Here is a 123990-nt window from a genome sequence, read left to right as displayed (position 1 = left end):
CTGTCCAGGTAATGCCTGCCCTTCCAGTGGGGGAAGGGGGAAGGAGGGGCACTTTGTGGGCAGCGGGGAGCTCCATGGCTGGGCTGGAGGCTAAGGGACCAGTGCCCATGCTCCCGGAAGCAGTGTGGTCAGTAGAGGTGTGCAAAATGGGCCGTATTCAATTCAGATTTGGATTTGGCCCGAATTGGGGACAGTGATTTGATTTGTTGATTGGGATCACTGTCCCCAATTCTATTTGCCGAATCCAAATCTGAAGATTTGATTCTGATTCAGAGAATCAGCAATTTAGCCATAGACACAGCTTTAAATGTTTTTTCTATATACCTCGAGGTACCTTGCACGGCTCATGAGTACTGTGATGCGGGGGCAGATGGAGCATCCCACAGGAGTGCGGGGGGCCCCTGCATGCTTGGTGGCGAATGTGGAAGTGAACTGGAAGTACTTCCAGTCCACTTCTGGGTCGACCGGGGATCACATGGGGGGGTTCCCTATGCCCCTTCTGGCTCGGCAGTTGGCCACGGGGGGGCCCCAGGTGCCCCCCTAGACCCAGGAGGCACCAGTCGCTGAGCTGGGGGGGTCACGGGGCAGCCCCCCAGCATGTTCCCTGTCAGACCCAGAAGTGGACCAGAAGTGCTTCTGGTCCACTTCCGGGTCTGCTGCTGAGCATGCTGCCCCCCCTCTCCGCTCCTGTGGGACGCTCCATCTGTCCCACCATCTCGGCATTCATGAGCCGCCTGATACCTTGAGGTATGTAGAAAAAACATTTAAAGCTATGTCTATATCTGAATCTCCAAATCTTTCCGAATCTCTCCAAATCGATTCAGTGGGTTCTGATTCAATTCAGAGAGATTAAAGGTCTCCTGATTCAATTTGGATTCAGAGATTTGGCCACCGAATCGGGCCAAATCTCCACTGAATTGAATCAGGGATTGAAGCTTCGCACAGCCCTAGTGGCCAGGAGACACTGCCCGAGGGGGAGGGAGACCATGGCCAGGCTCCCTGGTGCAGCATGGGAGCCATAGGCAGCAGAAAGCTGGAGCTAATGGGGCTTACACCCCCCCCCCCCACTGGGCTGGTTACAGTGGCTCCAGTACTGCCACTGCCGCAGTGCCTGTGCCACACATTCCTCCACCACTGCACGAACAGTACCAGCACACACTGGCCCTGGAATGGCCCTGCAGGAGGGAGGGGCAGGTTCAAGTGGGTGCACTCTGCCTTGCTCAGTCCCCCCAAATAATATTTTCTAGTGCTGCTTATGGGGAGCTCCAGCCAGTTGCCAGCTGATGTTTTCCTTTTCCACACACTCTCACCCATACAGCATACAAAAAAGTAAAAGGTCAAGCACTTATGTCAAGCTACAGAGCAATACAAAATGAAGCTTCTTAAAGCAATGCAAAACTCAAAAAAATTCATAAGATTAAAAGCAATAGGCAAAAAGTCTATTTCTGTGTTATTTAACTAACATCAAGCTAGTATTTATGCTACTTGTATAACACAGGGGGCAGTGGGGTGGGAGTGAGAGGCACCAGCAGGGCTGTGGGAGACAGGGGACTATGGGTCAGGAGTGAGGGGCACCAGCAGAGCCAGGGGTCTGTGGGTCAGGAGTGAGGGTCAGCAGAAGGTGTGGCAGTGCACTGATTGTACCTGCCACTTTAAGAACATGAGGCAGGCTGTGGAGCAGTGGGCACATGGGTTCAGGCCCAATTAGGCAGTCACCTGACCATGGGAGGCCACCTGATTGGGGGAGGACTGGGCAGGGAGAGTATAAGCCCAGACCTTGGGGGCAGGGCTGGCAGTTATATCTGGGGAGCCAAAAGAGTAACATGGTACAGCCTGAAGACTGCAGCTCCTGGAGCACCTGGAGGTGAGGGTAGGAACTATGGGGATGGAGTGGGTTCCTTTTGACCCTGGGTAAGACCTGAAACTGCATCCTGCTGGGGTTGGATGTGTGGTGGGGTTGGATGTGTGGTGGGGCTGCCTGTGGTGGGGCAGCCCCCAGGAAATGCCACACCTGTGCCTCCCCAGTGAAAGGCAAGGGTGGGGCGCTGGAAAGCCTAAGCCTCCACTGCCTTGTGGGTCACCCCATGGAGAGGAAAGGCTTTGAGGCCAAGGTCCAGTGGGAGGAACTTGAGGCCTGAGGGGCCATGGTCCGCTGGGAGGGACCTGAGGCCTACAGAGCATGGAGTGTGGTCCAGTGAGGGGCCAAGGGATTGGTGGATTTGGATGTCCTCTGCAAGGCATGGGACACAGTGTTGGGATGGCTTGGAGCTGTATAATTGGCCCAGTTCACCAGGGCTGCAAATGAGGCAGCCTCCCGCATTACATCCATTCATTTTACATCAAAGGCATGGCAGACAAGAGCAGGGCAGACTGCCCTAAATGGGGGGGGGGGGGGGGGCATTGATCTCTTCAGGTGTCCAGGGACTCCCCGTGTTACAGCAGGGATGGGGGGTTGCGGGTTGGGACTGAGGGGCACCAGCATAGCTCGCAGGTGGGGGTGAGGGACTGTAGGTTGGGACCGAGGGGCACCAGTAGGGCCAGAAGGCTGCAGCTTGGGAGTGAGGGGTAGCAGCAAGGATGGGGGGGAGGGGGGCCCCCTGACAGGTGTCTTCTTTTTTGGAACTGGAAATATGGTAACCCTAATTTAGTTCTTATTTAGTCAAGTACTAAATGACTGTACAGTAACAACTGGGCAGTCCACCGCTTGTATAGACATGGCCAGAGTTGCAGAAATAGTTGCCATCACCTTATTTTTAGTGCCCTTCTTTTCCCACCCCCCTTGTGGCATCTCTAATGGCCATTTAAAGTCCCTCTTGGTTACCTCCAGATACCCTGAATTCAGAGTGGTGTCCACTGGATGCCTATTCCCCAAATACAAAAGTGTTGTCGCTGCATTCATCTTATGTATGAGGTGTTAGAAGGAGGATAAGAACGAGAAACGTATCCTTCTGAGCCAATGCCCCTCAAAGAAATAAGATCTCATGGGCGCCATGCCCTTGGGACTCTGCAGTCAAGTTTGTTTAATTGAAAAAAAAATCTTTGAGGGTCATCTTTATAGGTTATAGTTTAGGTGCACTCCTGAGCAGCAATCTTCTCTTACTCAAGTGTTGTATCCATATTCATTAAGGTAATGAATCTATTAATTGAATATGTAAGTTCAGGTAATTAGATATAAGACTTATTCCTTTAGTTTAAAGGGTAATAATAAAAAATTTAAGATTGCAAACCAGATCAAGCATTTGGAGATGATAAATGTGAACTGGAAAGTGCAATATTCCAATATGAATTAGTTAATTGCATCCTTTCATTAGGTGATATACATTAGCAGAAAGGTCAATCCATTTAGGACTTGATGTGTTTTTCAAATAGTAGATTCCAAAAAATAAATTGAAGAGAAATTCAGAGAGGAAAGATGTAATATATATGTATCTTAGGATAGCGTATATTTATTTCAGGGTATAGTAATGATGTATCTATGCATTTATTTATTTATCCAGTTTACATTCCATCCTTCCCAACAAAGACTCAGAGTGGCTTACAATATGAAAGTGGAAAAACTTAAAAACAGGAGAGGGACAAGAGGACCAAAAGCATGCTTGGCATGACTGCACTGTATATACTCTATAAAGCACTGTTCCAAAGTATTGTACTTTATCACCACACCTCTTAGTGCTGAAAGGATGGTGATCACATTGGGTTGGACTGTGCACGTGATTCCTTTTCTGTGCAGACTGGGGTCAAGGATGACTCGTGGATTTCTATGGTTTCAGGTGGGTCTCTGGAAATCTCTGGAAATAAGAGCTGCACTTCACGCTTAGCAGGAGGCAACAACATTAGCCTCTGACAAAATGGTAATGGTAAATTTATGAAGGGAGCATTACATTTAAATCATAGTCCTAAATAACAAGATCAACTTTAGGAAATGGTTCCTCTTTCTAAAGTGGGCCAAACAAGAAGTCCAGCCCCTCCAATCTCCTTTAGTGGCACCCATCTGTGTGTTTATATGAAACCAAATTATCTGCAGCTTGGCTAAAATCCTGACTGTGAGCTTAGGATCAGATTTACTGCATGTCATTGGGTGTGAAATGGATGCCATAACAGGTTTGACAGCTGGACCATGGGATTAATTTACAGTAAATATTCTGTTAAATCCAGTTCTTTTCATTGGCCATTTCTGGCATTTTACTTGCTGTTGGCATCACTGACCATTTTGGATTTTATGTTAAAAACATTAGTATTAGAGGAAAATAAGAAATTGTTTATCTCACATTTCCAGAAGTTATAATAAAGCCAAAGATCCTTTCTAAGCAACTATGAACAAAATGGTACAATAGTCAAACAGTAACTCCTTTTTTTTACTTACAGGTTTTTAAAATAATGAATTAATATTTTTCTTTAAAAAAAAAGAAGCTTGGGTGCTTTCTTACTGAAACTACTTCAAATAGTAGTCTTATGTGGGGGAACAATGAGAAACTTTTTTATCTATAAGTACAAAGATCATTCTGCATGCAACCCAAGGACTATAATTCATAAAAGATTTCAAACAGTGAACATTTCTCAAATCATCAGGCTCAGGGACTTTTAAAGAATTGCTTCAATTAACCCAGGGGGAAAGAAGTGCTATAATGTGTGATTTATATTTGCAGATAAATTAAAATACAAGTATCTGTTGAAAAGCATTTGCTGCAATCATGGTCAGTAATGAAAATACCAGGCAATTAAAATGGGACATACAAGGCTGAAGCATTTATTACATATCAGAATATAAGTTCAAGTTTTTAAGTGAAAATCTCATCAGAAGAGTAACTTATTGGAAGTTCTCTCTCAGTTCCTATTTATTCTCCTTCAACAGTTTCCAAAGCCCATTTGGAAGCTTAGTTTTCTAAATTCAGGGGTGGGGGAAAAACAAACCTGCTACAACTATCGGCTGAACCCAGTCAGCCTTTATTTTGGCACTACATGATCACCAGCATTACCTATAACCAGTATGCTGGGCAATTTGTTGATATTTTTTTATCATTGTGAAATTATTTCATATATGCAAGGCAGAACAGGGACAGTTATTTTGTCAAAGATACAATACAATGCTACACAAGGTTGCTCTTATGCAGCCTGCATCCTCCAAACATGTATGAAGTGCAACATTGCAATTACAGAGTTACCTAATTATTTGAGAACAGGAGAAAAAAATAACAGGGGAAAGGTTGTTTTCGGATAACAATTGTAATGAAGTGGTCATTCAGTGGAGAAGACTCTCAATTCAACGGTGAGATTGTATGGAGAATCCAAGATGCCAGTACTAGATGCATGGAGGGACGAGTGAGGAGACTAGAGACACAAAATCCTTGAGCCAGGCTTGAATCAATCCCTGGAGGAATTAGAAGAGCATCCTGAAAGCACTTGGGAAGTCATTAGAGTTGTTTGAAAACTAGAGTAATGTGGTAAAAATAGTTAAGGAATAGAGGAAGATCTAAGCAGTTATGGAGGTGATGGAGTGATAGTGAATTTCAGTCGTGAAACAGAATATACTCCCAGAATTATGTAGCTAGCATTTATCTATTTATCAAATTTATATTCCACTCTTCCAACAAAGGCTCAAGGCAACTTACAATAAGAAAGCAGAATAACATAAAAACAGGAAAACAACTAGATAACCAATATAATTTACAAGTTAACTGGAACATCAAGATAAAACAGAGACATCCTACCATGAACAATACCTTATCCTAATTTTGTCTGAGAAATGCCTGCTCAGATAAGAAGTTCTTACAAAACTTACAAAAGATGTCCAGGCTCTCCCTTCGGTGAATCTCAAGAGAGAAGTTGTTCTGGCACTGAGAAGCAACTGTGGAGAACAACTGCTGGTACTTGTATGAGGTTGGTCTTAGCTGACCATAGGGATCATGATGGGCATACAAGAGAAGGCAGTTCCTCAGGCGCATAGGGCTTAAACCATTTCAGGCCTTGGTCAAAATCAGCACCTTGACTAGCACCTGGAAAGCTATTGGGAGCCAGTGCAGTTTCAGGAGCGTAAGAGTTACATGCTCCCTGTGACCTACTCCTGTCAAGGTGGATTGTCATGTTCTGCACTATCTGCAGCTTCCAGATGGTTTTCAAGGGCAGCCCTATGTAGAGTATGTTGCAGTAGTCTAGCCTTGAAATTATGAAGTTCTGAAGGCATGGATAATGGTGGCCAGAATAAAGTCTGAAAGAAAGTAGCAGCCTTCTTATCAGATGGAGTTGTTGAAAGGCACTCCTAGTCATAGCCATCACCTGAAGACCTGGGTTGAACCCCATTATTGGGTCATCCCAATCCTGCCCAAAAAATGTGGTCTGTGTACCACCATCCCCTTCATCTTATCTGGGTTCAGTTTCAATTGGTTCAGCCACATGCAGCCCCCCACTGCAGCCAGGAATTGGGAAAGGACTGAGGCTGTGGGGGAAGGGTCAGAAGAGGAGAGGTATAGCTGGGTGTCATCAGCATACTGAAGGTACCTCACACTAAATCTCTGCACAATCTCACCCAGCCAGCCTCCTATACATATTGGGGAGACCTCATGGGAGAGGTCCTGAGGAGATGATAAGCATCCACTTACCACCACCCTCTGGGACCTCTCTGTTAGGAAAAAACAGAATTAATTCAAAGCTGTCCTGTAAATATCCACCAGGTCATATAAATGCTTTATCAGCATCTTGTGGGCAACTGTACCAAAGGCCACCAAAAGATCAAGTAAGATCAGTGGGGCACAATTTCCGTTGTTGATCTCCAGGTGAAGATCATCAGCGAAGGCCATGAGTGCAGTCTCTGGGCTATATCTAGGATGAAAGCCCTACTGACAAGGATCCAGGAAACCAATGGCATCCAGATGTGCTTGAAGCTGTTGGAATGTGATGACCCTCCCCAGAAAGGGGAGGTTGGAGACAGGGCAATAACTGGATGGAGAGTCAGCATCAAGCGATGGCTTCTTGAGCAGGGGCCAGACAATTGCAGACTTCAAATTTATATTTTGTTATTTTCTAAAGACACAAAATGCCGCTGCATATTTTTGTATGAAATACACATACTGTAGTAGAATATTGGCAAATAAAATAAAAAATGACTTAAGAGGACAAATTGACAACGATTTGATAGAGGCCCTGGCAGAATGATCCCACTGCAAATCCTCATCATATCCTCATATTTGATACAGATTTGAGCTGCTCTATATATTCAGATAGACTTTCAGGGCATATCAGTTTCTGATCAGCAGGAGCACATAGTGGGCTTTGTGCACCCTGATCCTGAAGCTATCCTAGGTTGGTTTGACCTTATGGAGGTCTGCTCTGCCACCCCAGGGGCTTTGGAGCAGAGATAGCTAGTTCAAGTTCTGTTTCTTCCATCCCTGTCACTTTCTTTCCTCACGGTAGGAAAGTGAGGGTAGGTGGTATAGAGCCACTATGCTAGCTTTATGTGACTAGCTCTGTTTAACTATTATAATCCCCAGCAGCCCTTTGAGGAAATTTTCCATCTGCTTTCAAGACCAATGATTCTTCCCCCCTGCCTTCGTTTCACTGGCACCACTTTTAAGTGCTAATTTACTTTCTAATGGCCCACAATTCTGGTACAGCACTGGTCTAAAACCTAATCCTTTTAGAGGTGACATGGTCAGGCTTCGAGGTGAAATCAATACACAACAAAGGCTAGATTCTGCAGGACACTGAGTGCTCTAGTTTCCAGAGTCAGGTTACAAATGGAGTGGCCATGTCTACATGAGATTAGTAGCCCATGCCTACTGCACAGTGTTGTGTGGCAGAAAGCATGATGCGACACTACTGCACAGTAGTCTCGGGATACTGCAGTCAGCGGCATGAAAAAGCCATTTGGCAATGCTACTGCACAGTTATTATGCAGTCATTTAATATTTGTTTATACAAGTAGTTGTTCATTTAGTACTTTTTATACAAGTACTAAATGACTTCTCAGTAATGACTGTGCAGTCTGCATCTCATGTAGATGCAGCTACTAAGGGCTATTGCTTCTTTACACATCTAAGTGGTACTTATATACCTGTGAAACAGCCATTTTTGGTACTTTTGCAAAGTTTGGATTTCATTTCCACTTGGATGTAGCTACTGCCGCCCTTTGCTTATCTCTTGAGTAAGCTAAGAAAACTGCACTATGGTTGTGTAGGCTCTGGGGTGGAAAAAAATCACCCAGGTATGCTCATGATCAGGGGCCAGAATCCAGGATCCCTCCTGGGTTTTCATTGGTTTAGGCTTCCTTTCCAGGACAGAATCCACCTCACAATTAGGTTTTTCTTAATTTTCCTGACAATTATTTCTCCGTAAAGTGTGGAAAGTCAGTTATCTTTGTCAGAATAACCTAAAATGGAATAAATATGTTTCCAGGTTAAGTGCTTTGAAGTTGCTGTCTACTAGGCCTCTATGAAGCAGCTAGTATTCGCTTTGGATTCGGATTTGGCTGATTCAGGGGACAGTGATTCGATTTGGTGATTTGAATCACTGTCCTGAATCAAATCATCCGAATCTGATTTGGAGATTAGACTGCAGCAGCCGGATCTCTGAATCAGCCAGGCCAGGCCCATCTCCCGCCTGCTCTCCCAGCCTGGCAATGGCTGCCCTGCCCACCCCAGCTCCTGGAACTTTGAGAAAACAAGACCCGCACTCATCAGGTGCTGCCGGGCAGGGGGCAATTCCCGCTGCCCCCTACTGCCTCATGCTGCATGGGGGGCTCTGCACAAGCCCCCCAACTCCCCTGTGCTATCCCAAGCGCCCCCCCCCATGGCTGCCCCGCCCACCCCAGCTCCAGCCTTTTAAGGAAAAAAAAATGAGAAAAACCCCCGCACTCACCAGTTCCTGTGGCGGGTGGCCATCCCTGATGCCCCCCACTGCCCCGCACTGCATGGGGACTCTTCCACGAGCTCCCCAAAGCCCTGAACCCATTGCAGGAGCCGGTGGGTCACAGGGTTTTTCTCGTTTTTTTTTCTTAAAGGGATGGAGCTGGGGCAGGCGGGGCAGCCATGGGGGAGGGCTGGGGGAGTAGAAAGCGGGGTCAGGGGGCTCATGGAAGAGTCTCCCATGCAGCGAGGGGTAGTGGAGATTGCCCCCCCCCCCCCACACTGGGCAGGAGCCAGTGAGTTGGGGTTTTTTTTAAAGCACCGGGAGCTGGGGCAGGCAGGGCAACCATAGTGGGGCTGGGGGAGCAGGCAGGGGATGGGGCCTGGTGGGGGTCCACCCATGGTCCCTCTCCCCTCCTCCAGCCCCCCCTCCTCTGCCCTCTACTTACCAGCTCCAAGTCCTGCTGCAGCTCCCTGATGTAGCAGGCAGGGACTGTCCGAATCATCAAAGCTTTCTGAATCTTTTCCAAGGATTCAGAGTGCTTCAAATTGATTTTTTTTTTATTGGTCCCCTGATTCAATTTGGATTTGGAGATTCAGACACTGAATCAGGCCGAATCTCCTCGGAATCGAATCAGCACCCGAAGCTTTGCACAGCCTTACTGTCTGCATAATTGAAAACCATTCATGGGAAAGCAGATAAGACAGACTGATTTGATTACCAGTCGATGTGTCTACACAAGACACTTTACTATGCAGGAGACTAATCTACTACAAAGTAAAGTGTCACCATCTACATGTACGCAGCATTTACTGCACAGTAGATTAGTCTACTGTGCAGTTGCCTACTTCCTGTAAATACAGGTAATAGATTAACCATGTGGTAACTACTGTGCAGTAGCGCACATGTAGACTGCTGACCAGAAGCAAATTACTCCCAGTCAGCCCAAACAGCAGGGGACAGGAAAACTGTCCCTTTCCCCAGGCATCTCCTTCCCAATCCCACGCCCTGATTGGCAGATCAGAGCATGGGGCTGGGAAAATGTCCCCTTCCCCAGCCTGGAGGTCCCCCTGGCTAGGGGGAGCACGGCAGGGCTGGAGTAGCCCTGCACTGAACTGCTCTCCTCAGGAGCAAAGTTGCTCCTATCTGGGACAAATTTGTTCCCAATGGGCTCATGTGTAGATGCCCTGCCACGGAAAGCTTACTTTGCAGTATTTTATTGCTCAGTAAGCTTACAGCACATTAATGGGATGTGTAGACATGCCCAATGCTTAATAATCCCATTCACAAAAAGAATAGAAATGTCAAGATTCTGGTAAGAAGGCTGTCTTCTCCAGCCATAGCTAGAGGTTTGGGGATTGCAGAACTTAAATTTAAACATGATGATGCTCTCTTTCTTTTCCATGCAACATAATTGTTGTTAGAATTACTACATTCTCCCATGACAAAGTGAAAGCTGTTCTATATTAATTGATATTATTGAATTATGGTAGTGCTCAGAATATGATGGGTGTCATGCAAAGTGATACATAACTATTCTCTGCAGCAGTGAAATTGCCTTACATTCTAAATGGCTTTTTTATCCTTGGGGGAAAAAAGCCATTGTCTTGGATATCCTAATTCATCCACCATAGTGTTGAGCCCTGATACTTTGACACTATATTCAATGTAATATTTTGCCTTATGGACCTTGTTCCTATTTCCATTTGGCACAGCTGCCATGATCCTCAGTGAAAGTATGATTGCACACTTGATGGTTTAGCCCAGGGTTGTGCTCAACCCATGTAATCCAGGCTCCCCAGAGGTCCAGAAATTCAGCAGTGGGGGAGCTGTGGTAGTGTTAATTGCTGCTGTCCTGCTGCCAAATTTACGGACCCATGGGGAGCCCCAAAAGCCAGATAAAGTGGCCCTCTGTGCTGGGTTGCACCAGCATGTGGGGGTCAGGTCAGGCAGGCATGCTGGATTGCACCCACAGACTCAACCCACACACCAGCCCCACATGGGATCTGGCCCACAGGCTGACCCTGTACCACTCACCGAACCCACAGGGTTCTTGCTTTTAGCAGCAAAGGGAATATAAAGAGCTGAACAGGGCTGAGGAAACCAAGGCAAAGCCTCTGTATTGACTGTTCCAGTTCATTGTAAAGAGCACTGGCATCCTCTGACTGCTCATTTCTCACTTGGGAAATGACATGCGCTTTAAACTGGAGCCTTCCCTGCATACATGGGTCCTTTCTGATTCCATCTGCTGCTGTCTGCTTTGATAAAATCTCTCCTCATCCATTTGATGGGTGGACTCCCCTTGGTTGGGTTGATTTAAATGGCACAACATCACTTTTATGATCAAGTGTTTTGAGTCTCTGTTTTCAACATGACACTAGAAATGCATTGCTTCCATTCTGAAGTAATCCACTTATTCATTTGTCAAAGTGTGACAGCCCTGCATATTACATCAAGGACATCCGGACATCTCTACTATGGGGGGGAAGTGTGGCAGGGCACTGTTGGTGCCTGCCACTTCAAGGGCTCAGCCAAGCAGCCAGCAGGTGCTTCATTGCAGTGGCCGTTTTAGATCTCTGGCCGCCTATATAAACAGCAGTTTGCTGCTGGTAGGTGAGGTAGTAACATTGTCTGGCTGTGTGCAACATCTTGGTGGTAAGGGTAGGAGCTGTAGGGGATGGTTTGGAGGCTCCTGGTCCTGGGCATGACCTAAAACTGCACCCTGCGGGGAGTGGGTGGCCTGGTGCGACTCCCAGTGGTGTGGGAGCCCCCTGGAAATACCAGGCCAGTTACCACTCTGGTGAAAGGTGGGTTGGGTTGCCCCCTAGTAGGGTCCAGAAGATGGACCCAGGAGAGAGAGTGGGGCTATAGACTCAGAAACCTGACTTGAAATCCCTTGACTGGTCAATGCTGGGGCCAGGACCGGAAGGGTCAACGGGCCAGGGGCCCACTGTGAGGGATGCCCAGAGCTGAGGGCCGGGGGTTCTGACGCCTGGAAGTGAGGCCAGGGCCTGTGTAGCCAGAGGTCCCAGGAGGACCACACCCATAAGGGGGAAGAGCTCAGGGAGCTAGGTAGCCTAGAATGAAGGTGGAGTAGGCTGCCTGAGTGGAGGGATCTTGTAGGGGTCTGGACTGGAGGATTCTGGGGCCCAATGTGGGGTTGGTGAGGTTAAGATCCATGGATGCCATCTGTGAGGCTTGGGCTGCAGTGTAGGGGAGGAATGGAGCCACAGATAGTGCCCCCTGGCATCAGGGCAAGAAAGGGGCAGCCTTCTGCCTAATTAATAACCTAATTAGATATCATCAAGGTGTGGCAGGAACAGGTAGAGGGGTGACCCAGAAACAGGTGGGTGGGCCGTTGGTAGACTGGCCCTTAGAAGGCCTCCTGTTACAGGAAGAAATAGAAAATATGAAGCAAAGATGTATCTTGACCCTCTTTTTCCTTACTGAGTTGGTAGAGCCCAGCAGAAGGTCCATGTACCACTTAAGTCCTGCTTTAAGTCTATCTTGCTTGAAATGGTGCATATATTTTGTGTTGCCCATCTGTGCAGGAGTGAACTTTGCCCTGTATTCTTGCACATATGTGTCTCACGTGCTATATTTGTATTTGCAAACTGTCCATGAACTTCGTAAAACAAAAAGCAGTGGAGATCTGTGGGTCTTTAAGTAGGTATCAGCCTATAATAAACCAAACCAGGGCCAGATTTTGTTGCTCAGGAAAAGGCATCACCTGCTATTTTTTCTTTGTAGCTTTGGTTTTGTCTGAACCTGGAAGTCCATAGGCCCCATCTAATATCAAATCTCATCTCAGTTTGTCTGTCTGTAACTTTTGAGTCCTATAACCCAGTGGTGCCCAAACTTTTTTGCCCTGCACATGGGGTGGGCATTGTCAGGTCTGGCTGTTGGCTGAATATGGCCAGGGGTCTGGATCTGGCTGCAGGGGAGGTGCATAGTCTGGCCCCAATCCGGATGAATGGGGGGAAGTGGGGAGTAGCCCCTATCGGACACATGGGAGACACAGGGAGCAGCCCCACCCAATCCTGATGTGGGGAGCAGGCCTGTCTTAATCCTGCTGTGCTACAATGGCCTGGAGAGGTATGGACCCTGCTGCATAGAGCTTCTCCTATTCCCCGCCTGCCAATTTTTCCAGCCTGTGGGGATTCATGCAGACCAGATGTCATGGCTCTGAAGCTGAAGTTGAACACCCCTGCTAGAACTGATTACTTCCAAATTTTTCAGGGAATGTTTCAGGCATCAAGGGGTGGAATCCTGTTGATTTTTGATTTTTAAAAAACAAACAAACTCGAAGAGTTGAAAAAGGGAGCCCCTTTCCTCTGATTAGCATTATCATGTTGGTGTTGTCCCTTCACAGAAAAACAATAGGCCCTCTGATCTCCACCCTTCATTTTTAATACTTGAACATGTTGACCTTTGATTTACTTCTTAGACCAGCAGTTCTCAACTTGAGGCCTCCCTTCCTAACTTCTGTGAATTGAGCAGCATCCCAGTTCAAAAACTAGTTTATTATAGTGCTTACCTCCTTGCAGAGGGGCTGGGCAATAAGGAGCAGCCCAGGCAGAGAGAGTCTGTGCCTGCCCTTATCTGTTTATCTTCTCACACTTCCTGCAGGACCCTTCAAAGGATCTTGAAGTACCCCAGGCCATGAACGCCACATGCCCCCGGAGGCTGGGGGGGCATGGTGAGCTCCCGCAGGCGGCGGTGGTGCTGTTGGCGGTGGGAGCATGGCGGTGGCAAGTGGGGAGCTCCGCAGGCAGCTGCAGTGCTGTTGGCAGTGCGGGTGGGGGGAGGTGGTGAGTATGAAGTGGCTAGTACTTGCTTTGGATTCAGATTTGGCTGATTCAGGGGACAGTGATTTTGATTTGGTGATTTAAATCACTGTCCTGAATTGATTTGGCTGAATCTCTGAATCATGCAGGTATCCCCTGCCTGCTCTCCCAGCCTGGCAAAGGCTGCCCTGCCTGCCCCAGCTCCCGGCATTTTGATGGGGGGGAAAAAAAAAGCCCTGACTCCCCAGATGCTGCCAGGCAGGGGGCCATCCCCGCTGCCCCCCCAACGTCCCACACTGTATGGTGGGCTCTGCACAAGTCCTCTGACCTGCCCCAGCCCCATGGCTGACCTGCCCGCCCCAGCTCCGGCCCTTTACGGAAAAAAAACCAAGAAAAACCCCCATGCTCATCAGTTCCTGCTGGTTGGGGCAATCCCTGCTGCCCCCCGTCACATGGCGGGGTTCTGCATGAGCCCCCTTGAAGCCCTGAGGCCACTGTAGGAGCAGTGAGTCAAGGGGTTTTTCTCCTTTTTTCCTTAAAGGGCTGGAGCTGGGCCAGGTAGGGCAGCCATGGTGGGGCTTGGGGAGTGAGGGGGGGTTTTGGGGGGCTTGTGGCAGAGGCCCCCATGCAGCATGGGCCAGCAGAGATTGCCCCCCCGCTGGGTAGCACCCAGTGAGTGGGGCTTTTTTTTAAAGTACCGGGAGGTGGGGCAGCCATGGGGGGCTGGGGGGAGCAGGCAGGGGGTGGGGCCTGGCAGGGGTACCCCCATGGTCCCCTCCCCCCTCCTCCAGGCTCCCCTCCCCTGCCCCCTACTTACCAGCTCCATGTCCAGCTGCAGCTCCCTGCTGCAGTGGGTGGAGACTGTCTGAATCATCAAAGCTGTCCTAATCTTTTCTGAAGATTCAGAGAGCTTCGAATCGATTCGGACCTCTTTATTGGTCCCCTGATTCGATTTGGATTCGGCAGTTTGGCCACCAAATTGGGCCGAATCTCCTCTGAATTGAATCACTACCCAAAGCTTTGCACAGCCACAGTCAGCAACCACCTGCAGTGCCGCCGGCAGTGTCAGCGGCTGAAGGGTTCCGGCAGTGTTGGCAGTGCCTTTTCTCAGGGGGTGCACCGCCACACTCGGGGAGTGTATGTGCACCCGCATGCACCACCTATGTGTTGCTAATGCCCCAGGCTGCCCTGGCACCCTGGTTGACAATCACTAGACAAATTTGTTTGAGAGGAGAGAATAGGGATATGCACACAGCCCCTACCATGGAGGGGAGGGCAGGGGAAAAGGTAAAATCCGGATCTTTTGGGTTGAGGAAAAATAGAGCAGGGCAGACAGACTCCCCCCCACCCCCATGGAAAATTAATGAACACTGGTAAGGTGAAAGGGGGCCCTCTTGTATAAGGAGAATGGAGGTGCATGGAGCCCCTGCCATGGTGTGCGAGAGAAACCATGAGATAGGCAAAGCTCGGGCCTGGAAGGAGAGGGTAAAGGGAAGGGAGAGCCACATAGACCTGCCCTATGGAGGAGAATGGGGTGCACTGATCTGAGAGAAGACAGAAAGCGGGGCTGATCCAGGGAGGTTGTTGTACTGGTGCACTTGTACCTGCTTTGATTCCCACTCCACTCAAAGTTTAAAACCAACTGCCTGGCAGTGGCAGCAGCATTTCTACTCAGGGAGTCAATTGACTTAATGGCTCATGACAATCTACCGCATCCCTTCTAAATCTTTTATTCCACAGGTGTTAACAACCCTCTCTTCTTTACACTGGTCTTGATGTTCCATCAATCCAGCCAGCCTTTGTTCTGCAATTCTGCGACTTGGTACCTGCTCCTGGTAATAAAGCTCCTATTTCACAGCCCTGCAGACTGCTTTGAGCTCATTCCAGTGAAGTTATATTTGTTTCTGCTTCAAACTTAAAGGGTATAATACAGCCTTAGGCCCCTACCCTATTAAATCTTCTAGCTAATGTTTTACTGGAGAAAAATGTGTGTTGTTTTCTATGTGATGATGCACCTCACCATCTGCACCCCCTTATCAAAATGCTACATCTACCTCTGGACAGAAATGTGGAGTCCTGGTGGGGAAACTGGGGGACCTGGGAGTGGGGAAGGGGCATGCACCCAAGCTTGGCATAGGGAAATAAGCAGCGTTTGAATCTTGGGGGGGGGGTCTGCAAAAAAATGTAAGCCAGTTCATTGATTAACAAGCCCACCTGTGTGAGAGCAATCCCATTACACGGACCCCCCCCCCCCCCATGATTTTCAGGGGGCTCTTGTCTCTTATGGGAGGGCTCAGCCCCCCTTTATTTGCACCCTGGAAAGAACTGATCGGGGGGGGGGGGGACAGCCCCCGCAGCGTGCAGAGGACAATGTGGGACCAGGAGGCAGAGCCGGGCGCGGGGCGGCGAGGCGGGCGCTGCGCCGTGGCCCGGCTCCGGGGAGCGCGGCGGCCACAGCCCAATGCGCGGCGCCCCCGCCTGGTGCCGGCGCTGCCCCGCGGCGAGAGAGCGCGGGCCGGGCCGAGCCCGGCGGCCGGCAGAGGGCAGCAGGCGGGCAGCGCACGGGCGGGGGCGCAGCCCGGTCCGGGCGCCGGCGCCGGGCGAGGACGGGGCTTGGGCGGCATCCGGCACCGGCGCTGCCCGGCCCGCGGCCGCGGTGATGGCGAGGCCCCGGGGCCACCCCGGGAGGGGGCAGGTCGGGCCCCGTCCCGCAGCTGCGGGCCAGCAGGACCCGCACGTCCGCGGGGCCCCCGGGCCCTCTGGCTGCGGGGCGGGAGGCGCCGGGGACCCCGTCGGGCCGGCGAGAAGCGGGAGCGGCGCCCCCTGCCCCGCCGCTGCGGGAAGGGCCCGGGCTCCGGCGCGCGGCCGAGCTGGCGGAGCGGCCGGAGGCGAGGGCGGCTCCCGCCCGGGGGCAGCTCCATCCCCGCCCGACGGGAGCGGGGCTGAGGCGGGTGCGGGCCGCCTCGGCCCCGCGGGACTTATGTAAATCGGGGTTTGCGTTCTCCCGTGCTAGGTAGGACGGACCTGCCCCCCTGCCTCTGCCCTCATGGCCAATAAGAAGAGCCCCGGCTTGACACCTGCCTATATACAGAGCGCGGCAGCACATCTTCCGCGCTGCTCCTTGGGGGGGAGGAAAAAAAAAAGAAAAGAAGAGAAAAGAAAGAGAAAGCCCAGGTCAGCCGCGGGGAGGGGGCGGGGGTGCTATAAACCCCCCCAAGACCATGACGTCCAGTAAGATCGAGATGCCAGGAGAGGTGAAGGCAGACCCCGCCGCTCTGATGGCATCTCTGCATCTGCTGCCGGCCCCCGCTCTCAACCTGGAGATCAAACACACCAAGGTAAGTGGCGTCCCTGGGGCCGGCGGGGACCGGCCGCTCCCGCGCGGGCGGGGTTTGCCGCGGCCAGGTCGGGCGTCGCCCGCGCCCCTCGAGCGCCACAAGAGCCGCCCTGCCGGCCCGGCGGAGGCAGCCGGGTGCGTCAGCCCTGGGGCCACGCGGAAACCCAGCGGATCGGAGCAAAGCGAGCGGGAGCGCCTCGACCTGCCTGTCCCGTTGCTGTCCTGCCTTCAACGTCTTCTTTCCAGCGGGGCTCCTTGTTCACGGGAGCAGCCCCGGCTTCCCCACTCCATTTCGGTGGCTCCTGATAGAAATCAGAGGAAGTTATTGTACACGCCTGCACTTCGCAATCGGAAAATAAAAATGTTTTCTTTCTTGAATTAGCCTCTGTACCCCTGGGACTTCTTTTACAATTCCTGGAGGACTCTTAATCCTACCAGGTTGTTACAGCCCTGGAACGGGTCTCTGTTAACTTCCTTAATATTCAAATATACCCTTGAACTGACATTGTTAAAGGGTATATTTCCCTAATGGCCTTTAAGAATGATAGTGCCATATTTTATTTTCATAAAGGCATTGCTAAGAATCACCCAGTTGGGTTTCTGTAAAACTGAACTCTTTCACAGGCTTTGGGCTTGGTCATTTTGCTTGCAAATACAAATTCAATTTTAACTTAATTTCTGTGTTTTGAATCTCTCCATCCTCAGTAGTGGGTTTTTTTCACTTTTGAAGCATGGTATGAACAGATTAGACATGTAAGGTGTTATGTCTAATTGCTGAGAAGCTTAATAAAACATATCGTAACTGGAAAAACAGATAACTTTTATCTATTGGAAATACAGCTTCAGGTGTTTTGGGGTTGATAGAAAACCGATTTTGACCACTCTGGTTTAAAGGGTTCTTCCAAATTATCATTTTCAAAATTTATTTCACACCACCCTGCTTTTTTGTTTACTGGTGCCAAAATTATTTTCTCCTCTATTTTGTTAGAATTATACCATGCCTTAGAAAAAGGGGAAATGCAACTGCTTTAAACTTCTTTACATTTTAACGATACATATAAAGTAAGATATGTGTATATTTGCTTGCACAACATTTTTCAGAAGGTAATTACATGAAAACAAAAGAAGTGTGTGGTGTTTGATATCATTTGGTATGACTTTGCAAGGGAAATGATATTTGGATGGATTTTGTTTATTAGTGCTTGTGTTATAAAATATATTTTATTAAGGTTATTCAGTGGGTGCTCTTTTTTAGTCAGGTTGTACAGTGAATGTGTGCAAGTATCTCAGTATTATATAACTGGCAAATTGGTTTCAAGTCCTTTTAAAGCATAATGCAACTTGTAAAGGGCTACTTGCCTTCTTTGTTTAGAACATGTTATTTATATTGAAAATAATTTTTAATAACTTAGAATGTAAAATTCCATAATCTGAGAAGTGGGTGAGATCCAACAGATTTTAGACTGCTGGCAGAAGTAAGAGTGTTCATTTTTCAATACTGAAGCAACAAAAACAAGTTTCTACATTCTTGGACTAGAATATCAGGTTGTCCTGTAAGACCAAAGTTGGGTATAGGACAGGTATCTCGTATGTTATTTGGCATGTCTTCAGTGTCTTTTTTTCTCTCCGTCTCTTTCTCCTCCCCCTTCTTTTTCTCTCTCTCTGCAGGAAAGACAAGTGATTTATAGATAATTGGAGCCTTCAGTTTGGAGTCCTGGCTTGGGCAGGACTTTTATCCAGGATCCACTTTCCCACCTTTTACAAAGAAAAACAATCAGAAATGAAATAATGGATTGAAACTTGATTCTTTCATTTGAGGGAGGAGTCACTTCATGTCTAAATGACAAACAACTTCCATAAACAATAAATAATGCTAGACAAAAGCCCTTTACAGAAAAAAACCCCCAAAAACCCTTGTAAAATCAGCATTCCTAGCAGCCTCTCTTTCCTGCTTGTTAGCTGATCCTTTTAAACACACACGCAATGTGCAGAAATCTTGAACTCTTTATTACAGCTGCCTCTGAAAGTAAAATCTTAACCATTTGGGAATTATTCTTTACAAAAAATAAAGATAAGTATGATAATGTAAAGAAATTAAAATAATTTGCAGTTTTTTCCAGAAAAAATGTATTTCCCCTGTATTTCATACTCTAATATTGAAAAACAGTTTTAAAACTAAGAGCTGTTAAATTTCCAGGGAGCACTAAACAAGAATCATTGCAGATTTTTAAAATGTGTATCAAAATAAAGGAAAATGTGGTACTTAGGAATATTTCAAAGTAAACAAATCTCTATATTATTGTATTTTTCCTTAGGAAAGTATCACACTGTTGAGGACCATTGAGTGGCATAGCTAAATAATAACACTGGCAGTGTGAGTCAAATTGTGCCGCCTTTCCACTACTTATCCATCACATATTGTTTCTTAAAATTATTAAATGCCCTTCTTCCTAGGCATATTGAAATGAATCACCAGAAATTCTGAGTTATATCACACAGACCTTTGCTGCATATTTTGGGACATGCACCCAATGCACTTTTCACTGGTTAGGAAAAAAATAGTGTTTGTGATAAATCTCCAGGTTCCATGAAGCAGACATGTAGTTTTTCATTTAATATGTACTATAGCTTACTCAGAATTGCATCCTTGGAAGGCAATATAACCTTCTTTTAAATAAAAAAATACAAAACAAATAATTAGAAATATGTCACATTTTTTTTTAATACTTAGATGTGGGCCCTGCAGAAAAAGACGAATTTTAGCTGTAAATATTAGAAGATGTGGTGAGGAAAGCTGAATGGCCCAATTCTGTTCAAGCTTGAACAGAGTTCCTGTACAAATTTAAACAGGCTTACAGGTTTAGGGTTAAATATCTCCTCTTTAGGTGACACCCACCGGAACTGCTACTGCAAGAGATTTTCTCAAGATTTCCATTGTAATGATCTTTTTAAAAAATATTAGTTTTTCTTGGACTTGCATAAAAGCTTCGTGAGGGATCTTTCCCCTAGGGAGGGATATCTTCCCCTTTTACATGGAAGCTTACTTATCCTACAGGTCTGCTTTCCTACTTTTTTTGGCCTCATTCTTATTCCCTTCCCTGAACTTCAGTCAATCCAGGGATTCATATCTAGGGAGGGTGCAGGTAGGAGGGGATATATACACTTTTCCTGGCAACAAGCAATAACTCTTGTAGTGCCATCACTGTGCCAGGAGCTCCCCCAAAATGGGATGTTCCAGAAACTTCAAATGTTGAGGTAAGCCACAGTGGTGAAATTCTACTGAGGACACATTGCAGTGTGCTAGACACAGAGCACTGGATCTGTGGCACTGATGGATCTTTTTAGATCTATTAAATCTTAGGGAATCTGTGTAGATCCCTGTGGAGTAACCTCCCCCAGAGTGTTCCATCTCTCTCTCTCTCTCTTTTAGGTCCTTGCATGTCACCCCTTTCCCTCCTGCCTACTAAGATGGGTTTAACAAATAGATCAAGGGTTTAAAACCCAAGGGTTTAAAATAGACCTGGAATAATGCCATTGGGCACATCCAGACAAGTGGGAATTTGCGTCCAGACAAGTGTGCTTTGCAAAGCCTCAAAGGCTTTTGAAGCTCCGCAAAATGCATGCAGTACACGTGAAAAGGTGCAGTGCAGGGCCAAAATTAGATACTAGGAAATCCCAGTATCTAAAAAAATGCTTTAAAAAAAAGCGGGGTGGCGTACATGGTTGCAGCATGTGCTGCCTGAAACTGGAAATTGGCTGGCCAGAGCCATGCTCTAGCTGCCTGCCAGGCTCTGTGCACCTGGATCACCGCTGCTTCAGCCCTCAGACCCCCTGGGATCCCAGGTAAAGCTGCTGGGGCCAGCCCAGGTGTTGGCCCCAGCCTTCTCTACCCCACCCAGGGCAATCTGCTGCATGCCAGAGTGTACATGCAGGGTTGTTCCCCGTGGGAGAAGTAGCAGTGGCACAACTATGTGTAATTGCTATTTGTCCCTGGGGAAACACACGAGTGCACTGCCGGGGACACACCCATTGGTATTATTCTCTTTGCAGAGCTCTTCTTCCTGAGGTCCCCACTCTGGGGGGAAGGGAGCCTCAGTAAGTGTTGGTCCTGCCCCTTACCACTGCACTGGGTAATCAAACTTGCTTTATAGAGTACTTTCATAGTGGTTGTAATACATCATAGTACTTCAAAGGAAACAGTGAAGTCTAGTGGCTGGGGCCACTAAAGCAAGACATGACTCCTGGCCGGTTCCCAGCTCAGCTGCTGTTTTGAGTAATTCTGAGGGAACAACCTTCTCCTTTTCTTCCTCAATTTCCCACTCTGCATTGAGGAGAGAAATCAAATTGGATTTTGTCCCTGAAGTTTAATTCCTATTTATACAACATATTTTTTGCTTAATTCTGAGCATGAGGCTGGATTACAGGGTCTTTGATATCATCTGATACAAGGCACTATAGAAGGAGGACGTTGCAATATTATAAAAAAGCGAGCATGCAGTTGATATAAATAGGTTTTGGTATGGAAAGAATTTTACAGTATGTGAATGGACTAATAACTGTATTAAACTAAAACCATGTAAAAGAAAGAATCTCTTTTCCTACCTAGAGAGGGAAGACAGACCAGTTCCATTTCAATTAAATTACCAAACTGTAATCTTAGTTCTCTAGTGAACAGTAACATTATGCACTTTGTAAAAGTGTTGGGCAAGCCATTTCTGGCAAAATAAAAAGTGAACAGAGGGCACATCTACACTTGCAAATTCTGCAGGATGGGTTTAGTCTACAGTAAATTACTCTTGAGTAAACCCACCCTGGCCAGGCATCCACACATCCGGGGATGCAGGAGCAGATTTGCTGCTCCTGGCAGCAGTCTGCTCCCGCCCCCTCTGGCCCTGCACCACCCTCTGCAGCAGCCAGAGGGAGCTCTAGGCTCCTCCTGAGTGCTAGCCCAGGGGCTGGCAGGGAGCATGGGGCCAGAAGACACCTGTCACCCAGCAGGGGCTGGGAGATAGCTCCCTGCCCCCAGGAACTGCCTACTGCTGGGGTGGGCTCTACCACCAGACCCTGGGTGAGGACAGCATCCTCCTGCCCTAGCAACAGGGAGCTCTCAGCCCCAGCTCCCAGATCTGGGACAGAGGACTTGGAAAGAACTGCAGGGGAAGAGCAGGTCCCAGCCCCCTGCCCCAGTCCACCCCCTGCCCCTCCCCTGTAGCTCTTTCCAAGCCCCATGCCACGATTGCCCGATTGGGGCATCGAAGCATGGGACGGGAACCTGTCCCTGACTGAAACAGTCCCCAGCCACCTCCAGGCTGCATGGGCAGACTTCCCTGTGCAGCCCAGGGCTGGTTAAGAACTGTCCAGGTAAGGGACAGGTCCCAGCCAGCTCCAGGCTGAGCAGAGAACTCTCCCTGTGCAGGGAGCTCTCAGTCCCCACTCTGAAATTGTGGAGAAGTGGCTGGGAACAGGCTGGGAGCTTGTTCCCAGAGCCAGCTGAATGATCCCAGAGCAAAGGCTAGGAGATTATTTTCCTGCCTGGGCCCTGGTGGCAGAACCTGCCCCGGCAGCAAGCAGCTCTCGGGGCAGGGAGCAATCTCCCACCTCCTGCTGCCTGGCTGACCAGGAGCATATTTGCTCCTAGTTGGCCATTTACACGTACCATACTGTGCAGTAATTACTCCCAAATAATTTTGCTCCGTGTATTTATTTACAGGTAGCAAATTAACTTGCGATTAGTGAGGTTTACTGTGTAGTAAGCATGTGCTCGTGTAGACACACATTCTTACTGTGCAGTAAACTACACTACTGCGCCGTTAAGCATCTTGTGTAGATATGCCCAGTAAGTGTCTGCATGTGTAAATGATGACACTTACTGTACAGTAATTTCATCTAAACCTGAGTAAAGCATCTTTTGTAGATGCACCCAGAATGATGTAGGTTCCCAGTACAGCAAGGGTTTGGGTTTGAAATATTTATTATTAATGCTTTTGTTAATTTTTCTTGCCTTCTGAACTTTCTGCTGTTGCCTAGAAGTGATGGTCTCAGATCACTATGAGAAATCTTTTTCCTCAGTTTTTTCTTCCCTGAAATTCCCAGAGCAAATTCTTGATCAAGGTTCAGGTTCAGGGCAGGGAAGCTGGTTTATTTAAAATAAATTACTTGAATCTTTTCTCAGTTTTTGAACTGAAGCAGAAGGTTTAAAAACATTCAGAAGAGTGAAATATAGATGTCATTCCTAGTTGCTTCACTCTATGCTCATGACCATTAATGGCTGGTAATTGACTGTAGGTGCGTTGGTTGAAGTTGATCTCAGTGAGGCATTTGAACAGGAAGAGGTTGGTGGGTTAAGTAGGTAAGAGCTGACCAGATGTAAAATTGGCATAGGAGGAAGGTCAAAAATGGTTCTGTGGGGAGTGGGCATTTGGAATGCCTGGAATTCGTCCCTCTGGGGAATACAGGCTATAAAGAAGCTGTGCTGATGTGCTCTGCGGTGCTTTCTGCACCATTACAGCTGGGATGTTAGAGCCTGTACTAGCAAAGTGACAGCTGGGTTCAATGCCCAGTGGATCCACTAGCCTGGTGGATGTCCTGACTAGTACTGCAGTCCATGTGGCAGTGGGGTGGCTAGTTTGCCACTTTTCAGTTAGTTTATTGGCATGAAGGATTCCTTCTCTCCGTCAACCTCTCTGGTTGCCTTATGTCTGAGGGATTGGGAGTTCTGATATTGAGATCCAGCCTTTAGCTTTCATCTATCCCAGTTACATTTGTATTAGTATAACTAGATTAACTTGGAAATTCTTAGGAGTATTAGAATTGCTATGTTGGAAATGCTCAGGCGAGTAACTGGTACAACCATAATCCCTCACTGGGCGCATCTACACATGCATTAATGCGCTTTTCCTAATGTACATTAAACTTAGTACCTTCAATATGAGGTACTAAATAAATGAGCATTAGGCTGCACTAATGTGCGGTAGCACAAGTGCATGCTTTTTAGGTGATGCTTAATGTGTAGTAGAATAGGCTACTATGCATTAAAGCACATGTGTAGATGCTCCTACTGGGACCAGGACTAGATGTTTCACAGAAAGTTGCAAAACCCTTAATACATCTAACTACACCATGTTATATTGTGGTCTATGGGGATAATTTGTTCCTGATCTCCATATGCTCTGAACTACAGAGTGACAATGTAAATGCAAATGTTATTCTTTTCATATGAACATTTTGGCTAATCTTAGCATCTTAGACTGAAAAAGCCTGTTAAGTTAGTTATCTATAGAACTGGCCAGGAAATGCAAAAACTTTCAAGATTTCAACATTTTTCTCATTTTTCCTCAGAAGAATTTTATTTATTTTATTTTGGAGGGAAGGGATGATAAAAGGAAAAAACTTCATCCCCACATAGTCAATGGCCCAGTGATAAGGGCAGTCACTTGAACACGTCTCTCTCACTTCCCACTTGAGTGTCCTATAAGAAATTTCAGTTTGGATGGAGCAACGTTTTCTGACAAAAGACCATTTAGTCAGAAAATTCTTGATCAGCTGTAGCCACTGAGCCCATTTCCCTGGCAGTGCAGTTGTTCTTTGTAGCCCTGTATTGGCTCTGATGGAAGTTACCGACTACAGTAAGCTGCAGTGTTTGTTCATGGTAAGTACATACAATAGAACTTTCATATTTTTCTCTGTTCATTTTTTTGTGCTGCTTGTTAACAGATATCTTTGGTGAGCTGTTTACGTAGGCTCCAGTTAATTCAGAGCCCATCAGTGTGTATAAGTAATCTGAATTCCTCTTTCCAATATACATTCCTTTGGACTTACCTATGATGGATTTCATCTGCTTTCATGTTCTCTAAATAACAAGTTAGCTTAGTTTCTGATGGAATTTTTCGCAATCTCTTTTAAGTCCATTGGCTACTTTGAATATTTTTATGCAAGCTCTGCACCTTGCTTTAAATGACCTGAAAGAGCAGGTGAACAAAGATATCGATTGCCACTAGTCACAGTAATGATCTGGGGAACTTTGCTATTAACCTCCAGGGAGAACTGTCCATTTATTCCCACTCTTTGGCTCTTATCTCTTAACCAGTTTTTAATCCATGACAGTACTTTATCTTTTACCACATGGTTACTAATTTTTCTTAATAGCCCCTTGTGAAAGACTTTATCATCAAAAGCTATTTTAAAGTCCAAATAAATTATGTCCACTGATTCCTATCTACCCATCATTTCATTAATTCTTCTTAAAGAACTCAAACAGATTACAGAGAAATAGTGGCAGAAACTGTATCCATTTGTCCATATCATAATTTTTTAGCTAAATTCTTAATGAAGTAGCACTAGTTCCATATAGTTTTTCTCAGCTATATTTTCTGGTACTGAAATGTGATGATTTGTAATATAATTTCTCAACTAGATTCATCAATTGTTTCGAAAGCACTGTTTTTTCATGTTTTTATTAGCTTTTCAGGAAGACTACTGCTCCCTCCCTGAAACAAACCAAAAATAAGAGCACAGATGCAAAGAGACAAAGATTCATAGCTTAGAAAAATAGGCCAATGTGACAAAGTCAGTATTAGAAATCAACATATACATATCAAAATTCAGCCTAGCTGAAAGAGGTTCATTGTGTGAGCCACATAATGTATTTATATAGAGCCAACACTATAATGGGGCTATGTAAACACCAGATGTTTTTCCTTATTATTATCATCAAAGAGCTTCAGTCTCTTTAGCAAGTCACAACTCCTGTGCACTTGAATGCCATTTACACGTAAACTCCCCTCCTCCAACTCCTTTAGAGAGGAATCCTCACTAAAGTGATGGGGTACCTAGGCACAAGCACAAACAAGCAGCTAGATGGATATTTATAGACCGTTAAACATGACTTGTTGATGATGCAATTTAAAAATAGTCGTTCACTTATTAAAGCTTGTGTTTTAATTGTGTATAGCAACTTGTGTTACTCAGACACAAGAAGTCCCCTGTTCTATAATCTGCCAAAAAGTGTAACACCACTGGCTAATATCTTCTGGTGAGTAATTTACAGTGGGGCCAAGCTTTTTGGCAGGCATGACACAAATTAGCCCACACCCTCCTCAAGTGCCACTCTCATCCCCAGTCCCGGCCCAACCGGCAACTCTGCTTTCTGTTCCGTGACCTGTGCTCCCTACCTGGTCTGCTGCCTTGCGTTCTACTTACTGCCCTGTGTTCCCTGTCCAATCTGTTGCTGTTTTCTGCTCCCTGCCCTATCTGCCACTGTCCTGCCTGTCCCCTCCCTAGTCTAGCACATGCCATGCACAAAAGCTGCCTATGCCACTCAGTGTCCTGTTACATTTAATAATGGCCTACACCTGTGGTGCTGCCCCTCTTTGTGTGATGGACCACCCCTGTGCACAGTGCCAGGGATGTGCACTGCCCACAGTGTTCACTGGGGCTGGGATGTGCTGCCTGCAGTGCTTGCTGGGGCCAGCATCCCAAGCAGAGCTATGTGTGTGCAGGGAGGGGAGGGGATGGGGGTCCATGGAAATGATCTGGTCCATGGACTGGCCTTGTGCCACTTAACCAACCCACAGAGCCAGATGAGTTTGACACCCCTGATCTGGACTATTATGTAAATTTAGGCCTGTACGAAGTGACTAGTATTTGCTTTGGATTCGGATTCGACCAATTCGTGGGACAGTTATTTGATCTGGTGATTCGAATCACTGTCCCAATTCGAATTGGCCAAATCTGATTCGGAGATTCAGCTAAATCTGATTTGGAGATTTGGCTATTGCCAAATATTGGAATCAGCCAGGCCAGGCCCATCCCCTGCCCACTCTCCCAGCCTGGCAATGGCTGCCCTGCCCACCCCAGCTCCCCCACTTCTTAAAATAAAGCCCCAACTCAGTGGGTGCTGCCAGGTGTGTGGGGGGGGGTGATCCTCGCTGCCCCATGCTGCATGGGGGGCTCTGCATGAGCCCCCCGACTCCCCCCCTTGCTCCCCCAGCCCCCCCACAGGTGCCCCACCCAGGCCAGCTCTGGCCATTTAAGAAAAAAAAAACAAACCCCGCCCCAGACTCACCACTCCTGCTGGCAGGGGGCGATCCCCACTGCCCCGCATTGCTCTGTGCCACGTGGGGGGCTCTGCATAAGCCCTTGAAGCTCCAAGGCTGTTGCAGGAGTGGTGTGTCTAGGGGCTTTTCTTGGGTTTTATTTTTTCTTAAAAAGCCAGAGCTGGCTCGGGCGGGGCACCTGTGGAGGGGCTGGGGAGCAAGTGGGGGTTGGGGGGCTCATGCAGCTGGGGCAGTGGGGGATAGTGGGGATTGCCCCCACCCTACCTGGCAGCACCTGTTGGGCACCGGGGCTTTTTTTTTTAAACTTCGGGAGCTGGCTCAGGTGGGGCACCCATGGGGGGGACCAGGGGAGCAGGAGGGGGGCTCATGGCAGAGCCCCCCATGCAGCTTGGGACAGTGGGGGGCAGTGGGGATTGCCCCCCGCCCAGCAGCACCTGGTGAGCACCGGGGCTTTTTTTTAAAGTACCGAGGGGGGGGGGGGGGGCGGACAGCTATGGGGGAGCGGGGGGGGTCGGGGGGACTGGCAGGAGTCCCTCCATGGTCCCTTCCACCCTCCCTCGCCCCTAGTACTTACCAGCTTGGAGTGGCTGCAGGTCCCTGCTGCAGCCACCGGGGACTGCCCGAATCATCAAAGCTCTCCGAATCTTTTCTGAAGATTCGGAGAGCTTTGAATCAATTCAGACCTTTAAATTGGTCCCCTGGTTCAATTCAGATTTGGAGATTCAGCCACCGAATTGGGCCAAATCTCCTCCAAATCAAATCAAATCAAATCAAATCAAATCAAATCAAATCAAATCAAATCACCACCTGAAGCTTTGCACAGCCCTAGCAAATACATCTATTTTAACATACATAACCTGCCCTACTAAGTGCATGAACAATTCATTACTTGAAAATATGGAATTCATTACTTAAAAGCATTACTTAAAAATTGGAATTTCCTCCCTTTTCAGTTGCACCCAGTCCCCTTTCCTGATAGAGCCAGTGAACAGGTCTTAGCAACATGAAGTATGAGTCAGTGGACATGTCTTCATGAGACGCTGACTATGCAGTAGCTGAAAAATATTGTATAGTAGTGCATCACAGCATGAACAGTGCTAATATGCTACTGTGCAGTATTAGGCTACTGTCCAGTAGCATCACTTAAATGACATTTGCCAGCATTACTGTGCAGTAACTCCAGTTACTGTGTATTTATCTAGTACTTGATTATATTGACCTGACCCCAAGTGAAAATATTTAAGGGTAGTCAACTTAAGCATCCCAGCCATTCCCATTTTCAGGTGAAACTAGAAGGATACATTTTGCAAACTTTTCAGGTGAGTGATCTAATTCACAGTTAAATAATTGAATTGCACTAATGCCTCCTAGAGGAGACAGAGGCCTGGAGAATTAAAAGTGAAGTGCATCTCTGAATGAAATAATTGTCTCCTCTTGGCCAAATTCAAATGAAAAGAGCAGTCTGGGCCTGGGTTACTGTTCTGCTGTTCTCACCCAGATCCTCATCTTAGCCACAGCCAGTGATTAAACAGCATCCCTAAGTTGTAAATTTGGGTTATGAAAACCTCCAAACTTACATGCATGTAAAAATAAACATACAGACTCATAAATGACTGAAATGAGTTCATTTTCTAAGTAAAACACATCAGTTATCTAACAGCATAATAATGTTGCAACAGAAACTAAAAAATTTAAGCTTTATTTGAATGTGGAGAGGATTTTAGGAAAGCAGAAGGTAATTGCTCAGAGGCTAACATTCTCTTCTGTGAAAAGCGTAGCAGAATCATAAATGACCACATCTGGATGTGATCTCAGGTCTACATTTCATCTGAAATATGGATCCTCCAGCAGCACTTTGCTCTAGCACCATGCTGTGCCATTGTGTCAGTACAGCATTGGTTCAGTGGAAAGTATGGCACTTACCAAATCACCAACACCAGTGCTAACAGTGTTCTAGGATTTCTTTGGAGGTTTAGATGCAGTTACTGTCCATGCCTCAGCCTGTTTAGTTTGTGTAATCTAATGAGAAGTGTGGTGTATTTGCATTTAGGTCTTCATCTAGGATCTCAGAATCTCTTTTGCAACATGCATGGAACTGAGGCACCCTTTTCTTTGATAGGGCTACTGGTCAAGTAGAATAGTGAAGATGAGTCCCTAGATGATGAGTATTTTCTCCATCTTCGCTGGGAGAAGCTGTTGACTTCGCTCTTCCTACATCACTCCCAACTCTTATCCTCAAATCTGGGTCAAAATTATCCGGTGGCTCCTTGTGTGCACATTCAGATTTAGGTGCCAGCTTATGACACACACAATTTGTTGCTACTTCTTTAAAAACACAGCCTTAGCTTGTCTGTAGTCTCCTCGGTGGCCCCCTGCACATCAAGAGAGCCAGGAGCTCACAGACTCTCCCAAAGTTTTTGTTTCAGCTCTTGCTCTGTCTTACTTGTTTTCCATCCTTTCTATTCTCTTTTCAAATACTTAATAGCAATCTTTGACATTTCAACTTTATACTTTGCTGACTTGTTTTATTTTCTCCATTAGCATCACTGGGGCTGGATTTCTTGTTTTATATAGGGTATTGTTTAGGCTGCATAAAGTCTTGTATCCTTTTGCTTAATTGTTCCATTTATTTTCTTGCCTCGTTGCTTCCGTTTTTGTCCATGGGAATGCAGATTTTCTGTGAATTTTACACATTCTTAAGCCTCCATGCTGATTCTATGGATTTTAATTTCCTAACTTCAAACAGGGAGTTTCTAACTTACTTCCTCTTTAAAAAAACTTCCCCTTCTTGAAGTTTAATATCCCAGAGAGTAGTGCTTCTTCATGTGTTCCTCTCCTGCAATGATGTTGAAATTATGGTAACTGGTACTCAGTGGTTCACAATTGCTTCTTGAATGAAATCCTTTTGGACCAGGACTAAGTCAAGCGTTGTGTAGAATATCAAGAATTTTATTTTCTGCAGACTCTGGCACAATGTAACATTCAATTAGGTAACGGACAGTTACTGTTCCACTAGTCTTTATCACCTCTCCATTCTTTTTTAATTTCAGCTTTACCTTCACCTTCATTGTTGTCATCAAAAAGCCAGCACAATATTGCAGCTGTTGTATTTGTATCCACTTCAAGAGTTTACAGAAAACTACTCTCTAACCAGTCATTTTTGTTCAATAGATACCCTGAAATCTTTTCTGTATAGTGCTGCTCTTGTCCTCCTTATGTAATTTATAGCTAGAAATTGTGGTATGCCTCTGAACATTCTCCTCCCCCTACCCCCAGTTTTAAAAAATGCCTACTTTTTCTCTCAGTGAGGCAGTCCAGATCACCCATTTCTGCTCTTACACGTCTTGCAAGCACCTGTTGTTTGTATTTATAGATGATTGGATGAAAGCTGCAACCTAACTGAAAAAACACATAAAGCCGCTTTAACTGTCTTGCTAAAGCACTTTCCATGATGCGACACCTAATTCTCATTTACCACCTTAAAATGTGAATTATACTTACAACCATTTTAATACCCCCCCCCCACACACACACACACTGCCCAAGTAATGTAAAGGAATATTAATATAATCAGGTACATAGACGTTAGAACATTCATTTTATTTTGAATTTGAAATCCAGAGTTTGTTCTGATAGTTCTTTATGCCCAGATTTAGAAGTACCATCCTGGATTTATAGAAACTCAACACTCAACAACAGTTCAGCCTAACATACAACATTTCTCTTTTCTCTTAGTATCCTTGAAAAGGTTTGATGTTAACATTGAAATAGGCCTCTTTCCATGTCAGTCCAAGTAAAAAGGCAAGGTTAGTCCAATTGTTGTCTGTCCTTCAGGCTGGAAAGCATAGTTCAGCGTTCCTGTAGTAGGACACTCCATTCCAGAATGTCTTGAAACCCCTGGGGAGCATTTATGAGTACTTAGTCCAGCCAAAGGCCTGATCCAAAGCTCAGTGAACCAAATGGGATCTTCCCATTGATTCAAGAGGGGTTTGGATCAGGCCTAAAAAGGCACTAAAGGAACTCCAGAGCAGCCTATCCACAGACAGGAGTCTTTTTGTGTGTACAACTGTTTGTTCTTTAATTACAACTTCTGTAAATTAAAAGTACCTGATACAGCTGTTTTTCTTTCTACATGCCTTGGTTGCTGAAGCTACATTACACACTGTCTTGGGCAGATCTTGGTAGGCTGTCATCCTTTTCCTCTTCCATGATGCTTTCTTGGTCCTTCCTTACCCTAATGCCTTATCTGTCAACTAAGTATTTGATTCAGAACCTACTGAAATCAGTGGGACTCTCTGTAGACTTCAGTGGCCTAGAGCAGGCCCTGACCCCCAATCTGAAGTTTGGGGCAAGCAGCCCAAATTGCTGTCCAAGGCTCCAGAAGTAACATGAATGCTGTGCTCACACTGACCCTGTTCTGTGGGTTTAAGACCTTTGATAGTAACTTCAAAACAACTATTTATGTTTTTAAAAAGGCATTTTTATCTACAGTCACAACTGTAATTAGTAATGTTCAGTTGGCATGTCTACATGTGCATTAAACCACTGTTGCTATGGTGCATTAAGTTTAGTACCTTTAATATGAGATACTACATAAATGCTCAGTAACTGCTGCTAATACACAGTAGCAGTGGTGCAGTTTTTTTGTGATGTTTAGTTTGCAGTAAATTCTATTGTGCATCAGTGCATGAGCATGGTTTTTGCTGTGACTTGCTAATACACAGTAGAATTAGTCTACTGCATCTTAAGTGTCTCATATAGACACACCCAGAATCTTCCACTGAAGGACTAAAGCTTTTAATAAATGCTAATCAAGTCAGTCTCTGTGTTAGGTGTGTTTCACAGATGGGGAAATTCAGATCTGAGAGTGGTCAACAGTAAGTAACCCAAGGATATACAAGAAGTCCATGTCAGGGTTAGAGTTTGAGCCCAAATCTCCTGACTCCTGCTCCTCTGTTGTAATAGCTATGTAACCAGCCTGTGCAAAGTGGCTAGTATTTGCTTTGGATTTGGGTTTGGCCAATTTGGGGGACAGTGATTTGATTGGTGATTCTAATCACTGTTCGGAATTGATTCAGCTGAATCTGATTTGGAGATTCGGCCGCTGCCAAATCAGCCAAATCGCCGAATCACACAGGCCCCATCCCCACCTGCGCCAGCTCCCAGCTCTTTGAAAAAAAAAAAACCCCACTCACAGGCTGCTGCCAGGTGGAGGGGGGTGGGCAATTCCCGCTGCCCCCACTGCCCTGCACCACACAGGGGGCTCTGTCATAAGCCCCCCAACCCCCACCTGCTCTCCCAGCCCCCACATGACTGCCCCAGCTCCCAGCCCTTTAAAAAAAAGAAGCTCCGACTTACTGGCTCCTGCCCAGTGGGGGGCAATCCCTGCTGCCCCCCACTACCCTGTGCTGCATGGGGGGGTTCCCCCATGAGCCCGCAGAAGCCCCAAAGCTGCTGCAGGAGCTGCTGAGTTCTGGGGGGAGGGAGGAGGTTGTTTTTAAAGGGCCGGGAGCTGGGGTGGGCGGGGCAGCCATGATGGGGGTTTGAAGAGTAGGCGAGGGTCAGGGGGCTTGTGGCAGAGCCCCCATGTGGTGTGGGGCTGTGGGGGGCAACGGGGATCACCATCCCGCCTGGCAGCACCCAGTGAGTAGGGACTTTTTTTTAAACAACCCAGACCTGGGGAAGGCAGGGTAGCCATGTGGGGGGTTGGGAGAGCAGGCAGGAGTCAGGGAGTGCTCAGGGGGGCTGTGGGAGCAGGCAGGGGATGGGACCTGGCAGGGGTCCCCCCCATGGTCTCCTCTCCCCTCCTCCAACACCCCCCCCCGTGCCCTAATTACCAGCATGGAGTCCAGGTCCAGCTCCCTGTGGCAGTCAGCAGGGACTTCCTGAATCGCCAAAGCTCTCCAAATCTTTTCCAAATCAAGTTGGAGAGCTTCAAATCAATTTGGACCTTTTAATTGGACTCCTGATTCAATTCGGATTCAGAGATTTGGCCACCGAATTGGGCCGAATCTCCTCTGAATTGAATCAGCACCCAAAGCTTTGCACAGCCCTACTATGTAATAGCATGTGCTTGCTATGTCTTTGTACAGAGAAAAGATATTATTTAAGAAGACAATCAGTAAGTTCCCTTCATTGCTGCAGAGTTACACAAGTATCAAAGGGGCCATGATAAGACAGGAGAACTGTTAAGAGTTGTACCTCATTTTTCAGGTTGAGAATAAGGGAACAATGCCCTTTTGGAATTGGGCTGTGCTCAAAAATGTTGGAGGAAAAGCAAGACATGGGTGACAAAGGCACTGCAAAAAAAAAATTAGGAAAAGTTAAAAAGGTGGAGTAGAGAAAGCTGTATTTCCCCTCTCCCCCCAAAACTAGAATGATTAAGTTCACTGCACACCATTCAGGGACAGGCACTACTGGTAGAGTGGCTTGACCATGTAAGGGAAAGGCAAATAATCAGTTAAAGCCAGTTTTAAGGGCTTTGAAACAGCCTGATTTACAGTAATTAAACATATTAATATAGACATGTGTCTTTAATCTTAGAGCTTTGGTTAACCATATAATCAAAACCATCACTAACTGTTTTAGAAGTACAATACCTAGTGTTTTCTGGTTTGTAATTTTAAAGCTGATACATTCTGATAAAACCCCACTGAGGTGTAAAGGTTTAAAGCTGCCCTCACTGGCTTGACTGCCTGCCCTTTCCTGGAGTGAATCTTCTCCCCATGGGGGCAAAGGTTGTTTAGTTTGCAGTGCTCTTATACCAGGGAGGCTGAACTCAGACATAAGGATCTAGTGGTAGTATACATCAATGCTCTAAATATTATAAAATGCCAAGAGTTATTTTTGGTAACAACATACTAAAAATAAAGTAGTTCTGCTGAACATAATAGTTCTTTAACAACTACAATTAACATGTCATCTCTGCACAACATTGGGCAAACATAACAAACAGGTAGAATTTTGCAGAATAAGGTTCTTTGACATCAGTGGCTGCATCCAGACAAGCATGGATGTGCAGTACATGGTGCCACAGACCCATCTGCAGCACCACACACCACATGACGGTATGCTGTTACCTTGCAGCATGGGTGGGGGTTGACCCCAGAAAATCCCAGGGTCAAGAAAACCTATGCCAAAAAAAAGTGGTACAGTGCATGTGGTGGCAGCACATGCCACCCAAGACCAGAGCCCGGTTGGCTGGAGCTACACTCCGGCTGTCAGCCCCACTTCCCGCCACGGCCGCAGTTCTGGAACGACCCCAGGGAAGGCTGCTGGGGCCTGCACAGTTGCTGGCCCCAACCTCCCCTACCCCACCTGGGGTAACCTGCCGCATGCCAAAGCATGCATAGGTGTTCCCCAAGGACAAGTAGCAGCAGTACAAGGTGTGCTGCTGCTACTTGTCTCCAGGGAAACAAATATCCTCACTCATATGAAAGTGCCCAGTGAGTGCAGAGTTAGCCCCAAACATTTTCTGATAGCAGTGACTGTGTATGCTATAGTAAGGGCACAATTTAGTCAGTAGTTTTATAGCAGCCATAAAGGCTAGGGACAGAAATTACACACAAATCCGGTATAAGTGATCAGAAACCAGTTCAAATCTGTAACATAATAGAAGTTCAGTGCATGTAAACCACTTTCAAAATGGTGAAACTAGTTTAAGATAAACCTGAATGAATGTAGTATCAGACTCAACTGATTTAGGTTAAATCTGTTTATTGAATTTCTGTCCCAGATCCCCTCCAGATTCAAGCTGTCTGCTCCAGCCAAGCAGGGAGGCAGGCTGTAATGCTCACCCCCCCCCCCCCCCCCCAGCTTCTGCCTTGGGCCACTGCAGGCATTTCTGGAATCAAAAGTGAATGTTTGTTCACTTGCTAATAGGTTCGATCTATACAGCTTAGACTAACCTGCAAAGATTGAATAGATTCAGCCTTGGGATTTTTGACTGTCTATATTTAGCCAAAGAGAAGAAATTGCAGCAACAGCCCAAAGCATCATTAAAGCTACATTGAGATTTGATATAAACACCACATGAACAAATCTTAAAATAATTTTTAAAAGATGAAGTCTCTATATACACACCATTCCCATTACATGTATTGAGATGTGGGCATGTGGCAGAACTGCAAAGTCATTATGTGTATATATAGATATGTGTAAGCTAATTATATACATATGTATGTGTATGAATTATCCACACACACACACACATATACGCATATACAAAAAGGCTCACATCTGCTTTTTGCTCCTTACTACTTCTTTATGTTGCATACAATACTGAGTCCACCTTTGGGTTGCTGCTGTTGTCATTCATTGGTGATATCTGGCTCTGAAAACTCTTCCTTTGCTGGGGGATCTAAATAATGAGATTACATGAAGCCACACTCTGCAGTATTGCCCTCCTCATTGTTTTTCTGTTAGTGTCAGAGTTCTTTCTGTTGATAAGATGTGGAGAAGACAATCAGATTGTTGGTCCTTGATCACAGAAGCCTTCTGAAGACCTTGATCGAGACCTTCAACAGAGAAAGAGAGAAGGAAAATATTTCAGATTAAAAGAACCTCCAAGGCCACAGGTGGAAGGCATTCAGCAACTGGCGCAGCATAGTTCAGCATCTTCCCTCATCCTATTAGTTGGTTGAGGTAGTATGAAGGTATTGGTAGAACCTCAGCCATTTTAAATTAATAGAGCTCTATCTGGCCTTCAATATATTTTAGATAAAGCCATAATAGATTGTCTTGCTTCTTTTTTTACTCTACTCATTTTGAAACTACTCATGTAGTTACTTCCTCTCCCCATGTCTCCCTCCTCCCTTCACACACACATGTATGCACATTCTAGGACAAGTCCTTGATGACTTATTTCCTGGTCAGAAGCCTCTACCTGTTTTCACAAAGTGGTTCTCTGAGACTGAGAACCTTTGTAGTCAGCTCTTCCAGCTGTTTGCCTAAATGGTCTTTAGGGAGACTAAAAGCAGTGAACCTGGAATAACAACATTTGACTTCAGCTAGGTCCCTTGAGCATTTCATTATTACTTAATGGATTGAATTGGCGACATATCCTATACCAGATAACAGCCCAGGGTTGCATTAAATTAACCTTCACAAATGGGTATTTATTAGTATACTCTTTAAAGAAGGTTAGGTATTGGGCTACATGTGTTAGCTGTAATTAATATGGCTCTTCGTGCCTTTACATGCTGATAAGTATTTGCACTGTCTGGGTGAAACATTTCTCAGATTAAAGCCTTGATGGTGGTTCTAGCTATTTAGTGATCATGTGTCATTGTGTTCACTACATTGAGCATAAATCCTGTCTTGTAAACAGCAGGGAGACTAATGAGCTTTGCCCACATTCTGGTATCATTACAAGGGGTTCCAGCAGAGAAGAAGGGGAGTTGGTGAGAAAGAGGAAAAGAATCATGGATTTTAAAATCACGGGAGAAAATTCTCAGGATTAGATACTTGGACAGTTGTATGTAGGAAAAGCTTTTTATTGACAAGGCTTATAACCTACTTTGGTCACTTAGGAAAATCTGTAGTCTGTGGAGCTTTATTTTTGCCTAAGTATATGTTTTTAATACTGCATTTTGCAAAAGGCAAGGGTTATGTTTTTAATTTACACACTCAGAATTATTGGTCTGCTTTTATTTAGAGGTAAATAAAATATCTTATTTTTCATGTAGCAGTTCAATAAGGAATAGTGCACAATTATATAAAAGAAAAATACTAAATATTGGCATTATTTTATTATATGCAAAAGTGTTTTATTTGCTTAGCACTGTAACCAACTTTTGCAAGAACTCACATCCAATTTTAGTATTAGCAGTTCAGCATAGTTTGGGGTGTAAATTTGTCAGGTATCCAAACACAGCAGGATACCTTTGACAATTAAAACCCAGTCTTTCCCAATCAGTTTTTATGAATAATAGAAATTAAATAGAATAGACTGTTCTAGTTTTGTATTTGTAGTCAATAACTAATTAACAGAAACAAGTGGAGAAGACAAAATTGCACTCTGAGGCAAGATATGCTAGCAACATTTTTAATTGCTTCAAGAGAGAGGATATATGTAAAATAAACCAACATTCAAAAAGAGCCTGCATTAGAAAAAGAAGCCCCTATTCACTTATGTTTCTGGCCAGAGAGATTTCATGATAATTTTGAATAAGAGGAGATGATCTCTTCCTCAGTATCTTCCTGAAGAGAATTAATGAAAGTCTCTAAATTACACTTCTGAGGATTGTTATTTCACAAGAAGGAAACGAACAATTTGTTTTAAAGGCTTTTTACGGAGGATGTCATAAGTGGTAATCTCTATCGTGTAAGTTGTACTTAATGGACATGTCTACACATGCATTAATGTGCTTTTCCTAATGCACATTAAATTTAGTACCTCCAATATGAGGTGCTAAATAAATACCCCTTAGGCAGCCCTAACGCGCAGTAGCAAAAGCACATGCTTTTTAAGTGACAATGTGCAGTAACCTTTTTTTACTGTGTATTTGCATGGCTTTTTACACGATGTTTTAATGCATGGTAAAATAGGCTACTGCACATTGAAGCGCATGTATAGATGCATCCATTCTGATGTAACTTAAAGCTGATGATGCAAAGCTGTTCTTTTTCTTCGATCCATTATGAATATCCAGTTTTCAGACATGCTAATGTTTACTATCCTAGAAATAAGTGACCATTTAACCAATAATAAGGAGTAGCTCTGAACCAAAGCCCATGAACTGAGCATCTCTAGGTCTTTAGAAAAGTTCAGATGTAGATCTAAATTTGAGGGCTGCACCAGTCTTCACTTCTAAGCGATTTATCAGGTCTAATAATCACCCATACACCCTTAATAGATATATTAGTGAATACTATGATTGTTCAGTGTTGTGTTTTTGGATGAAAAAGGGCTAGTATGGGAACTAGATATAAACAAACTTTTAAAATTTGGTGTGTCCCACTAAAATTAGATTAAGTTCATTTTTTTTGGCTTGATTTTTATACAGCCCTGATGTGCTGACAATTAGAACAATTAATTTAAGGTAATATAACATAATGATTCTTGACTGTCTGGCTTTTTAGTTTATTGTAGATCCTGACAATAGAAAATTAAATGATAGAAGATGTCATTGGCGCCATTTACTTAAAAAAAAATATATTCTAACAAAAAAAATTGAAAACATTGAGCGTGTTAGTAGAATTCTAGTGGGGGTGAACTTTGCAGAAGCTTATGACTGCTCACTTGGGTCTAATATAGACTTAGCACTTTGCAGGTCAGTGGCTCTGCTATTTGTCTCTGACCTAACAGATCTGGAGTTCTTCACATCAAAACCAAGTCTTGCTGAGTTGAGATCAAACGTACTAAGGTAAGGATCCTGCCAGTGATTTATCGTGCCAGGGAGGGCGATCAGGCCATATGGGGCCACTGCAAATGAAGTTGACATTCCAGTGATTTCTCATATGTGATTATAAAGTGATTTTTTTCACGTGGGACTTTCAAGTCAAGTTGAACTCTTCCATGACATTTTCCTGTGTTGTCTGTGATGTTCAGCATCTTAGCAAGAGTGAATATTTGTGCAGAATAGCTAAAATGTGGCCCAGTATGCAAGTGAAAACTTGTTCTTTAGTAACAAACAAGATAGCGAATAGAGAATTACCTCAAAACAATTTTGAAGATTCATATTGCTATCTTCTTTTAAGTAGGAAATCTGTCTCCCATGTGGAAATAATGCAAAATGCTGTTTCATATTATTACAAAATAATTACCAAATGACAGCTGAGATGTATAATGATAGCACGTTACTAAGAACCCATGCAACATTCAGGAAAATACACTGTTTAATATTAGACTTGCTTGTTCAACCCCCTCACTCCCACAGTCTTACTTGGAAACACTTGTAAAAAAGTTTCCAGGATCAAATTCGTAGTTGCCACAGCTTCATTAAAGCCCAGTGACAGCTCAGTAACTGATTTTCTAAACAAATACTCCCCTTCTTCTTTATTCCAGATGTAATGGATTTCCAGAAATCTTTCATGATTTCACTTTATGTCATAGCAAATATGATCAACTTATCTGGGTTATGCTCTGTAAATATGATATTTTGCAATTCCTTGTTCAAGAGTGGAGGTTCTTTATTATCATTTATATTATGGCAAATCAGTACATAATAGATGCTTCAGGCATCCTGGTTTCCAGAAGAACATTTTTCTGATATAGAGCAGACTAAGGCAGTGAAGTTTTTTTAATCAGAAATTAAAAGTGAGCCCCACTATTGAAAGGATGACCAAAAGTTCCATTTGTTAGGATAACATGAAATATTACCTGGACTGGAGAGGGAAGTCTAATTATCCCTGTATAGTGCTGTCATCAGCAAAAAAAATCTTTGTTAAATGTAAAGGTGCAAATTACTTTGAGAAAAGCCAATTACTTTGTGCTGCGAGTAAAATGGTGTTTATAGGTTGTAATAACAGAGCCAAAATGAGTACAATGTTTTTTATCTGTTATAAGAACAGTAAGACAAACAATGCATTCTGAATTTTTCTCTCTCGGAGTAATTTTCTGGAAAAATCAAAACAAAATAATCCCTTTAATATGACTGAATTAAAATCACGGATGCTACATCAGCATGTGGCACAGTAAGAAACTAAAATAGAAAAGGGTATAATCACTTTTTGGCAGACTGGGTTTTCTGCAGGAAATACTTGTGAAGAAAACAAGCAAAGCAAGCAGGCAACTGCGTTGTTAGGACTGACTTAATCTCCTCAACTAATTACCCAAACCTCTTAATTCGAAATCATACAAACAAAAACACTTGGATAAGATGGGTGCTTTTTCAAATGGATGCCCCCCTGTGGCTTAGAAAATAAATGTGACAGGTCTCCCTCTGTCTGATGTGCTGCCATTTGCAAAAGAACAGAAAGACAAAAAACTAATTAAGACAGGAAGATAGGTAGATCAAACATTTGGTGTGAGGATTTTGTTCCACAGAGGAAAAAAAAATCATTTTACATTCCACTTGCACAGCAGATTGACAGGAGGTTGTCAAGCTCCCTCAGAATTTCCCCCCACTGCTCAAAGGAGTTGGATTTCCCACAGTGCTTCTTGTCAAGCCACAGACATTTCCTACGGTACCATTCATCAGGTCCATGTTAACTGTGTGTAGGCTCAGGGAGCAAAGCTGATCTCACTCACATCAGTCAAGTCTATTGACACTTTATGGAATGACTCCTGATTTGCTAGGATATAAAGGAGAACAGGATCTCTATACTCAAGACACTAATGTATTTTCTTATTCAAATACATGAGTGTTGACCCAAACTTCATGAAATCAATGGAAGATCTCCAGTGGGCTTGGGATCAGGCCCATGCTGCTTGAGGATTACATCCAGAAATGTTAGACTCTTACTCCCAAGGCACACAAGCTCAATAGCACAGTGAGCTCATTGAGCACCTAGGGTGGGGGGTAGGGGACAAAGGTATGCTGGCCACAGTAGACAAGGGGGGAAAAGGGGTGGGGGTTGTAGCAAGGATGAGAAAAAGGGAAGTCTTACCTGCCTGGGCTGCTGATGCTACTGCCGCTGCCACTGCCATTCCTCAGTGGCAGGAAGGCCAGGGCCAGGCTTCCTTGGAGCAGGTCCTGGTGCCCTGTTTCATAGATTCATAGATTCATAGATGTTAGGGTCGGAAGGGACCTCAATAGATCATCGAGTCCGACCCCCTGCATAGGCAGGAAAGAGTGCTGGGTTCAGACGACTCCAGCTAGATGCTTATCTAACCTCCTCTTGAAGACCCCCAGGGTAGGGGAGAGCACTACCTCCCTTGGGAGCCTGTTCCAGACCTTGGCCACTCGAACTGTGAAGAAGTTCTTCCTAATGTCCAGTCTAAATCTGCTCTCTGCTAGCATGTGGCCATTATTTCTCGTAACCCCTGGGGGCGCCTTGGTGAAAAAAACCTCACCAATTCCCTTCTGTGCCCCCGTGGTGAACTTATAGGCAGTGGTATGGTACCAAGTCAAATGTCCATCAGCTCCATCTGTGCAAAAATTAAGTTTATTTCCTACCTATGGGGACTATTTACCATCTTATACCATCTACACTTTTCCCAGAGCCTGACAAAGGGACTTTGATCCCGAAAGGTTGCAGAAAAGGACAATTTTCTTGCCATTTTCCAGTTGGTCTAATAAAAGGTATCATTTTGGAACCACAAGTTCTAGTTTTTTGTACATCAAAATAATGTGCATTTAAAAATATACTGTTACTTTCATAAGATCTATTTTCCATAAGCCCACATTGACTGGCATGAATTTTGTTACATTTTTTTAATTCCTTGATTGAATACTATGACAGCAATTCCATTGTTTTTCCCAGGATAAAAGCCTGGCTGACAGACCAATAATTACCTAGGTCACCCCACTTGCCCTTTTAAAAATATTTGCACATCATCAGCTTTCTTCAAGCCCTCTGGAAATTCCTAATGGTCCAAGACTTATTGAAAAATCATCTTTAGTGATCCACAAAGCTTCTTGGACTGCTCTTTTCAAAATGTGGCTATCAATTTACCCTCTCTCTTAGCTTTCTCTCTCAACTATGAAATAGTGAATTTTCACCTACAAGAAAATACACCTAAGGATTTCTGATTGTCCTTTTAATTATTCTGTTTAAACTCTTTTCTTATTTCCTAATAAGCTGACATTATACACTGAATTTAATTATGTCAAAAAAGCTTACCACCAAATTCAGACCAAACCATTTTTTAATTTTTTTTTTTCACTACCTGCCCCTGCCCCCAGGCTCCATATGCCAGAAGAAGCCCCTGTTGGTCACCCAGCTGAACTTAAAGGCTGTTTTTATCAACACTATGATACAAAGCACTTCCAAAAGATGAAGATACCACTTCAGATAGAACAACTGAAGACTTAAATTTATTAATCTCCAGAGCCTAGTGCTATTTTTATCTTGCCAGCCAGTGGATCCTCCCAGTTGATGCTTACCTTGGTTGCTTTATTGGGTGAGATCCTGACCTGAACAAAGTCCATGACAGTTTTGCCATTTTTGACTTCAGTGGTGGCAAGCTTTATGTGGGAGTTATTGGCTAAGTGAACACTGCAGAGCAAGACACCTGTCAATAGTTTGGGGCACTATAGAGAGGGAACCTGTCTGTCCCAATAGTTTAATATCATACTTTCTTTTAATTAAAGCAAACTCAGAGCCCTGAACCAGAGTAAAAGGGTTTAGGAAAAACAGTGTTTTTGGCAACAGGAAATTGGATTCTTCTTTTTTCTAAAATATAGTTATAGGGACATTGTTAAAACTAGTGAGCCAAATCCATTTCTGGTGTAACTCTAGTGACATGAATAGAGACCAGTAGGATAAACTTTTCCCAGTATATTTAATTAAGATATTATTCTATTATAAAAACACCTCTGGTTATTAAAATGAAAAGAATTTGACAAATCTATGTTACTTTTTATACAAAGTCTTTTTGTCTTTCATTCAGCACTAATAATAGGCTGCCCAGTTAACATGCACTGTAATACATTTCCCTTTCTAATTTTTATGCATTAATGTGTTTGTCAGTGTTTCATATTCCCTCTCAGTGCACTTTAGCATGTAATGATTTTTTTAATAAAACCTATAATTTGAGTTTATAAAATCTACCATTCTCTGGAGTGTCTGTTTAAAGACCATGATAACTTGTTCATGGATGTTTCTCTGAATTAGAGCTGGAAAAATTCCATCTGGGGAGAAAAGGCTCCTCTTCCTTTTAAAATCTCTTCTTATTTGGGAGGTCAGGAAGAGCTGAAATTAAGTCAACAGAGAAACAGCCAAAGAAGAAAAATAAAAATCAACATGTGCTGTTTCTGTGCAGGACTTTCAGCCTCTGTGGCTGGTTAAGGATTCCAATAAAACAACTCAGTCTCCCAATACAAACATCCCTCCATAGGCTCCTTGCATAGCTACCTTTTCATCATTTGAAGACTGATTCTGCTTCCTCTGAAGGCAATATTGTTTTCCTGTTGACTCCAATGAGAGGGAGATTGGTCTTCTAATAAATGAATAGCAGCTTCATTTGCAAGCCTTTTCTAGTAAGATTTTTCTTGCCAGAGACTGTCTGGTGCACAGTTCATTGTCACTAACTAAAAGCTTACAAATAGTCCTCACTTGAAAGACACATTATAAGAACAAAATCTGGACAGCTTCAGAAGAAGTGATATTGTTCCCTCTGTGTAGCTGTAGTAAAAAAAAATAGCTGTTTGCAGTTTGCAAAATTAATCTGCATATTCTGACTCCATCTGTGGTTCTTCCACCCATCTAACTATACAGGTTGAAAAGTGGGCTGGCCATTTATACAGCCTAAACCTTGGACCATGTCAGGACACAGGACATTGGCTTTATAACAGAACTCCACCATGTGAGACTTTGGGGAAATTTGCTTGAATAGGTATAACACATTGTAATAAATCATTTGTACATTATAATACACTCTAGACAGTGATTAATACAGAAACCTGCACTCTTGTCATTCATCTGTATAGTCCCTTACTTTTTGAAATGCCATTGCTGATGAATCGTCAAGTTACCTGCCAATAGTCTTAAACTTGTTTTGCCTCTATAATAACTGTGCATAAAAAGAAGTTGCTCCTATATTCTTCAGCTAACTTTTGATTCCCAATCCATCACAGAAATGCCTCATGACTGTCTAAAATGTGAGAGGTTTGTTGTATCAAGGCAGTCATAAAAGTGATGGAAAACAAAGCTTGAGAAAATAAACAAGCTGCACCTCTGCTTGGCAATCCCTTCCATTTCATTCCCTTACAATTGTACTAATCATTAGGACTCTTGAAATGTTTCCAAAGGAGAGGAAATGAAGTTGCTGAGATGGGAAAGGATATGAAATTTCCTGAACAGACTGAGGCACAGGTGCCCAGTATCTGTGATGTTATGAAATATTTACCCAGGGAAATGATGCTGCTGGATTTTTTGCATGCTTTTAAAATTGTCTTCCCCGCTCCTCCAAAAAAGTGCTGTTATGTATTTCTTAATTCCTCCATCTCTGAGAAGATGCTGGGGGCCAAACAGCTGTGACTTGTTCATAAAATACTTTGGCATCTGATGCCCCCTCCCCCATCTCGCAGGCTTGGTGTTGAAGGCTCTCTAAGGAGAACGCCACATATGAAAAAGGGATCACTTTGATGGAATGAAACTATAAGCGGCTACTAAATCAACTGAGTTAGAAAATTCCCATTCATTGCTTCATTCATCCAGAACCATTTCTCCTGTGGGAAGCCATTATTATTTGGATGCTAAAATCCTCTTCCTGTACCAAAAGCATTTATGGAGCTGCAAAAGTACAAAAACAATGTTTATTAAATCCATGGGAAAATAATTCCATCTCCAAGGAGCTGAACGCTAGGCCACTGTCTGTCCACTGGCCGAAGTTCTTACTTGTGCACCTGGGGAGCCTGCAGAAAATGTCTGATGACATAATCACTAAGCAATATTGAATAAGGAATGTAAATCACCAGTTCACTAGCACATCATTTGAAAACATTTTCAAGAAAGGAAATGAAAAGTTACATTGTTGCCACCTGTGTTGATTGCACTTCTGAATTAAAACAACTCAAATGATTTTCCCCCTGCATATTTATAAAGAATACAGTAAAAATGAGAGTCAATGAACATGCATGATTCCCTCATGATTTAAAAAATCAGTTCTGTTTTTCCAAATCCAGGGTTAGCCCCTGGGTAAACATCAGAAGAAATTTGTAATTCAACAAAAACAAATCTCTTTCCATTAAGAACAGCACAGAAATTATTGGGTTTGTGCTGCATTTAAGAAAATATATATTTACAATCACTTAATACTTTCTCAGTGGTAAACATTTATAAAAACAAGGAGTGTTTAGAAGATTTTCTGTCTGCTCTAGATTTTGTTAGTATTCCATTGTAGGGTAGAAAATCCACCCGTTGTTCAGCTCAGTTTTGTAAACATAGCTTTTCATCCAAATGCCACACTTAGCAATCATGTTTTAGACATGAATTACATATAAGATTTGAGGTGAACATTACATTGCTAATAATTAGCAAAACTCAAGTAGACAGAATGGTACTTAGCTGGGACACTGTCATTTATTTGTGAAACATAGATTGCTTTAGGCTAAAATATTTACTGGTACCCTAATTTTCAGTACTGATTTACATCCATGTATCCTATTGAATTTAGGGTTCAGTGTCTTTCCAAGTCAGGCTTCATATATTATGTAATGTAGCATTTCCCTCCAAAATAAAGTACTGGACTGAATCAGTAAGTCTTCAGCCACTCTGGGATATAAAAAGGGAACATGCTAAGTCTTTTGTTTATTTTATATTGTATTTACCATGGTATGACAACTTTCATTCTTTAGGTATCCCAAGGTGCTTTAAAGAGCCATATGCAATGAGTCAAATTCTTTCCTTGTTACACCTACACAGCTCCCAAAGAAGCCAATAGTAACTGTACATGAGTAGAGAGGTAGTTAGCCACCTTAGTCTGAAGCCAAGCAGAAGGCAGGATAGAGATGCACTTTAAAGACTCTAAATAAATGTATATAGAGTGCAAGCTTTCATGAATTCAGGTGCATCTGATGAAGTGAATTTGAGTTCATGAAGGCTTGTAATCTATGGGCGTGTCTACATGAGATGCGTTAATGTGCATTAGCCTAATTTAATGCACATTATGGGCACACATCTACACGTACACACCCTTAATACTCATTTAAAATGATGAAATTAGGCTAACCACGCCTAAATTTGATACCTTATTTAGTTCACCTATAAGACACATATCTATCCTGCCTTGTACATGATTAAATATTAATTAAATGATTCCCTAATCCCTAGACAAGAATTCTGTATTACAAAGTCTTTTAAAATTTGTATATGAAAGAGATCGCCAATGGCTGTCCCTGCTCTTTTAGAAAAGTGCCATGAACAGTAGCTTTCATCTGGTCAGACCCAAGAAACAAAAAGATCTTGTTGATATACTGAGTGAATGAAGGCCTTCTGAACAGCAAAGAACCCGTTACACGACAGGGTCAGCACTGGGCCTGGAACTAGTCTTTATAAGGAGTGAAACCCCCATGCCATGTTGATACTAGTGCCCTTTTCTTGCAAAGGTTGTATTTTATGTTGTTAGTGAGCTAGGCTTCCTCACGTATCTTTGTGCAACTTGATATCCAAATATATTTGATATCCAAATATAGCATCTGTCAGCTAATTGTACTGGGTACACTGGTGGTCTGTTTGACAGGGACCACAGTAAAAAGGAGAACTTGCATTTTCTCTTTCTGGTCTGATATTACTTGTGTTTTCCATTTATATGAGGGTAGGTGGCAAACTCCAACACGCACAGTGTTACTTCCAAAATTCTCAAGTATTCTTCCCCTAATTTGGCAGTTTCATTGACAGCACCCAATGGGCCAGATTACTTAACTGCTCACAATACCACATAGCAAATACATGACTGTATACTTTTTCTTTTCCCGGCTGCAAACCACAAAAGGTAACACTAGGGCTCAAAGAAAAACAAATTACCTCAGCAACTCCTAGAAAACTCAAGTGGTTAATCAGTTACCTTTTATTTAAATATATATGCTTAATGCTGAATTAAGTTGTAAAAACCAAAGGCTGATTTATGGCCTCAGTCAGCCTTAATTAACATTGATTCCAGGGGAATAGTAAATGTGAATAGCCTTCACAATTGAGGCTGAACAATGAACTCACTGGGTGTTGTCCAATTTGTAGCATGATTTACATGGAAGCAAGCCCTTTTTTTCCTAGGGTTATCCCTTTTTTCATCTGGTGTTTAGGATGGGTTATATATAATCCATAGATAGGAACCTTTGCTGTCAAATATTTTTCCTGATTTAGAGTGAGCCACTACAATGGTCACTATAAATAAGGAAGGAAAAAAACCCAATCTGAGGCTTTGCAGGGATTCCTTGTTCTTGCAATGTGTCATCGCTTGTCCATTCTATGGCATTTTTACGAAGTGGCCATAATGAAAGTCAGATTAAATGTACAGGATATATACATTTAATCAACAGCCATTGGAGTCAGTAGTGCTGGAAGAGTTATAAAAGCCCCAGTGAATGCAAATTTATTGCAAAAGAATCTGAGCCTTGGTGGTATGAATGTCTGCTGAATGGTACTACCTGACACAGAACACCTAAAACTTTCAAAAGTGAGTTATTTAAGTGTAAGGTTTTGCTTGTAAAGCCGCCAGCTGCTGGATTTCAAGACTTGAAACTGTTCCAAAACATTGGACGAGGTACTTTATATGTGCACTAGAGTAAATACTCTGATTTAACTGCCAATTTAAATGTGCTCAGTTTACAGTAATGAGCTTGTATAGGCATTACCATGTTTATAGAAAGTGGAACAGGAAGAAACTAACATTAACCATTAACAGTAGCAATTTCTTTTGCCTTCTACCTCCACATTGTGCCAAATAGATTTTTCCCAAGTTCTAGCTAAAATTTTTGCTTTTGCTGTTTTTTAAATATCATAGGCATAAATGGAGTGTTCCATAAAATATTACACCGTACATTAGCAGTGATCATGCACCAAATGCTCTCCTGTGATTTCCAGTTTGCTACCTCCAATCCCTAAGCTGTATGCACGTAGCTAACATGCTAACAATGTATACACATCCTATATACGGGCAGACTTGATGATAGCTCTTGGTCCCAGAAGTTGGCTGCATCTACACAAAATGCTAACTTCGCAGCAGCCTGAGACTACTGTACAGTAGCGTCACATGGCAGCACCTGCAACATGATGCTACTGCGCAGTAGTCTTGGGCTACTGCACAGTCAGTCACAAAAAAGCTGTTCTTTGATGCTACTGCGCAGTAATCCGAGTTTACATAAGTACTTATTTATACTTACGCTTGTTTATGCAAGTACTAAATGACTGCACAGTAAGTCATTTTTGGATCTCTTGATCCATTCTCTTCACAAAACCAAAACAGTTGCCTATGGGAATAGCAGATTACTGTTCACTCCCATCCTGTCCAGCCTCCTAGTTTGCTTGTTTCTTTTAATAATTCAAAATATTTTATTCTTTCAAGACTGAAAAAAAACACATGAATGCTCAAGTCTGTGGCCATCTCAAGTCTTTCCCTGGCCATCTGCTACAGAAGACCCCCCTCCATCTCAACACACATACACATACCCTCCCCATATATAAAGTCCACTGAAGTCAATGGAAAGGCTGCCAGTGAGTTCCTTGTTCTTTTTTCTTTCACCAGTATATTTTAAAATATACTTTAAGAAGTGACAATAATATGCTAGATGACTCTAGTTCATAGCATTACTTGCAATGGATGATAATGATAATAATAATAATAATGACTTTGGTCTGAAAAGCTCACAGTCCATATGGACAAGCAGACCCAGGGTGAATGTAGCACCCAAACCAAAGAATGGTTGGTAAATAGCATGTTAGGCCCAAGTGCAGGTGATGAGTTGAGTTAGTCAGGAGCACTGGAATGAGAAATGGGAGGAAGAGAGAAGGGATATTCAAGTGGACAAAGAGGAGCCTTATATAGAGATTCAGCCTGGAGGCAAGGGGAAGGTGAGGGAGAGCATTGGAGATGGTTGCCGTAAGCAGTCATTAGCAGGGAGGAAGGGATGTCCAGAAGCCAAGTTGGAGTATGTTGCTAGTGTTGACAAAAAAGTGAAAGTGTCTCACCCTTCTACTATGTTGCTGCATGGTCCTCAGAGCTGCCATTGGGAGTAGGGAAAGGAGCCCTTTATTCATATGGCTTGGTCTGCCCCGTGAGCCTACTTACCGGGGAAAAGGAGATAGCTTGGTTCTTGGTTTGAGGAAAGATACCCTGCTGGGTCAAAGGGCAGGTAGGTGAGGGCTTTAGTTGGGGCTCAGCCCATTCTCTGCCAAATGCTCCTGTGGATACAAAACATGTGGGTAAAGTCTCTGACATTTTCATAATAGGACTTTTCTAAAGCAGAACATTACCTCTCAGGGCCCAATCCAAGCAACCCAGAAGCCTGAGATCTAGTTATCTCCTCTGCACGCACAAATCCTCCTACTGCACTGGCCCTTTCTGTGCACAATTAATATTTACATGCTGAAAAGGGTATGCAGCCTCTGCTTTAAAAATTATCAGGCCCACAACACTGCCTTTGCATTCTCCTTTCCTTTCTTTTGCAGGGCCTTTATTTATTTCTGAGTTTCAGTGCCTCCTCTCTGTCTTCTGACTGAGTTTTCTATAAATTGTAATATATTTTCTAGTCTCCGTTTTCATTAAAACAACTCTTTCACCTTTCCTTTCTTCTTAAGACATTGTTTGCATACTTTTTTACCTTTTCTTCTATCTGCTTGTTTGCTGACTTCTGCAGTTCCATGCAGATGAAAAGCATAAATATGCTTGTGATTTTTATTTCTCACTGTTCAGTGATTCAGTGATAAGAGACAAAGCTGAGGCTTTTGCACAGAGTTACAAACATTATAAGTTTACTCCTTACTATCCTAGAGGCAGCTTAGTGTTGCTAGCCACACTTTGCAGATAGGGAAAAGGAGGCAAGAAGCAAAATGACTTGCCCAAGGCCAAAGAGACAGAGAGTGTAAGAGTCACTGTAAGAACTGAGGAGTTCCTGGCTCTGAATCATTTGATCATTAGACTTAGCCTTTTTCTAATAGAAGCTAATTCAGCAGCAGATCTGCAGTCGTATATTACTGTTCTTTGTACAGTAAAGTCTAGACTTACACATGAATACGTTACCATGTGAGTTTCACCAAAATTCAAAGCCCAAGGCATGCTGTGATAAGTACGACAATGGCGTTCTCACAGAAGGTTTTTCTGCAAAAATCTGTACAGCTCCATCATCTGGGCATGGCCTCTGTCAGGTAATTCACGTCAAGCCATCTTCCTTTACTTTTAATCTGTGGGTGAAATATCCACAGCAGAGTTACGATGGCCTGTCATTGTGACAGTGATCCTTTCCCTGTAGTCTGGGACCAAAGAATCCAGAGCACGGTCTCTTGTAGTGCAGTGGCCAGTAATTGAAGGCAATGACTTATCTCGTGGCATTTGCTTATACAAGTTCACAATGTTAATTTTGTTTAAAATAGAAGTACAAGTTATGTCCCAGAAAGCACAGCAGTTACTGATAACTGATCTGTAAGGAAAGTAGAAGGGCATGAAATATTTGTCCCGAATTCATGTTGTGTGTGTATGAACTAAAAAAAAAAAAAGCCAATTTTCACCAAATGCATGAATTTCTCCAGTGAGAACAGGGCAGTTCTCATAAAGAATATCAGGGGCTGTGGAGTTTGTGTGCAAAATTGACTGTTTTCAAGTGAAAACTTGTTGAAACTCATGGTTTCAACCTGACTTCAGTGCCAAAGTCACTTTACTATAATTTTGCATTTTAAGTGGTGGGACAGCAGTGGGGCAGCTCTAGGGAACTGGCCACATTCTAGCCAAGTGGGATGTCCCACATATTTTGAATCATGCAGTTTTCTAAATTAAATCAAATGTTTGGATATTCTCTAGAGTGACTCAAGGCCAAATTTTGAGTGCCCTATTCAGAGCCAGGTTGTACAGAGTGCCCTGCCTATGTGCAGTGTCACATCACACCCAAGGTGCTTAACTGGAAATCCTCTATCCTCACTAGAGTAGCAGGCTCTCCTCTGCATGTCTGTACTGCTCTGGGTTAGCTCAGGTGGGACAGCATGGCTCCACAACCTCTTTATCTGCTTTGCCATTGCATTGTGACCTTGGGAAGTGGGAGGGCCCTGGGTGGAATATCATACTACAATTATATTTGGCTCTTTATATGGAATGAGTAGTTCTGTGTGCTTCTCCATAACAGTGAGCCACTATCTGACTTCCCAACATCCCAATAGACCCCATCATTAAAAAATCTCAAGGTAAAGGGAACATGTGGCTATAATCACCCACTACAGCAGTGATGTCTACAACAGAAAATGCCTTAGCCTGTAAATTTGCAGCTGATCACACATGGTGTTAAAGGGCTTCTTATTCAGTAGATGGGGAACTGGCACTTCCCAGGCTTGATCCCTGTGTGTAGTGAAGTACTAATGTCATATTTAAATGTCATATTATGTGAAAGCTCCTCAGCTTCCTTTGACTCCTGTCACTTAGCGTCTTGCAAGACTAGAATCTCAGGGCTTGTAGGGGGCTTTTTTTGCTTTAGCTGGAGAGCAGTCCCCTATCCCTATAAACACAACTTAAACTGCATTGCAAGAAAAGGACTATGAACATTCCTTCTTTTGCTCCTGTCTAGGAGTGAACTCCTGGCCCCAGTGAAGTCAGTGATAAAGCTCCTCTTGACTACAGTGAGGCCAGGACTTCTCCCTAGGAGTTTAAGTTGTATTTCATGGAATACAATAAGAGAACATTGAGCTGTGGACTCCTAGGAACCGATGTGGTGCCTGGCTTTCTCTGAAAACTTCCACTCTTTGTCTCAAAAAGATTTTCAGGATGAGAAAGAGACTGAACACTGATGACACCATTCACCCTTTTCTTTTAGGGTGACATCAATTTACCCAATAAAAATGTGCATTTTGTTGTCCAGAGATATATAGAAGAAATTTGATTATTTAAGTGGCTACCAATATAAATGACAGGCAAGTAAACTTGATTTGCTGTGCACTTCCTTCTCCCAGCAGGCAAAAATAACATTACCTTTGCCAAAATAGCAGCTGATCAGGTGTACTGAAGTTAATTATAATTAAAATGTAATCATCACTGACAGGACATAACAATCATTTGCATTGTTCCATGCAGATAAATGATGCATTTCATTTTGTGCAGCAAGTTTTAGATATAATCACCTGACTTTGGATGGGGGTGGGGGGCTCCAATAGTTAAGACTGGATACAGACTGGGGAATTTCAGGGGCAAAATGTTCATTTACTACAAAGAATGTTTTGGTAATGAAGCCAAAGCCTTGCTGTCACCCTGGCAGTTTCACGGCTTTTCTCTGATTTGGTTATGTGTACATTTGAATCAAATTTCAGTTTCAGCTAAGTTTTTTAGGGCTTGATCCAGCTTCTTTAGCAAAACTACCACTAACTGGATCAGAACCTTAATTTTAACTCATGAATACACTGTAATGTTTTAGTCAAGTACAGTACTTCGAGACCAGGCTCTGCAAACCTTTGCCAGGACTTCAGTGAGAATCTCAGATGAATAAAGCCTCCACATATCACTAAAGCTTTTCAGAGGAAACCCTGAGTTCCTCATTCATACACAGTGATCCAGAGGTTTTAAGTGCCTTTTTTCCCTCTTTTTTTTTTTTTAGATTTTCATAAATAATGAGTGGCAAAATTCTGAAAGTGGGAGAATATTCCCTGTGTATAACCCAGCCACAGGAGAGCAGATCTGTGAGATCCAGGAAGCTGACAAGGTAAAATGTCCTAATAAGATGTTAAAAAAATGTACAACAGGCCAAAACCAACAGCTACTATGGCTCTGCTCCAGAATACCATTGCTAATCTTTCATTAACCCTACCCCACCATGGTGTGATTATGATATATTGTATGTTTGTTAGGAAATTTCAGATGCCAACTAATTCTTTCTTGGTGTTCATCTCAGTGCTCTGTTTTTCATTCCTCCTTGACAGGTTGATGCAGACAAAGCGGTGAGGGCAGCACGCCTTGCTTTCTCTCTAGGCTCAGTGTGGAGGAGAATGGATGCATCTGAAAGAGGCCATCTCTTGGATAAGCTGGCAGATTTGGTTGAAAGAGACAGGGCAATTCTTGCTGTAAGTGAAGCAAGGGAAAAATCAAGAGTTATCTGTTGAGAGCAGAGTTCTCAGATGTGGAAACTGAAATCAGATTGGCTAATATTTCCAAATATGCTAGACAGGGCCTGATCCAAAGCCCATCTGTGTCAATGTCAAGTCTTTGCATGAAGTCAGATGGGCTTCAGATTGAGTATGTGTATGTATACATATGTGCACTTATGTGTATTAATATTTTTGCTCCATATTCTAAAATAAAATGGAAAAGTGCCTAACACAAATTGTGCTGTAATTAATGAATTGGCAGAGGAAATGCTATGCAGTGCAGAACCAGTCATCTAAATTTTTAAAACTGTGCTTTTTTACCACATAAGTAAAGCATATACACTGCAGCATTGTTAATGATGTTTTCTGCATGTCAGCTGCTTTGAACTAAGTCGGTGAACATCTTAATTCCAGCTTTGTCAATACTTAAATCATCTAACCGCCAGTGAATGCTATAAAATCACCACAGGGAGAAGGAAGTGCACAGCAAATCAAGTTTACTCGCCTGTCATTTGATTTGTATTTCTAGAGGCAAATGCTTTGCTGAATTGCACTGCATGCAACGCCACTAACTTAATTTTGGATGTAAGTCAGTGTAGTATTAGGCCCTTATTGTTCTGTGAATTAAATATTGGTCTGTATATATTTATGTAGTACTCCTTCTATGTTGTATGCCATTTACCCATTTGTAACAATTTCTATTAGATAACCATTGAAAATTGGCTAAGCTACTCAATGTCTAACAAAATTTATTGGATTCTTTTCATTAAGCGATCTGAGACTCTTAAGAGGATATCTTATAAGATACTGTTATTAGTAGGAATATTGACTTGAAAATAAGGTCTTTAGCTTGTTAAATTATGAGCTTCCCTAGAGGAGAGTTTGTTTATTTGATGGTAATAAATAAACTGGCTGTACACTATAGATATCTCAGCCCTCAGCAGGGGTCTTGGCAACTATATAGAGAAAATTTTATATTCACATCAATTATATACAGAGGGATATGTCCATTCTTCTCTTTATGGATTCAGATTGTTAATATAGGGTTACAAGAAGTCCTTGCTCAGCTGTTATCATTAACATAACAGAACCTAGTTTGACAGGCAGTTTTATCTTGGCCTCTGATTAAAGCAATTTTGTATTTATATATCTGGACCAAACACAGTGACTACTACGTCCAAACACACACACACGCACGCACGCATGCACGCACTTCACTGTTGTAGCGATTTTAGGGACTTTTCAAGAAAAATTCTGCCTGTTTCAGATCAATAGAAATATCAACTTCTCCCCCCCCCCCGATAATGCTAAACATTTTTCCCCCTAAGTGTTACAACTCCCATACAAAGTAGTATCAAAAAGGAGGTTTTAATAGCTGAAGCTTCTGGTATGTGACTGTACCAGGGAAGACCATTAGTGTCAGTATTTGAGCACTTGAATAGTGAATACAAAAATGTATGTAAATTAAATGTGCTCCTTTGCTCATACGCTCTTCACTTTCTTGTCCTCCAGACCATGGAATCGCTGAACAGTGGCAAACCCTTTCTTCAGGCTTTCTATGTAGATCTTCAAGGAGTCATAAAAACCTTGCGGTATTATGCAGGTTGGGCAGACAAGATTCATGGAATGACCATTCCTGTAGGTAAGTGGAGTTCAAAGAGCCACAATCCTATTCTCCTTTTGTATTATATATATAATACACACCTACAAACACGTAGGGAGCCAAATGGAATACTACAGGACCTCTTACTTATAGAATCACCTCCCAGGGCAGGTAGAAGAAGCCATACTACTTGGACTACTTGGAAAAGTAATTCATAATATGTTGCTGGGTACTGGATTAACCTAGCAGAAAATTGTCTAGGTTATTTAATATTTTTCTTTAATGGAGCTAAGTAGAAAGCTCAAATGCATATCCATTTGACTGCTATGTATGTGCATACAGTACAGTAGAGATAGATACTGCAGTTTAAGGCTGATATTTTACATCCTTTATGAAGCGCTTTGGAACATTTTAAAATAAGAGTGCTGCCAAAAGGCAGGCACGATTTGGGCAAATTCTGTGCATGATCCTTTATACAGCTCTGCCACTAGAACTAATTTTGAGCTCTACCTCCCTGCTTTTTCCACCTTATAGTCTTAGTTGTGCTATATTACGCTACTACACAAGATGCTTTACTGTGCAGCAGATTAATTTGCTGCACAGTAAAACGTCTCTATCTGCACATGCGTGGCAATTAGAGTGCAGTGACTAATTTACTGCACTTCCAGGTAGTTCCGTCAGATACAAGTGGTATCTTGCAGATGTTTAGATTAGTTTACTCCAGCTCAAATTGAGCCAGAGTATATTCAGTCATATTAATTGCACACATAGGTACACCCTACATGGTTTAAAGTATGAACTGTTAATGGCCCACCTGGACTTGGATGGGACTATCAAATTAGTTGTGACTTAAGATCCACATGTGCTTTGAAAGCGTTTGTAATTTTGTTATAGAGACCCATAAATATAAAGTACTTTGTGTTTCAACACTTTCTTCCTTCTGGTGTGCAGTGGAATTAAAGTTTAGTTACATGTACAAGAAAAAAGACTGCTGGATATATTTTGGTAAAGATAAGAAAAAATAGCAGTGTTTTCTTAGCTTTTCTTTTTAGCTGTCAGCCCTGTCCTCCCTTTCCCTCCCCTTCCAGATCTTTCACCAACACTTATGGTCATTTTCCACTGAAAACACACTAATTTGCAATCTTGACTGAATGTACCAACTCTTGTAGTTATGCAAAATGGTGCGTGGTAGCAGAAAATTACTTTCTGCACCTGCAGTGGTTCAAATAATGGTACTTATCTTTTACCTACATAATCAAAAATCCTAATTCCTCTCATAAATTTCTGGGAAGGGTTGATCCTTTTCCAAAGCAACACTAACATGTTTATTTAAAAATGATGAAAGGCCCTGACATTTATGCTGTGGACTCTTCTCAGTTTGACACATGGAGTCTGTGTACAGTGAGCACTATATATTTCACATAATTGAGAGACCGGGGAACCATACAAAAAGAGAAAAATGCAGAGGGGGCAGGGGCAGTATTTAAAAATTTTTATTTTTAAGGAAAAATTTTTGTGTCCAAAGTCAAATCATCCAAATCAATTCCAAATCCATGAGTCATTCAAAAATGATATGCGGCCCTATTAAGCATCCTCCACCCCTGCCTAGGGCTTCAGATGTTTCCAAATCCCATGGCGGGCATCCTACATGCAGGCCCAACCCCAGAGGCTTGGGGTTCAAATGCCCCCAAGTTTCACTTGCCCTCAGCCGTATGACTGCAGGAGCAAGCTAAGGAGGAGTCCCCCATTTCCATAAAGTTGGCTTGTAGCCGAGATCCTCCCACTGGAAGCTGGCCAGCGGGAAGCTAACTATGAGGCTGTCATAAGGACTCCTGTCTGCAGGCAGACAAGGGTGCAACCCTCCACTACACAGTGCCATTTTAATTACATTACCTTGGTCAGGGTATTTCCCTTCTGCCATCATGGTCATAGTATTTCCTGTGTCAGGGTTGCCCAGCTTCTAAGCCTCCAGGGGAGGCCAAATGCCCTGGGGGCCACACCAGCAGGGGCCACACAACACGGGTCATGCCAGGCAAGCCACGGGACACTGGGCCTTGTGGACACTCCTCCCTTAGTGCTCTGTGTGCCCAGGTGAGCATCTTCCCCCCACACCACTGCACCAAAACCTCTCCCCTCACACTGCTGCACCACATGGGCAAGTGGGAGTGATTTTCACCTATACACCAGCCCACTTCTCCCCACACTGCACCAGCCATGCCCTGCATGCAGCTCTCATCTCCCCACCACATGTGTGGCTCAGCTGAAACTCATCCTGAGTTCCCTGCTAGGTGTCACACTGCCCCAGCCCTTGGCACGAGGGCAGGAAGCAGCAGCCAGGAGGGTGGGAGAACCCCGAGCCCCTGATGGCTGTTGCATAAGAGCTATTGTGAACTGAGCTCTTCTAAAAATTTGGCCACTACAATTTAGAAGGAAGAACAGATCATGTCATTCTAACTGAATTCTAGTTTATTCTTCAGACTGGTATTTAATTTAACGTAGTTAATGCTAGTAAATGAAACCATTAAACCAGATGTAAGGGAACTGGTACATTTTTATAAAAAAATTACACTGCAAATACCTCTGGTTTGTGCTTTGCTTTAAAGGCTGAAGATGATTTTCACTGCCAATTAGGCTGAGATTCATAAATCCTGTGTGTGCTGCTTGGACTTTAAATTTACACAAGCAAAAGCTCAGAAACTACCATAAATTCATATATTCAGCAAATTTTTTGTTCCATAATCCCTTCTGCCCTTGTCAGCAAATGCCTCTTTCTCACTTATGAGCCCAGCAGGACTACAGAAGACAAGTCAAGTCAGTAAGAGACATTGCCAGTTCAGGATTGCTTATTCCAGTACTTAGCATGCAAACAAGTAAAGCAGGACAGCAACTGAAAATTAGAATTTGGTAGGGAGGTGCTTTAAGTTGTTGGAGCCCAGTTTTCAGCAACCTTCCTAAGTACAAACCATGATTGTTGGCAAAGGTTCTGGTATCAAGACCCTTGTGCAAACATGGGCTGTAGCACGTGGCTGGGTGCCCCGGTTTTGAAAATGCAGTTTGGTTCTTTTAAAGGAGTAAGAAGTTCCACCTCTTTGCCTGATTCACCTCTATATTACTCCAGTTTTATGCTGTAAACTCAGTTTTAGAACTGCATCCAGGTAAAGCTTCTGACTGTTTACAGATAGTTGCTTGTCAAAGGAAGCTGGATATAGGAACAGAAGTGAAAACAAGCCCCTTATTAAATCTCTCTTGGTTAAAGACATTACCATCCTTTGTCTATTCTGACAAGAGGTTTTTACTCTAAAGTGGGCACAGGCCAATGAGAGGCACAGGGTAGAGAGAAGAGGAGGAATGTCTTTCATATTCATATTTGTTTTGATTTTAGAATTTTTAAGGCCCCATATTGCCCTTTACTCTTGTTTGCAAAAACACTATTGATTTTGATAAAAGCAGAACCAGGCCTAGCTAAAATCTATAACATTAATAAATCTATTGCAGTCCAAAGTGCAGTGATAGACAGAGCGCAGGACAGATCAGGACTTGCAAGACCAATATCCAGATCTGAATTTCTTATCTCTGTTTCTTAATTTTTGGGATGTGCCACTTCATGAGCCACCTGACTACATACTGGAATCCCCACACAAGCATTCGTAACAAAATTTAATACCAAGGCACTGTCTGACTCCTGGGAGGGAGCTGGTAAAACACCTCTCTGGCAAACACTCTCAGACTAAAGTGAAGTTCCCTGGTTACAAATGCGGTTTTCCAAATGGACAATTAAAAAATCTTAAAAATCTCTGGACCCAAGTCCCCAGCTCCTACAGCCTAGAGCACAGGTATTCAAGTCAGCAAACTGAGTCAGTATGAGTCTACATCAGCTGAGAATATTAAAACCAAACAAACATGTTTTTTTCATTTAAGATAAGAAAATGTGAAAAATGCTCTTTGGGCATTTCCTTTTCTAGAGTCACCTTAACAATTTGATAGAAAAATACAGATAGGGGATCAGACTAGCAGCCAGGTTTTCCCTATCTATTTCATGGGTCTGCCACAGTGTAGGCTTCTCCCACTGTCACCTGCATGCCTCACTCTTTACCTGCAGGTACAAATTCTAGGTGGAAGGCAGAAGTTCATGCCCCTTATTCGTGCTGATAAGATACATTTTTGCAAGTCAGCCTATTTAAAATCAAAAGGATGACTTGCCAGCGCCCACTCACATGAGTAAGAGGCTCACAGGGAAGCCCTCTGTCACCCATTTGATCTTCAGTTACTTTGCTTATTACACAAGGCATTAATGAATAATGAATGAGAGGGTGAACTTTTTGACACAGGGACCTGTCAGCTGAGATCAAGAAGGAGACCTCTTTCTTACATGAACAGCCATCAGCAACACCAGCTTTCAGTCACTTCTGACTTGGGTACATGGCATGGCTGCAAAATTTTATATCCTCCTGCCAACTCCTCAGTTAGCAGGGTAACTTTCTATATTATCTTTCAATAAAATGATTCATAATAGTCTTGGAATTGGCTAATAGGGATGCTGCTTTTGGATTTTATAGCTGTCCTAAGAATCTGACCTGTGTTTTCACCAACCCTGGATCTGAGCTAAGTGTGTAAAAAAATGTTTAACCAAAGCCCCAGTGCAACAGGTCAGGCTCCGTATTGGTTGTAATGGATAATGTAGCAGATTTAAAGAGGTTCCCCAGGAGAGGCTTGTTCTTCAAGATGGACAGCTTAAGACAGTGGACAGCAAATTTTCCCTCCTACAGGGATGCAGAATAAGCTGTCTCAAATGACAACAGATCACACTCTTGAAGCCATTGCAGAAAAGTTTGGGCTCTGTTGAGATGAAAGTCTGGATCTTCATGTCTGGCACAGATGGAACGTCTTTCAGTCACCTTGTGGTGGGTGTCGGATATACAGACTGCATTCAGGCAGCCTTCTGCCTGCTGACAGCTACTAGGAGAGTGCTGGGGAGAGTGAGTGAGAATCCTAACAAGAATCATAAACAGCATTAGCACCTTTTTATACCATCTCTAAGTAGCAGCATTTTCATTATTGTGGGTTTTATAAGTGTATATTAAAAATGTAAAAATGTAATTGTTGTCTGGTTCAGTTTTGGAGCAGAGACGATTTGAGCCTTTTAGTGTTCGTTGTTTAGTTAAAATGACTCACTTCACCAAACTTCATTATTATGCTTTTGTTTTATGGTGTGCAGCAGGCAGCCCACAGATATGCCTTTGGTATTTCCAACTGTACCTTAATCCTCTGTGTAATCTGAAGTCTGCACTGTTTGCTGATGGAGTTGTTATTAAATATCCCCATAAATCCCCCTTAATTGTGACATCTGTACATGATGGACATTTGAAATAGGTATCAAAAGAGCAGTTATTCTGGAATCTGGCAGAAGGCTTGGATTGGAAGGACTCAGAAAAATGCTGATGGAGGAAAGAATATGCCATTCTGACTAATCAAATTAACTGTCATATTTAGGTTCCCTGCAGCTTTGCCACTTGAGACATGAAGCAATGACAGAGGGATGGCCACAACTCAGCTGGTGGGAAAGCTCCATTACTGTCCTGGTATTTGATACCTGGGGCACACTTTTTTTTCCAGATTATAACTGGCAGCTCTCTTCATTCATAGTCCTCTGGCCAGGTCTGGTCTGTGGACTCAATCCTGTGTGCTGGGCCACCACAGCTCAGGCACCTCATGCGTGCAGGGCAGGCAGAGACAGAGCCTCATGCAGCTGTACAGGGATGGCCTGGCCAGGGCCTAATCACACTCACTGTCGCTCTTGTAGTGCACTAGTGTGCCGCAGCCCGCTCTTTGGGAATCCCAGCAGTATTGTGAGTGTGCTAAGGATCCTTGAAGCACAGTGTTGCCCAGTGCAGGCCCGTATTTTCTACTACCACTTTAATTATTCTTTTAGTTATGCACATGTAGAGCATTTGGATTCTTTTACCACGTAACTGCTGCTGTGTTCTTTGCCATTTGTTTCCTGTGGTCTTGCCTACACAGACCAAACTGACTGATCAGCCCTTTTTCTTCCCCTATGTGATGCTCTCTCTTTCACTCCTCCTATTTATCTTTCTCTTTGCACCACTTCTTTTCTCTTCTCATTCCCTCTCACTGTTGCCTCTTGCTTTATACTTACATTGTGTTTTTGGTATCCTGGAAATGTTACCACTTTGAAGCCAAATCCCAGCTGATTCATGTATTGTTTCCATTATATTGTGTTTCCCCTACACAAAGCAAATGAAATAGACTTGCAGAAATAAGTAAGCCTAAGAAAGTTTGTTTCTAATCAAAGCTAAGAGGAAGCCTATATTTAAAACCAGGAAACTTTCTGGATTAACCCATTTATTGTTAGCAGATGTCTGATATGAAATAAGCATTCAGTGCTGAGATTTTGGTCCTTCCCCTGAGACTAAGCCTAGGTACACTTGACCAACCTTACCCATATTTAGTTGAAATGATTCTTATGTATGAACAGATGTCTACCTGCATAAATACATATGTGCTGTTATAGACAAAAGTTCACTCTCAGGGTTTATCTGTACTGCAGTTAACACAGGCCTTACCTAGGCATAGTCTTAAGGCCCCTAGCACCAGACAGAAAAATAGCTGACTTGGGTTTGATGGGTTTGACCCAGGGCTAACGTCCCCAGCTCAAGAGTGGCATTAACCCAGGCTTCAACTCCCACTTTGCGCTAGAATGTAGGGTAAATCATTCCTCATTTGCCCTCCCATAGTTCCTCCAGAGCAGACACCATTTTCTTGTAGTTGATACAACTGAATGGAAAAGAATCCAAGAGTGCTCTGCTGCAAAGGAGGAGGGGATCTGCTCCTAGACACAGGTGCAGGATCATTGAGGATTCAGTAATCTGGTTTGGACCCACCCAGCTACTCAGTCCTAATGTGCCAATCACCTGGGTTAACTGTACAGCGCCAGGGAAGTGTAGCCCCAAGCAAGGCCCTGTGAAAGGGAGCTTGCAAAACACAGATCTGACCCCAAGTCAGGATGCCATCAGGCTTCTGCTTTCTTCATGAATTTGCCTGGGATGACTCTGTGAACTACACTTATTTTGCTAAAAAAGAGAAACTCCCTATGTGAGTCTTTATTGTAGGCTACTAGTACCTACCACATCTTAGTCCTTTGGGGCTTAAAAATAATACTTGCTGGTGATTCAGAAAGTTAATTAGGTATTTCCCTTAAGAGTCCTGTTTTTGTATGTAGGTTCCACTTCTCCATGTAGTAAATTTCTTTTCTGTCTCTACAATTACAAGGTCTTTATTTATGCATCATCCCTCTGGTATTTTTACCCAGCTAAAGACAAGTCAGAAAGCAGTTCTTTAGCTCCATCATTTCAGAATCAGCAGAGACATTGTCCCCCTCCACATTCATTATCTTCCCTCTTTGGCTGATGTTTATAAAAACTTTCTCACTCACTTTTGTCTTGTTTTACTACTGCCTTTGGCTTTTCCCTGCCAGCTTTACTTGACTGCATATTTTTGCTTAGGCCCACTCCCAATGCAGGCCTTTTTAGCAAGTCCTTTGTGATACCACAGTGGTGATAACTTATTTCTGGTTCTTGTCTTTTGCAGAGAAATTGCATTCAGCTGTATATCCATTTCAGTGGCTTTTAGGGTTTTCTATCCTTTGTTCCCAATTGTGGCTTCTTCTATATTGTTCTATTCCACCAGACTCCCATTATTTTCAGTGGGATCTGGGCAAGCCCAGCACTGCTTTCTTATATTGCTGTGTTCCATCCATCCCTTTACACTGGAAATTGCCATTTTACCCCCTTTAACTTTTTCTTCTCTTTTTTTAGGCTGCAATCAGGAAAAGCAAGTAAACAGCTTCCTTTGAGGCCACCACTAAAACTTCATTGCACATAGATCCACTCTTTTCCAAGGAACCTTTGTATGAGGTGCCTGAACACCTTTGTTCTTGGGAAAGAAAAATTGGGTTGCTCTTGAACTCAGATTTCCCATGCTGCCTCACGAAAGACATTTCAATGACTTCTTTATTTCTTTTACTGCCATCAAAGGCCGATCCTTTAAGCTTCTTCCCCCTACTCTATTTTTTTGTTCTGCCAAGTCAAACTGCACTTGATAGTAACCATGCTCATCTGTTTCAGATGGAGATTATTTTACGTTTACAAGACATGAACCCATCGGAGTGTGTGGACAGATCATCCCTGTGAGTATCTCTACTAGCGCCTCATATTTATTTTCATTTGAACCAGCTCTCTTTAAAGACACATAAAACGTGGACCTCAGCTATGTGTGTTTTCCATTACGAAAAAAGCTGAGCTCATATTGTTGACATATCTTTAACAGCCTCCCTGCAAATGCTTATTTGAACATGCTAATAGGGTTTTAGCTCTGTTATTAGGAGTTAAGTTCTCAAGTCATAGAATTCTCATGATTAAAACAAGCAAAGCAAAACACAGTGTTAATATGCTGTCAGTGGTTATGGATGTTCACACAACTTACGGAAAATTGATGCTTTGCTGTGGCACTCTTTTTATTTATTTAGTTTTTACTGTGATTTAACAGTCTCCTCCGAGATCCTGGGAGAATGTTATGTATTTTAATTCTATTTTTTCCTGGCATTTCTTTTTACAAGGCTAGGGAAGAAGAAACTCCAGAAGATATGTCATTACAATTAATATCATGAAAATAATTAAAAACATGAAAGGCTTGTTTTTCTTGTTACAAGAGACAAACTTAATATTTTACTAAATGTAATACTTTTTCACATTCTAATATCCACCTTCAACAGACCCTTGCTGAACGCTGCATGTGAACACTGCTGAATAAGTTAGCTTTTCAAAAGTGCTGGTTAATTGGTTTGGGCAGAAATTTCAGCGGGAGGCTCATGTATAGCTATTAAAATATGGTGTGGAAGCTTTTCCTTTACAAAGCATTGGGGAAGGAATCAAGATGTTCTCTGAATTTTGTTGTTGTTGTTGTTTTTTTTGTCTTGTTCATGTTAACCACAAGCCACTAAATAGCCTGGATGCATTTGCAACAGAGAGATTCCAGTAAAAAAGAAGCAACCAGAAAAGATTGCCTTAACAATGGAAAGCCATTTTTTCCTATTACTATTTATTATTATTTCATTTCTTTGAGGAGGGGTGACTGTTGTGCTTGGCACTCTACAGAAACTAGGACAACCATGGGAAGGAGCTCACAGTCAAAGGCACCCCTCCTGCAGACATCCCTGCGCATTCTTAACTTAATTCACATGAGTAGCTCTGTTGAATGAGTAGCTTCAATGGCAGTGTGTGCATGTGTTACACATTTGCAGACATGCTTGCAGGATCAGAACTTTTGCGCCCGTTCCCAGTGTGACCAGGCATTTTCTGAGACCTGTTCAACACCCTCGACTAACAGTTCCACTGATGCCACTAGGAGCTGAGGGCGTTCAGCACTTGGCAGGAGGTATTCAAGATCATGCATTTGTTTGGTTTAGATTTGCTACTCTATGAAGGAGGCCCTTATCCAAGGCAACCCTGCCATATATTACAAAATAAAATGACAGAGAGCTAACACAGAGCAAAGCTCCCTTTCCGGCTCCACATCTGATGCCTGTGAAAATTTACCCTCATCAATAGCGTTGCAGCATTCCCTATGGTCATTTTGGGCCAGGTGATGGGACTCCATCCTCTCTCTTTCAATTAGAGGGAGTTCCAGCTTAAGTGCCTCAGGCATTGCAACAAGAAAGAAAAAGTCAGGCAGGCAGGTAGGTAGGTAGATCCCAGGCCAGGATCTGGCCCTAAAATAGACATGGCAGCACAGTCCAAACCAATCCAGCTAAGTACACTGTATGTAAATAGGTTGGAGTTGTGTATTTGTTTTCAGTGACATACAGAGGAACCTTCCAGGGGAAAGATAAGGGAAGAACTTATTGCGTTCCTAACAATGGACGCCTATTTTTACACTGCTACATTTTGCACAATAAACTCTTCAGAGCTCTGGCTGCAACAGGCAACACAAGTGTAGGCTGTCAGCATGCTGTCGGCCCAATAGTTTTACTCCTAGGTTTATATGCTGGGTATGGAATTAAAACATCACTCTGTCTCCAAAGTTTATAAACAACTAAGGGGGAAAGAAATAGGGTGTTCAGTGAAGGAAAGACATTTGTGTATTTTTTCAAGCTTGCCAGGGGCTAGAGAGAGGTCTATGAGAGTGGCAGCTGATATGCTTCAGGCAGTAACACCTTCTAGCTAGTGGTTGATTCCTTGTGACTGATACTTTTCTATTTTCTTTCCAAGTGAGATTATTAGTTACATCCCTGAGACCATTCCTATAAATGGAGATGTGAGTAACTTTACTCACCTCCACATTTCAGCTGAAAGCAGTGGGATTGCTCTAGTAAGTCTGAATGTTTGCAGGATACCAGACATCTAGGATGACAGCTGCTATAGAGAACCTTAACTATTTGGCCCATCAGAACAAGTATACTGGGCCAAATCTTCTGCTACAGTAAACTGAAGCTGAAGACAGTGGAGTTGCACAAATTAACACCAGGAGATAATTTTGTCCAATTTGTTGTCTGTATTTCATATCAATTGCACAAGAACAAGTTTTAATACAAATGCCATAGGGAGCAATAAAACTGTACTGACACAGCAGAAGAATTGGGGGGGGGCATTGTTAAATGCCATCAAAGGTTAAGTATTTCTTCAAGTGCTCAAGGATTAGAGTCCTACGTTAAAAAATCTTTAGTGTTGGCAAGCAAATAGTTTTTTTTCTCAGGACAACAGAAGCAGGAAGTATTTGTCCTCAAGAGTTAAAAAATAGAAGACATGCCAATGACAAAATATTAAATGAAATTAAAAGCTGTGAATAGAAAAATAACAGATAACACAAAATCCTTTTGTGAAGATTGGGGGCAAGGGTTATAATTCTTTGAACAGAAGAGAAAGAAGAATTCAAAGGGCAGTGTCACCTCGTTCTTAATGGGGGTAATTAAAAAATCCTTGCTTTGTCCTGGGCAAGATTTATGTTGAGGATAAGCCTGAGAAATCAGTGAGGTAGCAGCTTGACATCTTACAAACAAAGCACCACTGCAATATTTTCCATCTATCTTTTATTTTTTCCTGCAGTGGAACTTCCCCCTGCTGATGTTTGCGTGGAAGATTGCTCCAGCTCTGTGTTGTGGCAATACAGTAGTTATTAAACCAGCAGAGCAAACACCACTCAGTGCTCTCTATATGGGAGCCCTCATCAAGGAGGTAAGAATAATCGACAGGAATAATGTCTCCATCTCTCTTTACAGTTAAAGAACTACCAGAGTGTATCTGGTTTAATTTGCTTCGTCAAGTTTTCACAAGCTATGTTTCCTCTCATTCTGTTTTGATAGGCTGGCTTTCCACCAGGAGTAGTCAATATTTTGCCAGGATTTGGTCCAATTGTTGGTGCAGCAATAGCTTCTCATGTTGGCATAGATAAAATTGCTTTTACTGGATCTACTGAGGTAAGTGTATTCTAAAATATGTTACTGAAATATATGAATCAAGAAAATATTTAGGGAACTACAGCCAAGCTCTTGACTTAACTTCCTCAGTGTCATCTAGTAGAAAGGATATATCCACATCAGAATGGCCCATGCTTCCAGCTAAGCCTATATACTACCAACACAGAACTATTACTTTCCCTTCATTCCTGTGTGCCAAAAATCTTGGTTCAAATACACCTGGAAAAATATTACTAGGGTTTGCAAGGACTCAAAGACATGACACACTACATATGAGTAGACAGATGCTAGGGTAGATACGCACCTTTATAGACTAACTAAACAGACCAGATAGACTGACTAGACAGATGCTGACCTATAAACCATCATGGGTAATTTGTGTGTCCTAGAAGCTACCAAAGAGGTTAACTCTGATAATGGTTGTAGCCTACCTAAGGGGAGCTAAGCCAATCAGAATACCAACTTTGCTAGGTCTCGGATGTGCAAAGACTGCTGTTATCAGCTAGGGTGGGGATGACAAAGGTACACAAGCTGATGCCACAGAGAAGGCTCCTTATCTCTCAGTCTAAGGAGGAAAAAAGGAATCCATAAGGAAAGGAATCTCAGCAGGAATTTCAGATCTGGTTATATTTAGAGAGTGCTAAAAACAGGCTCTGTTGCATTCAGACTTTGACAAACCATTGTATGGAAGAAGCCTACAACTCCAGGGGTCTGTCCTCTCCTTGATATAAGTACATAACTCCCACGTATGTCAATTGCTGTTTTGTGTGCATCAAGCATAGACTGCCCTTCACAGTGAGATAATTTGCTCTTGGTGTGAGATTATAAATTATCTAATCCAGCAGCCCTTATAGACATGTGTGGTAACTCCTGCTGAAGTCAATGGGAGTTTTGTGTGTGCAGTGACTACAGAAACAGATGAAAGTATTACTTAAAATATTTATCGTGTCAGGTCTATAATAAATTTGGATATCACAGCATGAGCCTAAATTATCAGTAAAATATGGATGCAATTTTGGCCTGATTTACATGCACAATTACCTGAAAGTAAATTCCCCTGTGCCAATTGTGTGCAGATTTATATAACATTTTAGGTTATAATATACAAAAGATAATATAAAGCATCAACTTCAATATCAGTATTCAGAGAAATTACAACTATTGCATTAGATCTGTAATGTAACAACTTTATATTAGCAACACAAACTATTGGAAACCTTAATATGAGCTGATTACCCCCTATAAATTAAGTTGAAACAATTGTTTTCATAAAGATATGTGGTCTGTGTTTAAGATAAATATTCTATTATACAGGATGTTGCACTGTTTGGGGGAGGAAAAATACAGATGGGTTAGGTTTCAAAGTTGTCTTTTGTAGCCAAAATAAATTTTTATTGTAGTTTCAGACAGCTTTACTTTTAATAGGCATTTAAACTCAAAAGTTGTGGGTTTTATACTAACTCAGTGTCTACCTTTAAAAGCCTTACTAATAGGAAGTGAAAAGCATTACAGAGATGAAAAAGCAATTCTCTAAGAACCCAAAGCAAGAACAGATGGAACATTTTAATGCAGAGTTAGTGTAAACTGTTCCATATTGTTTCTGATTTCCTGTAACACTGAATACTTGTAACAGCAAGTCAACATTGTAACATTTTAAATACAGTACTGTAAGATCAACTGTTATATAAAGAGCCTCAGACTCTTCAGAAACCATTTCGTTTTTTTAATGAAATAAAAATGGAAATATATTATCTCTACTTATATTTACAGCCATTGTATATTCCGGTGAATTCCAACGGGCATCAGATATTCCCACAGCCAAAATATTAATGGCCATTTCCACCAGCTCTTTCAGATGCTAGTACCAGGAGTTAATATGTTAGCTTTAACAAGTTAATGAGAAAATGTATCAGCAGAAAAGCAAAGTTAGTTAAGTTTAAATGCCTGGAGCATGGATTTGTCTCACTTTTCCACTATTAGAATTACAGAAAAAAATTGGAATCATGCATGCTGTAAGTAAGAGTTAATTCAACTGACCTTCTGCATGCAAAAGTCATCATTTGCATACAGAACTTCTATGCAAAATAAGAGCAACTGAGCCCCACTGTCCCTAGCCTAAGCTGTTACTCTCCAGGGGAAAATAAATCGCTCTTGCTGCCTCACCCTGCCCCCCCCCCCCCCCAAATCCGTCTCCTCTGGTTATTTCACAGTGCTCCAAGATGATTACAGATAGACAGACAGATGAACTAAGCCCTTTATACACACACACACACACACACACACACAGACATGTACATGTACACACATGTACACTCATGAAGTATATCCATACATACATACATACATACATATATATATATTTAGGGGTGTGCGAAGCTTTGGGCCCTGATTCGATTTGGCCTGATTCAGTGGCCAAAATGCTGATTCAATTTGGAATCAGAGAACCCTTTAATCTCTCCAGAACCCTCCGAACTGATTCAGAGAGATTCGGAAAGATTCGGTGATTCAGATATAGACACAGCTTTAAACGTTTTTTCTACATACCTCTAGGTAGCAGATGGCTCATGAGTGCTGTGATGCTGGGGCACATGGTGTGTCCCACAGGAGCACAGGGGGCTCTCAAGCATGCTTGGCAGCAGACCCGAAAGTGGACCAGAAGCACTTCTGGTCCACTTTCAGGTCCACCAGAGAGTGCGCAGGGGGCTCCTCTGTGCCTCCGCTCCCCCCGGCTTGGTGACTGGTGCCTCCTGGGTCTGGGGGGCACATGAGGTCCCCCCATGGTAACTGCCGAGCTAGGAAGGTGTGGGGGGAGCCCCCTGCACACTCCCTGGCAGACTCATAGGTGGACTGGAAGTATTTCTGGTCCACTTCTGGGTTCAACACCAAGCATGAGGGAGACCCCCTGCACTCCTGTGGGACGCTCCATCTGCCCCAGCATCGCAGCGTTCCCGAGCTGCACCTGGTACCTCAAGGTATGTAGAAAAAATATTTAAAGCTCTGTCTATGTCTGAATTGCTGATTCTCCAAATCAGCATCGAATCTTCAGATTCAAATTTGCCAAATTGAATCAGGGACAGTGATCCAAATCAACAAATCAAATCACTGTCCCCAATCCAATTCAGGCAGAATCCGAATCAAATAGGGCCTGCTTCGCACACCCTTAAAAGATAGATAGATAGATAGATAGATAGATAGATAGATAGATAGATAGATAGATAGATCTCAACCTCTTTATTAAAATTGAACAAAGAACAAAGAAAATGATAGTGAAAGAGACAAAGTACATGAACTCTGCCTATACAGTGATGGTAATTTTGTCTCATATTTTGAGAATATTTTTTCTTAAATTTTGAGCTCGTTCAGGCTCTGATTCAGGACAGCACTTAAGCTTGACCCTATCTGTTCAAGATAATACTTAAGTGGTAGCTGTACATTTCCTGCTTCCCACTTGAGTGAGCCAATATCATCTGAACTGATTGGAGTGATAAAAAGCCCCTGTTCTCCCAATAAGCATGTGTAATTATCATTCATCACAGCAGCAACAAAACAAATACTGATTCGAAAGGGACATCAACCCCCACCTGATGACTGAGGCAAGTTCAGTCCTGGTTCCCCATTTTACAACTTGCTCCCTTCTGCAGCACAGACTGAAGAGGCGTAAAGCCACGTTAATTAAATGAAAAAGAAAGCAAGTGAGCATACATATAGATAATGGAACCAACATGCCATATTGCACACACAGTGCTCTGTGCAAATTGGGGTGGGTGGCCTGACTCGCCAGGAGAGGACAAAGGTTGAGAGACATAAGAGTATGTCACTGTATGTTGATCCTCCTTTGTGCAGCCATTTGGAAGGGCCAATATATATAAGGTGGTCATCAGCAGATCCTACAAACTGCTGGTTTTGTCTCGTCTCTTTGCCAGGCTGGCACCCTTACTGGCTTTATAACCAGAAGATGTAAGTTTTTGCTACCATGTTTGTGCCTTTCACAGGATGTAGAAGGGAGATATATACCTAAAAAGAGAGTTAAATTTAGATTAGAAAGGAGACAGACCAAGCAGAGCGTGCTACAATGCATTTGGCTTAGGCTTGAATGTTAGGTTTAAATCACCCTAAGCCCAGCTTCTGGCTCAAGGCTAAGCTTGTGAACATTTTGTAAATTGGTCTGCACTCCCCATTTCTTCTCTAATTCTCTCTCAGACTTTATGCACTTTCAGACCTATTAAAAATATGCCGTGTGTCAAAAGCCCAGGTTCCCTTTCATCTTCCCAGCCCTGAGGAAAATTTGAAAAATGAGCATATAAAAAACATATTTTTCTTTCACTTGTCACTGTCCATCCCAACTCTTTCTCTGGTCCCCTAGCTTTCATAGCTTGCCTCATGCACACCAAAACAGTAGTTCTTCAGCCCTTTTATCCCACAAGCCACTTTGTAAGAGAAATATCTGTCAATGGATCACCTCCTCTCTCAATCCCCCAGTGCCTGATTCTCAAAGTGGTTCATTCTGCGGCTCATTAGGAAAGGTACTGTAGACAACTAGTGTTCTCTGAACCACATGTTGAGAGTTGCTGCACTGAAAAAAAAGTCAAGATCAAGACATGGAGCATTTTGCCATTAACTCTTTAGGTATCAGCAGGTCTGATGCCTTCTCCGTTTATATTCGTTTATATTCTTCAGCAGTTTGTTTGGTGGAGAAATTTTTAACAAGTTAGTCTATTCTTATCTAATTATTTTTCCTGAACCTGGCCTTACTCACATTCTTCTTAATTCCTACAATCTTGTCCCCTTCAGTCTCTTGGACACCTTCTGCACCCTTCAGTCAGGCACAATGCTACTGCTGAACACAGTCTTTCTCACCAGATGATATGACTTTGCTAATATCTATTTGCTGCCATCCATTGTTTCCCTTTCAAATATCACATACTTTAAAAATGTCTTATAATTCTTTTCAAAGCCTTTTGTAACTCTTTTTGCCTCATCACAGAGTCTGTCTTCAACTATATTGTCCCTTAGCCTTTGTATTCTGACACTGATGCCAGTTCTTGGTGAATGTGCCCTATTGGAGCTTACGGGAGTTTTTCCATTGATTTCAGGATTTGTAGGCCAGGATTTCATTCACACTCCTATTTGCTTCTCATGCCTACTTCACTGTGTTTTTCCATGCCACCCTCTTCTTGATTTGCTTACCATCCTACTAACTTCTCTCCATTCAAGTCTCTCTTAAATATCAAATTCTTCCATGAGAGTCACAAGGAGTGACCACATGAGTAAGATTATCTATAGCTATGTTATCTCAAGACCTCAATTTTCCACTGCATCCATATGTTTGCCACTAAAGAGCCAGACCTTAAGGGCAAGCAATGTCTTCATATTTGTCCTCCTATAGCTCATCATCAAATAATATAAGAGTAATAGTGAGGGTCAGGAATGAATTCTCATGCACAGTAGTTACTTCAGTTCCCTGATGCACAAAAACAAACTCCAGATGACAGTGGGCCAGGAAAATGAAATTTAATTCTGTGAAGCTCAGAACAGTGAAACCTGGATTTTTTTGGCCAGCTCTAACTCAGTATCTTTTAGAGCTTCATTCACCTGAATTTACAGAAAGGGGCTGAAAGATTGCCACAGCTCTGAACATAGTTCTCCTTGGTACTTTTGAAACAGTGCCCCACCCACGCCCCATTCTGTACCCTGATGACAGGACTGAAAGCTGCTTAACTGAAACATTTACTATTTTTTTCATCTTTAAATGTCATGTGTTAATTACGGAACAATCAAACCCTTCTATTCTTTCTCATCTAAATGAACTTCAGCCATTGTTTCATCATCACATAAATCCTTGTGAGGGGACAGCAATTCATACTTATTACAAAGGCCAACAGGTGTTTCTTCTACTTCTGAGTATCTTCTAATTTTCTGAAGAATCCTTCTCTAATAAATGATAGAAATCTCAGAATAGAAGGAAAATGCTTACGGTAGCTTTACAGATGTGCCATCCTGTATGCACTTAATTATGGACTCTGATTTTTGCAGCCACCAAAAAGTAATTAAGCAAGTGTTTTGCACAAACAGGAATCTGAACATTTTATTCAACAGTTGGAAAACTAACTAACACTTTATTGCATACTTTATTCACACTTTATTCAACAGTTGGACAACTAGAAAACATTTGCGTGCATATGGTATGCATAAATTAGGAGACTGGTTGAAAACAGCAAGATGTATACATTAAAAATATCTGAACTTTAAATCACCAGCTGTTTTTAAAGCATTTGTTTAAGGCAAATAAATATCTAGAAGCATTTTGAAACATTGTGCATGATTTATAGAGGTTGCCTCACTTTTTGCAAGTAGAATTTTTCATCTGTAGTTTTGCTCCTGCAATAAATTAACAGTGATGAAATGCACCAAAAGAAATCCACAGAGAACCTGTAGTGTATCTCATTGTAGAGAAGAGACAACCCTCTGTTATAATGTGACTAGCTATCGTTATTCAGTTATCAACATCCTAAGTGTTGTAAAATCACAAGTCAGGTGCCAAAAATCATGAATGGACTTGAAGCATGTGTGATTGTTTCTAATTCCTACCATAGTTAGGATTCTTTTTATTTGTTTTTCTGGTTCGGTGCCACTTTGGAATCACATTTTCAAGGGATTTGATGATGGATTGATTTGCAACCAAAAGAGCTAGCTACTTAAAAAATAAAATTAAACTGGGATTCTCCCCTAGCCACATGAATCCAGGTGCATGGGTCTTAATAAATCAACAGATATCAGGAGACTTGTGAGACAATTATGAGAGCTGGCAACACTTCATGAGGTGACTGGACAGTTAGGATCATCTAATTTTCTCTGGCTTTCTAGCTTCCATAATAAACTAAATACAGCATGTTCTTCCTAATAGAACCATACAAGGTCTCCCAAAGTCCCAGTCAGAAAAGGACTTTTCACTACATTAAAATATTAGATTATGACTATTTACAACCACAATACTTTCGATTCAAAATGGGGGGAAAAGTTGAGGCCAGGTTGATAGTCACATTCTTTATATTGCATTTACTAAACTAGTAACTGTGTTATCAGCATGAGATATTAACATGATTTACCAATAGCTATGTGTTTATAAAACATCAGGATTTGGGGGAAAATATGTAGCTGCTAATGCTATCTAGTGAACAAATCTAAATGTATTCTACTTTCATTCCTTAGTAGAAAGGAGAACAATAATACATTAAGAATGCATCACCAGGGAAAAGATCTGGATATCGATTTACATTTTTTGACATACTGCCCAGCAGTTTGCTCCGCAAATGTTTATTGTGTACCAATAATTCCTGTTAGAAAGCAAATGTGTTACCTCCAAATGTGAAGTGATTTGCAACTCCATCCAGTTGCTACAAGCTCTGAAGATGAGAATCACAGATAACATACAGAACATTTGAAGCAGTGGCCAACATGAAATGTAGTTTAGGCGGCTGTTTTCCATTTTCTTCAAGCTAAAACCCACTATAAAAGGCAGACAGAGTAACGCTGATTCAAGATAGGATTCAGTTCTATGTTCATGCAGTTTTGTACATAAATAAGCCAAATAAATATTCAATAAATCGGTTTGGATGCCTGTGTAAATACAAGGCCTATAAACAACTTCAATAAAACCCAGCAAAGTGGCCTGCATTTTGCTTGGCAGAATGTTTTCCTTATGCAGTTAGATTAACAAACCATGATCTCATCATTAGTCAACAAGATACTAGAGAGACCATCAAAGCAAACTACAGGAGAGTCAAGATTGATTCATGCCAAACAAATGTTTGTAGCTAACAGCTGTATTACCACTGATTCTAATTTACTCAGCAGGATTCTTCTTTCATTTCCTGTGAGATGAATGTCATGTTGCATGATATAGACAGCATGTCTATCTACTGCATGAGTAATGAGTTGTGTCAGCTCTCTTGTATCATAAAACCTTTTTGTTTTTGGCTGTTATGTAGAATTACATCTTGGCTTCTCTTCCATTAACAGGAAGAATTTTAAAGGCTCCATGCCATGTTTCAAGAGGTCTGTTAGTCACATCACTGAAAAGCCAAAGTTAAAGTGAGGAGATTTTGAGAAGGGCATATCATAACTCACTCATTCATGATTTAGCATGTGTAGTGATGATTTTTGTTACTCATTCTTCTGGGATGTTTGTGCTTCCTAGACCTAAGGCATTGTCACCAGGATGTCATTCCAGTCCTTGCCTGAAATACAGAACACGTTCACCTCCTTAACACCAGAATGCAAAAGGTGGAACCCTGGCCCTGTCTACATCTGGGAGGTTGACCATTGACCTCAGTGGGGCCAAGATTTTACCCAAGTTTCTAATAAACCCTGCTTGCCATTGGGATACTTCCAATGCTTTCCTTCTAGGATTCCCTTTTTCCTGCTGGAGCTATGTTCTGCTATGTAGTTATGTTCGAAGCACTACTGGCTGTTCCTAGAAATGGGCATCAGGCTGCCAATGAACGTTACCTTTCTCCACTTGCTGATTTTGAAGTTCACTAATCTTTGCTGCCCAGGGACAACACCTTAGGTCACTAAGCAACTTGAGTGTATCGCGTTGAAATAGAATGATTTTTACAGAATGATTCTGGATACAATCAGGAATAGACATTTTTACACAGAGAAAGTAGAATCTTGGTTTAAAAGGTTTTTGTCCAAAATATGCACAGCATTCTTTTGTCTCACAAGTGAAAGGGCTACTCTGGAGAGAGAATTTTACTCCTTATTCTCAGATCACTAACCAACCTCCTACAACTCCGAGCTCATGCTATTCCAGTTCAGCTTCTTTCGCAGTAGCCCCAAGGAGGTTTAGGGTATGTCTAGAAGACCTTGTAATTGAGCTTTGGAACACTACTGAGAAATAAGCCTCACCCCCTGGTGCCCAGACCTACAAATTTCCAGAGCTCACAGTTTAGAGCAGCCCTGTGCACATTCCCAGCAGTGCACTCTGGCTCTCTGTCCCAATGAGCTCCTGTCTAGCTCACTTATCTAGTATTTCCTAGAATGTGAACAAAATCAGCAGCCTCTCTGTGAATGTAATACTCATAGTAGCTTCTAATTAACTAAGTTTCCCTGTGCAGACAATATTGCACAAACAGAAGGACATGCAGGTGAATCATCCACTGTGCAGAAGGGATGCTGATCCTTTTGATTCAGGTGTATCCTACTATACATCCTGTGCTCTGAAGATATAAAGGTTCAGGACAGAGGCACAGCTGAAAGTCAGAAGCACTGTTTAGAATTAAAGAATGAAACTCATGTGCTTCTTAGTTTGTTTTGTTTTATTTCTTATTTTGTGAGGTTTCAAGTGCTTTGGTAAGATTAGAAACGATGGCAAAAGTTGCTTTTTTTGTGCCACGCTGGCATCTCCATTGCTGTCTGGAATCAGAAAGAACATAAATATGAAAATAAAAGTAATGGGTGCAAAAGGTTACTACATTCTAAAAGAAGGTAGATAAAGTTTGACATTTCTATCTAAAATGTTTTGCAGATGCTATTTAAAATGGGACAGAATGAATTTCTTCCCAAAACCAGCAAGCAAACACCCTCTCAGTTATTAAACTAATACAAAGAAAACTGCAATCAGTTTAATAAACTGAATCCTTAAGGGGCTGCTCTTCAAGTAGCTTCATTGAATAGAGGTGCCCTGTATAGCCGTGGGTGGTTTTATTTCTTTTTTTATTATTTTCTTTATTTATTTATTGTTCTATATAACAAATAGTTTTCTTTGAGATGGGCCAAATTACATCTACCCACACCCTCCGTGCAGTTTACGGGGTTATGGTATTGCACAAGTTATCCAGGGATACTTCTGATATCAATCTTGCAGCCTATTCAAAACAAGGATGGGGAGTCAAGGTTTTCTGTGCCAACATTCCTGCTGATTAATCAGCACAACTCCATTATCTGTGGGGGAGTCCTCTTTTCCAGTGTTCCCTAGCTAGGCTGCACTGCCTGTTGGGAGTTCACAGATAGAGCTGAGAGACACCACAGGAAGTATGAACGGACTGGAACGCTATCACTTATCCCTTTGTGACTGGCTCTCATTGTGGATGAGGACAAAAATGAAAAAGGCTCCTTTTCCCAATAAATTATCGCAGCCCAGTACCCTCCCTAAAACCTTCCTGTAAGTTCACAGAGCACAATCGGAGTACACTGAACAGAGTTCTTGTCCTCAGGAGCAACATGCCATGTGCTAAGCTGCTTCAAGCTCCCCCATACTGAAGTGTGCATTTATTTACAGCATTAACAGTGAATCAAACCTCTCTCTCAAGCTTCTTCTTGACACACCATCAATGACCTCAGTATATATAACAAGATCAGTGATTCTCACACAAGGATGATGTGCCATCCCAAGGTGCCACAAGATTCTTTTAAGGGTGATATGCAGCATTAGTATTACTAGATGTGTGAACACCTACACAATTCACAGGATAAATCCAGAGATTTCAAATAGGAATCCATAATATCAAAAACATTCTAACCCATCTTTCTGAGTTCTTTGTAACCAAGAAATTGTGCTACTATTGTTCCATAGTCAAGAAATGAGTGAAAGCTAAGAATTGTCAAGAGATGCACTGAGTCTATAAAGGTTGAGAATCACTGAACAAGATCACAGACAACAGATTTCCAAATTCAGCTCATTGTCTCCAGCTCCTGTAACATTTTGTAGTTATTTGTTTTGTAGAGTTCATTTATCTTTATTTACATAATCACAAAGGTCTGACATAAAAGCAGAAAAGGTGGGGAAAAGACAGACCTTATGTTCCACTTTTTGTTTGTATTCTGATTTTTTTAGTAGAAATAATTATCATTCTTTGAGAGAGGGAGGTTTCAAGCCCTGAGGTTGCAGAATGATGTGGGCCAGCACCGGCTGTAAACACAATGCCCTTGTTGATTTTCAAATGTAAAGTTCAGAACCGTTTGAGAGATGTTGGAATTTTTAAGTGATGCGTTAAATGTTGGGGAGGGGATTTCATTTTTTTTTTTTGGTGCATGCCTGGTTGTCAGTCAAATGTAGCAGTAAAATCAGCTCCAATTAAGGGGATATGTAAGGAATTTCATGATAATGTCAACACTCCATTTCATCATTACAGAGGTAAAGAAAAGAGGCGAAAGTTAATTTATTATTTTTTTTAATTCAGAAAACCTCCCATTAAACTTGTTAGTGGTATCACCATATACACAGTTAATCACAGAGTTATGTGGCCTGGTTGACAATTCCTTAATTATCCTGTGGGCTTTTGCTTTGTTTTTTCTAGTGGGGGCCCTGGGTTCTGTTTCACTTGCTTTATGATTACTCTATTGCTGACCTAACTTTCTCCAGCAGACTGGCTTTAATTCTGTAGGAGTTCAGTTTCTCTTCCATTAACCCCTTAGTGCTGTGAGTCAGCATCACCTGGGCCAATGAATTTGAGTTTAATACAGGGAGATCCAAATAGCTAAAGCCTGTAGTATAACGTACAGATAAAAGTTAAACTGCTACTACAAATTCAGGAAAGTAATCACTTATCCTAGCGAATAGAACAATGGACTGGGTCCTGGAGATGCTTTGAAAATGACTGGCAGAACATAAATATGGTCAGACTGCTTCCACATTTTACTGATTTTTCACCAGCAAAATGGTCCCTTTTGTTGCAGTCCTGGGGCTACTCTAATTTCCACTAGGGGCTGCATTCTCCTTTAGTTTTCCTACATTTAAGTAAAAGTGAAGTTACTTTTAGACCACCTTTAACTTGGACCCTAACCACCCCAACTGTCCCATGGAGCCAAGCCTAAAATGCTGGTATATTTGGATCATCTTGTCCTATCCAGTGTTCTTCTTCATCTTCTATTGGCTACTAGCCCTATATCCAATGGTGCTGATTTTGTGATGATGCGGTATTCTCTGTTTTATAATTTTATTGGTAAATCAATTTAATCCTTTGGATATTCAAAACTGAATAGTGGGCACATCTACATGTGCATTAATGAACCATAGTTACTGCACATTAAACTTAGTACCTGTAACAACAGGTACTAACTCAATGCACAGTAACCAGCACTACTGCACAGTAGCGCCAGTGTATACCTTTTTAGCGATCCTAATGTGCAGTAGACTATTTCTACTGAGCATTAGTGCAATAGCACAGCTTTTGCCATGACACACTAATGCACGGTAGAATTAATCTACTGCGCATTTAGCATCTTGTGTAGATGCACCCACTGAGGAGGATTTATGTCCTTCAAAGAATGGATTTGGATTACAGTCTGAAAAATTTCAGTATTTAGGATAGATTATAATAATTAGAATTGTAGTGATCGAATTACACGCTCCATATAAAAGGAGTATGATAGCACTTATTACTTAGGTATGCTTACCTAATAAGTGCTGCACTTGCTGTATATGTTATGTCATTTGATTTTTTCAGTATCAAACCAAAAGTTATAAGGCTAAGCCTTGTGTTAATGGTATAGAGAACTCCTTGCACATGTTTATATGTAATACATGCTCCAATTATTTTTAAATAAGTAACTCTGGTTACACAGATTTTAGATTTTACCTCAAATCTCCATTAGGTCTTGTCAGTCTAGAAGATAAACCCCTCCCCCACAAACAGCCAGAAGACACCCCTAAATCATTTCAGCAGATATTAAAGGGTAACTCCTTCTGACATGTTTACACTAAGTTTTGTCCACTCTCTCATTCTGAGAAGACCTGGGAAGTTGTCTATTATGTGAATCTTGGATTTCAAGAACCTGCTAGATTATTTAATAGCTGTGTTCCACTGATGTAGCTGACTGTTGTACTAACTGTATGACTGCATTGTCTGTAAAAATGTTTCTCCATTTCCTTTCAGGTTGGGAAGCTGATCCAAGAAGCAGCTGGACGGAGTAATTTGAAGAGAGTTACTCTGGAGTTGGGGGGGAAGAGCCCAAACATTATTTTTGCAGATGCTGATTGTAAGAAAGCTCTTGCACATTTACCTTAAAAACATGTTTGCATGTTGTCATTTTCTTTTCAATCTATATCTGTCCATTGAAAGTCAAGCTAACAAAGTAAACATTGAGGCTGCATCTAACCAAATTGTTAAACATTACTGTAACTGCCTATGGGTATGCTTTTTAAAAGGCTAACTTTATCTGTGGGGCTTCAAAGAGAACAGTAAAGTAAAACAAGGGTTAGAGCCAACCATGAATCATAATCAATGCCCTGCTACTCTGGTCTTAATTCGGGTGCTCCAGTACTCTAGAACTGGACAGTCAGAGACAGCTACAGGTAACTTAAAAGATAGAAGGGTTTACTGAATGAAGTCTGATAGTGGATAATATCATCAGTGCAGTACTCCTTTTGTTATGCATGTAATAGTAAGCATTACCTTACATTGCTCCTTCATTTTTTTATTTTTGGCATTTCAAATCTGTGCATTACAAATTGTCATGGGGAGATGGATGTTTTGGCAGTTGGGTAGGGGTGTGCAGCTGGGATTTTTTGGCACCTAAGAAGGTTCAGGCAGTAGTTTAGGGTTGTGGGAAGTTTCTGCTAAAATGGGAAGTTTCTGCTAAAATGATCAGCAATTAAATAGTTAACAATGTTGACATATGAATTGTAAGCAGGAGGTTTCAAAGTTAACACCCCATTAAGATGAATGGGGCAGTTCACACCTTGCCTGGAGCTCTTGTTTCAGGGTATGAGAAACTCACAACACTCTTTGCAGCTTTGGAGAGGTTTCTTTGCCACCAAAGGGAATAAGGCTTGAAACAAGAAAGCAGTGCCATGTGTGGATCTGGGCTAGGCTACAAGTCAAGTTTGCCTTCAAAGCTCTCCTATGATCTCTAAAGATTAGGGTAAAGCTTAAAAACTCTCGGCTACCGTTGCCTTAAATAAATGGGAAAGATTTTTACCAGTTCTACTGGCCTAGGTCTGGTAGAACACTGTATGTTAACACATGTAAAACCCTGTATATTTTTTCAAGGGGAAATAATGTTAGCTTAAGCCCTTCCTAAGTGACAACACTAAAACCCAAAAGGCAATCTCACTGGAATAAGGGAACAGACACATCAGGAAGCTCATTTGTGGCAAAGAAGGGCAGGACTGTACCTTGCAGGACTGCTCTGTGGTAACTGCCCTTGTGCACACTTACTTGCTTGCATTTCCTGGGAGAAAGAGCATGCATATGACCAGTTACTGCAGAGCAGCTGAGGCGCAGGAAAGCTCTGCCATTTTTTGTCTCAGAGTCGTGTGTTCATTTGCATGTGTCCAGTGTGTCTCCATGGGGGCTTATATCCAAATAACTCTTTATGGTTAAGTACAGACAGTCAAAAAGCTTGAAGCTGAATCAATTCAATCTTCACAGGTTAGTGTAAGGTGCATAGATTGAACTGATAAGCACGTAAACAGACATTCACTTTTGATTCTGGAAATGCAGCCACAGCCCTGCGAAGGCTCAGGCCAGAAGCCAGGGAGCACTAGAGCACACCTCCCTGCTTGGCTGGAGCAGACAGTCTGAGCCACAGCTAGCCTGCCCACCCTGCAATGTGGGGTTTGCAGGGGAGGTACAAAGCATCCTGGGATGCCGGGGAACTGTGAGTTAACTTGAATCTGGAGGGGATCTGGGACAGAATTTCAATAAACTGATTTAGCCTAGATCAGTTAAGTCTGATAATATATCCAACCAGGTTTATCTTAAACCAGTTTTGGCTATTTTAGAAAGTGGTTTATGTGAACTCAACTTCTGTTGTATTATAGATCTGAACTGCTGTTCAGTCACTTGTACCGATTTATGTGTAACTTCTGTTCCTAGGCTATTTGCTTCAGCTCATACCTTAGATTACATCAAAACTTTGTCCCATGCAGATATATCCACAGGCTCACCCACAATTAAACCCGTGCAAACCCCTGTAGGTGCATTCCTACTTCAGTTTAAGAACAGTTTTTTTGGGTTAGTTCCAGCCTATTCTTAACTGTTCTAAATTAAGTTGAAATAAATGACTCAGACTGAAAATGTCCCTATACCTTTTCCACTTGGCTAAGTAAAATGGTTTTAAATCATATTTTAAATTACATGTGTACCTGTCTGCATAAAGACAAACATTGACTGCATTGTACTGTCTGCAGTTGGATAACCCGATACAAGCAATGAATATAATAATTAATCCATAATTTTAATGTAACTACCTTGGACTGTTGTCAATCTCTTGCTGGTTTATCTACCAGAAATGTTTCAAGAGTGTCTTCTCCATCTCTACTTTTATTATCCAGTAGGGGAAATTTGAATTTGAAGGACAGTTATTTCCACAGTGCACCATACAAAAAACCTCTAAAAGAACCTAAGCAAGTATTTGCCTGTCTGCAAATATACTATGAAAACTCAACTTGAGATACAAGCTACTGACCTATTATTTAAGAATTGTAGACAACTCAGTGGCTATTTCAAAGGCACTATTTGTTAGTTTGCAGAACAATGTGAGCTTAAGTTTGCAGAAACTGAGGACAAGCCCATCGAAACTATACCATGCACTTCATGGTGCAAAACTGTGTTAAGGAAACAAAAAAGAAAGCAGTTAATCAGTCCTAAGCATTACTGGTTTCAGCCTTTTCCTGACTGTCAGGGAACAGGAGTTTCAAGCTTGTGGTGGAAATGGAATTACTTATTTAAAAAAAAACCTGTTAAGTCGTGCTTTGAAGTACTGTAGCACGTTGCTACGTAATAGGTTGCCTTTTTTAATCTTTAGAAAGGCTCATAAGGACCATTTCTTCCATACCCAAAAGAAAAAATTGACTCTGCAAACCAAATCCCATTTCATGTCTAATGTGTGTCCAAGTGGCACTTATATAGCCATGTAACTGCAACTTGTGGGACTTGAACACTGGATTCTAATTCCACCTATGATGGAACAGGATCACTCAAGTGTATACACACCTGCTGAAAGTGATAGAGAGGAGAAGGACTCTCCCACCTTTGGGCCCAGTTTCCTACTGGTTGGAGCTATAGACCCAGCACCTTCCCCCCCCCCCCCCCCCCATTTCACTTGCCAAGAGGGGATATGAAACTGTATATTTCTTTTTAGAGCAAAGTGGTCTAACCACCACTAGGTCATAAGCTGGCCATTGCCCAGACCACTCTCCAGTTTTCCTTTTGAATTCAGCCAGCTCACTGGGCAGCCAAGAAGGGAAGTTGTATGCAGCCAAAAGTATGCTCAGTGAGATGGATGCTTTCCCATGCTCTTTGTCCAGTCAATATTAGATGCAAGGTGCAGAAAAGCCATTTGGACAGTGGCCAGAACCCAATTATGCAGCTATGTAAGTGCCACTTGGGCATGCAAAGGTGAAATAGAATTTAACCCTGTTTATTGTGCCTGAATTGACCTCTGCTAAGTCCACTGAAGTCACCAGCACTACAGCAGTGTCAAACTGTATAAATGAGAGAAAAATCATGCCTTGTGAGTCTAAAGTATTTGATTTCTTAATGCATGCAGCTTGTACCATATTTTCACAGGAACTGCTACATAGGGCTACCATATGTCCTGGTGTTCCCAGACACATCCTCTTTTTTGGGTCCTCTGATCTGCATCGGGATGGTTGTTTTAAATAGGAACAAATGTCTGGGATTTTGCTGGTAGAACTGCATTTTCTGGCATGCCCTAGCAGTGGACATGTTTACCAGGGATCCAGGTTTTCCATCTGCTGGTGGAAAATCACAGATTTTCCTCTTTAAAGGAGGAAAGCACGGGTTTCTCCTTGCAGGCAGGCAGCCTGCAAGGAGCTGCTTGGGGCGACTGGAGGCAGGGGGCACCATGTGCGTCTGCACGTGCACACACATGTGGCTGGCATGCAGCCAGGCAGGGTGGTGGGAGCAGCCCTGACATCTGGATGCAGGTAAGTCTATGGAGGTGGGGGTGGGGGTTGGAGGGCCAGGGCTTGGGGACTGTCCAGGAGGAGGGTGGCAGGGGTGTGTGGAGGGGATGGGTGTGGGGGTGGGGCAAGTGCCTGCCAGCGCTGTGGAAAGGTGTCTGTGTGCTGAGGCTGTGGCAGGGCAGGGGGGTGGGAGAGAGGCACCTGCCCCTGTGGCAGGGGAAGGGGGCGGAGAGGCCCTTTGGGGGTGCTGGGGAGCTGCACAGCCAGGCCAGCAGCACTAAGGCTAGTGCCCATGCTTGTAAGGGTGGGCACCTGGGAGACACTTCCTGGAGTGGCTATAACCAGGCCACCTGGCATGGCATGGGAACCCCAGCCCAGGACTAGGGGTGCCACGTGTCTCCCCTCCTCCTGCCTCCAGCCTGCACCACCACCCACGTGAGCTGGAGCCACTGCAGATGCTATGCTCTAGCCTGGTCAGGATGGGGGCAGCTGGGGGCTACCTCTAGCAGGGCTGGGTGGAGCAGAGAGCTGTGGGTTGGGAGTTAGAGGCACCAGCAGGGCTAGGGATGCTGTGGCATGGGAGTGAGGGGCTGGGGGTTGGGAGTATGGGGCACTGGCAATGCCAGGGGGCTGCATATTGGGAGTGAGGGGAAGAGGGGAAGCAACAAGGACGGGAGGCTGTGGGTTGGGAATGAGGGACACCAGCATGGCCGGGGGGGGGAGAGAGACTGTGGGTCGGGAGTGAGGGCCACCAGCAGGGCCAGGTGTCTGCAGGTTGGGAGTGAGGGGCAGCAGCAGGGACAGGAGCTATGGGTTGAGGATAAGGGGCACCAGGCGGGCAGGGGGCCTATGGGTCAGGAGTGTGGGGCACTGGCAGCACCTCCATCCCGTGCGACAGGTATCCTCTTTTTTTGGAACTGGAAATATGGTAACCTTACAGCTATGTGAAATGAAATGAATTGTCTTCAGTTATAGCACCATAGAATAACACTATGTCTGGGGGCTTTTTTAACCAAATCCACTGCTTCTACTTTGAAATTATGAAAACACAATGCTAAGTAACATATATGATGATGGTGCCAGAGCAGTAAATTGTTTCATGGCAGCAAGTGGTTGTCTTGGTTTTGTAGTGGACTATGCTGTGGAACAAGCTCACCAGGGGGTTTTCTTCAATCAAGGCCAGTGTTGCACTGCTGGATCACGGATTTATGTGGAAGAATCGATCTATGAAGAGTTTGTCAGAAGAAGCGTTGAGCGTGCCAAGAGGAGAGTAGTAGGGAGTCCTTTTGACCCAACTACAGAACAAGGTCCACAGGTAAAGCAGGAACATCTTAGCTCTGCCGAGCCCAAGGCTAGAGTGAGCAGTGGGGCTCATTCTATGTAAAGCACGTTTTGTAGCTGATGAACGCACATATTATGTGAGCGCGCTGCCAAATTCCGTAACATTTTTTCACAGCAGCAAGGGATAGCATCTGGCCTTAAATCTATATTGTGCACTTCTAAGCCATGCAGTGATAAGACCCGTTGGATGGGCAGACTTCCACCAGTCTCCACTGTAGCCTGTCATCCTCCAAAAAAAGTTATGCATATTGCTATGACTGTGAGTGTGGAGCTCCAAGATGGGTCAGTTTTGAACACCAGTTAGGCAAACTTAGAAAAAGATCCCAATGTCCCTGTTACCAGAGCATCAGTCCTTTTTTGGGACATTTGTAAGACCTGAATCTGGGACAACTGAATTAAAAGCATCTCCCGCTATTTTTGGAGTTCCAAAACAGGTTGATTACTAGACGGCAGTAGCAAAGTTATAAATCTTGGTAGATACGGCAGCCACCTTGGGGTGACAAAGTCACATGAAGCTTAGTATGGGTTACAGTCTTCTTTGAGATGAGGAAGTCAGCAGGCATTTACAGGTTTTTAGTACTGTTCAGATTCAAGCCAGACTGAACATATGCTGGAGTCAAGGGGTGATAACTCGCAGACATGCTTGCAGTCTAATTCTGGCTTTTTAGTCAAGCATATTGACTACAACTGAAATAGCCCTTTCACCTTTTCAGATTGATAAGAAACAGTACAACAAGATCCTGGAACTTATCCAAAGTGGAATTACTGAAGGTGCAAAACTCGAATGTGGGGGTAAAGGATTAGGACGAAAGGGCTTCTTCATTGAACCTACAGTGTTTTCCAATGTAACAGATGACATGCGGATTGCCAAGGAAGAGGTATTCACACACCTGGGGCAAGAGCATCATAAATTTGAATCCGAACAGGATTCAGTTTCTTCTGTTTATAAGTTGAAAATTTTAGAGTTGGAATTTATTGCTGTAAATGCAATATGCCTCCTGATACTCAATGGCTTGACTCTCTCAGACCTCTTTGTGGGCAAAAACATTTTCAGCAACTATCTGGGTAAAGAATCTCAACTTTTGTCATCAGCTGTAAAGTTCCAGAGTTCACAGAAGAGATAAGGAAGGAAGGAGGTGGATGAGTTTCATGGGGCAGCTGCTCTTTTTAAGGCTCTGCTTTGGGAAAGCTCACACAGTTTTACAGAGAGCTGTTACCACTAATAAATGTTGCTCTGGGAATTGGTAAAGAGTAAAACAGAGAAGGAAGACAGTTGAAAAAGCAGAATAAAACAGGGATAAAATACCTTTGACAGGGCTGTTTTACAAATTAATCATTAATCTTTGTTGCAGATCTTTGGGCCTGTTCAAGAAATACTGAGGTTTAAAACTATGGATGAAGTCATAGAAAGAGCCAACAACTCCGATTTTGGATTGGTAGCTGCTGTCTTTACAAATGACATAAACAAGGCTCTGACAGTCTCATCAGCAATGCAAGCTGGGACAGTCTGGTAAGACAGCAGCCACCCTGCATTCCAGCTATTGGAGATAAAGGGTTTGACTCACTCTTATTGTGTGACTCCAGTTTTCCACCCTTTGTGTTGAATTGTGTATCTAGAGTAACCCAGAGATTAATCAGGCTTGTTCTAGATAGCTAACAACTGTCAGGGGGAGGGAGGTAGTCCATTGTCACTCTGCCCACCTCACATGTACACTGTGTCCCTTTTCCCTGCTCTTTCTTTGTCTCTTTTGGATTGTAAACTCATCAAAAGATGGGAAAATACCTTCCTTTGTGTTAATGCAGCAGCTAGCCTGCTGATGGGCAGTGCTGAAAACAAATACTTCATAATTGTAACGTCCACTGTTATTTTCATATTTAAAAATCTTGTTAGTTTTTCTGCTGCCTGCCCCACAAAAAATCAGTTTCTGAAGTCAAAGTACATAAATCAAGAAAACAATAGGCACCCATTCTCTCCACTCCTGGGAATTGGTAAACCCACTTCTGAAGGTTAACAGCTTGTAATTTGATGTGTCAGGTCTGGATAAATTAAAGATCCAAGAGAAATCAGGTTGAAAAAGACAACCTCAAATCTAATAGCAATGTGTTTAAATTGGGATTGAAACTTGTCAGCAAATTAACAGTTCATTACTAACACTGAATCGAAGCTATTTAATTCCTTCCTTTGGTCTCCCAAGGGCCCAATCCCGCTCTCTTCATGATTGAGCTTTAAAGTATACATTGATTTAATGTCTTTTATTATGTTAGGAATATGTTACTGCAAATTAAAGTATAGTAATTTCTGTCTGAGTTCAAATTGTATCTGTTGGATTTCCCAAATATATGTCTGACAATGCACCCAAATTTAATTTCTTTTGGCAGGATAAATTGTTACAATGCCTTAAATGCCCAGAGTCCTTTTGGAGGGTTTAAAATGTCTGGCAATGGGAGAGAAATGTAAGTATCAGGTTTGTAACATTCTTAACTTTTTCCCAGATATACAAGCCAATAAAAGTTAAGACATTCTTAGACTCCAAATGACATACGAAGATACTCTGATGGCATAGAGGGGGGAATATGGTATAAGATAATTGGTAGCTGTTCTGAATTGGGTATGTATTAGATTTCTATGGCACTGCTATTTTCCTGTGAGGATTTTTGGAACAGGAGGGTGAATTAATGGAACTGGCTTCTCATTCCTGAATGGATTGAAAGCATCTGTTCATACCAAAGGGACACATCTATACATGCGCTTTACTGCACAGTAGACTAATTTGCTGTGCACTTACACAGCAATTAGACTGCCTCATCAGATAGTTCCTTCAGACTATCTAATGGCAGAGTAAATTTCTGTGGTTAAACGCACACGTAGATAGTGACATCCAGGTTAGTTTATTCTGGCTCAAATTGTGTCAGAGTGTATTCAGTCATATTAATTGCACATGTAGATGCACCCAAGCTGTGTGTTTCATGAGATCTGTCCTCAGGTGTATTGACAAGCAGTTTTCCAAGGTGAGCCATTGTTTGCTGTTTGTCTGCCCTATTTTTGCCTCCTTAATTGAAGCTCTAAGTATTTTTTCCTGCTTTTATTGTTTGCCACATTTTGCAATATCTGTATTTAATTAAAGTGCTATTTATCTCATCTACATTTAGCAACATGTTTAAATGAAATCAGGCCTTGATAAAGACAGACAACTGTATTTATACTCCTTTAAAAAAATCACCTTCTAATCCACAGTATTTCTGCCTTCTTCCTTATTCCAACTGGAAGTAAATGTCTGATCTTTTGGAATGGAACCCCACCTTTAATCTTCTTCCTACTATAACTAAATTAAAGCCCTACTAATACTTAGTCCTCATGGAAATCACAAGTTTTATTTTATCAATAGTGTAAGTACCATATCTGATTATGTATTTTTAATATACATGCTTAAAAGGTAAGGTTCACCTCTGTGTAGGGGGTATATGTACTGCTGAAGTCCAGTTTAGGCCTTCAAAGTATTTTATGGCTGACTACAAACTCAGCAGTAAAATCCAAATAAACTCTTTAAAACTATAAATATGTGACATATAAAACTTGAACCATAAAATAGGCTCTTTACAACTGGAAATATTTTCCCTCATTAAGCATCACTTTATATAAATCATTCTTTACATTCATGAGTTATGAGGTGAGCTAAAATCCAGCATAAATATTTCAGCCCATCTAATTCTTATCATCATGAAAATATTCTAAAAGTACTGATCTTGACAGATTACATACTAACAGAATTCACAAGAGTGACCTTCTTGACTATCTGTATGAGTAAAAAAGTGTGTGCAAGTTTTGATTTTTCAGAGGCACAGAGAAAAGTTGGCACTGAACTCTCAGTGAAAATCAGTGAGAGTTAGACACATGATTCCCTTTTTCACCTTTGAAAATCTCTCCCTTATAATTAATGTTTAGGTTCGATAATAATATCTTCCCCAGAATGACACCTGTTAATTTTCTTCTGAAGGACCATTCTGCTCACATAAGAATCTCTTTGATCAGTTATAGTCCATCATGAATGCTATTTCTCCCTTGTTTTTTCTCTCTGGGTATATCCATTCACATACACACACAAATACGTAGTGTCAGCTAAACATGGACAATACATCCTGGTGCTTTAAGGAATACATTTGCCAGCCCAAATATTAGTGAGCTACATACGTGCATTAGAAAAACAGGAGTAGAACAAGAGGTCCTAGCTGCGTTGCCTTAATATTACAGTAACAGTGGCTTGGTGTGTTTTTGCATTTAATATCCTTTTGAAAAAAAATCAAGGATTGAGACCTGTTACCCCAGTTTCACAGTCACTTTGCACCAAAGTTTGTGACTAGTCAAGGTGCAAAGCAGTGGAGAATCAGCTCCAAAGATATTGAAGTGACCCATTGTTAAAGGGGATCAGGTGAACTACAAGTAGCCATTTTAAATTAGAAATGTCCCAAAGACAGGTTCTGGTCTGAGTCCAGTCTTCTGCAAAGTTCAGTTTTGCTTTATACCCACCATTTACTGCCATGTAAAGCTTTCAAAGCAGTAGAACTTTCAGCTTGGGCTCGTGTTACAAGGTACAGTGTATACAGTTGCACTGCTCAGAAACAGCTCAGGAAAAAATAGGACTCTAAGTCACATTCTTAACCTTGATCATCTGTTGTTCTTGAGCTGAAGAGGCTGGATATTAAATTAATTCAGTCCCTATGGAAGTGCAGCTTATTCTGCCCTACTTAAGAGAATGCCTATGCCTATCCCTTACCCATAGTCTCCTTCTCAGGTGTGCAGCCACTGTTGTCTCCCTGGTCCAAGAACAGAAGTCAAATTAGGCGTAATGTGGCCATGAAGTAGGAGAGTGATGACAAACTCTTTGGCAGGCATGGCACAAATTAGCCCCACATCTTCCCCAAGTTCTACTCTGATCCCATTCCTCTGCACGGTCTGCTGCTCCACTTTCTGTTCCATACTCTGAGCGCCCTGCCCAGTCTCTTGGTCTGCTTTCTGCTTTTGGCCTTGTGCTCCCTGCCTGATCTCTTGCTCTACCTTCTGCTTTGCAGCCTACTCCCTCACTGATCTGTTGCATGCTACAAACAGAGCCTGCCTACACTATCTGTGGCACAGGTTGGCTACCCCTGCAGTAAGGCATCCTTACTGCCCCCTGCTTCTCTGCAGGGCAGTAGTACATTGGAGGGACTACCTAGCCCTATGTCTGAACATGCAATTATCTATCTACTCCAGAAAATGGTGTCTGGAATAACCAAGCTACCTGCTCAACAGTAACATTATGACAGCTTTCTCATGCTCTTGCAAAAACCGTCATTGGGAGTCTTACTTCTGTGATTACTTTGGCTGTATCAGACATACTGATTGGCTTATAAAAGAGAGAATCAATTAGCAAGTACCTTCTAGGGCTGTGCAAAGTTTTGGTGGCCAAATCTCCAAATCTGAACCAAATCAGAGGACTCTTTAATCTCTCTGAATCAAATTGAAACCCTCCAAATTGATTCAGAGAGATTCGGAAAGATTCAGAAAGATTCAGCAATTCAGACACAGACACAGCTTTAAATGTTTTTTCTACATACCTGAACGCTGCGATGCTGGGGTGCATGGGGTGTCCCACAGAAGTGTGGGGAGCTCCCCAGCATGCTCGGCAGCAGACCAGGAAGTGGACCAGAAGCACTTCTGGGTCCGCTGGGGAGCACGCAGGGGGGGCCCCCGCGCCCTCACCCCGGCTTGGCAACTGGTGTCCCCTGGGTCTGGGGGGGCACCCGGGGTCCTCCCACGGCCAATCGCTGAACTGAGGGGGTACAGGGGGAGGGGTGGTACTGTGTGCTTCCCAGCAGACCTGGAAGTGGACTGGAAGTACTTCCAGTCTACTTCTGGGTTCACCGCTGAACACGTGGAAGCCCCCCCACACCGTGGGTCAGTCCATCTGCCCCAGCATCGCAGCGATCGCAAGCCGCGCTGGTACCTTGAGGTATGTAGAAAAAACTTTTGAAGCTGTGTCTATGTCTGAATCGCTGATTCTCTGAATCAGCATCAAATCTTTAGATTTGGGTTCGGCTGAATCGAATCAGGGACAGTGATCTGAATCAATTAATCGATTCACGGCCCCTGATTTGGGCTGAATCCAAATCCAAATCGAATAGGGCCGGCTTTGCACACCACTAGTAGCTTCACAGCACCTCACATTTACCTACCTCTTGCTGTTTAAAATAGAAAATGTGTTTAAGGCCCCTATTACTGAAAAGAAGTTGACCATAGATATGTCTAACTATGTTTGCCAGACTAGGACAAGACACCAGCTGGTAGCTGGCAGGTACATAAAGGCACTGTATTCTACCCTGGCTGGGTTAACTATTGACTTACAAAAATGTGTCCAACAGGTGTTTGGAGCCAAGTTTCAGCCCTGAATCAAACAGAAACTTTCACACAAAGAGACTTATTAGCATTAGTGCCTAGGCTCCACGCATCTCTGTGACAACCTCAAGTGAACCATGGTTCTGTGGCTCAGCCAAGTTTGATTAATTAACTGGTTTGGTCATTCTTTGGAAGACAAAACTGAGACTTTCCACTGAAGGTTGTGGGGATTTGTCCAATTCAAACTTTAATTGTAAAAAATCTTCATGAGTACCTTTCCTTGCCTATACTTAGCTTCTAGTAATCGATACGCTGCCTACTGGAACATCAGGCTGACTGAGTGAAATATCAGCTGGCTAAGTCAGGTGTAAAGTTTACTGTGCCAAGAGGCATCCTGGAAAGGGGTCAGAACTGCAGGTGGAGTAGAATGGCCTGATGAATATTAACATTTCATCAAATGAATTAATGCTCCAAGAGGAGATTAGAGGGGTTGCACTGAGAAAAACTTTCTGTGTAAACTCTGTGCTTTGGAAGTAAATTCTAAACAAGCTGTGCAGCATTAGGCACAGACCCAGAGGTTTAAAGAGGGCAGCCTCACCCGATTCTGAAAGGGTGTTCAGGTGAGTCTCCTGTGGGCACGGCTAACATGAGACGCTAACTGCACAGGAGCCTAATAACACTGCACAGTAGCATGCCAGGCAAAAAACAATGCTAATATGCTACTGCACAGTAGTATTAGGCTACTGAACAGTAAGCATCACTGAAAACTCATGTGTCAGCACTACCATGTAGTAGCATGAGTTACTGCGCATTGATTTAGTACTTAGTTAACCAAGTACTAAATGTAATGCACTGTAACTATGGTACATTAATGAACATGTAGATGCACCCCCAGAATATTTGTAATGGTGCATATTCTGCATAGCTGGATATTGAAAGATGGCAGCACAAAGTACCAACACACTAATATGAGGTCCACTGGCAGGAATTCTCCAGCTTTTCTTCAGACAAATAAGGAAGCTGTACGAAGTATAGAGTCTTGCTGGGGAATTTCTAAACAAGAAACAAATGCCCCTACAAATGGGTAGGAAAATGCTAGTACTGCAATTTGCTAGACTGAAGAGATACTCCATTCATACATTTGTGGCAGGAACTGTCTTTTGTTTTATACATGTAAGGTACCCTGCATACTAGAATCCCAATCCCTGATTACAGCTTCTAACCACTATTATAATATACATATCAAATACTAACTTGCCAATCACTCCAGATATATGCAGAGGAAATTTAAAAAGCTGCTTGTTGGAGAAAAAGAGTGAAGAGTCACACTGTTGACTCCAAAGAATTGTCCCAGAGAAGACATAGGACAGATATTGCAGAAATATCTACCGAGAGCCAGGATAGTGCCAATTTTTTACTATCATTTATCCAAAGCAGAACTGAATCTCAGTGGATGAGATTTAGAGAGTGCTTTACTCCAGGGATTATATGGTCTGCTGGGTCTCACTTTGCCAGGTCTAAAGAAGCATGTCTAGCTATGGGAGTCAGAGTAGGTTGAACACTTCATCTAAGTAGGTGCTGATGCCTAAGTTCCTGCTTCACCCCATCCTGTGTAGCTGATGCTACCTGCCTTCCCCAAATATTGGGCAGAAACCAGTCGCAGAAAAGAAAAAGGCAGGTAAGGGAGCTAGTGCATGTCTAGTTTAGGGATGTTTGATTTCCATGGCATTCAGTTGCTGGCCTTTCTTTCTAAAGTTGGAACATGGGGGCTAATTGTGCTGCTGAAATATTACCTCTTAGCACTCGAATGTTCTTCCAAGCCCTGGCAAGGCTGAAGGCCATCAATTCATGTTACTGCTGCAATCCTAGATTGGACTGTACAGTGGCCCTACCTCCTACCAAACACATCTCTGTCTGTCCTAAACTGGAACTTGAAATTCAGGGTTTTTTTTTAGAAATGATCCTTAATTAAGTATAAAGGTATATAGTATAATAAACTGCCTGTGCCTGGGCCTGGAAGTTATGCATCATGATTTCATCTGCTTTATATTATGGATGCATAAAAAAATGGGCATGTGCCGATAAGCTACAATTTTGTTTCCTAGGGGTGAATGTGGACTGAGAGAATATTCTGAAATTAAAACTGTGACAATAAAGATTCCTCAAAAGAATTCCTAAGAAGACAAACACCGTGTTGTGCAGGACAGCACATGATGCCACCCTTTGTATTCCTTTGGGGACCAGCACTCAGGAATAAAAGCATTACACAGTATATATTTAAGAAATTAAGATACAACATATATAACAGGCACATAATTGCATAAATAATGCAAAGTAACTTTGTGTGGTTTCATAGCACTCCACTGAGAACGTTTTTCCCTAAATCATATGCCAAGAGCTAAAATTGTGATTGAAGACTACATAAGAAGTGTTCCAGTTATAAAACTGTTACACACCCAAATACACGCACACTTTTTTCTCTATAAAAAAGGCAAGTTGTTTTAAAATCGCCTTCTCAGATAGGGCAGCCTTGGCTGAGATTCTTATTCTATATGGGACTTTGGGCCCACAGTTCTAACAGTGAGCAATTTACCAAGTCTTATGGCTGTTCGTTAAAAGCCAAAAATGAAATATTTTGAATTGGAGCCAGCCAATATTGGTACGCTGGCAACTTTCCAACTAGCATGATATTGTGAAGGGGTCAGGCTGGGGGGAGCTACATTTTTATATAGTTTATGGCAATCTGAAAGGATACTTATCAGTGAGATTTGGTTTCTGTTGAACACACAAGCCTTCTGATTTTTCACAGCTTATCCTAATAAATGTTTTACATCTTTTCTATATAAAATCATCCCTCACTTAGAATGTTCAAATTTTTTTTTTACCTGCCTGCCAAAAGAGCATGTGGGGGGGGGGGGGGGTGCGGGGAGGTGTTGAGGATGGTGGAAAGGGATCCCAAAGGCTTTACAGAAGTATTTCAGCTTTTATTATTTGCCTAGCTTTTATTTTTAATGAAATATCTGCATAGACAGACTCTGCAGGATCCTCAGCCAGCAACCCGCTCGTGATTACAGCAGATGTTTCTACTTTAGCCAGCTGGGAAATTGTGACATGTATTCATTAATGTTGGAAGAACTTGGCAAAAACCTTCCTGACAGGCGAGTTTGCTTGATTTTATGTTTTCTTATGAAAAGAAGGCTTGCTGTCCTCCCTATGCTTGCAAGCCCAAGGAGAGCTTAATTGCTGCTACTGTACTTTCTAGTTATACCCACTCTTGTTCTAACACAGCATCAAAACAAGAGCAGGCCTGTTGAAGAGTGAGACTTTTACAATACAGTGTCACACCAGTCCCTGCCTATGGAATCCCTCCTGCTCCCCCTTCTGCAGTCTTTTCTTCTTTCCAGCTGCAGACTTTACTCAGTCTCCAGTTTCCCATTTGTTTGCTTGCTTGCTTTTTGTTTTGTTAATTTAGAATAAGAACATTTATTTAAAAGTGCAGCAAATAGTCTACTGTACCTATATTACACGGAGTGTAAGGACAGAATTATAGCTTCATGTGTTTATCAGTTTCTGCTTTCTAACCATATGCTCCGTACTTCAAGGTGCTGCGCGCTGTAGGCCTAATTCAACACACCGTTCGGAATGTGCTCACCTTTTTTGACTTGTCAACTTCAGAGGGATTACTTGTGTATTTGAAGTTAAATATCCTTAAATGTTTTGTTGGATCAGGGCCTTAGAGTGCTCTCAGCACCTTGCAGTGTTGAGCCTCACAAGCGTTTTGTATTTATAACTCATGTCAGTTCTTCGTGTGTGTTTAAAGCAATATGTATACATGATTAATAAATGACAAAACATTCACAAACATGGAGATGAAACAAAATAACAAAGTATTCCTGAGCTGTTAAATGTGAATGTCATGTACTCCTGCTGTAGTATGTCAGAATGAAAAAAAAATACAGCAACTGACAAATTAGTTAACGTTCTAACTGCAATATAAAATGTGAAAAGGAGATTTTTTATTTCTTTTTTGCTATTTAGTCTTAAAAAATACCTTCTGTGCTAGCAATAAGCATTTATACTGTATACTCTTCTGTATTATTTTTGTGTGGTTTTGTATGTCTCTGTGTACTTCAAATAAATTCAGGTAAATAATATACAACTGCCATTTTTCAGCTTTGTCACTGTAGCTGCTTTTGATGTACATGAGTTTCTGAAAAATCTTTTTAATGTACCAACCACACGTATTCAGCATTTTTTCCCGAACTCTGCAGTTTTTGTTCCAGTTTTTAATCATGTATATAGTTATATGTTATTAAAAAAGTAAAAGGATATGAAATATTTTCTATGAAGTTTTTCCATTAAAAAGGTTTAGAGAAAGACTTTGCAGCTTGTGAGAGTTCTTTGTTGTTGAAGAGGCTAGAAGAAAAACTTATTACATTATTGAAGGAGCTGCTCTCACAGTAGCTTTATTTTCATTTGCAAAAGTGGATGAAGTAAAAGGCCAATTATGTTTTTTGGACTATTATTGCAGCTGTATGGAAAAAAAACTGTGAATTGCAGATCCAGGTCACAGCCAAAGTTCATCCTCGCCCTCTGTGGTCATAACATTTAGCTATCAGTGAATGTCTGAAATCATTTGAACCAGTGGGGCATCCTCGCAAACTGTTGCATCACAGCTTGAGTTTTGGATAAAGTTTAAAAAAATGATGATGACTTTTCTTTCCTCACCAGATGAGTCACAGAGATGATTAAATTAACACCAAGATAATTTATGGACTGAAATTTTACAGGCCTTTAGTCTCTAAATCCTAAAGTTGAAAAATCAGGCTGTTTGTCTGTTTATTTAACAAGGAGTACAATTAAGGAGTCCCTTAAATTTCACAGATATTTTTTATTGCCAAGAACAGTGTTCATCTTTGGGAAATTTTCCTATTGCAACAATACAGTAGTTAATATTACCTTAGTATGTTCTATAACCAATGCATAGGCTTTATCCTAAATACTTGAGAAATGTTATTTATTTAAACAACTCATGGGAACCTAGCTGGATTAGAAAAAAAGAGGAAATGCTGATGAAGTAATTCTACTTTTGGAATTGCAGTTAAGTTGTATTATATATGAAAGAGACTTTGTTATTGAAAATCTTATTGAAAAGCCTTAGAAATCAGGAATGTATTAAGTAAGCATAGCAGGACATCGCTTCTACTTCCTTTAACTAGTAACAGGGTGCCTATACACGAGCAGCGAGGCTGCTTTGACGTGCTGTAACTACAGAGCTGTAGTTACAGTGCATCAGAGCAGACTCAATTAATTGAACAGACTCAATCAATTAATTAAGTCTGCTGGAGCATGGTAATTGCCATGCTCTAGCAGCCTCCAGCGTCTCATGTATCAGAGTCCCATGCTTCAAAATGCCAGTGGAGGCGCTTTATCTAAAGCTTTTTTTGGCAAGTTTTAGATAAAGTGCCCCCACCACCATTTTGAAGCATGGGGATACTGATACACAAGACATTCTGGCTGCTTATATTAGAGTGGCTCTGAGAGATTATATAATTAGAAAGCCACTCCAAGAGCCACTCTAAGTAAAGTGCGCGCCCCCCCAAGCCCATTTATAAATGCCCAGAGGTAACCCCTTCCAGTGGACATTCATTTGGATAAACAACATTTTACATTGTACCTCAGAATTAACAGGTATCCTGTTCAGCTAACTGTAGCAGGAACCTAAAGCCTCACTGCCCTGAGCAGGTTACAAGTTTCTTGCTTGACCACAAGCAATTGATAGTATATACAAAGCAAAATAAAGGAGGTGGGGCCTGTTCCTGCTCCTACTAAAGTTGGTGGGAGTTTTGTCATTTAGCATCAGTCTAAGCAGGATCCAGTCCCTGTGTGCCCTAATTAAAACAAGCCAAGCTAACAAATGATAAATCAGTATGCCTGTACCTTCCAATCCCATACAAGTTGTCTACCTGTACTTCAAGAAGGCCTTTAACACAGTTTCTTACCCCATTCTCATAAAAAAAATTAGGCGACTGTGGCATTGATGCCTACACAGTCAGATGGGTGGCAAATTGCCTAGATGGTTGCACCCAGAGAGTGGTGGTGGATGGATCATTTTCAACCTGGAGGGATGTGGACAGTGGAGTCCCCCAGGGCTCAGTGCTGGGGCCTGTACGGTTCAAAATCTTTATCAGCAATCTGGAGATGGGTGTGGAAAGCACGCTGTCCAATTTTGATGATGACACCAAGATGTGGGGTGAGGTGGGCATGCTGGAAGGGAGGGACAGAATCCAGCTAGATCTAGGCAGGTTACAGAGGTGGGCGAATGAGAATAGGGTGGAAATTCAACACAGACAAGTGCAAGGTGCTGCATCTAGAGGGAAGGAACCAGCAACACACCTATAGGCTGGGGAACACCCTTCTCAACAACACAGTGGCTGAAAGGGATCTTGGAGTCATTGTTGACTCCAGGATGAACATGAGCCACCAATGCGAGGAAGCAGTCAGTAAGGCTAACTGCACCTTGTCGTGCATCCACAGATGCATCACAAGCAGGTCCAGGGAGGTGATCCTTCCCCTCTATGTGACATTGGTCAGTCCACGGTTGGAGTACTGCGTCCAGTTCTGGGCGCCACACTTCAAGAGGGATGTGGCTAGCATTGAGAGGGTCCAGAGAAGGGCCACTCACATGGTCAAGGGGCAGTGGGGCAGGCCCTATGAAGCGAGGCTAAGGGGCCTGAATCTATTCAGCCTTTACAAGAGAAGGGTGGGAGGGGATCTGGTGGCCATTTACAGACTCACCAGGGGGAAACCAGTGGAAATTGGGTGAGGCTCTGTTCCCTTGGGCACCACTGGGGGTTACTAGGAATAACGGACTCAAATTGTTAGAGAGAAGGTTCAGGCTGGACATCAGGAGGAGTTACTTTGTGGTTAGGGCTACCAGGCTCTGGAATCGGCTCCCAAGGGAGGCGGTGCTCTCTCTCCTACCTTGGGGGTCTTCAAGAGGAGGCTGGATAGATATTTGGCTGGGGTGTTATAACCCCAGCACTCGTTCCTGCCTGGGGCAGGGGGTCGGACCTGATGATCTGTTTAGGTTCCTTCCGACCTTAAGCACTATGAAACTATGAAACTTATCCCACAGAGCTTACAGTCTATCTAGAGAAGAGGGGGAAAGTGATAATGGAGGCACAGAGCAGTGACTTGCCTAAAGTTACACAGCAGCTCAGTGGTAGAACCAGAATAAGGTCTCCTGAGTCTGAATCTAGAATTTCCTCCATCATCTTTCTCCAAGTGATTGAGGGGGACAGGAGAGAGTAAGACCAACCTATGGAAAAGAGTACAAGAACTAACACTGGTGACATAGAACCCAGGCACAAAAATAATAATTGAAGGGGCAAAAACTAAACAAAGACAGGAGTAGTGAAGCACATGAGGGTATTTCCATGAATAATTTCATCTGAATGCCAGGAAAAATTTCCCATGTGTGATCTATTTGAGATTTAAGATTGTGCCCTGGGTACCACTAAACTGTAATCCCCAAGAATCCTCTCTGCTTGGGCTAAAGACAAAGGAAGCTTGCATCGCTGATGCACTTCCCAGAATGTTGTCATAACCTTCTCTGATGCTGTTAATTAAAAATACAAAAGGATGCTGTTTTAAGGGTGAGGCTCATGCTCAGGTTGCCTGGAGGGAGATCTGCTAAATAAACCTAGATTTTTGTAATAAAAGTAGTGACACACTGTAAGAAACTCTCAATGGGCAGAAGTCGCACAGGCTGCTGAAGTAATCCAAAAGAGTGTTTGTGAAATGTTTGTGCTGCTGGCAGGCAGCGCATTGCCAGGATAGATCACACATCATGCATTTGCACATCAAATGAAGCTGGCCTGGTCTGAGAGCATGGGAAAGGCCTGTCTTGAACGGCATGTGTCCTACTTCCTAAACATGTATATTTTACACTTTTCACTTGGTTATTAGCCAGATTTAACGTACCGCAAGTTCCCCTAAGCTCATCATTTTGCCTTTGAAGTGGAACTGTTTGGATAATGTTTCCTTTGGCCATTTATCTATGTAGCAAAGCAGGAATCTAAAACCTAGCTGTTTTGGCCTCTAACATTTACATCTGAGCTCTTTTAAAAGTATTCAAGACTGTACATAAGACTGTACATGCACATGTATGCATACACACATATGGGTAAATATGGCCATTTTTAATGACCTTGCTTAGCCATTGTCCTTGTCCCTTGTGATATGCCTGGTGGTGTTATTTACCCAATGTGCTTACATGAACTCATTTCTGATGTGGTTTTCCCTGCTGTTTGTAGAGGTGCACAGCTGTGTTCATACCACATACAGAAATTGAAACCAGAAAGACATTTCTGTGCAGCATGAACAATCCTCTGCCCTACAAAAGCACAAGAAAGCGCGTTCCCTGGACTCAGCCACAGGACAGCAGAGGTGGCAGCGGGAGCCTCCTCATGCTTTGTTTGCTCTCTCTGAACCTTCTGAGACTGCCAGGCAGGTGTGGCACTCCTGCAAAAGCAGCATTTCTCAGGAGGTTTCTGTGACTTCCTGCTTTGAGGTAGGCCCAGGTGTCACAGAAACATAGCTTCTCTCACAATTCATTTGCACTTACGCCTAACAGTACAGAACCCAGTAAAAAACAGAAATATGGCATAGAAAGAAAACATACACGTGTGTGCGTACACATGCACACACACCTCCTGCCAAAGAGATTACAATTTGGGAACCATGGTTAGTACATTTCTTTTGTACTGGCTGAATCTAAATGTGGGCACCCAAGTAAAATAATGCTCTTCTCTGTATAATGAATGAGAACACCCTTGTGGCATACTTTGATCATAACCCAGGCCATCACAGCTGGGGGAATAATCACACTGCCTATGTGCAGAAATACCAGTTACTCTTCAGCCATATTCTTTTCACAGACTTCATCAATTCTGTCCACATACAGTATATACATAGCCTGGCAATCACACTTGGGAGAAGTTCACATTTCTCTGTACATATGCTTACCTAGACTCCCCATCCAAATTGCATCCTCCTCCCAACCTGCCTGGGCCTGATCATTCCAGTGGTGGGGCTGCCTGTGCATTGCAGCAAAAGACTGTCAGCGGCTGGTCTCAGGCTCTCTGACCCTGACTCTGACCCTCTACAGCTCCCCCCTTTCTGGCAGTTGGTTTCCAAGAAAAAATCTTTCACCAAGTAAATCTCCATTTTTGAGAAAAGGAGCAGGAGCTGCCCTTGATATCAGAGAATTTATGGGCACCTCCATAGGGTATTATGAAAATTTGACCTTTCTTACCACAAGACACCATAGGCGATGCATAGCGAGGTCACGTGCCCCATCCCTCCCCCCCGAGAGCACTGGTGCCCCCCACTGAAAGCAAGCACTGTGGCTGGTAGGGGGGCACAGAGAGCACTAGACATGCCCCCCCCCAAGAGCACTGGAGCCCCCCCTAAAATTGGCTGTGCCGGATGGCCGCTGGGGGACCCCCCCCCAGCCTTGCCCTGCTGGTGCCCAGACTCAGAAGGCACCAGTTGCCCATGCACGACACCTTTCTAAAGTCTTCAAAGCAGTACTGCCTCAGAGTGCAGGGCTGGGAACTGCAGGCTTTGAACCCAGGCCCCTCTTCAGGAAGGGACTTCAGCATGTTCTTAAGCACGCCCCTGCTCTTAAGGGTCTATTCTCTAGCCTAGGTAAAGTACTTTGTGTTGCTCTGTCCCACTGACTTCCTAAATCCCCAAGTTAATGTGTCTTCATGGCTAACTTACTGTGCCAAGTGGCCCCAAGCAGAAACTCACCAGGGTTCTCTGTACATGCCACCTCAGAAGACAGAAGAAGTGTAGCCATGTTCATACAGCATTATGCCAAGATGATCAGGTCTGCCTCTCAGACTGTCCACACCATGGCACTAAGGCACTATGTCTCTGTTGCCTTCCTGCTAAGCCCAGGAATGCCTCCATGAAATAAGCCTTGCACGCTCACTCTCATGCTCCTGCAATTAGAGCAGAAGGCTCAGAGAGTTTGGAGTATATGCCCCAACACTGGTCTCAAGCTCTCCTGAATCACAGACCCCAAGAGCAGCACTGGGGTGCACCATCTCCTTTGCCTAGTCACTGGACTTGGGTACAGCCAAAGGAGAAGAGAATAAGTAGGACTTGTTTCTCAGTAGTGGTCCAGGACTCACAAGATAATGGTACAGATGCATAGAGTCATAGAAACATAGAAAATTAGGGTTGGAAGGGACCTCAGGAGGCCATCTAGTCCAACTCCTTGCTCACAGCAGGACCATCCCCAGCTAGATCATCTCACCCAAGGCTTTGACATAGCTGGGTCTTAAAAACTTCAAGGATGGAGATTCCACTACCTCTCTGGGTAACCTGCTCCAGTGCTTTACTACCCTCCTACTGAGAAAGCTCTTTCTAATATCTAACCTAAACTTCCCTTGTTGCAATTTGTTCTGTCTTTGCCACCACTGAGAACAGTGTAGCTCAGAGGTGGGCAAAAAACGGTCCATGGGCCAAGTCTGGCCCACCAGGCCATTCTATCCGGCCCATGGGGGCCCTAAAAAATTTAGAAAATTAATATTTATCTGCCCCAGCAGCCTATCAAAGCTGACAAGAGACAAGGGCAGTAAGACCCAGGGGGAGCCTCAGCAGGACTGAACAACCCAGCCCCATCCACCCCCAGCCATTTCACTCCCTTCCTGCCCCTGCCCTGCTCCAGCACCATGTGGCTGCCAGCTGCATTGCTGGACCAGGGAGTACCAGGCTGCTGGTATGGGTGTGTGTGTGTGTGTGTGTATGTGAGCGCGCGTGTGTGTGTGCATATGTATGCAGGCAGGGACAGTGTTTGTGTGTGTGGAAGAGACAGGAAGGAACTATGTGTGTGTTTGTGGGGGGCAGGCAGGGACAGTGAGTGTGTGTGAAGGGGCAGGCAGGGACTCTGTGTGTGTGTGTGTGTGTGTGTGTGTGTGTTCATAGGCTGAATCCCACACTCACACCCCACCATACACATGCACTGCCATACACACAGACCCCCTACATCCCCTCACACACCCCAGGGACCCAGCCCCCAACAAACCCAATACCCACCTATACCCATACCCAATACCTCAACCCATATATCCACACACACACCCACCTGCTCTCTCACCCCACACACCCACAGGCCCCCACAAACCTATACCCACCCCCCACAATATACAAGAGTAAGATTTCATTTTAAGCTATTGTGCAATCATCTCTATGTACACTACACAAACACATGTAAATCAGGACAAACATATTTTTTGAAACCAAATTCATTAATTCTGTAGATGTTCAATTTTTAGAATATAATTTGGTATTTTTCTAGTTCTGAGATGGCAAAACCTCTTGCTGAAAGGAGTACTTCCAGGGGGAAGGGGAGGGACTTCTGGTGGCAAAGGTCCGGGGTTAGCGGGTGAGACTTCAGGTCACAAGATGGTGACCAGGGGGCGGGGCCCCTGTCAAGGGGTGGGGCTACCAATACAGCCCTCAACAGCTTGCCAAAACTCAGTAAGTGGCCCTCCGCCCAAAATAATTTCCCACCCCGGTCTAGCTCCATCCTCTTCGAAACCCCCTTCAGGTAGTTGAAGGCTGCTATCAAATCCCCCCTCAGTCTTCTCTTCTCCAGACTAAATAAGCCCATTTCCCTCAGCCTCTCCTTGTAAGTCATGTGCCCCAACCCCCTAACCATTTTTATTGCCCTCTGCTGGACTCTCTCCAAATTGTCTACACTGGGGAGGGCAATTATTTCAGGCAGAGGGCCACTTACCAAGTCTGGGCAAGCTGTTGAGGGCCGTATTGCTGAACAGAGAGGAATAATCACTTCCCTTGATCTGCTGACAATGCTCTTACTAATGCAGCCCAGTATGCCATTAGCCTTCTTGGCAACAAGGGCACACTGATGATTCATATTCAGGTTATTGTCCACTGTAACCCCCAGATCCCTTTCTTCAGAGCTGCTGCTTAGCCAATCGGTCACCAGCCTGTACTGACCGGCGTCGGATTGTTTAATTCAGTGTAAGGCTTCGCATTTGTACTTATTGAACCTCCTGAGATTTTTTTTGGTCCAATCCTCCAATTTGTTGAGGTCTCTCTGAATCCTAGACCTACTCTCCAGCATATCCATAACACCCCGCAGTTTGGTGTCATCCACAAATTTGTTGAGGGTGCGCTCCTTCCCATCTTCCAGGTCACTGATGAAGATATTGAACAAAACTGGCCTCAGGATCAACCCCTGGGGCACTCCACTTGATACTGGCTACCAATTAGACATCAAGCCATTGACTACTACCCTCTGAACCCAATGATCCAGCCAGTTTTCTCTCCAACTTGCAGACATGGCCTAGGGAAACAGTTTCATCACTTGCTTCTTGTTGATCATGCAAGTATGAAACACAGTGAATAACCTGAACATGAAACATTCAGCCAGAACTTCACAGCTTCTTATTTTTTGGGGGTTTTTTTGGTTTTTTTCCAGAAAACATTTTCGCCTAACAGCCAGTATTGTGAGTGAATGTTACTTTTTTAATATGTGCAAACTCTAGGATGGTGTCTTCCAGATCCACCTTCTTTGCAATTTGGCTTTCAGTTAAAATAAAGCAAGACCCACCACCAAACATAACACTATCATACAATGCAAAAATGTCTACAGCGCTGTGTGCTCCTTTGTGCAGTGGCCTTTCCTGCTGACTGGACAACTCCATTCTGTGCTGGTGATACTTACAGGCAAGCTTACTGGAATCCTGAGGGTGCTACCTATGCTTGGCAATAAGGCCAACAGCTTATTTTTGTACAGAAGCACAGATTCAGCTTTACAAATATTTACAAGTACTATCCTTCTACAGAGTAAAAAACTCCACAGTGGCGCATGTGTAAACGCTGCTCTGGCTGGCTAGGACATGAGGGTGCTTCAGTGAGGGGGTTGCCTGCCAGCTAGCCCCACACTGAAACATCCTCATGCCCCAACCAGCCCCTCTGCAGTACATTGAGCCAGGGGGAAGCAGCCCCAGCCTGGCCAGATGATCCCCCAGGCTCCCCCAGCCATCCGGGGCTGCTCCAACCCAACTCATTGTGCTGCGCTCCTGGGAACATGTTCAAACAACAGTAAAGTCTGGAGTTTATTGCTCCAGAGTATTGCTTCCAGGCACACCATTTGAACATGAGGATGTTAAACTTTCTGGAGTTTAATGCTTTGTATTAATTGCATGTTCAGTAAGACATGCCCAGTAAGTAGTCTTGGGGGAACAGACCAAGGCACAAGCAGGCCAGAAAGACAGCCAAGTTCAATTGAGGCTTATCTGAAGGAAGGTTGAAGAGAAGAGACTGGATCAGGAAAGGACCTAGCAGAGACTAAGAGAATGCAACAGAAAAGAATGATTATGTAAGGGTAGGTAACAAGTCCTAATGGATCTTGCAGAAAGGAAGATGAATTGCCAGGAGACCCAGCGAGGTCTCAGTCTTAAAGGGTGTTATGGCCTACGATCAAGACTTTCTTCCCTCAGAGACATACCTACTGATAATGTCAAGGTGTAACAGGCGAGTCAAGTAGGAACATTTGGGAGTGAGAGAAAGACTACCTGCAAGGGGAGCAGATGGACTGAAGGATGCCTGGAGTAATGGGTAATAGTGGATGGTCACAACACTAGAGGGGAGCTAAAGAATTATGGCATCATTGAATGCAACAATTTATGGCATTGAATGAAAGATTAAAACATTTGCACTTCATTGCAAGGGAGAAAAATTACTCCCTTGTTAATGTCTCAAATTTTCTTCTGAACTCTGCTGTACTTGGTTTACATGTTTCTCCCTCTTTGATTGCTCTGACTTCTCACATCATCAAGTGAGATTCCCATTTCTTTTAACTGCTCAAGGAGAACTTCTGTCATTCCAGTGCCAGTAGAATCTGTTATATTCCAAAATACAACAATATTCTTCAGTCACACCACTCTTTTCTCACCTCACTTGCATTTTTGCTGAAAAAATCGTTGTCCTCTGTGCAGTCAAGTATAATAGAACACATGGAAGCTTTCAAGGTAGCAATCATTTCCTCTTTGATCCAGTTCCCAAGAATTTGAATATGTTCTTTTTTAATATTTTTGCCTAGGTAATTATTAATTATTTCCTTCAATACAATTGAAAATGTTCTATTGTCACAATGTCTTATTGCCAAAGAAATCCCATAAATTTCAAAGATTTCCCATCATGGGTCCATTGAACCTCATAAGGGAATGTTTTGTTTTCCTTACAATTGTATCGAGTCAAAAAGACTTTCCAAAAGTTTGCCAATGATCTATCAAAGGATTAATGTGGCACTAGTTTTTTTTTTATCAATCATGATTGTGCTTCAGTCTGATTTCTAGGTCTCTCCTTATGTGATAGCTGTTTATATGATTTGCTGATTTCTCATGTTTTGCTAGTATACTTGGTATGTTTTGCAGTGTTGAACGTCATTCCTGGCTAAGTAGACTCTCTGAAGTTAAGCAATTTAAAACAGAAGCAATAACCATAATCAATTGAAGTGGAACAGAGAAGACAGTCTAGCTTTACATGCTCTCCATTTGAAAGCTGATGTGAGAAATGAAAATCTGGAAATTCTTCATCATTACTGCCCAAAGGACACTCCTTACAACTTGGCCCAGCATTCTCAAGCAGAAGGTGAACTCTGCTCTTGACTACAGGCCATTTGGCATAATCTTTCATAGCATCAATGCTAAAAGTTTCCTCCTTTGTAAATTCCTCCATATTCCTCAAATAATTGTGCAATTGCATCAACTTACTGCTCAAAGACGCATCCATAGCTGGAGATCCCTCACTGATGATACTTTTTTCATATTCTACTTTTTCAGGCTCTTGGAAAAAGCAACAATTTCTTTGCTAAATTATTTACAGAAGTAGGAACACTGTTATATTGAGGTTGAAGAGTTACCCCTAGAAAATTCCAGTACATCCTCTGAAAGCCAAATAGTTGAGTTCAGAAATCTTAAAAGTGTTTGACATCACTTTCACATTATTGCCTTCTCTTCCAGCTTTACTTTTGTGCTATCGAGCTCCATAGTGATATTTCCATTGTTGTTTCAGTTTTAGCACGATAATTATACTATACTGAAGATAGGTAGCCAACTATGCACATGTACAAATGGAAGTTAGTCTAGGAATTTACCAAAAGTCAATTATGAACTGACTCATACGAACAAAAAGCATTGTTTATTGCCTGCCATTGTCCAGCAGCCAGTTCCTCAATCTTGCCAATTTTAACAGAAAACAATTATTATCAATGAATAAAAGATGATTCACATTTGCAAATTTATTTTTTTGTCCCCCTTAACTTCTCACCAGGGTAAGCAGCTGACTATTTTACTTCCCTTAAAACCAACCCAGATGGTCTGTAGCTTAAAAGCCAACATTCTGGGCCAAATATGTTAAGACAATTTCCTTCTCAGCTGCACTAGGCATATATATATATATGTGTGTGTATGTATTTCAAGTCACCCTTCAGTTATACTCTGCCATGACAGCCAGTGACAAAGCACTAATCTCTTTTTCCTTCAGAAAAATGCACCTTTACTACACAATGCTGGTTGCTAGCTATGATAAAATGAATGGCTTGTGGGTGCTTTAAGCTTCAAAAAGCACTTAAAACATCTTGATCTTTTTCTCAGGGATTTTGGAACTGACACTGTTTTAACCAACTGTGCTCCTAGGCAGAACAGCAACAAATGGCTGAATGCTTTGTTTTTATAATGTCCATTCTGGGAAGACTAATTACCAGCTAGCCTTATAGTGCACAGTTTCAAACATTCAGGGCCCCATTCTTACTTGGACAAAACTCCTATTAAGAAGAGTAGACTTTAATCACAAATGCTGGATAGGGAACAAAATTATATTGAAGGTTGATAATGGCTTTAAGATTCTATCTTGCCTATGATCATTCACTGTGATCATATTTGTTTTTGAAAGAGTGAGCATAAAATTGAAATATTATCCTTTTACTGTTATTTGCTTCCTTTTCATGTGTTTAATGAAATATAAAGGCAATTTAACAAAGCTATTCCAAATTCTGTAATCACAGCATTTATTAAACAGCTCATTGTTTGATAGATTTAATCAATTACCAGTAACAGTTTTTGGGTGCACTAATCAATCAATTGTGCTGCTGAAGCAAGAGAATGTAAGAACAATGTAAGAAGCAATGTAAGAAGCAATAAGATGTAAGAAGCAATAGGAACACAAACACAGCCACCCCATTTGCAATGGTCTGCCAGCCACCAGCATACTCTGATGTCTAAAAACAAGCCGACGGGAAGCTTCCAACTTGTTTCTGTGGTTTTGGGAAAATATATTTTTTCTCTAATGGTCAGTTTTTAAAGATTATTTCTCTCCTTTCTGGCCAACCATTTTATTTTCTTGTACTAAGTTGCTGTCTTATCAGAGCCATGTTCAACAACTATTATAGCTGCTACAGCTTCTTACACAAAGGGGTGAAGGCCAGAGGTCCCAATTCAGCTGGCACTTAATTGTGTGCTTACACCAAAGAATGATGAATGCAATGCAATTTAGCATATGCTTCACTTGAGGGTGCCTCTGCTTTGTATAAGGGTGGTAGGCCTCTTCCTTTGCCAGCAAACTTTGCTCATTGTACTTTGGACTTGGGGAACTTGGAATTCTGTGTACTGAGAGAATGAAGACAGGGAACATAAGCAGGCTTCAGTGTACTGTTTCATTTAACCAGAGTTCAGTAAATCAGGGCTGTATTGCACTGTAAATTCTCATATTAACAAATTGGAAATGACTGATTCAGACTGCTGGTTTTTTCCATTTACAGATATCAAGCTTCATAGTAAATAACTTTATCATCCTTTCTTGCCAGGAAATTAGACAGTGGTGAAGGGACTCCATATTCACAACTCATTGTTCAAAAATGTTTTTGTAACCTTTAAAAAGCCACCCAAAAAGACAGGCTAGGTTTCCATCCACAATCCAATCTTTCCCTGTTGTTGAAGGTGGTTAAAGCTCTGGAAGAAAGGTCTGTTTACATTAGCTTGAGTCATACACCATGTCCATATCACATTAAGAGGCAAGTTATTAGTTAAGCAATTGCATAAACTTTGATTCAGTGAAAAATATGTTAAATGAAATTACAAGTAAAGAATTTTAAAAGAAAAGTTTCCAATTATATTCAAATTAATACTGTAAGAACAAGAACTAGATTTAGAATTTTCCTTTTTTTTTTAGTGTTCAAATCTGGGGATCTGGCTCGGTTCCTTAGATGGATCAGGACCATTCAGGAAACCGAGAACTAGATTAGCACTTCCAAAATATTCAGGGCTGTGCAGTTTTTGGATATTCAGAGTTGTGCAGCACTCCACAGATATTCTCATGACTATGAGGAAAAGGAAGGTGCAGAGCTAATTAACTAAGATTGCCAGAATTAAAGAAGCCAAAATTATGATGTAAATGGTTGTTTCAAAACAGTTCTAATGAAATTGAATTAATTCCACTACATTTAATCTGAATGGATTGCCACGCTTTTTCTTTCCATTCATTGTGTTTGTATTTTGTTCTCCTTGTCTTTTTCAAGGTACAAGAAAGTAAAAAAAGAATGCTACTTGGTTACAGTGTTGTTTGTATTATAATAGTACCTAAAGACCCCCAATAAAGATTGGAGCACATTGTGCACTACAAACACAGTAGACAACAGGGCTGTGCGAAATTTCGCCAAATGTTTTGCTTTGAAGCTGTTTCAATGCATTTCGAGCTCAAACTAGCGAAATCAAAACAAAACAAAAGCCTTGAAACAGCTTTAAAACAAAATGACGGCACTTGAAATGTCTTGAAAGCTTTGAAATGTTTTGAGTTTCAAAGCAGCCCAGTTGCAGGAGGCAGGGGAGAGCCGGGGCTGTTGTCTGAGCAGCCCTGCAGCCCCATGGAGCTGTGTTCCATCTCCCACCACCGGGCTGAGCTCCGTGGGGCTGGCAGAGCCACTTGGAGCGCAGCCCAGCAGTGGGAGGTGGGGAGAGCTAGGGCTTTGCTCTGAGCAGCTCTGCCAGCCCCACGGAGCTCAGCCTGGTGGTGGGAGGTAGGGAGAGCCAGGGCTGCGCTCTGTCTCCCACCTCTGGGCTGAGCTCCATGGGGCTGCGGAGCCACTCGGAACACAGCCCTGGCTCTCCCCACCTCCTGCCACCGGGCCAGATGGCAGGAGGCTCCTGCTGCTGCCTGGGGCCAGCAGCAGCATCAGTCTTCCCCAGTGCTGGGCATGGGCTGCACCCAGTACTGGTCCCAGGCGACAGCGGCAGCCTCCTGTCATCCAGAGCAGATCCGGGGGGCCCGCACCCCTGGGAGGAGTCTGGCACAGCCCCACAGCCCTCCCAGGGGTGTGGGCCTCTGGATCTGTGCCAGATGACAGGAGGCTGCTGCGGCCAGCAAGTGCTATGAGTTTTTCTTTTTGAAGTTTGATGTGCAGTTTCCAATAAATCTCTGCACCTATCTCCTTGAAACTTGAAGGGGCTACCATCTCTGCAATTTTCATCCAAATCTGGCAAGAAATTACAAGGTTTTAGACATTTTCATGATTCCCCATTATAGCCTATGGGCAAAACATCAAAATGTGTCGAAACAGTGAAACAGTTTCAACAAAATGGGACAGTGCTTCGAAACAAAACAAAACAACGAAATGAAACACTGTCCCTTTGAAATGGTGAAATAGACATCAAAACAAAATTATGGTGTTTCGCACAGCCCTAGTAGACAATCCATTCGTTGAAGAGCTTACAATCTAAACCAGAAAAAGGAAATATTTATCATAATAATTTTACAGAGGTACAGAGAGGGAGAGAATTAGCAATTTATTCAAGGCTACATAGAAGGCTGTGAACTGAGATCTGAGTCTTAGCATTGACAGTACAGAGTGCTGTAGTAAATCTATTTGAAGAAAGGGCAAATCTCTACATATATGCCCACGCTTACCATGTTACCATTCCACCCAGGAAAGCTCAGGAAAGTGAACTGAAATTTTGTGTGTCTGAAAAATGGAGGAGAATATTTAAACTTTTCATTTTTGACCAGACAAATTAAGGAAATCCTTTGACTGTCTTTGAGGTTAAAAGACTATTTGAGACATTGTCTGATACTCAACTAAGTAATGGCCTGAAAGAAATCTACCATTAATAGCCACAGTGACTATTTATTTCCACATTTTCAGACTCAGTTGAAGTCCAGGATATCTTGGCTAATGAATAGCACCATCACGCTTCACAAGGGCCTGATTTTTGACAAATTATCTTTTCAGTACCAGTATTGGTTTACTGAAATGTAGCTCAGTTATTTCCTGTTTCAAAACAAAATGGGTTTTTTCTTAGTTGGAAATGACAGCAGAGTTTTGTTTGTTTGTTTGATATACACACATATATTGCGGTCACAATTTTCTAATCTGTATATAGAAATTAGGAATTGAGACTCCATTTACACACGCAAATGAGTGGTTTGATTTTTCAGAAGTGATAGGACACTCTAACCACCCTTATTCAGAAGCCTAAACAAGGGTTTGGGGCCTCGATTCAAGGAAGCACTTAAGCACATATATAGTTTTGTAAAGCCTGCTATAGGTTGAAGGGGTAAATCTGCACATATAGCTGTAAATGCAAAATTCTGTTTGAGGTGGATGACAGTCTCCAAAAATCTGTAGAAATAATTTTATTTTAAAACGTTGTTGCAAGGTCTGGTGGAGTAGGCACAAAATTATCAGGTCCCCTTCATTTATAGCTGTGCATGTTTATTGGCATACATCAATTTAGGCACATCTGTGTCTATGGATATGGCCAAACATATATTTAAAACTGCATACAGACATTCGGGGCGGTTAGAGGGAAAATTATATCACATTAAAAATAGTCACCCAATCTAAAATAAGTAGGGATGGAGGGATTAGTGGGTTGGGGGGGAGGGCCATCTAACTGTTCTGAACATCTGTACGGTTCGCATGCAGATTCACCTAACTAATGTAAGGTCTGCACCCAGGTGAACTAAGGTAGATAAGGTAGCCATTTCTAACATGATCTAACCACCCAAAAACCTCTCTGAATGTGTGTATTCAGCCTTATCTGTGCCAAAGAGGAGAGGAAGGGGCTGTTACATTGTAACTGTTACATCCGCCTGCTCCTGTAGGGATACAAGTAAACTAAATTACACTAACTTTGATCCTGAATGAAGCTGGGTTAACATTGGGTCAGTTCTGCTGAATTTCTATAGTTATCATGCAGGTATAATTTTTATAGTATCAGCATATCCCAGGATCAGCTGACACTAGCACATTTGTTACATCTGTCTATACCCTAAGAAGTTTGGCCAACCTCCACAAATCATTGGGAGTGAGGCACCTAAATGCATTTGAAGATCCGGGCATTAGGTGCTTCTGAAATTTGAGTCTTCTGGTCCAACGGTAGCATAGGGTGCCTGTAGATGTGTGGGATATCTGTTCTGACATGCAGGAATTAAAATGCATCAGAGCAGACTTGATTAATCAATTTTAAAACTTTGTTGAAAGCTCTGGTAGAGTAGGCACTAAACTTAGATGCCTAAACAATGGTTTGGGGCCTCAATTCAAGGAAGCACGTAAGCACATATATAGCTCTGTAAAATCATGCTAATTTCCACACTCCAGCAGCCTCGGTAGCTCATGTATTCAACGTCCCTGTGCTTCAAAATGATGTCAAATGAGCGTTAGTTAAAGTGCCCCCACCGCCATTCTGAATCTTAGGACACTGAATACACAAGAGGCTGTGTGTGCTTTAATTTGAGCAACTCCTGAGAGCCACTCTAATTAACGCACCCCACCACCACTCCCACTCCCACCCCCACCCATAAAGCATGTGTAAAGACACACATAGGTTCTTTTCTTGTTTCCTTATTTTGAACCAACTTATCAGCTGCTAGGGGACCACAAGTCTATAGCTCAAAATACTTACACTTCTGAGCCTGCTCCTGAACCCACAGACATTAAAAAAAAACCCATGTGCATTTTTTTCAACTAGAGGTACCTGGAATATATACAGAAATAAGATAACAAGAAGGATGGTGTAAGGGTTACTGGACATTAGGCCTGTACAAAGCAGCTAGTATTCACTTTGGATTTAAATTCAGCCAATTTGGGGGGCAATGATTCAATTCGGTGATTCAAATCACTGTCCCGAATCAATTTGGCTCTATCTGATTTGGAGATTCAGCTGCTGCCGAATCAGCCAAATCTCTGAATCACGCAGGCCCATCCCCTGCCCACTCTCCCAGCCCCCGCATGGCTGCCCCGCCCAGCCCAACTCCCGGAACTTTGGAAAAGAAAGCCCCGCCTCACTGGGTGCTGCCCAGGAGAGGGGCGAGCCCCACTGCCCCCCACTGCCCCACACTGTATGGGGGGCTCTGCCACAAGCCCCCCAACCCCTGCCTGCTCTCCCAGCCCCCCCATTGCTGCCCCACCCAGCTCTGGCCCTTTAAGAAACACCCCCCAAAACCCCTAAATTCACCAGTTCCTGCCCAGTAGGAGGTGAGGGGTGACCCCTGCTGCCCCCCACTGCCCTGCACTGCATGGAGGACTCTGCCACGAGCCCCGCCAAAGCCCCAAGGCTGCTGTAGCAGCCAGGGAGTCCAAGGTATTTTGTTTTGCTTTTTCTTAAAGTGCCGGTGCTGGCCAGGTGGGGCAGCCATGGCGGGGCGGGGGGGGGTTGGGGGCTCATGACAGAGCCCCCCCCACACAGTGTGGGGCAGTGGGGGGCAGCAGGGATCACCCCCTCACACCCAGCAGCACCTGGTGGAGTGGGGGCTTTTTTTTAAAGCACCAGGAGCTGGGGTGGGCAGGGCAGCCATTGTGGGGGGGAGCAGGCAGAGGATGAGGCCTGGTGGGGATTCCCCCATGGTCCCCTCCCTGCTTCTCCAGCCCCCCCTCCCCTGCCCCCTACTTAGCAGCTCAGAGTCCCTCCCGCAGCAGGCAGGGACTGTTCGAATCACGAAAGCTCTCCAAATATTTTCCAAATTGATTCGGAGAGCTTCAAATCGATTTGGACCTTTTAATTAGTCCCCTGATTCAATCTGAATTCGGAGATTCAGCCACCAAATCAGGCCGAATCTTCTTCATATTGAAGCAGCACCCAAAGCTTTGCTCAGCCCTACTGGACATACACTTTCCCATTGTCTCGGAAGAACTAAGGGGTATTGCTAGAGGTGTTGTGTACACCATGGGAACTCCTAACTGCTTACAGAGGTTGAGTGAGTAGTGCTGTAACCAGGGCAGGGAGACCAGGACAATCTCCATAGGCGCTGAACTGGGGGAGTCAAGGCTGAATAAAAATATCTGCTACTGGCCACTGCACAATTGTAATTATGCCGGTGTCACAGACAGCAGGTCTACTCCCGTGTCCTGGGAGCCAGGCTGCATCACTATGCTGCTGCGAGTGGGTTATGATATTTTCACTTACTCTTTCACTTTATAATCTTTGTACCATTCCATTCCTTGAGTTCTCTCTCATAATCAAGAGCACAGAACCAATGGGAACCAATGCCACCCTAGCTGTTAATGGCAAGTTTTGTGTGGTGTGCAACAGTGTCAATCTGAGTGGTCTCAGATTAGCTCAAACTGAGAAACAGCAAAGATGAAATATTTTGAAATTTCACTACTCAGAGAAGTGCCTCCCCCTACATAACATATTACTTTTGGGAGACAGTATAATAGCCCACATATAATTTAAAATATTGAAGTGGACCCACATGCATAGTATAGAATGAGAAGGGTACTCACAAAATACAAAAATAAAGCTACAGGTGTATGAATATTTATAAGCACATGCAGTGACTATATTAATTTCTCTTTAAATTCAAGATAGTCATTCCTTATCCATATGAAAGCACTGAAGTCCAAACCAACCTGAAAGAATTTTACATGTAAGGTTCTCTTTATTTATCCAGTCTTTTCCCAATGACCAAGATTTTGTAATTTGGTCACAGAATTGCTTATTATATGGTTTTGCTAAACTTTTGGGTCTTTTGTCACCTAAGTATTTTCTCCTCTTTTACTTCCAGCACCAGTCCTCTTTTACTATCAGATACTAAGAAGTTCCTATTAAGTCACATTAGCTGCTTTTAGCTTCTTGCTTTCATTTCTAGTTTATTCTCCTTTTTCAGTGCAATTAGAGTCTGTTGCACTCTTACCTTTTAGGATGATCCAGCTGCCTTCAAGACAACAATAATATGCTTTAGCTAGCACAAACAAGTGATGAAATACAAATTGTGCTCTTCCCAAGGGTGGGGAGTAGTATATACCCTACCCCCTGCCATGCTTTCAAAACTGTCTTAGTTTAGGGAGAACAGCTTGCAGGATCACTCTTAAACAATTTTTCCCATGAGACAGAATTCATCAGCAGAACTACTTGGGAGGACCTCATCTTCTATAATATCAGTATTAATACCAAAATTGGGTACACACACTATCTGTCAAAAGAATTAATCAATGTGGTCACACTTTAACTCATACCAACATCATTTGCATGGGTTTAAAGAAAGAAGCTGTCATGAATAGTTTTAGGCAGAAAAAGTTCTTTGAGTATATCTGGTATTTTTTTATTAGACCAACTCAAATAGTTGGAAAAATTCTTCTTTACAAGCTTTTGGGCATAAACACCTTTTGTCAGGCTTGAGGAAGCATCTGCAGTTGGTGTGTGCTCTTCCTGGATGGAATGAATAGAGTCTGTTATGCATGTAAGAAAGGCAGTCAGTGAAGATGTAAATTAAGGAATCAGTGAGTGAGCGACAGGTTGCGGGGGGAGGGGAATGAATGTAGCTGGTAAATAGTGAAGAGGTACCTGAGGACTCAGATGTCAGGCAGGTTATAATGTGTCATAAATCTAATATCTATATTTAGTCCATGATTTTTCATATCCAGTACATTGATGAAGTGAAGTTCGTAGGCTTGTCTGTAAAAGGTGTTTTGTAAATTCCCTTTGAGGATTAGAACTGAGAGATTGGAGACTGAGTGGTTTTCTTTTGAGAAATATGCCCCTACAGGTAATTGGGTATTCTTGTCTTTGATAATTTCCGGTGTGCATTCATTCTCATACATAGTTGTTGCTTGGTCTCTCTTACATATTTTCCATCAGGGCATTTGGTGCATTGGATGAGATATATTACATTTCTGGAGGTGCAGATATAAGATCCAGGGATGATGATGGTTCTGTTGTGGGATGTAGTAATTGTGGGGGTGGTGGAGATATGTTGGCAGGTTTTACATTTCTTATCATGGCACAGTCTGGATCCATTTGGTGTGTTTTGGACCGTAGGAAGTTTGCTTCTGGTGATGAGGCTAGCGAGGTTTGGTGCTTGTTCAAGGCTAGGATGGGTGGTTCTGGGAGGATCTCTTTAAGAACTGGGTCTTCTTCTAGCATGGGTTGCAATTGTTTGAGGATTTTCCGTATAGGTTCCAGGGAGGGGTGATGTGTCATAATCAATGGTGTGTGATTCATGGTTAAAATGAATAGTTTTAAACATTTTATAATCAGTATTAAAATAGCTTGACTTTATTTGAAGAACTTGAGATAGATATTAAGCTCACCAAAGCTAAGCCCAGTTACGATTTATGGAATACATCAGTCTCAATTGCTTTCTAATTATTTCCAGAGAACATTTTGCCGATCCCAACAAAATCTACAATTCAAAATTTAAGCAAAAGAGAAATGACCACCATAGAGCAGATTTTATCTTTCAGAGTTTGGGCCATTTAAAAGTTTGCTGAGTGTACAGCAATCCCTGGGAATATGAACTATTCTAGGCATGGGATTTTACAGGATGTGTGTAATAATGTGGCTTTAAAATAATAATTAGCCAATCAATTTTCTTTCTATGATCACTATATAACAACTTAACATCTCAATGTGGACTACAAACAAGTGTCTTTCTGGGCTGTCTTTCTTGACTGATGAAGTTACATAAATACTCTTTGCATACAGATCTCTACTACAAACACAGAGAATGCTGACCTGTGAGCTGGCCTCTAAATGTAATTTAGATTTACTGTAGATTTTTTTTCATAAAAACTGTGCAAGTATTACAATAAGATATATATTTCACAGGTACAAAAAGCCCCATCCTGAGTAGGTAATGCACTGAAAATGTTTGCAAACCTGAATCAAGATTCATAGAGGTAGGGTCGGAAGGGACCTAAGTAGATCTTCAAGTCCGACCCCCTGCCCTGGGCAGGAGAGTATACTGGGTTCATATGACCCCAGCTAGGTAACTGTCAAGCCTCCTCTTAAAGATCCCCAAGGTAGGAGCCAGCACCACTTCCCTTGGAAGTTGGTTCCAGATCCTAGCCGCCCTGACTGTGAAATAGTGTCTTCTAATGTCTAACCTGAACCTACTCTCAAACAACTTATGGACGTTATTCCTTGTTACTCCAGGAGGTGCTCAGGTGAACAGGGTCTCTCCCAGTCCCCGCTGGTGAGTTTATAGATGGCCTCCAGGTCCCCTCTCAGCCTTCTCTTCTGAAGGCTGAACAGGTTCAGGTCCTGTAGCCTCTCCATTGAAGGAGATTGAAGGAATTCTAAAACATATCACAAAAGTAATCATGTTCCCAAAGCCACCAGTACTTCTAAAGGGTAACTTAAGCTTCACAGTTCTGATATCAGCCCTCTTCCTAGTACTAAACTTGGATAAACTAGTTCCCCAGTAGAAATGTTGGGTATCAGTATTAGGAATAAGAAGCACAAATCTGATTAAGAAACAACCTGAATTTTTGCAGGAAGATGGAACCCTTATGTTAGATCTTAATATTCTAGTAGATGCCTTCACATGACTTTAAAGTTTCTTCTTTGCTGCCAGCAGAGCAGAATATAAAATTATTAACAGAGAGGGACAAAGGATTTTGCTTTGTGATGCCTCTGATCCCTTCCAAATTACTAGAAATCTTCTGAGAAAGTCTACTTTTGTGGCATTCTAAACCCATGCTCCAAATGAATAAGAACTGATAAGAATTCAAACCTATCCTAGCTCTACTCAACATCTGATTCTTTTGTACAGAAATTACCAATAATCAAAAAGCAAGACTTACAAAGTCAAAGTCAACTCGTAGTTAGATCAGGATGCTTGTCTAATGTACTCTACAAGAAATTTAAAAATACCTTCTGCGGTGAGTGCAAGATGCACTTCTCTGACTTGCCTTTTCTAGTATAAACACACAGCAGCATAAGTGTACACAAAAACAACAACAATAACTCTAATCCAGCATACTGCTACACAATGTATGTGTCTACATGAGATGCTAGAAGCACAGTAGACTAATTCTATTGCACATTAGCACATCATGGTACAAGCCATGCTAACATGCTAATGTGCAGTAAAATTAGTCTACTGCACATTAGCATCACAAAGATGTGTGCCAGCACTACTGCACAGTAGTGCCAATTACAGTGCATTAAGTTTAGTACCTGTTATTATGGGTACTAAACTTCATGTGACATAATTACAGCACATTAATGCATACATAGATGTGCCCAGAGAGAGGATGTAACAGGTAGCAGACTAACTGTGTTGTTTAATGCACTACTGGAATGCTGCACACTACTCTGGTGTTAAAAGCATAATGAGATCCTGTAAAAGGATAGCATACAAGAAGGTTTTTACCATGATAACAAAAATGGCAACTACCACTGTTGCCTTTGCGAGAATTTACAGTACCATCCAAATCAGGACCACAACACTGGCAAAGCTTACAGAAGACCCTTTTAACATTTAAGACTGGAGTATGCCTGAAAGTTGCATCTACTGTCCATAAAACAGAGTATCAATTGTCTGGTAAACAATGGTTATTTCATGGAATAAATTGACATACTTATATTATCATTTGGTTATTTTTCCATTTTATTCCATAAAAATCTACTGGGATTGAGAAAAAAAAGAGAGACCCTCCAGGAGATGAAACTCACATTTCTAGAGGTTTCTTCCATTAAGTCTATTAACATGCAGGAAAATAACTCTAAAAAATCTTGAGGCAGACAAATGAGACAAGAAAAGAAAGAAAGGAGAAGTACTCTCTTTTTTTGAGCTGGGCGGAACAAATGTTTGACTGAAAACCTTCAAGTCCAGCTGGGAGAAGGCCAAGACTAATTTAACCTTTGGTCAAATGATTGGGAGTTAGCTAGTTTCCTTTTTCCTCTTACATCACTCCCAGAGATTTAGACAAAAATAATATGGCCCCGATTACATGACATTACAGGCTCTCAAAATCCACCAGGGAGGATAGTGTTGAAACCCCTTGGAGACAAATTAATCCCAGCAAAGCAACAGCTGTAAGATTGATGTAAACAGCGAAAACAATTACAATATTTGTATCATGGGCTTATACTATTTTAATACAAACTATAAAAGGAATTAAACTTAAAGAGCTTTTTTGTAACAGTTCAGCACTTTTGTACCATCATTAAAAATATCAATAATCACATTCTCAATATTGTGTCTTGTTGCTGTTAAGTGTTATAAATACTCAGTGCGTGGTTTTTAAGAAGTTAAAGTTAACTCACCTGTAAATAAATGTTAATTGATTTAAAGAACCCTGCAAAATCAGAGACTACATGATCTGCATTTTTTAAAATACCCTGGAACTGATTACCATTTCTGTCATTGTCTGCCTCCTACACCCAGTATGACTGATCAGGTGTCAAGCACCTGCTTACACAGTGTAACATAACTGACTTGGAATACCCTATTGGTTAGAACCGGTGTTACAGTGTTTCAAGGCCCTGCATTCAGGAGCCCTCTAGGGGCCTATTGTAGAACATTTATGCATCATTTACACTTAAAAAAATCAAAATGTTTCCTACTTGGGGAAAATAGAACCACTCCTCCTTCTGTTTCTCATTTACTTCATAAATATGAATCTCTGCTCTAATACCCCCACTGACATTAATATAGACTCAAATTCATGCTCTCCTCTTTCAGTATAACATCATTCATATGTATATCCTCCCTATTTCAGAAAGAAATGAGTTGACATGAATGTAGACTCCACACTACCCAACTTACCCACAATGGCCAGGCAGTCATTGTCTTTCATGGGTTCAAATTCTAGGGATACACTCTCATATGAGTTTTCTGGATCACTTTGTTAAAACACTGTCCCTACTGGGTGCATCTACACATGCTCTTTATTGCAGAGCTGACTAATTAGCTCTGCAGTAACTCATCATGGTCCACCCATGTGCCAGTATTAGGGCACAGTAAATGGATTAACTCCACCATAGCATAGTACTGTCAGGGATAGTACTATCCTATGGTAGAGTAATTTAATGCATGGAAATGCACATATATGACATGAGCTGTAGTGACATGGGCTGGCTTGAGCATGAGGGTGCTAAAGTACAAGGGCTGCCTGCCAGCTAGCCCTGCACTATAGCACCCATGTGTCTCAGCCCGCCCCTGTGCCACCCAACATTGCCACCCAGAGCCTAGGGCTGATCCCTCTGGGTCCCTTGCCAGCCCAGGGCTGCTCTGCCCTGGCTCAAACTGCTGTGGTCCTGGGCACACCTGTAAATGCTGCATCTGGGAGCAGTTGATTTTGCTGCAAATTGCGACACAGTTTATCGCTCTGCCTGAATTTCATGTGTAGATGTACCCACTGAGAGCAAAACTGAGCCGATCTCTCCGATTCCAGTGGAGTAGTTTTCTCTGAAGATGCCTGAATCACCCTACCAGATACAGTCTATCTGCCAGGCTTACAGAAATACTCCTGAAATGCACTGTATTGGTTTTCAAATAGGGCAGACCATAGTAGAGGATCTTCCCAGGCCCCTTATGATATTTTCACCATCTCTTTTTTCTTTCCAGCTACACCAGTGGAATACCACCTTGCACAGGCAACATTTTTCAGAAATAGATGTGCACTTTCATATTCCTACTTCTAGACCAGTGGTTCCCAACCTTTTTTCACCGAAACCTGCTGCTGAGAGTGGAGTGTGGTGGTGGCAGCAGCCTGGGAGCAGGGGAGCTCCCAGCATGTGGCGCGGCTCATCCTTTGCGTGCAGCACCGCTGGCATTTGTGTTGTGACCTGAGGTTGGGAACCGCTGTTCTAGACCTGTGAATACATGCTTACCTAGGACTCATCAATTTTCTGAGGCTTTGTCTATATGAGAAGGGCTTCATTTGCACTCAGGTGTGGGGACACACTTATTGTCACACATTAGGATGAGGAATACTGCTGATGACCAACAGTGACCATAGCATTTCAGGAGTTATAGCAGAATCACACCAACCTGAGAGCTCTCCTAACTGTTTAGATCCATTTGGCCACACCCTCTGTAAATCTGTCACCCCAACTGCTACTAATTTAAGAGTTAACCAATTTGGTGTGAGCAGACCAACTGTTGGGATTCTTGTGAGAGAGACATGCAGTGCTTCTATACAATTGCTATCAGTATGATGCTTAAGCCTTGCTATAAGAAAGGAATTGATGGTTTTGCCTGCATTGGGATTCCTGAAATGTACTTGGATGACAGATGGAAGCCAGATTCTAATTCATTGCCAACCAGGCCCCATCTCTAAGTTCATAAATTGAAAGGGGCACTTCTTCATTGTGCTCCATAGCCTGGATAATCACTGTAATGGGTTCACCAACATTCACGCAGCAAAGTTCTAAAAAGTTTGTGATGCTGGGATCTTTAGGAGCTCCAGTCTCTCTAATGAAAAAGTAGATTTGCTTTCATGGCCAACATGGACTTTAATGCTTTGTACATGCCCTTTGTCTTTCTGGACTGTCTTTCTTGACTGATGAAGTTCTTTACTGAACAATTGGATCACAGAAGGAACTGCTGAACTCACCTATGCAGCTGTAGGATGACAGTAGATTTTTCATTTAAGAGATTGAAAGGAAAGATGGCACCATCAGAAGCAAGGCTAGAGACTGCTGAGCAGTATCTTCCTTATATTATAACTGCATGCCCTGTGTCATACACTATCTGCAAGAGAAAGAAAGGCAGCTTCACTGAATGTTGTAAGATGAAGGTTTAGAAATTTTCAGAATTCATTCAGCAGCCAACAAAATGCTTTCCTAAAATGAGTCACAGGGCAAGTGATCAGAGACAAATTCTATCCCTGCGCTGAGATGAGGGCTGACTTTTTTTTTTATTTTAAACTGAGTTTATGTCAAACACATGGTTATGTATTCATGTTTTGCATATATTTTTGTAATTTATTACAAAACAAATTTTGTAATGTTAACTATGAAGACCAGAAAGTTTTCTTTTAATAATGGTGCTTTTGTGCAACTTTTTTTTTTATACATGAGGAGTTTAATCATGTGATATTAAACTTGCAGTTGTGATTTTTTAAAATCTTGTTTAACATAGTATGATTGTCACTATTAAATGTCATGAATATTGCTATGCACATTAATAGAAACTGAAAATGTAATGAGTGCCTGGAACAGGCACTGTGTGTAGTGCAGGCCAGCCAAGAACATGGAGCACAGATCCCAGATTGTCTGGACTGGGTGCTGTGAAACATGCAGTGCCTGCCCTGGCCAGATTATACCACATGCAGCCCATGTGCTCTGGAAGCTCTAGGACTGTAGCATGTGGTGCTTGTTCCATCTAGTCTGTGACCTGTGCTGCAACAAACACCACATGCTGCATGGGTCCCAGACCAGTTAAAGCAGGCACTGTGTGATGTGTGGTTCCCAGACCAGGTGCCAGGTGTGGTGTAGTCCAACAGGGTGGGCACCATATGCAGCACAGCACCCACTCCAGCCAGTCTGGGATCTGTGCTACATGCCCCCAGCCAGTTTACACTGCACACAGAGCCCTTTCCAGCCACTCTGGGATATATACTTGAACTACATGCAGCTCAGGTCCCAGACTGGCTGGAGCAGGCACCAGATCCAGTATGTTGGGAGAGGGGAAAGGAGGATGGCAGGGGGTCTGTGGCCTGATCTGGCCTGTGGACCAGTCCCATGCCATTCACCCAGACCTCAGGGCCAGATGAGATTGACACCTTGCTGTAGTGATACAACTGAGCTAAACTACCCTAAATTTGGCCATGAATGGAACAGGGGTAAAGCTGGTGGTTTTCCTACAGAATCATCCAGATGTATCATAACAGTCTTTATCAGCATTCTTTGATATTGACACAATTATTACATCTGTCCATACCCAAAGTTCAAGAACACACAAGTTTCCAAAACTTGTAAAAGTACAGAGTTTCAAAACTTGAAAAGCATGCACCCTTACAGCTCACAAACTCTTTGCATAGTCACCTTCTTGGTGACTTTGACTGCCATGCTGCAGTGGAATGACCTAGCTTGAGTTTGAGGCTTCCAAAGGCTCCCAGAACCCACTGTTGTCAATAGTCTGTGCTCTAGTCTATGAGTGGAAGAAGCTGTGGCTGGAGCACATTGCTGCTCCCAGTGACTCAGGTGTAGTTTCTGTTGAAGGTAAGAAAAGCAGACTTGCAGCAACAAGCAGTCATTGTATTTTGTTCAGCATCTAAGGCTGCAAAGATCACTTTTGTTTTTCCTCAAAAATGGTAGAGAGCACAGTGGAAGACAGCCTCGTTGATCTCTTCCACCCCCCATTTCCCCCAAAGCAGTGTGGGACTGTCATGCTAATGCACACTAGATATGCATCCACAAGATCATTAATCCACACTAGCATAACATTCTGTAAACTTAATATCTTTTCAAATTAGACATATCTTACCAGTTATGTGCCCTAAGAATTGCTTTGTGTGGAACAAGTCATTTCAGTGGACGTTAGTGGAATCTCAGTGTAAACCATACCACCCACAAGTGGAGAAGACCTCAGTCTCAGGAGGGAGAGAAAAAACTTTGGGAGAGTCGCTTATTAAAAATATTGGCAACACATTCTCACAATGAATTGCATGGGTGATTAATTTGTGTTGTTTAAAGACTAGTAAAAGTTAGTTAGTTAACAGACTCTTAATTTAAGGAAGTGACCAGATGAAAATTTGTAGTGAAATTAATAGGGGGAAAATAGAAAGTTGAATATGGAAAAAAGTCCCCTCAAAGGGTTACCAGAAAAAGACCAGCAGCAGTTGTCCAGGAGAGCATGATGATTGTGGTATCAGTGGGCATGTCTACACATGTATTAATATGCCGTAGTTACTGCGTATTAAGTGTAGTACCTGTAATAACAGGTACTAACTCAATGCACAGTAACTGGTGCTACTGTGGAGTAGCACTGGTGCACACCTTTTTAATGACACTAATTTGCAGTAAAATAGTTATACTGTTCATTAGCACAATAGCACAGCTTTTGCCATGACATGTTAAAGCTCAATAGAATTAGTGCCCATTTAGCATCTCGTGTAGCCCTTAGTTCCCTACCCTAAGAGGATTTGATATTTCCTTAAGACCTCTTTTCTTTTTTTATGACCTTGTTTCAATGGACTATCCTAAAAATTGAAAGCAACATCATTTATAAATAGCGAGAGCACAGCATTGTTGCATATGTGCTCCTGAAATATACATTACCACCTAAGCTTTGAATAGGTAGTTCCATGCTGGTAGGCAGCCTTCTCAAGTATCTTTCATTTCTGAGGCATGAACATCTGGCCTCTCCTCGCTTTGGTAGTGGGAAATTATTGACACCAGAAGGAAAGAGTAATGAAACTGAGGTCGTAGAGTTATTTACATTGAAGGTGAGAATCCCACAGCCATCCTGCATGATCTTGTTTCATTGGTGACCCTCAGTTTGCGTTTTTGTTACATATTGCATTCCATGTTGGTGTCTTGGTAGGTTGAGAGGCATGCTGGTAAGTTTGTTGGGTTGCTTGGAACCAGTAAGTTAAGGCAAAGGTAAAGCTCCTAACTGTCTGTCATGTCACTGGCACAGCTTCTACTGATTTCAGGAGGGCTGGATTTCAAGCAAAGTCCCAGCCCCAAAGAGTTAACAATCCAAACTGTATGCAACAAGAAATGATGCTGGTGAATACAAAAACTGACAAGAGGATGACAGGAATGGAGGTATACCTAGAATGTGCCAGTGGGATTATTTGGATAGCATTTTTATTCCTTTTCATATTAATGCTCTATTTTACTCTACAGTTGGAAGGGAACGAAGATATCACTGTCTCACAAAATGGAGATCAAGATGGGTTTTGAGGTAAGGCTAGAAGGGAATATATAAAGATGTGAAACATTACTAAAAGTCATACAGACCAATGAAAGAGAAGGAAAAGAGTAGAAAAAATCCTTGAGAAGACCACAAGTAGAATTGTGATAGGTTTTGGATAGGCTTTTATATGAAAACTGTTTAAAAACCATGTTATAAAACTGTCCTAATCTCTTCAGACTGTCAATACCACAGTTTGACTAGCACAGTTCTCAAGAATAATGAAAAGAAGGATCCTAGTCACCTTGATCAGGGAAATCAAGCTAGTTAACATGTTAGCAA

The 123990-nt window shown here is 42.6% G+C and overlaps 1 protein-coding gene and 1 long non-coding RNA gene across 3 annotated transcripts; one reads left to right on the top strand and one right to left on the bottom strand.

Annotated features, from left to right (window-relative positions):
- Nucleotides 1-16539: 16539 nt before the first annotated feature.
- ALDH1A2 (aldehyde dehydrogenase 1 family member A2) lies at nucleotides 16540-94892 on the top strand. Of its 2 annotated transcripts, none has more exons than XM_019477800.2 (13): nucleotides 16540-16963; nucleotides 52349-52453; nucleotides 52671-52811; nucleotides 54348-54477; nucleotides 62580-62641; nucleotides 65556-65684; nucleotides 65813-65926; nucleotides 78805-78907; nucleotides 83933-84117; nucleotides 84857-85021; nucleotides 85496-85653; nucleotides 86523-86608; nucleotides 92619-92705. In XM_019477800.2, the coding sequence occupies exons 1-12, from the start codon at nucleotides 16847-16849 to the stop codon at nucleotides 86599-86601; spliced, it is 1488 nt and encodes a 495-aa protein (XP_019333345.1). In that variant the 5' UTR covers nucleotides 16540-16846; the 3' UTR covers nucleotides 86602-86608; nucleotides 92619-92705. The 2 variants fall into 2 exon arrangements, with proteins under 2 accessions (XP_019333345.1, XP_006264050.1); XM_006263988.4 differs by having other exon boundaries at nucleotides 16543-16963; nucleotides 86523-86597; nucleotides 92619-94892.
- LOC109280695 (uncharacterized) lies at nucleotides 48157-120534 on the bottom strand. The gene is made up of 3 exons (XR_002087111.2): nucleotides 120401-120534; nucleotides 49786-49961; nucleotides 48157-48962 (listed from the first exon to the last, which is right to left on the bottom strand). It is a non-coding gene; the product is annotated as an uncharacterized LOC109280695 (long non-coding RNA).
- Nucleotides 120535-123990: the final 3456 nt, after the last annotated feature.

The sequence above is a fragment of the Alligator mississippiensis genome, chromosome 11 (genome assembly GCF_030867095.1).
Source record: "Alligator mississippiensis isolate rAllMis1 chromosome 11, rAllMis1, whole genome shotgun sequence".
In the NCBI taxonomy this organism is placed as follows: Eukaryota; Metazoa; Chordata; order Crocodylia; family Alligatoridae; genus Alligator; species Alligator mississippiensis.
This window is presented reverse-complemented; position numbering and strand designations above follow the sequence as displayed.

Coding starts and splice junctions, on each gene's coding strand:
- ALDH1A2 (XM_006263988.4), top strand. CDS start 16,847: ATGACGTCCAGTAAGATCGAGATGCCAGGAGAGGTGAAGGCAGACCCC. Junction 52,454..52,670: donor AGATCCAGGAAGCTGACAAG/GTAAAATGTCCT, acceptor CCTCCTTGACAG/GTTGATGCAGACAAAGCGGT. Junction 85,654..86,522: donor ATGCAAGCTGGGACAGTCTG/GTAAGACAGCAG, acceptor TTCTTTTGGCAG/GATAAATTGTTACAATGCCT.